This window comes from Staurois parvus, unplaced genomic scaffold (genome assembly GCF_062004578.1).
Source record: "Staurois parvus isolate SC_StPar_1 unplaced genomic scaffold, SC_StPar_1.0 ptg000006l, whole genome shotgun sequence".
Lineage (NCBI taxonomy): Eukaryota > Metazoa > Chordata > Amphibia > Anura > Ranidae > Staurois > Staurois parvus.
This window is the reverse complement of record NW_028317802.1, coordinates 12903150-13030813: the sequence shown is the minus strand read 5'-3', so window position 1 is coordinate 13030813 and position 127664 is coordinate 12903150. Positions and strand designations below refer to the sequence as shown.

The following is a 127664-nucleotide window of genomic DNA, read 5'->3' as shown; positions in this document are numbered from 1 at the left end:
AAGCTGCCAAATAAAATGTAGCAAAGGTACTGCCAGCATAGGCTGAATTCATTGCCATCTAATAACAATGTACAGTAACTAGATACAGAAAATGTGAAAGATAAGAGTGAATTATGTGAATTTTTAAAATTTATTTTATAAGATTTTTCAAATGAAAAAAAAATCAATAAAAAATGCCTTTGGAAACAAAACGGAAATATACCAAAAGTCTATAAAAGGTTTATGTTAACCCTGACAATAAACTCCTCTTTTTTACTTCTGTTTGGCCTGGTAAATGTACAAATGAAATAATTTTGATATATCAGTTCAATAAGTGTAAAGAGAAAATCCATGTAGATCTTGACGGAAGTCCAGAAAGCTCATAACTTCCTGTACACTCTGCCTGTGTTGCACTGAAATTTCAAGCAGAATTTTCAACCATGTACAATTCACCTCTGAACTACAGAACAACTCCCTATGTCTTGAAGATGGGAAAAAAAAGACTTCTGTTCTGTTTTCCAAGTCAGGAGTGAATAGCGTCGGGGTGACAATGCTGCATCTCCATAGCTAAAGTATAGTGGGTAAGCATTGTCATCCTAGGACAGGAAGTGAGTACTGGCAGGATTACTAGGTAAAATAGAGAAACAAATGCAATCAATAAGTCTAAAGACTGGTAAGCTGCAATATATCACATTTTAAAGTTCCTGGGATAAGATGGACTTTAAAGTTGAACTCCAGGTATGGATTTTTTTATAAGAATAACTACAAATATACAGTTAATTTAAAAAGTCTATACTCCCCTGTTAAAATGTCAGGTTTCTGTGATGTAAAAAAATGAGACAAAGATAAATCATTTCAGAACTTTTTCCACCTTTTAATGTGACTTATAAGCTGTACAACTCAATTGAAAAACAAACTGAAATCTTTTATTGGGGAAGTAAACATAAAAAACTAAAATAATGCGATTGCATAAGTGTGCACACCCTCTTATAACAGGGGATGTAGCTGTGTTCAGAATTAAGCAATCACATTCAAAGTCATGTTAAATAGGAGTCAGTACACACCTGCCATCATTTAAAGTGCATCTGATTAATCCCAAATAAAGTTCAGCTGTTCTAGTAGGTCTTTCCTGACATTTTCTTAGTTGCATCCTACAGCAAAAGCTATGGTCCACAGGGATCTTCCAAAGCATCAGAGGGACCTCATTGTTAAAAGGTATCAGTCAGGAGAAGGGTACAAAAGAATTTCCAAGGTATTAGATATTATTATTATTATACAGGATTTATAAAGCGCTAACAATTTGCTCAGCGCTGTACATTATAATGGGAGACAGTACACGAGAAAGTACAGTAACAATACAATGTGATACACGAGGGGTTCGAGGGCCCTGCTCCTCGGAGCTTACAATCTAGGAGGGAGGGGATAGTGGTATGGGAGGAATAGCTGTGGGGGATGGAGTGGTAGGAGCAGTGGAGGAGATCAGCAATTAGCTTAGGGCGGGGTAGGCTTCCCTGAAGAGGTGGGTTTTCAGGGTGCGCCTAAAGGAGAGGAGAGTAGGTGATAGTCTGATGGATTGGGGTAGGGAGTTCCAGAGGATGGGGAAGCCCTGGAGAAGTCCTGGAGATGGGCATGGGAGGAGGAGACCAGAGAGAAGGAGGTCTTGTGAGGAGCGGAGAGTACGTTTAGAGTGGTATTTGGATATCAGGTCGGTGATGTAGTTTGGGGTAGTGTTATGGACAGCTTTGTATGTCAGTGTTAGCATTTTGAATTTTATCCGTTGGGCAATCGGAAGCCAGTGGAGGGATTGGTGGAGGGATTGGCAGAGGGGGGTGGCGGATACGGAGCGGTTAGTAAGGTGGATGAGTCTGGCCGCAGTATTCAGGATAGACTGAAGCGGGGATAGCCTGTGGTGAGGTAGGCCGGTGAGGAGGGAGTTACAGTACTCAAGTCGTGATATGATAAGGGAGTGAATGAGTTGCTTAGTAGTTTCCGGGGTTAGGAACGGACGTATTATGGAGATGTTGCGGAGGTGGAGTCTACATGAGTTTGTCAGCGATTGAACCTGGGGCTGGAAGGACAGATTGGGGTCTAGGATGACACCAAGTACTCTGGCTTGCGGGGTGGGACTGATGGTGGCATTGTTGGTTGTGATGGAGAAGTCAGGGGGGCACAGGCTGGGGGGAAAACTAGGAGTTCGGTTTTGGAAAGGTTCAGTTTGAGGAAGTGGAGTGACATCCAATCCGATATGTCGTTCAGTAGGCTAGTGATTCGGGCGGAGACTGAAGTGGTGAGGCGAGGGGTAGAGAGATAGATTTGCGTGTCGTCGGCATATAGATGGTAGTTGAAGCCGTGAGAGTGTATCAGTTGGCCAAGGGAAGAGGTGTAGATGGAGAAGAGAAGGGGCCCGAGGACAGAGCCTTGAGGGACCCCAACAGAGACGGGGAGGTGGCAGTGTTATAGGTAACACTGAAGGAGCGCTGTGATAGATAGGAAGATAGCCAGGAGAGAGCGGAGTCTCTGAGGCCAAGAGAGTGTAGTTTTTTGAGGAGGAGGGGGTGGTCGACTGTGTCGAAAGCCACGAAGAGGTCGAGGAGTAGGAGCACTGAACAGTGGCCATTAGCTTTGGCAGTTAGCAGGTTGTTGGTGAGTTTTAGTAGGGCAGTTTTGGTGGAGTGTAGGGAACGGAAGCCAGATTATAGGGGATCAAGGAGGTTGTTGTCGAGGTGGGAGCTTAGGCGATTATAGACTAAGTGCTCAAGGAGTTTGGATGTAAATGGCAGCAGGGAGATGGGTCTAAGGTTGTTCAGGTTGGTGGGATCCAGGGAGGGTTTTTTAAGCATGGGAGTGATGAGTGCATGCTTCAGAGGGGAGGGGAATGCGCCAGTAGAGATGGAGAGATTGGGTGAGGGAGCGTAGGATGGAGGAGGAGGGACAGCGTAGGAGTTGTGAGGGGACAAGGTCGAGGGGGCAGGTGGTGAGGCGGGCTTCAGAGAAGACTTTAGTGACCTCTTCAGTGGTAGCAAGGTCGAATGAGTGGAGTGCTGAGGGGGTTTTAGTGTGAGGAATGTTAGGTGGGGTGGAGATCTGGACAGGGTCGAGGGAGAGGGGTGTTGAGGGGGTTTTCGTGTGAGGAGTGCTAGATGGGGTGGAAGTCTGAGCAGCAGCGATGTCTCTACGAATTGCGTCGATCTTGTTTTTGAAGTGATTGGCAATCTCGTGGGCGGTGAGTGAGGTACTGGGTGGGGGCGGAGAAGTAGAGAGTTAAAAGTAGAGAAGAGCCAGCGAGGACTGGAGGAGAGGGTATTGATGAGGGTCACAATGTAGGCTTGCTTGGCAGCATGGAGTGAGGAAGTGTAGGTAAGAAAGGCAGATTTATATCGGGTGAACGCTAGTTGGGATCTGGTTTTGCGCCATAGTCGCTTCAGTGTACGACTGCGTCATTTGAGATTTTTGGTATGATCAGTCTGCCAGGGCTGAAGCGGATGGGGTCTAATGCTTCATGTGGTTAGAGGCGCTAACGAGTCTAGAGTGGTTGACAGCGAGTTGTTATAAGCAGTAGAGGGTAGGACAGGGGAAGGGCATGCAATGGAACACAGTGAAGACAGTCATCATCAAGTGGAGAAAATATGGCGCAACAGTGACATAACCAAGAACTGGACGCCCCTCCAAAATTGATGAAAAGAAGAAAACTGGTCTGGGAGGCTGCCAAGAGGCCTACAGTAACAGTAAAGGAGCTGCAGGAATATCTGGGAAGTGCTGGCTGTGTGACAACAATCTCCCGTATTCTTCATATATCTGGGCTATGGGGTAGAGTGGCAAGACAGAAGCCTTTTCTTATGAAGAAAAACATCCAAGCCTGGCTAAATTTAGCAAAAACACATCTGAAGTCTCCCAAAAGCATGTGGGGAAATGTGTTCTGGTCTGATGAAACCAAGGTTGAACTTTTTAGCCATAATTCCAAAAGATATGTTTGGCGCAAAAACAACACTGCACATCAGCAAAAGAACACCATACCCACAGTGAATCATGGTGGGGGCAGCATCATGTTTCTGGGCTGTTTTTCTTCAGCTGGAACTGCAGCCTTAGTCAAGGTAGAGGGAATTATGAATAGTTCCAAATACCAGTCAATTTTGGTACAAAACCTTCAGGCTTCTGCTACAAAGCTGAACATGAAGAGAAACTTAATCTTTCAGCATGACAACGACTCAAAGCATACATCCAAATCAACAAAGGAATGGCTCCACCAGAAGAAGATCAAAGTTTTGGAATGGCCCAGCCAGAGCCCAGACCTGAATCTGATTGAAAATCTGTGCGGTGATCTGAAGAGGACTGTGCACAGATGTCCTCGCAATCTGACAGATTTGGAGTGTTTTTGCAAGGAAGAGTGGGCAAATATTGCCAAGTCAAGATGTGCCATGCTGACAGACTCATACACAAAGACTGAGTGCTGGAATCAAATCAAAAGGTGCTTCAACAAAGTATTAGTTTAAGGGGGGAGAACACTTATGCAACCATATTATTTTAGTTTTTTATTTTTACTTCCCTCTGCCTAAAAAATTTCAGTTTGTTGTTCAACTGAGTTGTACAGTTTATGGGTCACATTAAAGGTAGAAAACGTTCTGAAATTATTTATCTTTGTCTCGTTTTTTTACATCACAGAACCCTGACATTTTAAAAGGGGTGTTGTAGACTTTTTATATCCACTGTATATTTAAATTATTGCAGATCTGTATTAAAAAATGATTGTATTTATAAATGCAGATCGTGTATGCATTTGCTGTTATATATACTTTACCCCCGTAGGACTGTTCACAGAAGCAGAGATGGAAGGTCAGAATTACTGTATTAGCCATTCTGGCTCTATTGCAATGTAAATATGCTGTCAGGAACCATGTTGACAGGACAAGAAGGAAAAGTGCCGACTTATCACTGTACTGGTGCTCAATTAGTGTCTAATCAGAAGACTAGGGTTGTGTTCTTGACCCAGCTGCACTTCTGTTACAGTGGAGGTTAAAGGAAAAGTATGGCCAAAGTTTTTTAGACCATACTTCTCCTGTGGGTCACAGGAATGCGATTAGTTTTGCACTCCTGTGAGATTCAGATCACAGTGGGCTAAGGTCCGCTGTTCAAACAACAAAAAAGAAAAATTCCCTGCTGTTGGCTGACATCATAGCACCAGCCCAGGCTCTGCAGGGATCCTGACAATATTGTTGGGATCCAGCCAGATACCTGACCAGCTGCTGGCTCAGCATCTCAGTGCACTGCCGAGAGCCTGAGCCAGCTGCTCCCGCCCCCTCCACAGCCCACAGCCCAGCATTCCAGTGAGTGCTGGAGGGGCAGACTGCAGAGCTGTGACTGACAGTTACCACTCTGTGCTCAGAGTGGCCTGAGTGATCAGTAGTCTTTGATTGCTCAGTTCTCAGTGTGGAGTCGGCAGGGACAGTTACAGCATCAGATCAATGCTACGTCTACATAGGTGAGCGTAAATGTTTTTTTTTTTAAACCTGTACTTCTCTTTTAAGATCCTGGCTGTGCTGTCAAGCAGTGCTTCTTGGATCACAATACTGACTAAACACATAAGCAGTTAAAGAGTTACCATGAAAGTATTCAAGATGTGTGTATAACTTTGCCCCTGAAGTTTAGTTTTAGCAAAAAAATCTACACTATGCAGGATGCAGACTCATCTCTGAGACTTTAAAGGCTGAACTCCAGGTATTGATTTTTTTTAGCTTGGACCAATGTAAGTATTTATATCTCATACTTTACCAATCAGTGGAAACACTGTAGTAGTCACTGTAGTGATCCTCACTGTCTTCTGGGTCCTGTGCCCAACGTCTGCCATGCTGAATAGTAACTACAGGGGTTTCCGGCTAGGCACTAGTGGATTTAGGGAACTCCTTGTATTTTTTTTCCCTTGAATGAAAAGTGTCTACCCTAACTTTCCACCTTGTCCAATCTAAGAACGCTTTACATCCATTGAGAAGAATTCAAGATGTTCTCTGAATGGCACCTGTGCCAAGCAAGTGAACCCCTGTGATTAGTGCATGGATCCTGGAAACCAGACAGGATCACTGTAGTAGCAGCAACTACTAAAGTTCTCTGCTTCCACATGGATTAGCCAAAATATGGAATGTGTATACTTACATTGGTCCAAGCTGCACCAATGTATCTATGCAAAAAAACAACCTGGAATTCCGCTTTAAGGAGAGCTCTCGCCAAAGGAGTTTGCTATAAATATATGAAACCATGTGGCAATTTAGCTCACCAATTTACATTAAAAACCATACGCCTTGGGTTGGCTGTTACTAACAATGTTCAAACAGACAGTTCTGCACCTGAGATGGAGTTGTGTTTTATCCTTTACAAATTATACCATTTTAATAATAACGTCAGATGCCCGACATGAGAAATTAAAAATAATTTTCATACCTTTTTTTTTGCCAATGCATCAGATTTATTAAGAACAATTCCACCGATAAACTAGTGGTGCTATTAAATATTTACAGTTAAAGCATATTTTACAGTGCAGTTCATTCCTTAAACACAGAGCGAGGATTAACATTTACATCACCTAACAAATACTTTCAATAGACTTTACATCTACTTCTTACATAAGGAACAACACGCCTTTGTCTCCTTGGTCTATGTGTCCCCACACTTGCTGCAGCACTGGCAGCTGTGGTTGGTACAGCATCAAAGTAGATAATTTCTTCCATATACAACAAATCCTTCAAATAATACAATACTCTATGCTGCTTGGAATGCATTTAAGGATTTCTATGTGGTAAGAAGGCTTGCAAGGCATATATTTTTTTATTCTTTCTTTTAAAAGTAGGTGACCTTTGAAAAACAAAAATAATTAGGTGTGTGCAATGGTTTTTTAGGACACATTTTGGCTTATGAATTAAGAGTGCAAGAGGAAAAGTACAGTAACTCATAGCAACCAATCAGAATTCAGGTAATGAAGTCAGACCAGTACTGAATGGGCTTGCAAAATGTACTGTACATTGATCATGGTGCTTCACTCCTTACAATATTTTATGGCCCTGGATACATTTTTGTACATAGATACACTTGCTAATATATGAAAACCCATGTTTCTTTAGCATTCTCCCCCCTTGCTGATGTCACTGTTGGGCCTGTTAGTATATTAGAAGATAGTCAATTGTAGTACCTGGGGTTGATGCACAGTTCTAACAAAAAGCAATGGGAGGAAGAGTATAGTGGCAAACTCAGAGGTAGGTATAGTTTTACATACAGAGTGCCCTAATCACCCTCCACCAAAAACAAAATAATTATTTTCCCTATGAGCACCCTACACAAAGGACCATGTGGTATTATAGCTCATAGCAAATAGATAACAGCCTTCATTACTGTTAATAAAAGCTGTAATCTGATTTGTCAGTATGGGCACTAATTAGCTGAAAATTGATCACTGATATGCATATACAGTACCATGCTATTAATTAATCTTCAGTGTCATACTGCATATTTTCATCAAATACCTCTACCTGGTTACTGTAACTTACTAATATAGCACAGCAGAATTTCAGCACCAGGAATTATCCCAGAATCACTTTATAGTAAACAACTGTTAGTTCTCAAATGACAGAACAAACTTTCTATAATATCTATAAAACAGGCAATAAACTAAAAAAAGATATCTTCCCTGTATCTCTGTTCTAATCTAAGGGCTATGCCTGACATGTTTCTGCTTAAATGCTTCAAAGAAAGCCATGACTCCTCTTCTTTTACTTGTCCCCCCATTTTTCTGAAGGGTGTGGCCTGATGACATAAAAGGAGAAATGGGGGAGTCCACAGATGTAGTCCTCTTTATTTTCAGAAGGGATTTGCCATGTCCAACTTTGGGCTTCATCCGTGTCGATGATGCTACGACACATTTTTGATACTGAACCTGATAAATAAAAGAGTCACATGATTAAGGACCTATTAGGCAATTCAATAATTAAAATTGACCCAGGAGAATCAGTAGAAACAGGAATGGAAGTCAGAAAATTGAAAAAACTCCAAAGGAACAGGAGTCTTGCCCTGAGACAACAATAATAGGGGATAAGGACTGCTACAAAAATGTTCTCCTTTCAAAATAAAGATGAGTGGCAAGTGTCAGTCATCTTCCTAGGACACCTTCACACCACTTACCATACATGCAGCCTGTACTGCCTCCGAGACATGTCCGGCATCTGGCTCACACCAGAATACTGTGCATTGGAAACACTGCTTGCCTACATCCACGATCATTGCAAATGTATGAGAATCTTTCCCAATACCCATAAATGTCACATATCGAACTGAGCATTGCCAGAGAGGCTCTTCTTCGGGAACCTGAAACATTAAAATGTACAACCGTTACCATATAAGAGTATGAATATAACATAAAGTGTGCCTCTAGCAGGAGAAAGCAGTTCTGTAAATAATAGTTTTTGCCTCATGTTAGAGAGACTGGAAAGGTAGTGGTTACTGTCCTAACCTGCTGCCAGCTAGGTTCTAACCTGTTGTTCCCTTACAGTTTTATTGGAGATGGTAGAAAAAAGAAAATAGTACAGATACTAAAACAGAGGACCATACAGTGTAGATATAGAGTAGGGTTGATTGTGCTTCATGTTGGCCAGTTCCCACCCTGGAGTGGTTCCAGCAGTTGAGCTTCAGCTCCAGGCTGGCTCCAGAGTCTAAGCAAACCTTCAAATCCAGCTTCAAGGAGCTGCAAAAACTGAGGTTTGGACTCCAGAGCTGCTTCACACCCCAAACTCAGGTTCCAGGGCTGTTCCAGCTCAAAAACATATTCTGAACTTTTCTGCTCAGCTTCTGTACACTGCCAAACAAATATAAAGTGCATGATTGTAAACTCCTAGATTGTAAGCTCGAAAGAGCAGGGCCCTTGATCCCCTCATGTTTTGCATTGTATTGGTATTGTTCTGTCGCATGTTCTGTCCCCCTTTGTAATGTACAGCGCTGAGCGAACTATTGGCGCTTTATAAATACTGTATAATAATAATAATAATGATTATTACTACATTTGTAAAGGTGCTTTGGTAGAACTCTGAGGATCACTATATAAGAATAAACGTTTCTTCTGGCACGATATGGCACTATATGCTCTGTAAAAATGGTTTTAAATGTTAGGATTCATTGCAGGTCTACATTTATTAAAGAAAATATTTGGATTTTTCTAAGACAAACTATAGTGAAAGAATGTCCTGTCTAATGGAAACATGGAATGTATATAGGTGGGACTTTCTAGCCTTAACAAATGTACTGTATAACTTATGTTAAAGAAGGGAGTGTTATTGGCTATTCCTGCCTAGAAGGTGGGAACTGGGTTCCTTCTTTAAGCTTCTTAATATCAAGGCAAAAAAAAAATTACTATGAGCCTGAGACAGCAGGGAAAGGGACTACTAGTGGCATGACTGGAATGGTAGCAGGGCAATTAGTGCACTTCTGTGAATTGGAGGCAGTAAAAACTGTTAAAAACATTAGCAAATTGGTCTGATAGTGACAGGCCTGCAAAGGATTATATTATAGTTATATGGTCCTCTAAACACTTAACAATCCATCCACAGCCCTGTCTTGCTATTCTGGGGGCTGCGTGATTGAAGTAGTGTCAGCAAATGTTTGCCAAAAACAAAGGAATATCTTGAAGGCCCATAGACCTGGAGATATTTGAATAAGGCTTAGTTTTTAGCTGAATTGTTGAGATTTTTCCACCTATGGAAATAGGAAGATTGTTTGTCATTTGAACAGGAAGATACAGACACTAAAAAATGTTTGAGCTGGAGTTGGGCTTTAATAAATGAGGCTGCCTATCACCTAAAAGTTCAAAGAAAGTACTAAGTGCATTAATGGAATTATTTCTCAGCGGAGATTCTAATACAGTTAAAGCTACATGACAAACTCCATGTTTTTTCTTTTTTCAGGTATTGCATCAGGGTATATCACAAAACCTATACAAAGACTGACAAAAATAGTTATAAGAAAGTATAATTAACCGCTTCCAGACTGCCCTATAGTAGAAATACTGCTGCAGGGCTGCGCAAAATCACGTATATATACGTGATTATGTATTTACAGGTAGGGGGCACATGCGCACGCACGCTGCCCTACCCACACCTACAGCTGTCAATCACTGCCCGGCCAGCGATTCCCAGCTTGCACCCAGCAATCGCAGAGAAACACTGACAGAGGAGAAGTCTGTATGTAAGCAATACAGATCTCTCCCCTGTCAGCACCAGCACGTTGCTTTGTAATGCTCTGCATAGCAGAGCAATACAAAGCAACGTGCTTACACAGTAAAGCAAACAGACAAAATAGTAAAATAGCACACAGTTAACCCTTTGATTGGCCCAGTTGTTAACCCCTTCCTGCCCAATGTTATTAGTACATTTTTATTAGCACTGATCACTGTATTAGTGTCACTGGGGGATTATCAGTGGTAGTTAGTCAGTTCCCCTCCAGTGTCAGAATTCCCACCCCAGTCCCACTAGAAGTTGCTGACGGCCGCCATTACTAGTATAGAAAAAAAAATTATTTTAATTCCAGTATATATACCGCCCTTTGTAGCCGCTATAACTTTCACGTAAACCAATTCATTTAAATGTATTGGGATTTCTTTTTAGCAAAGACATGTAGCAGAATACATTTTGCCCAAAATATATGACAAAATTTGATTTTTAAAATTTTTTACTGGATATGTTTTATAGCAAAAAGTCAAAAATATTTTTTTTTTTCAAAATTGTTTGGTCTTTTTTTGTTTATAGCGCAAAAAATAAAAAATGCACAGGCGATCAAATACCACCGAAAGAAAGAAGAATTTCTGGGAAAACAGAACGCAAATTTCATTTGAGTCCAGCGCTGCATGATCGCGCAATTGTCAGTTAAAGTAATGCAGCCCCGTATCACAAAAAATGGCCTGTTTACGAAGGGCAGATATAAATCCTCTGGAGGGCAAGTGGTTAAATAATATAGTATTTCACTAGTTAGACTATAAAATTGATTACATACTGTCCTATTCTATTTTAAATGTTTGACAGACATGTTAAGTATCACTGAAAAAAACACAGTTGCCAGCTCTAGACTTTGCAGCTTAGCTACATTCTAATTTCAGGTCCACATCAGCTCCAAAAACATCAGCTCTGGGGCTTATCTAGAAAATGTGATCAGCTCCGCTCCAGCTATATGCAATGGACTAAGCTCCGAGCTCAGAAGCCCTGCTAAACCTAACATAGAGTATAGGTTAATTTTCTAACTCAAGATGCCCCCAAACATCAGCAGTCTCCTTAAAGCAACCCAGATTGGAAATATCCTGGATATATTGTCCTGTAATGATGTGGAGGTCAGCAGAAGAACCAGTGAGTACTGCCCGGGGCACAGGAGATCAACACTCTCAGAAGAGTGGGTTTTCCAGCAGACAACAGGGGTCTATTGCTATGCAAAGAACAGCGTTCAACGGCAGGGGCAGCAGAAAGAAAGGTATTTACATGCTTCTCTTGAGGTAATAGCTTCATTTTTATTAAGATATTGGAGACAAGATCACACGCGTGTTTTGGAGATGTACCCTGAGTACGTTTACCTGTTATGGTTAACGTGTCAGTATGAGCAACATTTCATATAAGGGGTTTTCTTTCTACAGTTTTTGTGCACTGGAAGATAGGGATAAATAGAAACATTGTAAACAAATTCTTTAGCAAATTAATTTGATATCCAAGTTAACGCCAGTCGTAACTTTTTCTTTATTTGAATAGTATAAGGAGTTAAAAGCAGTTCAAGTATTTATTGATGTTCAAGTTCATGCTGGAAAGATTTCCCATTGATTCCCCTTGTGAGAAGAAACCATTCAAATACAGCAAATTTTTTTGTGGCAAATGATTAGAACATTTGCCAGTTTTTTATATTTCATTCTGGGTTCCCCCAATGGGGAGATTTCAATTCCTTTCCCAGTAAACTTGACAGAGTTACTGAGAGCTGCTTCTCATGGCTGAATATCTGACACATGGAACTGATCCCACCTTTGCACTGCATTTCCGAATTAAAAAAAAAAAGTTTTAAATACATGCCACTAGATCTCTGTGTTTCTCTATGCCATGCAGACAGATATTGGCTGGTGGGAGGGTCAACTGGGTGCTGTGCATTTTTTCCGAAGAACAATACAATACCCTGCTTCAGTACTCCTCTTAGGAGCCTTCAGACCTTATCCAAACAGTAGGCTGGCTCTTAGGAGGAGTTATGTAAATATCAAAATGTTTTCATGGGTAAATGTTGCTCTGGACGAGAGGGTGTTCTTGGGCAGATTGCATTTGTATCTTGGCTGCCCTATATAACGATCGCATGTAATGCTAAGCCTTCATGAATGAAAGCACTGAAATCCAATGAATGAAAGGGACGGGCCAGGACCAGTAAGGCTGGGGAGGAAATGGCGAAAAGAATCTGGAAGTCCTCCAGCCAGGAAATTAGGCAGGCTCTGTCTTAAATACTGCAGGCTCTAAGTGCCCGGTCATACCGGCACGATGTGGGAATTGAAATCGCATCTAATGAATGTGAATGTCTGTGTCTTAACATTTTCTATTTGCTGCAGTGCAATTTCTAAGGTAGCTCTTGCATTACTTTTCCTGCAGTTTTGTTGCGATTTCACATACATAGAATATAATGGAAATCGCACTGCAAATTGCAAGAAATCGTTGAAAATCTTCACAAGTAGCAATAAAGTCTTCAGAAATTGCACCTGAAATTGAGCTGAAATTGCACACAAATCATTAGATTTTAAATCACAGCGCTGTGACCGGTTACTAATGCACACTATGAGAAGCTCACAGTATGCAGTGAAAGAAGACTAAGTATTTTCAGGATAGGAAAGAGGCTTATACAACTTTGTAAGGCTGAAGGTCAGGCTGGAGATTGGCTTAACGTGAGCCTGTGTCCATGCAGGTTCACTGCAGTACTGAAATTTGATGTTTTGGGTCCAAGAATACGGTGTCAGCTCTAATTAGAGTAGCACATCTATAGGCAGCAATTACAAAATTGACAACAGGACACATATTACATGAATGAACAAATATAGAGAAATAACATTTCTTTTAAATTAATAAACATGGATACAACATACAGAGAAAGAAAAAATGCTAACAATAAACCCAGACTGACAGTTGCTTTATCAGGCAATGCAGACCTCTGCAGTATAACCTCTTCATTATTCTCTTTTACTACAATCTTGAAAACACTCCAAATGCATTTGTCTGATGGCACTGCACTTGGAAGGGTAGGTGGACGTATTTCTCAAAGGTACTGACTCATTTGATTCCAATACAACACCACTGATCAGATTTCCTATTCTCAGAACTGCTGTGCAGTATCAAGAAGTACATGAGGAACAGTTCAATAGAACATTATGGAGCTATCATTATAAAAACAATCAATTCTAGGTTTCCTTTCTCATCACAAATACTGCCATTTCAATGACCTTGTGTACAACTACAGATTTTAAAAGATAAATGTACTTTCAGCATGCCACAGCACGCCATTGCTGTATCACCTGGTTCACAATAGTGAGATTTCAGATGTCGCACAGAATCACATGAGAATCACATTGTTTTCAATGGCGCCCATTCTCATTAATGTGACTCTGTATGCTGCAATTTTGGAAAAGGTTCCAGTGCAACTTTTGTGATATTTACAGTGTGAATATGCAAACCTCATCCAAAATGCAACAAAAATCGCACTACATAATCACACTGCAAATCAAGGCAAAATCGCATCACAGTAGCGTAAACAAAGCCTCACTGAAACACTGAATAAAGTGTATGTAAGCCCTAACAAGGGGAACTTCACTCTCTCAATCATCATTGACTATTTTTATCCTAATGCTGCTAGCATTAGTAAATAGATAGCAAAGGATATTGTGTTTTACATATTTTAAACTTTTCTTTTTACATTTCTTTAGTTACATCCTGGTTCCCATGCCTAGGCAAATGATGGCATACATCCCAGGAGTCTTCAGGAGGGGAGGAGAGGTTTTCTCATCTAAACACACTGTCCCGCCTTCATGCCTAAGCTACGAGCAGATGGATTCCAGGAAGTTAATGCTACATGAATCGTCCGCCCTTACTTAAGATGGCCACTGCCAGAAATACTAGAAGGGTGTTTTTCAAAATGATTTCTCAGCAAAATAAAGCATGGAGACATGGATGGATGGGGGAGTTTGCTCTGAATATCAAAAGTAAATTAAATAATGTTTTTGGTTTGTGGTGCTGAGATGCGGTGTAGTTCCACTTTAACTCCTCTTATTTGCTCCCTTTTAAATATACTGTTGGAGAGAAACATTGTTTCTGAACCATAATGCCATTGCTTTATGTTGGATGAATCTTTCTTCCATTTGTGTGTTACAGTGGAATGCAATGGTTAATCAGATTGTACCATACCAAAAGATTATATATATATATATATAGGAGAAGAAAATGTCCCCTCAAGTTCCACATGATTCAAACCTTACTTTAGATGGAACATGTTTGCTTAATATACTAAGCAACCCTTACCATATCAGATGTATTTGTGTGCAATAAGTACACACAAAAATGTTATGGTGAAGAGGAGAGGTGGATGGTGTTCTGTAGTTCTAACACAATTCCTGTCCAAGGGTGACAACGCTGCTCCTCTATAGGTACAGTACAGTGGGCAATGTCACCCTTTAACAGGAAGTGTGTTACTGGGAAGATCACCAAATGAAAAAATCCTGGTAAAGGAACTAATGTAGTGATCCATCTAAGCACTGTAAGCTGCAATATATTATATTTTTATGACTGGGTTGAGACAAACTTTAAAATGGCTCCATAGTCTAAGTGAAAACTCCCCACTACTTCCTCTCCACACCATCCATGAAAACACTTACCTGCCTCCTCTCATGATCCAGCGATGTCCCGGCTGTGACACCGCTCCCCCCTCTTCCTGGTCTCACAAGAGAGCGCTCAGGTGGGGACCGCCAGAGAGAAAGAAAGGTACTGCTCTGTGCAATGTTGTTACACAGAGCAGGTAAGTATATCATCTTTTTTTATATTAGCCCCCCAAAAACTCCCTAAATTCTTATGAAGTAGTCCATTTCCTACGTGGACAGGTGTGGGGCAGGAGGAGCACATAGGGACAGGTAGGGGGGCAGCGTGATGGGGGGCATGGGACAGGAGGAGCGCAGAGGGACAGTGGGACAGGAGAAGTGCAGAGGGACAGTGGGACAGAAGGATCGCAGAGGGACAGGTGAGGGGAAGTGGGATAGGAGGAGCGCAGAGGGACAGGTGGGGGGCAGCATGATGGGGGCGTAGTACAGGATAGGGGCAGTGGGACAGGAGGAGCGCAGAGGGACAGGTGGGGGGCAGCATGACAGGGGGCATGGGACAGGATTGAGGCAGCGGGATAGGAGGGGCGCAGAGTGACAGGTGAGGGGTAGTGGGGAGAGATGGGGGGTAGTGGGACAATGTGGGGGACAGGAGGGGGGAAGTGGAACAGGTGTGGGGCAAAGTGACAGGTGGGGGCAGTGTGACGGATGGGGGGCAATGGGATTTTTGTGCTGCCGTCGAATTTGAGTGATTGTACAAGCTGGTAATTTTTTGAAAAATGTATGAATTTTTAATCAATGATGGGAGAATAGTGTGAGAAATATAATTGAAAAAGAAATGAGCATGAGCTATGACCTTGAAAGAAGATTCCCAGCCACAAAAATTATTTTCTGTAGCAACATGTGGTGAGATTGAAGCATTGATTGGTTGAATTTCAAAATCAACGGTAGCATCATCGGATTACAGAATGCACGAAATTTCAGATTTTCTAAAGAAAATTTGTTCAGAATTCGACTCATGTTTGGCTTGCCTTATGCTAGAAGTGCTATACAACAACCCAACTGAGCATTCAGTTTAGATTACCTAAATATATTCCAGGTGCAGCAAAACAGATGTTTAACCTCCCTGGCGGTATTCCTGAGTGTAGCTCGGGGTAAAGCTTCAGTACCACAAGCGGTAACCCCGAGCTACACTCGGGAATACCAACGTCATATGATGTCCTCCAAGAACGAGAGAACCACCTTGCGTCCATCATATTACTATATGGCGGGTGGTGGAGGTGGTTAAAGTGGACTTTCCCCCTCTTTTACTAAAATTCACATTAGCATGCATCCCTGCATGGGAAGGCAACACCACTGGTACCTTCAAGGAGACCTCATACCTAAGCTGCAAGATGCAGTATTCTCATACTGTGCATGCGCAATATAAAGCCCATGACCACTGATCACTTCATCTTGTGTATGTGCTTTACAGCATCAAACTCATTTTTTGTTTAAAAAAAACGGTCTCCCTGTGATCTCATGAAATCTCGGGAAGGTTTTGGGTTTTTTTAAATCAGATGAATGTAATGTTGTACAGTGCATGCGCGTTTCATTTGCTCCATCTCAGGCATACGCAGTATACATTTTCAAAATGGCAACACAGATGCAGGGATACAGGTTGCACAGAGGCAGCCTGAAAAAGGCACAATAGGAAAGAAAAGTAAAGAAGAGAAGCATTGGACATGGTAAGCGTACTTGTTCATGTCCACTGCATTAGATATTATTGCCATTTTTTGTAGAGGGGGTGGAGGGGGAGGTACAGTTGAACCGCTTGCCTGCTGCCCTATAGTAGGCGTACTGCTACAGGGCGGCAGGGCTGCGCAAAATCACGTATATATACGTGATTCACATTTGCGGGTGCTGCCCTACCCACGCTGCCATTGGCGGCTAGGGATGTCAATTGTCGAGGAAAGCTGACGGGAAAGACCTGTGTGTAAACACAGGTCTCTCTCCTGCCAGCAAGGACATGCTGCTTTGTATTTCTCTGCAGAGAAATACAAAGCAGCATGTCTTCATAGTAAAACAGCACAGAGCACACATAGTAAAACACACACAGCACACATTTAACCCTGTGATCCCCCCAGATGTTAACCGCTTCCTGCCCAATGTCATTAGTACAGTGCCAGTGCTTTTTATTAGCACTGATCACTGTATTAGTGTCACTGGGGATGTCAGTAGCAGTTAGTCAGTTCTCAAACAGTGTCAGAATGCCCGCCGTAGTCCTCCAGGCCCGCTATAAGTTGCTGATCGCCGCCATTACTAGTATAAAAAAAATAAAAATAACAATTCCCTTATATTTACCGCCATTTGCAAACGCTATAACTTTCACGTAAACCAATTAATTTACACTTATTGGATTTTTTTTTCAGCAAAGACATAGCAGAATACATTTTAGCCTAAATTTATGACAAAATAATTGGATATGTTTTATAGCAAAAAGTCAAAAATATTATTTTCTTCTTCAAAATTGTCGGTCTTTTTTTGTTTATAGCGCAAAAAATAAAAACTGCAGAGGTGATCAAATACCACCAAAAGAAAGCTCTATTTGTGTGAAAAAAGGACATAATTTTCATTTATTAACAGCGTTGCATGACCGTGCAATTGTCAGTTAAAGTAATGCAGCGCCGTATCACAAAAAATGGCCTGGTCATGAAGGGGGGTAAATCCTCTGGAGGGCAAGTGGTTAAAGGAAACCTGTCCTGAGAGGAATATGGAAACTATCACTGTTGACCTGCTTCTGAAAATGCTAGTTACTTGGCTCCTTGTATTCAATGATGACCTAGAACTAGAATGCAAATTAGTAAGCCATTTTCAAATCAGAACTCTTGACCTGGTCAGTGATTTATAATCATGTCATGCTGATCTAATGATCAGCATGACATTGCTGACCTCAACATCTGAAATTGATAGTTACTGCAAAGCCTGCTTCCATTTTTCTCTTGTTAAAGGTTTCCTTTAATTTCTTGCTTGGAGTTTTTCCTTTTGTTGCAAAATGAGGGGTAGAGCAAATTACAGCAATCTCCTACTTGCCAATTCCACTTCAATTTCCATCTAAAATTGGAACATTTTGAACAAAAGCAAGCAATCCCATTTTCACAGAGAAAATCAGGACAGGAACATGTAAAAAAAAAAAAAAAGTATAATCATAAATGCTACAGAGAATTACCTCTCTCCGGTGAACAGTCACTGCTGTATCAGTCACTTCAATGACAGCAGCTGTCCAGTTTTCCCTGAGTGTGGTACTGATTATGTTCTCTATGGTATCATTCAGTAAATCCATCCCTGCATTAAAGAGATTAGTTATTAAAAAATATATATATTATTATTACAGGTACTTGTATAGCGCTGTCAATTTATGCAGTACTTTGCATGTTTATTGTACATTCACATCAGTCCCTAACCCTCAAGGGGCATATATTCTAAGGTCCCTAGCTTACATTCATACATACATACAGTACATTCATACATACACATACTAGGGCCAATTTAGACAGGATCCAATTAACCTACCAGTATGTCTTTGCAGTGTGGGAGGAAACCCACACAGGGAAAGGGAGAACATGCAAACTCCAGGCAGGTGGTGCCATGGTTGGGATTCTAACCAATGACCCTACTACTGCCAGGCAGAAGTGCTAACCATTTAGCCACTGTGCTGCCCATTTACAGTATATACAGTTAGGTCCATATATATTTGGACACAGGCACAATTTTAGATTTTTTCAGGTATTTACCAAAACATATTCAAGCTTTAGTCATATAATGGATATGGGCTGAAAGTGCACACTCTCAGGTTTAATTTGAGGGTATGTACATCCAAATTGGAGGAAGGCTTTAGGAATTACAGTTCTTAAGAATAGCCATACTCCCTTTTTTAAGGGACTAAAGTAATTTGACAGTTGAATCAAAAGCTGTTTCATGGCCAGGTGTGGGCTACTCCTTTGTTATTTTTTTTCATCAATTAGGCATGTAAAAGTTGATTCTAAGTGTGGTATTTGCATTTGGAATCTAATCCTGTGAACCTACATCATGCGTTCAAAAGAGCTGTCCATAAAAGTGAAACAGGCCATTGTAAGGCTTAAAAAACAAAGAGATAGCAGCAACATTAGGAGTGGCCAAATCATTCTGAGGGAAGAAGAATGCACTGGTGAGCTCAGCAACATAAAAAGTCATGGACGTCCATGGAAGACAACAGTGGTGGATGATCGCATGATCCTCGCTATAGTAAAATTATTGGCACCCTCAATTTAATATTTCATAGCATACACCTTGGAAAAAAAAAATGAAATCGATAGCTTCCTGTAACCATCAATGAGTTTCTTACACCTCTCTATTGGAATTCTGGACCACTCTTCTCCAGCTGCTCCAGGTCTCTGAGATTGGAAGGCCTCCTTTTCTCAACTGCTGTTTTGAGATCTCTCTCATATTTAGATCTGGACTCATTGTGGCCAGTTCAGTACTCTCCAGCACTTTCTCTGAAACCATTTCTGGGTGCTTTTTGAAGTAGGCTTTGGGTCATTGTCCTGCAGTAAGACCCATGACCTCTGACAGAGACCCAACTTTCTGACACAGGGCCCTACATTGCACCCCAGAATTCTTTGGTAGTCCTCAGATTTCATAATGCCATGCACATGGTCAAGACATACAGGGCCTGAAGCAGCAAAGCAACCACAAAACATTAGTGAACTTCCAACATTTTTGACTGTAAGGAATGTATTCTTTTCTTTAAAGGCCTCATTTCTTTTTCTGAAAAGATTAGAATGATGGGCTTTACCAAAAAGCTGTAATATTGTTTCTTCTGTCCACAGAACATTCTCCCAAAAAGATTTTGGCTTCCTCGGGTAAGTTTGGGCAAACTCCAGTCTGGCTTTTTTATGTTTCTGTGTCAGAGGTGGGATCCTCCTGGGTCTCCTACCATAGCGTCCCTTTTCATTAAGATGGCAACGTATAGTTTGAGCTGACACAGTTGTACCCTGTGTTGATCAAGGTTCTTTAGCCACCATTCAAACAATCCTTCATTGCCATCTCTAATCAATTTTTCGCTTTCATCCACATCCAGGGAGGTTAGCTATAGTGCCATGGGCTGTAAACTTCTTGATGGACTTGTAACCTTGAGGTTGTCCATGCTTTTCCACAGTTTTTGTTCTCAAAAGGTTGAGTCAATGTTTCATAATTTTAACTGGTTGCTGGTGTGATTTCTATATTGTCAGCTCCTGTTAATTGATACAGATGAGTTTAATTACTTCTTACAATTTTGAGAAGGTACCAATAATTTTGTCCAGTCCATTTTTTGGGTTTTTCATGGAATGTGTCAGATTTGTCTTTTTGCTGCTCCACTTTTTGTGTCATACCAATACAAACAAAATAAATAAACATGAGAAGGTCTAAACATTTGTAATTGCAACAAAAGCGGAGTGGTGTATTATCTAACAGAAATGCAGGGGTGCCAATATTTTTGGCCATGACTGTATTTGCTCTGAATTCAGCAAGCAATCTATGATGAAGGTATTATCTACCTCCATAAAGCCTTCTCAGAAATAATTTTGTTTTTGAGGGAGCCTAAGAGCTTAAAGCAGAACTGCAGTCAAAAATGTAAAGAGTAAATAGCCTATTAAATGATCAAATAAAAAAAAAAGCTTTTACTGCAATACTTATCTGCAATGTGGAGCTGTCTTTGCAGTATTTCTTTTTTTGCCACAAGAGGTCCTCTTTCTTCTGGGCTGAATCAAGCATCATTCAACTCACTTTCTCTGAGCCCATGCTGTCATGGACCAACCCACAGTTTGTGAATGGGCAGCGAGTAGGAAGAAGAAGCAGAGAGATACGTTCATCACTGTGTCACTTTGCCTTCTCCTTCTATTAGCATGTTCACTGTCAGCACATGAATTGATTGGCTGCTTGTACTGCGGCTTCCTCTGCTACTTTGAGCTCTGCCATACAGGGATTGCAAGAGGCTGATATCAAGTGACATTCAGGTGCTTGCATTAGAAATATATTTTTAATAAAGTATTAATGAATACAGGACTGCATTCATTTGTGTCTTTTATTTCTGGCTGAGTGCAACTTTACATTTGGAGATATGTACATTTGGAAATATGTTTAAAAAGGCTAGATATCGTCATCCACAATTAAATTGTACACTTTTTTAGAGGAAACATAATACAGTCTTATACCATAGAGGGTAAAAAAAAAGGAACACATTATTTACTAAGTATTTATTAGTTGTTGCAATAAAAGGCTCCCTGGAGGAACGGATACAAAACAGTCTCTACAATAACTCACCCATTGGCTTTGAGACGGGAAGGCTGCCAATGAAAAGCAGCTCATATTTCTGAATGGACTCCCGCACAGTATCCAGAATATCAACTAGAACAAACAAAGTATGTGAAATTGTCATCCATTAACTAAATAACCGTTCAAAATGTATAATGCAGACTACAATGATGGAAATGCTGCAAAGGGTCATTATCAATACATTTCATTTTTCCTTCAGTGTTTTCTAAAGCTTTCTGGTTTATAATTGCTAAAAAAAAAAAAATGACTGTGCTGCAAACAACAAATAACATATGTTAGTCAAAACTGGCAACCTCTTTTTTTTCTGTTTGTTTTTTTTTTATGTCAAATGTATTATAGCTACAGAAAAGTCGTAAATGGCTGCTGATGATATGACAGCAGCTCTCATCATTGAGTATGTTTTAAACAACTTTCAGTGGCTGAATTGTTTGTTAAGAACATCCAAAGGGCCTGAGTATGGCAATATCCCGATTAATGGGGGGATTAGTGCCACTTCTGAGCTTTATATCCACTGACATATTAGACGGTTACAATGATTCATGAGTTCAAATGAGGACAGCATGTTGTATGTCCTTGTATGATTACTCCTATTATCCCCTGCAAAATCTAAACATTCTAGAAAGCTGTTCACAGGGTTTAAAGTGAAAATATATATTTTTCTTATTTATGCATTATGTTTAGTTCTAAAAAAATTAAACTGTTGTATAATTTTATTAACATTTAGTAAGGGAAGTATGAAGTACTGCAAAAGAATATTTCATATTCATCACACACAACAAGCAGGTGACAAGTGCAAGGTTAGTATTTTTAAAGCAGAACTAAACTCTCTCAGTCAGCATTAACTATTTTTACTGCTAGCATAAGTAAATAGATAGGAAGTTATACTATATTTACTCGTTTCAACTTTAATTATTTATTTGTTCACATTTTTTTGTGTTGCTTCCTGGCTTCTGGCCTAGGCTAAAACAATGTCATACATTCCAGGAGTCTTCATGGGCATTTATTTTTCTTTCATCTCTCACTTAACATTGACTTTTTTTAATCTTTATGCTGCTAGCTTTAGTAAATAGAGAAGTATAGCATTCAACATATTTACTTGTTTTAAACTTTTTTTTTACAGTTCTTCAGTTACTTCCTGGTTTACAGGCCTGGATTTGAGTCCTTAAAAGGGGTGGATGGGCTTTCAAAGTTAAGCACACCCTCCTGCTTGCAGTCCTGAGTTAAGGGCAGATGGATTTGAGGAAGAAAATGCTACATGAATCATCTACCCTTCTCAAGACGGCCAGGGCTAGATATGCTAGGGGGTGTTTTCTCAACAAAATAAAACATGGAGCATAGTTTGCTTTGAATAATCCCCAAACTATATATTTTCTTTATCGTACATCACAGGACACAGAGCAGGCTATAAACATGACTATCTGGGTCATGCACCACCTATAGGTGAATGGACACTGGCAGACAAAAACAGACGGAGTCCTACCCTATATAACCCCTCCTACACAGGAAGTCCCTCATTTTTTTCGCCAGTGTCTTGAAGGTGATGGTCACTGAAGTTCAACTCTCTTTAAGAGTACTACCAGTCACAAAAAGGTTCTAATAAGGAATCAAGGGACTGCATAACTGATCTATTCAGATGGCTGCATGCTAAAATGGTTGGTAGTTGAAATGTTTAGGCAGGGTTCTAAACGTTGAGAAGGTGGCTTTGGAGCCAGTTCAAAGCCTGAAATACTTAGGGCTGATCCTAGATACGGTTCGAGCAAAAGTTGTCCTACCGCAAGGAAAGAGCCGTGCTCTGAGGCAGAAGATTTGGGTCTTAAGAAGCAAAAGGTGTCCTTCTGCATGTCTTTGCTGAGGGTGCTTGAGAAGATGGTGTCTTCATTTGAGGCAGTTTCTTATGCACAGTTCCACTCTAGGCCTCTGCAGAGGAACATTTTGTCTGTTTGGAACAAGAAGGTCCAAGCACTGGATTGTTGTATGTTTCTGACCCACAAAGTTCAACAGGGTCTGAAGTAGTGGTTGGTGGCTCAGAATTTGGAAAAAGGAAAATCTTTTCTTCCAGTGGTTTGGAGAATAGTAACCACAAATGCAAGTCTCTTGGGTTGGGGGTCTGTTCTGGAGGGAGCCACAGTCCAGGGAAGGTGGTCTCATCTGGAGAACAGTTAGCCCATCAATATCTTGGAGCTTTGGGCAGTATGCCTTGCTCTGAAATTTTAGACAGTCGGATTGCATGGCTTTCATCAACCATCAAGGAGGCACCAGGAGCTGGTTGGCTCAGGAAGAAGTAAACCAAATCCTGTATTGGACAGAGTTACAAGTGCCTTTTCTATCAGCAATACACATTCTGGGGCATACAGAACTGGCAAGCAATTTGCCAGCATTGGGGAACCCCAGACATAGATCTATTGGCATCCGAGTTCAACAACAAGTTGGGAAAATTTGTGTCCAGGACAAGAGACCCACTCACGATCGGAGTAGACGATCTGGTGGTTCCTTGGATTCAGCTTTCCCATGTCTCTTACGCAGTATTCCAAAAGAGAAGAAGTAGTTCAGGTTATATTGCTAGCCTGGTATGCAGACATTGTGAAGATGGCTGTGGATGGTCCATGGGCTCTTCCGGCCTGAACGGACCTCCTGTCTCAGAGACCAATATTCCTCCCTGCTTTACGTTCGCTAAATTTAATGGCTTAGCTATTGAAGCCCAGATCTTGAGGATTGGGGGATTTCAAGCACAGCGGTTACTCCACTTCTGAATGCCAGGAAGGCAGTTTCTAGGAACATCTATTACAAGGTGCGGAATCTTACATCGCCTGGTGGGAGACCAGAAAATTACATCTGCAGAAAGATGTGATTGGAAGAATTCTCTAATTTCTCCAGTCAGGAGTGGAAATTAAGTTGGCTTTAGACACCATTAAAGGTCAGATTTCAGCTTTGTCCATATCTTTTCACAAACCGATTGGTTCGGACATTTGTGCAGGGGTGCCACATATGCTTCCTCCTGTAAGACCACCCTTGTGCTCTTGCGACTTAAATTTAGTATTGACAGTTTTGCAGAAGCCATCCTTTGAACTTATTGATGATGCTCTGATAGTCCTTTTAACTCTGAAGGTGGCTTTCTTGATTGCAATCACTTCAGCAAGGAGGGTGTCGGAGCTGGTGGCTCTCTTGTAAGAAGCCATTTTTTGATTTTGCATCATAAGGTGGTATTGCATCTTCATATATCCTTTTTACCTACAAATTGAATCAAGACATTTTCCTACCCTCCTTTTTCCCAAATCCTAGTGTGGCAAGAGAAATTATTTGGATGTAGTGTGAGCCATAAGAGTCTATTTGGAAAGGTCAGCACAATTCAGAAGGTCAGATTCTTTGTTTGTGATACCAGAAGGGCCCAGGAAAAGGCAATCAGCGCCCAAGACAACTATTTCTCATTGGATCCGCCCCACCCTTTCGGGTAAGAACGCATTCTACCAGAAGTGTAGGAACCTTTTGGGCGATTCACTATCAATGGCTCAGGTTTTCAAGGCTGCTACCTGGTCTTCAGTTCAAACATTCACAAGGTTCTACCAAGTGGATGTCAGAGCTACAGAGGGATACTGCCTTTGGCTGGAGTTATTTGGCTGTTCCTTTGGCTGGTGGCGGGTTTCTGTGATGTGTGTCTCCCTCCCCTCAAGGGCATTGCTTTGGGACATCCCAGATTTTTTTCTACTTACCTGTAAAATCCATTTCTTTGAGTACATCACGGGACACAGAGGTCCCATCTCTCTTTCTGGGAGTTCATTTCTTGCTACAAAACTGAGGAATTTCCTGTGTAGGAGGGGTATATACAGAAGAACTTCCTGTCTGTTGTGGTGCATAACCCAGATAGTCATGTTAACATCCTGCTCTGTGTCCCATGATGTACTCAAAGAAATGGAATTTACAGGTAAGTAAGTAGAAAAAATCCAATTATTAGAAATACTTTTTTGCACCCCCTTTTTTAATTAAGAGCATGGTCCTCTCCATTCTCAGTTTAAAAAAGTGTTGCAGGCTTTATGTTAATTTCCCCCATTGTATGTCCTGGCCTGTATGGCCTTTCAGAAAGGCACTCTGATCACATGGATGTCTAAGAGAAATTCAGTCTGGACTGAAGCAAACTTAGGGTCTAAGTAGAGTAAAATAGCCAAGAGGCTGAATACTTTTGTTATATCTGTACAATGCTAAAAACACTCCTGAGAGTAATAAATATATATTCTAAGGCACTGGCGGGCAAAATTGTAGACAGTGTGTATGTGTAATCTAGGTTTCTCTTTCTCTAATCTAGGTATACACATGGGGTTTATGGCTAATGCAGGGAAAAGAAAACTATTTTCTCAGAATCTTCTTAATAAGCTCTGTTCTGGGTTCTAGAGCCTAGAGGTTTTGTAGAGCTTTGGGTGGGATAAAGCCTCCGTTTGTAGGTCCACATCTTACCTGGTAACCAGACCTCATTATTAGTCTCAGGCCTTTATGTAAGTGTAGAACATTAAAAATGTATTTATTGTATATGGGATATCATAGGTATTCAGAGTATATTATATGTTCATATCTTCCAGTCATACTGAGAAGAACCTGAGGAAATTTAGACACGGCCTGCTAATTTACTCAGTGCCATCACTAGAATGGTTAAAGATGATGCAATTACTACTGCACCAATAGCCACATTGTGCTTCTTTCTGCCCCATCATTGCACCCATAGAAGCATTATTCAATTGTGGTTGTCAGCTTTAAGACACTTCCATCATCGCATTTTTGGTCATTTTGTGTGAAGCAAATCTAAAGATACCCCTGCGTTGATGCTGTAGGCCAAGGGTTATATTGACAGTCATATTGCTATTGGGTATGCCAGTGTGATGACCCAGATAAAAAGGGAAACATTCCTTCAGGTTGCAAAGTGGACATAGGACTAACAATTTAGCAGGGCAAAAACAGCAGCTGTTGAAAATCCCAATGTAGGAGGCTAAGTGTCTTTAACTGTAGAGCTTTGAGGTGAGTATACCTCTGTATGGATGCAGAAGGTGAGGTGGTGGCCCTCTCAATATGCATGAAGGCTTAGAAGATCTCAGCTTTAATGCTGTTCTTAATATAAGTCTAAATGTCACCAAATCTTTCCAACCGGTATCTCTAGTCCGATGGAAAGTCTGTGTCCTTGGAAGCAGGTCTAACTTTTTACATGGCATTACATGGAAAACAACTGAATCTGTATAAAGTAAAATTTATGTTTGCAATGTGTTCCCAGCCCATTCTACATTCTTTCCTATTTTAGCTGCCCCGTGGTCTAGGCTGTCAAAACTACTGGCATGCAAATAACTCCATCTAAAGATTGGAAATATTATTACATTAATATATTTTTCCATTTTGGCATCATAGGCAGTGAAATGTGTTGACTGAGACATATGAAACAAAATGTCCATCTGTTTGTGTTACAATGTGTGAAGCAAATGTTCCCTCATTAAATGTGGGTAGTTTTCCAGGCCTAACAAGAGGGAATAATAAATTTCTTTTCTAATATTAGCATTAAATATGTGCTAGGATGATACATTTTCTGCATCTAAGTAAGATTAAAAGGGAATGTTGAGTTCACATGGAAATACTGTTTGCCTGTGACCCTTCCCAAAACGCCTTCCTATGTTATGTTTAATATGACATATAGTGGAACTCTAGCCAACACTTTTGTTTGTTCTCCCTGTGCTTGTGTGGGTTTACTCTGGGTACACTGGTTCCCTCAAACACTCCAAGAGACACATTGATAGGTTAATTGGCTCCTATATAAATTGGCCCACATATGTGTATGTATGCATGTGACATAGGGATCTTAGATTGTAAGCTCCTTGAGGGCAGAGACTGATGTAAATAAATAATTTGTGAAGTGCTGTGTAAATTGTTAGCACTCCATAATTTTAATTTTAAAAATGAAACCTTTTTTTTTTGGATAATTTGGGAGAGGGCTTAGAACCTCTGTCAGGTTTGTATTGTTTTTGCCCTATTGGATAGGGCAGTTTTTCCTTCACTTCTGTCCCAATAACACAATAGTAACTGTTTAGGTATTTCTCTAAAGAGAGGGGAAAAACCATCTTTGCTAGTTATCACAGGAAAAGTTGTCAGCATTGTACATTTCCCGTAATCTTACATTCCAGGGACAACTGTCAAGTTTTGGTTTTCCACTCATTTTCTTTCCCAGTTGCTGTGGTCGCCGGGACAAATTTAGGAAAAGATTCACTAATAAAAGCTGGCAGATGTGCAATTCCTTAGCCAAAACTAGCTGGAGGTCCACTTTGAGTATGACACATGGCATAATGGCATTCATAGAATACACTAAGCAATTAAGCAATATTATGAAGTTACACTGGTACATGATGCTAGAAGCAGTGACACAGTGATCTGCTGTCTTGCTTAAAATGCAATCTATTTTCTATAATCATTTTAATTATCTCCCAACCTTGCACTGGTAAGTCTTCTGGTGAGATCGTCTCTAACGTAACAGAACGAGTGATGGCGTTACTGGCCACTGCTCTTTCAGCCATGATCTGTACAGACAGACAGTTGAAATGTATATTTATAATTCAAATTTAAAGTTTAACCAAAGTGAAAAAAAAAAACAAAAAACGTACATATATGCTTCAAGTTTCAGTTCTCAGTAGATTCATTCTGGGTTTTTTTTTCTGTGAACATTTAATCCCCATTAATACCTTAGAATTATTCCAGAGATCAATGCATTCATTTCCTTGATGATTCTGCTCTCTCAATATCTCCCTTTGTAGTCACCCTTTGAGATGCACTGAGAGTAGAGAGTGTTAGGCTTGGTTCACATCTGTGCGGGTGGTGCCGCTGCGGATCTGCATGAAAATCCGTGCAGCCGCACCACCTGCACAGAGAAATGTGGGTGGGTGCCATTAGTTCTAATGACACACCACCCGCACTGGAAAAAGCAACCATACTTGGAACTAAGGTTCCCATGCGGGTTGCGTTTTTGGAAGAAGTGCAGGGACTTCTTCCCTGCGTGTCACGGGGCACAGGAGTCCATTCAAATGAATGGGCTCTTGTGTCCGCGCAAAAGGCGGCCCACACGGCCGCATATATGTGAGCCGGGGCTAAGTGATGGTGAGTTATGAGTCAGAATGAAAGAGCACAAACCTGGTAACTCTTTAGACAAGCATGTTCCTCCCTGTTGGCCACTGGAGGGTGCAGAGTTTAGCTGTACTATGCTGATCAGTTACCTAATACTGTTGAAGAAGCAGGCCTGATAGAATGTAATCATAAAATGTACGTATAGGCAGATTGCATAGCTAAAGTCTGCACCATGCAGTGTCCCACTCTCTCCCTTGAGCATGCGTACCTAAAGGGTGCCCGATCAGCGACTTATAGTGGGACTGCGGGCCTGCGGCGGGCATTCTGACACTGGGGGGGAACTGACTTGGTCTCACTGGCATCCCCAGTGACACCAATACAATGATCAGTGCTAATAAAAAGCACTGACACTGTACTAATGGCACTGGGCAGGAAGGGGTTAACATGTGGGGCGATCACAGAGTTAACTGTGTGCTGTTTCACAGTATGCTGTGTGTGTGCTTTCAACTGTAAGCACACTGCTTTGTATGGCTCTGCTATGCAGAGCCATACAAAACAGTGTGCAGGAGCTGACAGGGGAGAGAACTGTATTGTTTACATAAAGTTCTTTCCACCTTTGGTAATACTCAGCGATCACTTGGCGCCGGCGAGTAATCACGGTCCAGTAACCGGTGATTGACACCCGAGGCCATGAATGGCGATACGGGTAGGACGCACGTGTGGTTCATGTGCGCCCCCTACCTGGAGCTGCAAATCACATATATACGTGATTTTGCACACCTGTGCTGCCCTGTAGCAGTATTTCTCCTATAGCGTGAATGGGAAACGGTTAATAAAAGGACACTTACTTGTCCAGGGATCCAGTATTGTGCTCGCCTGGGCTGGTTCTTCACCGGTCTTCGGGTATCGATTACTGGCATGTTTACTAAGGGAAGGGTTCTCACTGTGCAAGCATGAGCTGCACCGTGCTTTGTGGATGGTCTCTCAGTGGCTGTGGGCAAATGGGGAAGGGGACTTCCACTTGGATTGCCTAGGTGGTCTGGTCAGAAGTGGGAACAGGTACCTGCCAAAACAAGGTACTCGCAACCTTAAAAAAACTAAATGTTTCCAAAAGCTTTAAAGTGGTTCTAAAGCCTGAAGGTTTTTTTTTTACCTTAATCGGCTCCAGTATACAGTGCTGTGTTCCAGCAGAGACAGCAACTTCTCATCCCGTTCCCAGAATAAGATTGAGACAGGCTGAATGCTACTGAACTATTTACAAGAAGCATTGTATTGTATTGTGACGTGATCCGCCCACCTCTCCACCTCAGCCATTCAGAGGTAGTCTTGTATTCATTTATAGAATACATTGTTTTCTGTGAATGGCTAAGCAATGCTCAGACTGACTCAATTTTGTTTCGGGAGCAGGACAGGAATTCCCCATCCTGATCCCAGAACACAACATTGTACATTGTATGTAGCTAAGGCTACATACAGTTCATGCAACATTGACAGCTGCTGCATCTGTTAGTGACTAGTATTTGAAGTAACAAAGTTAGGATTTAAAGTGTATGGTACTGGTAAATTATTCCAAATATAAATGGTGCTTATCCCAACTCATAGAACAAGAATAGACATACATTTTAGAAAACAGGGACTTCGCAAGCACCAAAATATTACAACAAAAAAATATATAAAAACACCATTTTATTGAATCCAATTTTAAAAACAAAAAGAAAAATACATTGTACATAGCATTGTACAAAAATGGCAATGGTTTGGCTGCATATCACCAAGAAGAGAAACTCCAACGCGTTTCAATTCATAAGATTTATATTTTGAATCTTCTTCAGGGGAGAGCAGTAGAGTACAGCACAAACGTTCTATAAAATATTAAGGTGTTGATTATGACATCATACAAATATGTTTGTTTACAGCTTTGTGTTTTTAAAATTGGATTCAATAAAATGGTGTTTTTATATATTTTTTTTGTTGTAATATTTTGGTGCTTGCAAAGTCCCTGTTTTCTAAAATGTATGTCTATTCTTGTTTAAAAGTTAGGATTTAATCACCTCAGTTTCAACCCTAGTAAAATGTACATGCACTTTCCGTCCAGGCCTTTTATTAGTGGCGTGACAGTTTGAATGAAAATTATTTGATCATGCAACACTGTACCCAAATGTATTTTATATCTTTCTTTCATGTGGTTGTATTAACAACCACTGTTTTTTTTATTATGAAGGGCCCTTTCACACAGGCGATCCGATCAAGTCCACCTGTCAGCTTTTCAGGCACACCTTATTGGAAGGTCAATCCATTCCTATGGACAGGCAGGTGTAAACAGACTTGTGTCTATTAACACCTGCCTACCTCTGGGTCCCATCCAATTCGCTTAAAAAAAAAAAAAACGGAAAAGGATCTGTCCTGTTCCTTTTAAATGGATTGGATGGTAGTCGGGTGTAAATGAACAGCTGAGTCCATTTACTTCCCAGCCGCCCATAGAGTAGAGTGGGCTCAGTCCATATACACTCTGCAGAAACTGAGCGGACACAGATGTGTCATCCGCCCATTCGGCTTTGATCAGCAGGGGATTTGTGAGTGGATCACCTGATGATTGGAACAGAATATGCCCCGTGTGAAAGAGGCCTTACTATATAAAGGAAAAAAGACTAAATTTGAAAAAAAAACTGTCTTCCTTACTTTTTGTTATAAAACATATAGATTAAAAATGCCAGGACATTACAAACACCCTGGAAATAACCACTTTTTTTTGAAAAGCATCTCAAAGTGATTTTTTTTTTGCCATAAATTTTTGAAAATGAGGAAACTGGTATTGTGGTGGTTAAAGTTTGTAGAACCTTTACAAGCTATCCACTGAAGTTGCGTGAAAATGAGTGGAAAAGAGTTTCGTAGAGATGTAAATTTCATTGTGTGCATTGAATAAATGTTGTGGACAAATCCAAAACATTTACTGCCCCCTAAAACAATCCTACAACCATCGGTGGTCAGTGGCATTTTAACACCCCCCCCCCTCCAAACAAACCCCCCAAATTATTGTGGTCATTGGCATTCTAAATCAAGCCTTAAAAACAATCCCACAACAATTGGTGATCAGTCGCATTGTAAAACTATCCACCACTCCCCCATCATAGGTGATTTTGGCACTTTAGATTCCTTCAAAAACAATCCCACAACATCGGTGGTCAGTGTCACTTTAACCCCTGACCTTGAATCACAGCATTCCTCTGCTGTAGCCAGGTGGATTTAATAAATCGATGAATTAATTCAATCCTCCAGTTTCCCCTTCCTCTATTACAGGAAGGGGAGGGTACTTAAATGTAAACAATAGTACTGTTTACAATTGTGATTGTTGTGATTGGCCCTCTAAGCAATCACAAGGCTCAAAGCCACTCTGATACTCTCTGCTAGTAGTAGAAGCAGACGCATTGTGCGCATACCAGGAACGCACACCAACAACAAAATGGACATTTATAAACATCTATTCATAATATCTGCTCCCCCTATCAGTTGTTGGCAGCCACATAAAGAACACATTGAGGTCTTTTTTTCAGTGTTTTCACACAGCTTTTACAAAAGATTCATACATTTTTCTAATTGAATTTTATGTGGAAATGTGGGAATATTGGGTCAAAGTTGTGTGAATCTTGTGTGAAAACATTGATAAATAGACCCGATAATTTTCAGTGAGTCAGCTGGTTTATACATTTTCATGGTGAAAGCTTAGACAAGGTGTAGTACTGAACAACAGGGAGCAGAGTCTACATATATGTATAGAGTAAATATGGCTGTCAGTATACACATATCTATAGTTACGCATTATGCAAATAAGCAAGGTTTTAAAACAATAACACAAACTGATATTATTTACATCAAGCTGATTTCTCCAGATTCTTTCATACATGGCTCAATGACTTCATACCTTAGAACACATATCATGGAGGGCACTGGCAATAGCTTTGGCTGGGACATCACAACGGAATACATGACACTTCAGCATGCAGGTATCTTTATCATTAGCTACAAAAGCAAAGTCTCTAAAACAGAAGGAACATTTTATTAGTGCTTTTTAAGAGTATTAATAGTATATAACCAACATTAAAGAGCATCTTCACCTATGTGGACTATGGGGGGGAGTTGTAAGACTCCTGTGCCAGTTCTTCACTGCATGTTGGTATGCTCAACCACCAGTTATTTTATTTTTTTTAGTATATTTTATTTTGTAAAGGCTATTAGTAAAACTAGCTGAGTCCATTTACAGTAATACAGTGCCCCTGTTGTGTCCAATTGGTCTAAAACTGGCCATACATTATACAATCTGCTTGTTCAATCTCTTTTCGATCTACCATTAACTATGTAATGCAAGGGCCTGTCTGCTTTGATTGGTATTTGGTAAATCTAAAAGGTATTTGGTAAATTTAAAGGAGACAGGGACTTGTACAATCAGATTGTTTAGTGCATAGTCGTCTTAATGTATTCTACTGCTTGTGCTTTTCTGTTCCATGAGACATTAATCTCAAAGCTTCACATTGTTACAGGCCATTACAAAGACCTCTAACTGTTACTGGCACAAACTAACCTGCTCTAGAAACTGCAGGACCATATTAACTTGAAACATTGTAGTGTACTGTTAATACAATGAACTTAAAGTGGAACTAAACCCTTCAGGTTAACTGTTCCCCAAAGCAATTATATTCAAGGCATGCCATGAATGAAAACTGTCACAGTTGCTTTGGCTGTCAACTGAACTGTCAAGCCATCAAATGGCTGTTGTCATAACTGAAAATGTGCAGAATCATGGCAACTCCAGATCAAACAATGACCAAGGAATCAACCTCCTTGGCTGCAGGAGGATAGGTCTAGTTCTGCTTTAAGTTACTTTTTTTAGATTTCAGCTTACTGATTTGGGTTTCTTCCAATCTACTGTCACAAACACCATATTTTTTTCATTTTTAGAGAGATAATGTGGCAGTTCCACTGAATAAAAAGTGTCTGTGTGTTGCACATGTTCTGCCTTTTTTATGGCCTTGTCTAGGGCAGAGTTCATAGACTGTCTTGCCACTAGAGCTTCAGGAGCCAAATATTAAACTGTTAGGTACCAAATCAAAGTTATATTTTACAGGTCTGGCTATACAACTGGCGTAAACACTGTCTGGTTGCTATGGGTTATTGCATATCTTTAGCTTTGCATTGGAGTATAACAAACAAAAGGTAGATTTATGATTATAAATGGGAAAGTTATGATTGAAAGAAAATAAAGATTTAGTGTAGATTCAGCAAGGGCAAATGTCACCAGCACACCGAGGATCACCAATATGGTCCAAAATTTTTAATGAACGATCACATAGTTACAGCAAGGCAACGTTTCGGAGTCTCGCAGGACCCCTTCATCAGGCATCGTGGATTCACCCGTGCAATGCGGATTGAAACTCAGGTTTCACAGCTAATTAACACAGTAGTTGTTCAGCGGTTCAGGTCAGGATTTTATCCCGTTCACAACTGATGACATGTGCGGTTCATAAACAGTTCCCATAGAAGTAAATAGCCTGAAATCCGCAGCTTAACTGGACCGCACTGCTCAGAAATCGTACAGGACTCTTTTTCAATCCGCACTGAATCCGCACTGCCACTGCACTGTACCTATGTGAACAGACACCATAGGAAGCAATGTTATTTCACATGTTATGCGGATTGAATGCGTTTCAAACTGCATCCAATTCTCATATATGTGAACCGGAATTTACTAGAAAAGAAACAAAGTTGAAATTTTTTTATGTGTGAACTATACAATGGCAATGAAGGTACAGCAAACATGGCAGCCAACATAGCTATTAAGTGCCTGGGGTTGAAAATGATCAATTTCAATAATGTTACCTCCCACCTGCTGCTAACTGTATGGTCTCCATCAGCTGAATAGTCAAACAGGGCATGTACTAACATATGATGCTGCTTTCCTACAACTTTTCAGAACTAAAGACTATACAAACTCCAAATGTTTTATGAGCAGATTGGTGCAGCTGCTATCCCCTTTACAACCAGCAGTGCTCAAGCTTCCTGCCTGGATTTTAGGGGACACATATTGTGTGGGATGTGCCCTTCTTTTTGCCCTGAGTAGTGCCACAGGAAAGCATGAAATATACATACTAGGAGGCCTGTGTACAATTTGGAATCAATTTACAGAATGTTATGGAAAAATATGTTTAATACATTACAACTCAATATTTTGTAGTGCAGTGTAACTGTACAATATTTTTTATAGCCACAGAAAGTTCAAGCTTACGTCATTCTTAATATCTCCATGACTCATCGGCCAGAGAAACACAGTTCTGTAATACCCAAGGGTAGCTGCCATGAGCTCATTTGTGACACAGATAGTTAAGTTAAGCTTGACTTTTGAGTGGGGGCAGCTAAACCTCTCATAAACCTCAGTTGTGTCATCTGAAATTGTAATCCAGTATCAAATGATAGATGAGATTTACAGCAACATTTTAGCAGTGCAGTGGTAGAAATACAGCATATATTGTGATATATGGGAGAGGCCTACATACAACCGATAGTCCAGTCCACAAATGATGAACACCACCCTATAAAGGTCCAACCTTTTGAAGACTTATTAGAGAAGATCAAATAAGTTCTAAAGGGACTGATTGATAAAAGAAAATGTTACAGGTAATGACCCTTATTGCAAAAAATACAGGAATGTCTTGTTCTATATGTGATTTTTTACTTTCCTAATACTTGCCATGTATTGTGATCAGGAGAATAAATTTTTATATGCAAGTCCTAAACAAACGAAACATTCCTATAGTGAGAATATTTAATTACTTGCACAATGTACTCAACATCATATGCACACATGAAGGCGCTTAAAGACCTCAGATGGCAACTGGATCAGAAGCGATCCACAAGTTCTACAAGTATGCATAGGGTTTAACTTGTGCTTATGGAGCTGTGAGGCGGTAGATCAGGGAGAAAACAATAGCAATCAGCCACGAACATTCACCTTTCTTAATAAACTCTTGCCCCAAACAAGATCTGACAGAAAATTTTGACTGGGGTTTTGAAGGGCCTACAGACATACAATCATTAACCTGACTATGCCACCTGCATCAGGCAAGAGCTGTTACCAGTCTGAAGCCACCATTTATTTTTGAGCATGGGAGATCTGCAATGTTGCACAATGCTCATCAGGAGCTTTAAAATGAACAGAAAATAAAAAATATAATGTGGAGGCCTCTGATTCTTGCTGCAGTCCTTGTCCCATTCTGCCTTTTAGGTCCAGGAGTGCCTGCAGTTCCAATATTTCCATCAGCAATACAAACTGATATGTGGAAGTTAATATTAAAAGCAATTATTTAAGGTACTGCTGTACAGCTTCACAATTACAGCAGTACTAAAATCCATCACATGTACCAGCAAGACTAGAACTGTTTGTTCCCTTCGCCATATTGCAAGCTGTGTCAGTGTCAAACATTTCAAATTAAAACAAAACAATTGATATAATTTCAAATTAAAATTGAGATGTTGAACTGCAACAGGAAAAATGATAATAAACAGACTTACAGGCAAGAAATTGTGATAAAAGTGAACAAAAGGGATATTGAAAAAAAAATTGAGGAATGGCCATTTTCTGCCTGACCTCTTATTAGCATAACCTATCATAAACTTATAATTAGAACATTCTTCACAGATCCCTTAAACAACCCTGATCCAAAGAAAAGTCTTTGTAAACTGACATAGTTATCTCCGAAATAGATTTTAGTGGGTTATATGTGTCTTAACATTACTAAGTTTATGCACGTTACTGGACCACTTATATGTACCTGGAAGACAATTGATGATCGTATTGCCCATCAGTTGCATTATAAGTATAATAACTTCTCTGTAGTGAAGGTAAAATACTACAGTATATTGTAAATTTTATTCCATATATTAAATGCACCTATACTTTAGGGGTGCACGGCCTGTATATATTATTATTGGATACTGTTTCTGCAGGGGATAGGATTGAACACCCTTACAGAGACATTTAGCACCCCATTTTCTTTTCTTTTCTTATATTGACTCTTTAAAGACTAAGTTCCCCTTTGTAATAAATAAGGGGCCCCAGCAGTTTTGAAAATACTGTGCAGCTTACAAAATCTAAGCATAGATGAAATGCCACAGTCTGGCTAAAATACCATAACTGGACGCAATCCATGCTGAATTGCCTATGATCTGGGACACACTGAAGTCTGGACCCCCAACATTGCAGGACTAAGTGCTTTAAACAGTTACGCATGTGTAATGCATTCTTCTTTTCTCTGTTGCAGCACCAACTGGGAGAGAGGAAGCAGTGCCAGAACATGTACTCAGGTAATAAAACAGAGTGAACACCAAATGCTAAGTGGGTTTGCATTATCCTGCCACTGACCACCAATGCTGGGGGTCGTTACCGCCAGAGCCTGTCACTGATGCTGGAGAGAGGTATCTTATTACAGCCTGAGCTTGCCTCTAAACACAAGTGCTGGGAAGTTTGTTACAACCTGAGCCTACCACTGACAACCAATGCTGTTGGGGGGGGGGGGGTTACAGCATGACACTGGCACTGTCAACTAGTGCTGAAAACTGTTTATTTATTTTTTCTTACCTTCAGCATCTGCCATCTGCCTCTTGTTCTGAAACTTTGTGACCAGATGTTTGAGGGCATGTTAAAAATGTGGATATCATGTTTTTTAGGTGTGGTTAAAAGTGCCCATGATCAGCAGGGTTTCCCCAGATTTCATCTTAAAAATTTGGCTACCTTGGTCTCAGGAGATATGGAGTGAAATCTGGGGATGCCACTACTGCTCATTGTTCTCCTTGCTGGAGGCTCTGAAGTAAGGAAGCAAAACCTTGCTTCTATCAAAATGGCTGCCTCCACAGTGCAGATCAAGGCATGGTAAGTCGGTAATGTGGGAAAGATCGGCTACATAGGAACCCCAAGCAATACTGTTGACTAGTTGTTGGTCCTTGTCTTGCCTTAATTTTTGAGAAAACTTCCAGGGTTCAATTCCTTTCCAAGTGAACCTGTTGCTTTGCCACACATGGTTCACGTTAACCACATTTTATTATTAACATTATACACAAATATCTGCTTACCTGTCCCTTCAGAATTCAAAGATGGAAAGCCAAAGGAAAAAAAAAAGAAAACCACATATTAAAAAGCTTGCCAAACTGTATAATGCATTTGTCTTTATCCATTTAATACAAGATAACGGTAGAGCTAAACATAGCTTGTAAAAATGCTATGAAAAGGTAATGTTGGTCTATTTCAGGCTCCTGTTTACAGTTCATAATTTATAATGCAGCTTTTCTTGGTTATAATCCCAAAGGAGTTACATGGACCTGAAGAAAGGAAATATCATGCTCATTCATGTGGTTTTGCTGTCTCTAAAGGCAATGGAGCACTTAACAGCTGTATTCCAAAGGACACATTTAAGATACTTCTATAATTCATCTCACGGTGTATACTCTTGGAGGATCCTCTGAACTCTGATTCATTCTGACAATAGAAGATTCTATAAATAGCTCACAAAGTCCCTGTGGGTATCTTTCTTTTCATGAAATGTGGACAGGTCAAGTTCCATACTGGAAGTTAACTACTGCAGTCTTAGACAATGTAAATATGTGAACACAGCAGAGAAAATGTAGGAAAAATGCATTTCTGGACATAGTATATGGTACAAAGTGAAAGGTGTTTTCGGGAGAACAGGAAATCAACTGCATGTTGGTTACCTCTCCACAGAGAGGCATTCTAACATTCAACTTTCTTTTTTGGGTCAAATCCTGGGATAGTGCCACACCTTTCAAATACAATGGTGTTGTATGAAAAGCAATGTATGTTAATAGTCAGCTTTCTGTCACTGTAATCAGCAAAAGTTAGTAGTCCTGCTGTTGTCTAGAACAGTGGTCTCCAAACTGTGGCCCTTTGTTTGCCTTTATCTGGTCCTTGGGCACTTTTCCTTCCCCTGACACAAGACACTAATCCTCTCACTGACACCAACAATGGGGCATAATTCCTGCTACTGACAACAATGGGCATTATTCCTCCCACTGACACCAACAATGCGGAATGATTCCTCCTACTGACACCAATGATGGAGCATTATTCCTTCCACTGACACTAACCATGAGGCATTATTTTTCCACTGGCATCAATGATGGGGCACTATTCCTCCCACTGACACCAATGATGGGGCACTATTCCTCCCACTGACACCAATGATGGGGCACTATTCCTTCCACTGATACCAATGATGGGGCACTATTCCTCCCACTGACACCAATGATGGGGCACTATTCCTTCCACTGACACTAACCATAAGGCATTATTCCTCCCACTGACACCAACAATGGGGCACAATTCTTCCCACTGACATAAACGATGGGGCGTAATTACTGCTACTGACATCAACAACAGGAATTATTCTTTCCACTGACACCAACACTGGGGCATAATTCCTGCTACTGACAACAGCAGGCATTATTCCTTCCACTGACACGAAAGATCGGGCTTGATTCCTCACATTGACACCAACGGTGGAGCATTATTTCTTCCACTGATACCAACCATGAGGCACTATTCCTCCCATTGACACCAACCATGAGGCACTATTCTTCCCACTGACACCAACAATGGGGCATGATTCCTCCCATTGTCAGCAATGATGGGTCATGATTCCTCCCGCTGACACTAACCATAGGGCACTATTCCTCCCACTGATACCAACGAGTGGGACACTATTCCACCTACTGACACCAATAATATGGCACTATTCTTCATACTGACACTAAAATAGCCCTAGGAGGGACTCTGCTAATGCTCAGTTTGATGCGTATTGCTAGAGATATATTTTTTTTTTTTGAGAGTGCATGTGATCAGCACAGGGTCAATCAGTATTGTCCAGACAGAGGGTCAGGGGTCAAGCAGCCTTATAGGACAGTCAGAGGAGAATGAAAACTCCTACAAGCTTTAAGCAGTGCTTGGCTGGTCTCTGATAGAAGTCACAAGACTGCTCTAACTGCTGATGAGAAAAGGTATTTAGCAGTTTATATTTGCTAAAATAATTGCATTTCCATACTCTGTGTACTGTGGGAGACCAGATATATGAATGCAGGGCCCTGGGTTTAGTAACACTTTAATCCATTCACCATGGAAAGGCACATGTCATTATCCGAGAACAGGATAGGAGTTGTGAAAGCTGTTCCAGTACACAGACTGTAATTCAGGAGGGCTTCACAGGTGATAATTCTTTGATTTGTATGGCTAAAAGTGTGTATTGTTTAAATAGAAGTAATTACCACATGTCAGGGACCATATGAAAAACACACAAGGATTGGAAGATGCTAATTAAGAGCACCAATGGGCTGGTATGAGGGTTTTCAAAATCTTGGGAAGGATAGCATGGAGGTAAGTGTGATTACTACAGTACACTTACATCCTGCAGTTCTTTTTTAAGGTTTCCATAGACATAGTAGGACACATAGCAATAACATAGCATGCAGACATGAACTAACTGCTCCCAGGCAAAAATGTCCATAGACTGCTTCACAAACATGAGTGCTTGGCTTTATCAAGCATACACGTTTATATCTATGGAATAGGGAGGAAAAAGGTATAGAAAAATAGCTCCAGTTCTGGCTTATGTCTGGGGGAATGGTAATGGTTGAAAAGTTTTAGACTTTTAGAATTATCAGCCAAGGCTGTTTAGTTTTACCAAAGATGGCCCTTAATCCAACAAGAATTAAATTAATATTTTCCATGTCCATGGCCACCTATAGCATTTCACAAAAAATTCTGATTCTCATTCAAGCATGCAGTCGTAGATGGCGATATTTCTTCTTTAGCCAGTTTGCATGGGCATTAGATTATACATAACAACAGAGTGTTTTGTAGCGGGATCACAAGCCCAGAAGCTGATCAATTCACTCACTGACAGACGTTATTTCTAGCCTTAACAACCATCTGGACTTGCTGCAGCTATTGAAGGTTTGGCACTTTTTCAATAAAACTGGTTAAACTGCATGCATTAGGCTCAATTCATAAACCTTTCTAATTTACCCATGTGACTGTATTCTTTAAATCTCATTAGATACAGCTGAAAATAAGTGTCACTTTTAAAAAAAATAGGTATACTTTGTAAGTTGAATCTATTGCATCATTAGCTTCTAGCACTGATTGCTTTATCTTCTGGAGTGTAAAAGTTACGTTTCTCTGAGGGAAATGGCTTTCTGAGCAAAATAAACATGTTTTAATGCAAAACTTCATCCAAATAAAATTAGGTACAAAGTAGCAACATCAGTACTGTATCTTATAAGCTTATTCTATTTTATTTTGCAGTAAAAAAGGTTTTTTTTTTCTATATAATAAAAGGGGACAAGAGAACCCCTGAAATATTGATGCTGCCACTAATTTAATTTTCTATGTGTACACTTGGCAAAATAAATGGATACTTGCCAAGAGTGAACTCTACTTTCCTCATTGCTAATTTGGACTGGTGACCAGGGTTGTAAGTCATCTCTGTCACTCCAATAGCTTTTGGACAGAGTTACAGCATAAGATCTTATTTTTAATATAATTCCAACGTAAGTATAATTACAATTGACCTGTTTCCAGGCAAATAATAATCATCAACCATCAGTTACTATCAGATGTTTTCATTTGGCATCAGTGAACATTTTCTTCATTACCAAAATGCTGCAGTGATCAGGAATTCAATTGCAAAAGGCTACTTTGAAGGATGCTCTGCACCTACATTATGGAGAAAATTCTGTATTGCAGTTTCTCAACCACTGGGTTGTGCCACAGGGGGCACATACAACAGTATTTATCCTTGTTAAAATAATCACTCTATGACAGTTTAAAGTTTCAGCAAATAATACATATTAGAGGAAGCAAACTGGGGTAGATATGTTTTACTTCTTTTAAAACACAAGGGGTTGCTTAGAAATATTGAATTCCAATTTATAGTGGTTTTGGCCCACTCACAGATATACTATAGGTAAATTGACTCAAAGTAAGCAAATCTGTGGTAAGTTTCTGCTTCTGTGTATAGATTCATAATATAATGATATTGAAAAACACTGATGGATGGTAAAGTTGGCAGATAGCAATGTTAAGTCAAGTATTGCTCTTGGGATATTTTAATTAAGAACATTTTAGAGTTGATTTTATCTTCCTGTGCAATCTTAAATGTTTTCTTCAAAGTTGGAGCTGGATCACCCCACACCCAGGACTGTGGGTCTCTACAGCGGTCAAGGGAGTTCCTTACGTTGCATTGGGAGATGCAGCTGGTGTGACATTGTTATGATTTCAGAGCTGGAGGATGTCATATGCATACTAACCTTTGCAGGTTCTGGGACTAGTAGGGTGTTCAGAAAGAGAAGCTGCATGCTCTTCAGCTCCGCATAGTAACCTCTACTTTGAGATACCAGTTAGCTCACCCAGCTGCCATACAAAGAAGGTAAGAAGATGCCACGGGAACTTTGCCCTGGGAAGTGTTAGGGAGTGATACAGAAGACCAGGTGACCGGGAACACAACTGTGCACCTCTCACAACATAAATTCTGAGTGACCTTTCGGAGCAGAAATATGCCAAGATGGTAAATATACTAAACAGAAATAATTTTTCCGCATAAAAAAAGCTGTAGAACTGTTATCAGACACATGTACGCATTTAAAGTATGTGTATAGCTAGATCTTGGTGAGTAGAATAGAGAAAGGTTAAAATTCCATTTCTAGCTTTCAGGCTTTTTTTCTGCTGTATGCCCTGTTGGGGAGGATTTCCTTCACCTACTGTCTTGGAAATGCAATACATCAGTTGTGAATCTCCCAGATAAAAGAATAGGAAATGATAAGAAATCTCTACAAAATTAGGGAATTTCCATGTCTGTTGTCACCGGAACAGGTGTCCCCACTGGACGATTTCTTGTCACCTCTGGCTCCAGTGACAACTGTGACAATGACCACCAGGACAAATAAAGAGAGTGAATTCTCACCAGTGAGGATTCTAATACCCCCTACTCTAGCCAAAACATAAAATGTTCTGGGTATGCATACACTTTAAACCATGAATGTAGTTTCACTTTAAGACCCATACCTATGACCACAAAGCCTGTTGGGTGCTCCGATAACCTTGGGCAGGCCAATTATTATTAAAGATACAAATATTTATTTTTAACTTGCATACCTTCCATTATTGCAGCCAACACCCCACACTCGAATGTTGATGACAGGTTGAGAGTGAATAAGACTGTGATCAAGTGGATCCACCAAGCTCATTGTATCTTTTTTCAAAATCATCACCATATTTTCACCCTAAAATGCAAAAAAAAAACCCTGAAACATTCATGTACAGTATATCAATAATAGACTTATGTTGCTATTCTGCATAACGCATATTATAAAAGTTAATATCAGCATAAAATAAAAGTCAAATAAACACAAGTCAGTACTGAGTGGCTATTGGTATTCTGTAGCACCTGCCAGGTGCCTATCCATACCTCTGGGGATCCTGCAGTGTTTATTGGCAAGGGCTCCTAGGCTGTATGCCTACCATAGTTACTACTGCAACAGCACTGCAGTCAAGATACCATTACAATCTCTCAATGATTTAAAATCAACTACAACTACAACTTTTGTTTTGAAGCCAAATGGGACAGTTAAGAACCTGGAAAGGGGTTAGGTAGAAGTATAACGCCTCCTTAACACCATACGTGCAGAGAAACTGATGGAGACTGATGCGCAGATTGCACTTGCTCAGACATCAGTATACATCAATTTTCATGGGTGCTTCAATTATTTAATACACCGTGAAGATTCCTGTACAGAAAAAATCTGCACATGATACTAGCATTGTGGTGTAAACAGGGCACATAGAGAACAATTCATTTTGTTGTGCCCTTGCAGAACGCGTGCTGAAAAACTGACATCTCTGCACCATGGTGTGAACTAGCCCTAAGGCTCTGTTCACACCAATGCGGTTTTTACTGCTTTTGTGGAAACGCACTACAGCCCATCTAACGTGGTTTCCTATGGAACATGTTCACATCTACAGTATGCTTTGTTGAGCTGCTGCATTTTTGGAAAGGGTCAGGGACTTTTTTAAAAGCCAAAAGTAGCTTTTTTGCTATAATAGAGTTCAATGGAGAAGCTGCTGAAATGCATGGTAGTGCGTTTTTGCCGTGTTTGGGTTTTCGCCCAGTAACAAAAAAAATTCCACTTCAACAAAAGAAAAAAAGCTGAACAAAACGTCGTAAAAACGTGTGTAGAAAACCGCAAAACAAACTGTGAAAAGCACTGCAAATCGGACAAAAAGTAAACTGCATAGGTGTGAACTGAGCCTTAGAGTGGATATCAACACCAGATCTTGCGCTGATATCCCTAAAGTGACTCTAAACCCCCCCCCAAATATATATATATATATATGCACAATATACAGTAGATACTGTATATATACAGTGCTGTTAAAAAGTATTTTCCCCTTCTTGATATTTTTTTTGCTTATTTGTCATGCTTAAACAATTCAGATCATCAAAAACATTTTAACCTATTTCCCACCACCCTATAGCAGAAATACTGCTACAGGGCAGCAGGGCTGTGTAAAGTCATGTATATATATGCGATCTGCACTTCCGGTAGGGAGCGCACATGCCAGCAAGGACATGCTGCTCTGTATTTCTCTGCACAGCAGAGAAATACAAAGCAGCATGTCTCCATAGTAAAACAGCACACAGCACACGTAGTAAAACACAGTTAACTCTTTGATCGCCCAAAAGTTAACCCCTTCCTGCCCAGTGTCATTAGTACAGTGCCAGTGCTTTTTATTAGCACTGATCACTGTATTAGTGTCACTGGGGATGTCAATGGCAGTTAGTCAGTTCCCACCCAGTGTCAGAATGCCCACCACAGTCCCACTATAAATCCCTGATCGCTGCCATTACTAGTATAAAAAAAATGCAGAGGTGATCAAATACCACCAAATAAAGCTATTTGTGGGGAAAAAAAGGACATAAATTTCATTTGGGTGCAGCGTTGCCTGACCGCGCAATTGTCAGTTAAAGTAACACACAGCGCCGTATTGCAAAAAATGGCTTGGTCAGGAATGGGGGTAAATCCTCTGGAGATCAAGTTATTACACAAAGATAACCCATGTAAATACAAAATGCAGTTTTTAAATGATGATTCCATTTATTAAGGCTGCTTTGCAGCTTCAGGACCTGGAAGACTTGCCATAATTGATGGAACCATGAATTCTGTGTTCTATCAAAAAATCCTGAAGGAGAATGTCCGGCCATCAGTTTGTGACCTCAAGCTCAAGCGCACTTGTGTTATGCAGCAGGGCAATGAACCGAAGCATACCAGCAAGTCCCCCTCTGAATGGCTCAAAAAAAAAACAAAAATGAAGGTTTTGAAGTGGCCTAGTCAAAGTCTGGACTTAAATCCAATTGAGATACTGTGGCATGACCTTAAACAGGCTGTTCCTGCTTGAAAACCCTCCAATGTGGCTAAATTAAAACAATTTGGCAAAGAGTGGGCCAAAATTCCTCCACAGCAATGTTAAAGACTCACTGACAGTTATCACAAACGCTTGAATGTAGTTATTGCCGCCAATGGTGGCACAACCAGTTATAAGGTTTAGGACCTAATAGGGCCAGGCAGGTTTGGACAGCTTTTTTCCTTAATAGATGAAATGATCATTTAAAAACTGCATTTTGTATTTACTCAGGTTATCTTTGTGTAATATTAAAATTTGTTTGATGATCTGAATCATTAAGGTATGCAATAAAAATCAACAAGGGGCAAATACTTTTTCACAGCACTGTATATACAGTATAGAGTATATGCAGTATGTTTTCACTTATTAACTATGTATGGCCTTTGTACCTGGTGATTCATGAGTAACTAGGGCTTCTTCCTTCCTGGTAGCAATGATCTGCAGGCTCATAGAGCCTGTTCAGCATGGCCAAGGTTGGAAGTGGAGTTAAACCATTTTTGAAAATGTCATGTGACATCATTTTTAACAGAGAAGACATCACATTAGCTAATCAACGCATTCCATTCCAGGCCATTCAGAATGGAGTGCAATGTCAGTCAGGCATGTGTATCGCCTCCTAGGGGGATCAGATGCTTGACTGACAGTAGCTTATACTTTGAATGGTATGGAAGTGGAAGTAGTGTAATACCTAAATGATCATGTATGCTATCAGTACTCACAGACCTTTTTATATATGTCCCTTTCATCTGATCTATTGATTGTGATGCTATCCTAACTATTACAGTCCCTCCCCTTCCATACCATTAAAAGTGGAGTCCACTGTCAGTCAAGCATCTGATCTGCCTAGGGGGAGGAGCACATAGCTGATTGACAGCACATTCCATTCTGAATGGCCTGGAAAGAAGGGCATGGATTAGCTAAAGCGATGTCACAGGACATGTGATTTGCTGTTGTGAAACTCAGCCCCCTCCCAGGCAGTACTGTGATAATAGGGATGGGGATCATGTGACCTAGATGGCAAATGCCCTACCTACCTATATGGGTGTAGATACCTAGATAAAGTATGAATTTAAGTATTTCATATGAATTTAAACATACATGAACCAAAATGATGTTTAATACTAAGCAAGATGTAGCAATGATTAGATATCAGATGGTTTAGGTATTTACTCGAATCTAATGCGCACCTCTATTTTGAAAGGCTTGAAAAAATCATTTGATGGCGATTGTAGTGCGCACCTGCATGCAACAATGGGTTAAAGTTATGGACTTTCATTTTATTGCTGGTAATTAGTGAAAATACAGTAATAAAATGTGACAATGGGCTTATGTTAAGATTTTTTACTAGTGGTAATTACAGTACTTTAGACAGCAACAATAAATTCACCATATGTTATGGTACATTTTGTATTACAATATAGTAAAGTATTAAACAAACTAGAAAAGCTACAATTTCTGGGGAAATTGTGTGAAGTGTTCTTGCCTCCACCAGTAGTCTACAACTGGAGTGGGCGGAGTAACTAGCTTTTGTCAGTTCCCACTCTAGTTTTGAACATTCCGCCATTCATTCCTATGGGACCAATTTCACCACAAAAACACAGATATTTTGTGAACCATTCGGCAAAACGTTCCAAAAAGTAATAGCACACCAATCGGGAACAATCCGCACGTTTCGGTATATTACTGTCTATGTAGAGTAAAAACTGTGGGAGGAGTTAGGGTGGTAAATTTGGCCATAATAATAAGAATATATATGTGAGATGCCATGCAAGAACACTTAAATACTGACCTAAAACAAGATTTTACATAAACTTACCGTTTATTAAAACGTTTTCTAAGTATTGCTTGGAATAGCTGAAACTTACGGTATGGAGACGGAGAAGGGGCTGGAGGAGATGAGGGAGGGGGCCGCTGGAGGAGATGAGGGGGTGCGCTGGAGGAGATGAGGGGGGCCGCTGGAGGAGATGAGGGAGGGGACCGCTGGAGAAGATGGGGGGGGGACCGCTGGAGAAAGTGAAGGGGGGAGGGCTGCCTTACCACCGGGTGTGTGGGAGGTACCGCCTGCAGCCAGTGCAGAATCGCCGGACGTGGTGGCGGCTCTGCCAGGTGAGTTGGAGGCTTAGCAGTGTTTGCCTCCGAATGTAAGGCGCCCTTGAATGTAATGTGCACACCGAGTTTAGAGCCTCTATTTGACCAGAAAAGTTGCACATTACATTCAAGTAAATATGGTACATATGGAGTATATAGGGGGCACAGACCATCTGAGTACTTCAATTTTTTTTTTAATGCTATAATTCACAATCCATCTCACTCCATACATCTATCCATCTCACTGTCAGCCATCTGGTGTCCTTAGATCTTCAAACACACTTTATGCATGCTCTTTGCTATCTATCCCATGAAGAAAGCCTCATGTATAAAATGTTAATACATTTTCTTCAGCAGCCAAACCAATTTCGGAAGTCTGAAAGTAATCTTTGAAATAGAAAACAAAGGGGAAATTACACAGCATATGGTTCAGGAAGTTTACTACCAGCAAACCTTGGAGGTAGAAAGCTCTTGATTCTGGATGTAGTGAGTTACAGGGAACCCAGTTTAAAGTAAACTGTGTGAATGTTGTGACTTAAAAATGCTTGCATTATTTTATTGGTGGCAATAGGAGCACATAAGTTACTTTTACTTGTTTCCTTGAATAATGTACTGCAGTTTGAACAGCGCAAAAGGATATGTTTTTACCCCATTCACAATTCTCTACAATGGCTACCTTTTTAAAGGCAATTGGCAAGGGTTTCCCAGGTCCAGTATATGTAACACACTGTATAATATGTTATATGGTCACTTCAGTACCAACCACAAAGGGATGCTAAATGTGTCTTGAAATGCAGTCTAGTTCTTGACTAAAGGAAACTCACTTCATTTGGTGACATGTCACTACTGTCACACTTAGTATGGGCCAGCTGTTGAATACAATTGTTAACAGTGATACTGCTCTTTCCAGGTGCTAGATCTTCTTCGGGTATTTCCACCCAGCCTAGACAATGAACTGCAAAGCTCTGAAAAAAAAAACACATTATATGTGAAAAAAAAAAACAATTTATCTGTGTAGTACTGTATTTCCAGCTACTGTATAGGCTAGGCATAACAATAATACAACTAATTAAATTAATCCTATGAAAGCCCTGAAGCAAGACCAGAGGGGGGTACTCTAGAAGTACATTTATGCACATAACATTACAACAGCACTGAAAGAGTTGCTACTAACTGGAGGGCTTTCATTTATTTATATCACTGGATCCTATGTCCTGTAGTGTTGTAGGAGTCAGTCAGTCACAGTGTGCAGCAGGGGAGCAGGTATTTGACAGTTCTAGATACCTGTAGAGGCCAGAGATTGACAACACGGCAGAGCTTTAAGACATGTGCCACTGGAAAGGAAAGTATTTATCTTCCTTTACAGGTTGGGATTAGTTTATTATGCCAAACGCTCCTGTGCATGGACAGATAAGTGAGGTGGAACCCAAATATACGCAAAATAATGAGCGGATAGGCCAAGCCTTGCTGCTCCCGTGTACGACAGGGGAAGTCAGAAATAACTGCAGAAAAAAATGGAAACAAGAGCGCACTGGCTTAGCGCATTATCCCAGATAACAACTTATTGAATATTAATTAAAATGTACTCACAAGCAAAAGGTGACCAATCGCATTAACATATGACAGTCACTGGAAACATGCTCCATATGGCACCAAGGGTCCCGGCGTGAAAAAAGTGCCATCCAAGGGCCAAAGAAATCCTGATGCGTTTCGAGGTAAAGTGAATCTGAGGAAGAGGGTTTCCCTCGGAACGTGTCAGCCTTTCTTTGGCCCTTGGATGGCACTTCTTTCATGTTGGGACCCTTGGTGCCATATGGAGCATGTTTATAGTGACTGTCTTATGTTATGTGATTTGTCACCTTTTGTTTGTGAGTACATTTTAGTTATTATTCAGCAAATTGTTATCTGGAATAATGCGCTAGGCCAGTGCGCTCTTGTTTCCATTTTTTACTGGGATTATTTATGTTTGTGCTTTCAATGATAGTATCAATACTGTTCTGTGGCAGAAGTAGTACTTAGTTCATTACTATCAACAGGAAATGCAAGCTTTGCCTTTCCCTTTCATTTCCCGTCACTACAGTTAAAGTACACAGGAAGGCTTCCACTTCTCACTTCTTCAGCTGGGCTCTGCATTGGATGATGTTATCAGCCAGAGCCTGACAGAGGAAGTGAGTAGTGGAAGCCTTCAGCTGAGCTGTCACTGCTTCTGTAGAGCAGATGTCTAAATGGAGAATTATTTACCCACAGAGGCACCTACAGCTCCTCAAGCCTGGGACCCTGACTGGCTGAGCTGTCATTGCATTTGTGGAGTTGTGCTAATGAAGTACTAAAGTTCTAATGAATAAACATCTTTAGCTGTAAGAAGGCTAGGTACAATGAAGACTGAGCACATTCTGGAATGGATGAGGGAGGGCAGTCTCAGAGTCTCAGAGGATTGTCTGGAGGGGAAAGGGGGAACAATGTTTGGACATTATGGGGATGGTGGGGTACATGTCCTAAAACTGCAGTGCTAAGCTGATGAAGGTCTGAATGTTTTAACTACAGAGCAGGGGCGGACTGACAACTCATGGGGCACCCGGGCAATAGGGGATCATGGGGCCCCTGTGTCCTTGCCCAAACTCAAAAAAGCCTATGAAAAAGGTACCAGGGGGCATCTCATAGTGCCCCCTACTGACCCCGGGCCCTTGGGCAGTGCCCGCGTTTCCAAATGGTCAGTCCGCCCCTGCTACAGAGGCACACGCTGCTCCTCATACTTGAGGCTAGCTGATACTGCATCAATTCTATTTGGAGAGGTGGACAGAGAAAGGCAAGCCTCATCCTACCTAGCTGCAAGTTATTTCTATTATGGTCCAATCACACTGTCAGTGCACATGCATTATGCAGCACGGTAATGTGTGTTGCCTTAAGCTCATTCATTTGAACAGGCTGCTAATGCACCAAAAAGTACTATTTTTTGTAACACAACTCACTACAATACACAATACTGTATTACCATGCATTGTGGTGTACTGCAACACACGTCCATTGACAATGTGCTTTGGGGTGCCATTCAAAGGATAATTGTACTTTCGAATGATGTATACTGTATGTATTACATATTGTATGTTGTATTACCACTAATAAATTGTGTTGCCCACACTTAACTGGTGGTTTCCTCTTGTGTTTAGCTTGCATATCTGGTCCCACCAGATCCTAGGTAGATGTGTGATTCTTTTCGTTAAAAATCAAAATTTGGATGAAATTTTCATTATTTGGATATTCGGATGTATCCATATTTATGAATCAGAATAGTAAGGAATTTCGAGAAAACTAAATAAAAAAATAATGAACTATCCGAATTAAAAAATGAATCTGGAGTCTAAAATGAATTTGAAAATGAATTTGAATTTAAAATGGAAACATATTTCAATAAATACAGTGAGGTATAAAAGTGAAATAAGATGATAATTCCTACTTAGGCTGCTTTCACACTGGTCAGTTACAAAAAAATGCGGCAAAAACGCATATGCATTTTTGCCATGGCGTATTGTGTTTTTTATGTGTTTTTCGTGCATTTTTGTCACTTTGGCTTTGCATTTTTTTTTCCTTGGGTGCATAACTGGACAAAGCACTTTCTACAGGTGTGTTGCATTTTTTATGCATATTTTAATGCATTTTTGCTGCTCTATTTATTTTAATGGAGAGATGTAATTTTATGCAATTTTTTTACTTCGCCTAAAATTCACCAAAAATGCAGCAAGTAGGACTTTAAGAGCCCTTTTGCACTGTTCAGTTTTTTTTTTGGTTAAAATCTTTAATCCTGTGGAACTTTTCACACTGGTCCATTGCATTTCAGTTGCTTTTTTAAAGCTCATACTTGCTGTATTTTTGGTGCATGGTTGGTATGGTACAAAAAATACGCACCAAAAATGCACCTTTCCATTGAAATGAATGTAAAACACTGCAAAAACGCATAAAAAATGCAGAGTTGTGAGAAGTGCTTTGTCCAGTCACATGTCCAGGGGAGAAATGCAACACAAATGCATAAAAAATGCAGCAGAAAAGAATAGAATAAAACAGAATAAAATAGATTATAATAGAAAATTTAAAATAGAATAGAAAAGAATAGAATATAAGAAAATAGAATAGAAAAGAATAGAGTATAATAGAAAATAGAAGAATAGAATATAAGAAATAGAATATATTAGAACAGAATAGAAAAGAAAATAGAATAGAAAATAATAGAACAGAAAATAAAACTGAAGAAAAGAGAATATATTAGAATAGACTAGAATAGAATAAAGTAAAACGAATATAACTGTCCTCGGAAATTCAAATTGATTTGAAAACAACAAATATACTATGCGAATCCGAATATATGAAAAGAATTTAAAAAATGAGTCATTCTACCATAACGAATATGGTGAAATGAAATTATTAACTTAACAAACGAATCCAAAATGAAACAAATTTTTCTGTCATGCACATCTCTAATCAAAGGTAACCTGTTTCCAGATACACCAGGAGAAAAATAAAGGATAAGAAGCCTGAAAAAGGAATAACAATACAACCATAACAACAACGGACCGGTAAGCTGCAATATATACATTTTTGGGGTCTTGGTATAAATACTCTTTAATCAGAACCTTGGCGAGGAGAGTTTTAAATAAAGAGTTTTCTGGAAATACCAGCATAACATATAACATACAGTAAAACAGTTCCCTTGCTACTAAAGAACACAATGTATAGATAGTTCATAAAGATGTTACCTTACAGTTTGGATCATTAATATTGTGAAATAAATCATCATCATGCCATGGCATCGAAAGCCTATCAAATAGACAAATAAGTATCAGCTTTAGACATTCTAGCCATTGTAGCGTTGCAATGCCAACAACCACTCACTCTGTACAAAGTCACCACACAGGAGCAGAAATACAAAATGTTTCATGCACATAAGTAAGCACATTACACCAACAGGGATTTCGTTTGTAACATCACCACCTGCTAGCTTTGATAAATTAGAATGTGTTCTCTACCTTCTGCCCGATGTAGATACTGTTCCAGGAAAGGGCCGAGCTGAAGAAACATCACTGACTGAAGTCCTAAGGACTTTCTGTGCATAAGAACAAAATGTAACTATTTTGCATTTATATTATTTTCTTTTCCTTTACAATTTGCTTAGGTAAATTTTAGAGCGTGAAAAAAATGGTCTGCGTAGGACAGTACAGTCATGTATTCCGACCCCAAAGCTCTAACACATTTTGCTCATTTAAATTTTAGAGTGTCAAAAAAGTGATATACTTACATAGGAAAGTACCATACAATATTGCATTCCTACCACAAAGCTCCAAAGCAGGGGTTCTTAACCTTTTTACAATTACAGACCCTCCATTGTTTTGCCCAATTTGTCTCCATACCTCTACCCAGGGGTGTATTTACCACAAGGCAAACAAGGCATTTGCCTAGGGCAGCATTTTTCAGGGGGGCCACCCCCTGGAAGAAGGGACACTTGAGACCAGGTGGGATCCGAGAGAGGCTGTGGGCTGCTTTCATGGTGTATGCAGAGCCCGACTCTTGTTCCCAGGGATGTCTGGGGGGAATGTGTGTTAGTGGAAGACTCTCTTGGGTGGGAGGGGGGACAGGGGTGTTGTTGGTCAATGTCAGGCTCTCTCGGCAGGGGGAGGGGGGTGCATCCGATTTTTGTGTTGCCTAGGGCAGCACATAACCTAAATACACCACTGCCTCTACCCCTGACTGTTGAAATCATCATCAATCTTGTTGGGTATAAGTATACCTTTCAAAGCTGTCAATAATTTGGTTTTGTTTTGAATATGGATAACAAGAAACAGAACAGCTGAAAGAAATTCATAGGGGTCTATACTATTTATTTATTTATGTATTTATTTACATAAATGAATACATTTAAAAAATATGGTTACTAGTGCAAGCTAGCTACTAGTGACATTTTTTGTTGTTTTGGTGCAATCAAACATGGAAGTGAGGTCCAGTTACTAAGTATGTTACTCACATGTCAGTTAACACATCAAGTCGATTTCTCTGCATTTTAATTTCAGGTTCAATAATTCATAGAATCTGGTTTCACTTTTTAAAAATTATTCAGAGATCCAGTCTCATACTCGCATCATGAGGGACACATAACCCTAAGGGGTATTCATAGCCCAGTTAAGAACCTATGCTCTAACATCTTTGTTTGGTACATTAGTCTTTTTTACAATGAAAATGTTTGTCTCTGTGTTTCATGGTACACCTAGCTATTAACTTCTTCCAGCACACAAACTGTACATTAACTTTCCCCTGCATGTGGCACCATGTAGAGAATACATTAATATATGTTGAAAGTTTGCACATGCAGCTCCCCCATGAAGATCACTCCGATCTTCACAGGGGAACTACAGACTGTTGTGGGGGCCCTGGAGACTTGATCGGTAACCACTTTCAGTCGGTACTGCTGAAATCATGGGCATAACCCTAGTTTGCAGGTTTGTTTTTATCTACTTCTGCTCATGGCCAACTGAAGAACTGCTTCTACATGTGAATGAGCAGCCATCCAGTTCCTATCCTTACTCTGCTCCTCCATGAGCCTGGGACCTCTGCGGTGGCATGATCAAGATCAGGGGTCTCCAAACTTTCTAAAGAAAGAGCCAGTTTACAGTCCTTCAGACTTTAGGGGGGCCAGACTGTGCCCAGTGGGAGTAAACAATGTCCATATTTTTGGTATTAGAGGGAGAAATAGTTGATGTCCGTGGGAGAAATAGTGCCCCATTTTTGTTTTCAGTGGCAGGAATTATGCCCCATTGTTGGTGTTGGTGGCAGGAATTATGCCTCAATGGCTGATAAAGGCAAACAGAGGGCTGCATCTGGCCCAAGGGCCGCAGTTTGGAGACCACCAATCAAGATGACTGAGGGTAGACACCCTGTTGACCTGCTACTCTAAGACTGAACCCAGAAGTGCTCAGTTCTGAGCACTTCCAGGTTCAGAGCTGTCCAATTCCCAGCACGGATACTAGGTGTACAGGCAAATCAGGACCAACCTTTTTGTACTAGTGACAGCATTGGTTTAATGGACCCTGAGGTCTCTAAAAAGGATGGACTGTAACATTTACCTTGTGATAGCAATAAATAGAAATAAAGAAAATTAAAAATAAATAAATAAATCTGCCTTGTCCCTTACCAATTATGTGATTCTAGGAATTATCCAACCTAATCCTGCACAAGGCAGCACTTTTCATCAAGGAATGAGGGTTAGAAGTCCCAATTTTACTACTTGGAAGTTCACCTGACTGAGGATAAGAGAGAAGTAGAAAACTAAGGAGACTGCAGCTTGGCTGCAGAAGGATGACCTATCTCCCGATAGTCAGGTCCCACAAAAACCTCAGGACTTACACTCTCCCCAAAGGAGAAATTTGCAGTCCCAGCAGGTTCTGTCTACTGACTGTCCAGGGGAATACTGCAGCCTTCAGCAATAGATACTTCCCTCTGAGCAGGGTAGAGGAGGGGTTATGGGGGGCTGGAATGCAACTTTTTTCTGTTTACAGTGTCACAGCCTACTGTTGGTGGCAGTATAACCGAGATGTTTTACAATATTTCAATTCCCTTGTCCCTTAATAGATGAAAAAGAAATATGCTCAGTCAATGCCTATAATTAAAGAATCACTTTTTGGTGGGCCAACCCTTTAAAGTTAAAGAACATCAAATATACTTCAATTTTTACTATTTTAGCATCAAGAGACCGGCATTGAGAACTAACACTGCAAAATGACATAGAACTTAAATACGTAATATGATAATTTACCTTTTCCTGAACAGTACTCAGACTGTGAGATATTCCCGAATTGTACATTGGGTGCTGCCACTGAGTGGTTCCTGTTGGCACATGCCAGTAATAGGTGCCAGAGGAATCTCGAATTGTTCTCCATCCTGGAGGAAGATCAGGATCAGCCTCAAGATTCTGGTCACTCCAAAGGTTATCTGCAAAAAAGCATACAGAAGAAATATAATAGATTCATGTAAATATAATGTAAATCCAGAAACACTGGAATATTAGGGCATATTGTATAAATGTGGCAAAATACCAAAGATGTTAGTTAAAATTATTGCAAATTCTACAAATATAGGGTCACATTTTTCAATAGTGCAGTTTCTAATATATCACATTATTTTATTTGGTAATGCAAATATGAGGACAGATTTAAAATCTACACACAAGTTGCATTATATTGTATATGTAATGACCATGTCTGCGCTTGTAGAAGTAAAGAACTTCTTAAGTCCTATTTATTGATTTTCGTTAATTATAGACATACACAGTTTTTAGTTCTAAGTTCTGTGACAGATATGAGGGAAAAATAACTCACAAAGAAGGTCCCTGCAGTTGTGGCTTAAGTGAGAAAATAGGCAGACAGACGCAATTTAGCTGTACACTCACGCTGAACTAAATCTGTTGCTTTGGTTGGAATACAGACAGAATATATTATGCTAAAATTTCAGAATGCAAATTGCACCATAATTATCCCAACGGCTTTAAAAATGCATGCAAAAGCTGTATCTTCAGGGTGTTTTTCCCCTTAATCTGTGCAGTTTTCTGTGCCCAGTGCCCACATGTCAGTGTCAGAATCTGAGTAGTCATTTAGAATAACAAAGGCTTCAGAAGGAGCAACATAGACTCTATAGCCACATTTGTTTAATAGAGTGCAATTCAATCATTTTGATGGCTGTTAGTGACTGTGTAACAGTGAGTGGGTGACAGTGAGCACTTTATTTTAAAGCTCATGTACGTGAGTCCATAAGGTGACTATAAATAAAATCAATCACAGAATAGAAACACTATGTTTATGTATCATATGAAACTTTCCATGTATTAAATTATATCATTATAATAATAATCTTTTTTAATATTTTTTGAATTTAATTGAATAGGATATCAGATCTCCCATCTTTATTAAATACAAGCAAACTGATCCACATAAATCACGACCTAGCTAAATTTAGATATGCAAAATAGTAAGAGATCCTGCTGGTATAGGTACCTGTAAATAATGATATCCCTTGTACAACTTCTTTAATCACCAACCATGCTGCTTGATAACAATTGTCATGACCAGAATGTGAAATTGCCCTAGGAATTATTTATTTTATTTATTCATTTATGCTTATATAGTACCGACAATTTATGCAGCGCCTTACACATACAGTATATTGTACATTCACATCAGTATTAGTCCACAAGTACGGAAAGATATATATGACCCTGGTAAAGATCAGTGAAAAATGAAATACAATAAAAATGATGGTGTTTCTCTTTGTTATATTATTAAATCAAGCATATCTGTCGCTATTTCCTTCCATCTACTGAAGAAATCTAAAAATACACTAAGGTTAGCCCGCTTTCCCTTGTAAACTCAATCATGTTGACACACTGCAGCTTAAACCCTATTAGAAAATTGGAAAACCGTCTCCTAGCTACAAGATACGTCATGTCAAACTCACACTGTGCAGGGACTTGCCATGTTATATTAGATGTAAATAACTCAGGGCTTTATGAGCAGATAGTTGTGTGAAATAGACAACCTTGCAGAAGATAAGATGATGGTACACAATTAATGTTTGCTGCTTGAATTAAACTGTGTGACTTTAATTTCTACAAATATGGTCATGAATCTCTGCTGCTGATCTGAAGGTGCTATATATCTGCAGTGTGAGATCTAAAGTCCTGCTGCCTCTGATTGCTAGTCTCAGAGGATTTTAACCTGTTCCCACTAGCATACACGTGGCCTTGTGGTGTTTGGACTTTAATGCCGAGAGGCTTCATATATGCGTCCCAATTGTAAACAATATATGCGCGCTCAAAGCACAATTACCAGCAGATGCCAGAAAGCTCCCGATGTCTTCTTGCGATCGGGATTTTTCAGATCATGTGACCGCTGTGACACAATCACAGTGGCACATGATCGGAATGCCCACTTCCCAGCATTTAGACCTTTTAAAGGGCCAGGAGGTGGCGGTGGGAAGGGGTTCAGGGATATTTTGTGATGTTACTTCTGTGCTGCTCACAGATTTTCTTGCTGAAAAGTTTGACATGAGAAAGTAAAGTCCTGACTCTATCAAGATGAACACCTCCACAGAGAGATAGATACAGTGCAGAAAAAAGGTATGGTAAATCAGTAATGGGAGAAACTTCAAGCAATACTGGGGATCAGGCTCATTGAGAGGGCAGTTTTCAGGGCTCTGTCCACAGCAGAGTGTAACGGAACCGGTACCCGACCACACTTGAGTATATTTTCCGTTATACCGCAGCTTCCCCTGTCCGAACACCATCCACGGACCACACCCTTGAAATCCCTCAGGAAAATAGACAGCACCCAGCTCTTCCTAATACAGAAAGCCAACTCTTTTATTTTAACACAAAACACAGGATATATACAGGGGGCAGGGAAACACAACCAGGAACAGGAAATACATCATCACCCCTCCCCACCCCACCAAGACACAGAACAATGGGATGAAACACATGGCAATGGACATTGACCAACCCCCACACCAATACACAAACAGTACATCCCATAATAGTTGGCTGGACAGGAAGACAGCACAATGGGGGGTAGCACATGGCAAACAGACAATGGACAGCCATGTGGAGGAGAACAAAGGAACACACACTATACACAAGACTCAGACATTCACATACACACCCTGTACCCCTTAACAGGCACAGGGTGCCTTAAACATAATGGGAATTTGGGGAGATGATACAGAGGTCCCCCCACCCCCAAAAGTCACTCCCGTCACATATCTCCCCTTTCGGCAGGAGACTAACGCAGGAGTAGATCCCAGACGGATGTACTCTGAAGTTAGTCGGTACCTCCAGTCCCTCAATGCCAACACCCACACAGTACCCCATGAAAATTGTCCCACACCAAGCGTTACTCACCCAGCCTCTCCCGTAGAACATACCCGCCGCTGGGGAGAAGTACAGACTGGTCCTTCTCCCGGAAATCCTCTCAGCCGCTGGAGAGAAGACAGGGTGGCTGGGCCGCCTTCATCCTTCTGTGGGGGATCTGGGCCGACTGCCCAGCATCCCTGGGGTATCCAGGTGGTGGCTGTAGTTGCTAGGCAGAGGCCAGCAGCGCTCTGCCCTGTTGCCAGCACTTCTGCTGGGGACCCCACATCTGCTCAGGCTAACCGTGGGGGAGGGAGGCTGCCTTCCTCCACTCCCAGACTGTGGATCTGCTGCTGGGATGGCATTCCTCTGTCACTGTCCCCCTGGTGCACAGATCCTGGCTTGGAAGGGAAAAGAGTTTCCTCCACTTTGGCTGACTGTGGGGGAGGGAGGACAACAACCTCCTCTCCCTTCTCACCCTGGGCCTCTGAAACTACCACAGGTGTGGGGCAGAGGTCCTGGACCCTCTGTCCAGTTGTCAGCGCTTCAGCTGGCGGCTCCCCGGCTGGTTCCTCATCAGTAAAAAAGTCAGTACAATCCCCAGTCTCTGGAATGGCTAAATGTTCAGGGCACGGGCTGGTGGCCCTTGAGTCCAGTGCCAGCACTTTGGCAGGTGACTCATCACCCACAACGTCCTCCATTGAGAAATCAATTAGATCCATACATTCTGGGACCTGTAATTGGAGGGATGAGCCGACTTCTCCATCTTCCATACCCTCATCCAGTTGTTGGACAGACGCGTCCCTCCATCCAAGCTCATCCCATGTAGAAACAGGATCGTCTAGGTAAGCCAGCACTTGCTGCATCCTCCATAAGACCTCTGTTTCCATAGCTGCAGGTGGTATCTCTCCTCTCCTGCTATCTGAACCTTGGATCCTGGTGGTGGTTTGGATGTCCCAGTCTGCAGGTAATTCATCACCCATAACATCCTCCAGCGAAAAATCCATTAGATCCATACATCCTGGGATCTGTAATTGGAGGGATGCGCTGACTGCTCCATCTTCCACACCCTCATCCAGCTGTTGGACAGACTTATTTCTCCATCCACGCTCTTCCCATGTAGAAACCGGGTCTAAATAAGCCAGCACTTGCTGCATCCGCCATAAGACCTCTGTCTCCATAGCTGGTGGTATCTGTCTCTCCTCTCCTGCTCTTGGATCCCGGTGGTGGTTTGGATGTGTTTACAGCTTGGAAGCACAATCCCACCGCTTGCCACCAATGTAACGGAACCGGTACCCGACCGCACTTGGGTATATTCCGTTATACCGCAGCTTCCCCTGTCCGAACACCATCCACAGACCATACCCTTGAAATCCCTCAGGAAAATAGACAGCACCCAGCTCTTCTTAATACAGAAAGCCAACTCTTTTATTTTAACACAAAACACAGGATATATACAGGGGGCGGGGAAACACAACCAGGAACAGGAAATACATCATCACCCCTCCCCACCCCACCAAGACACAGAACAATGGGATGAAACACATGGCAATGGACATTAACCAACCCCCACACCAATACACAAACAGTACATCCCATAATAGTTGGCTGGACAGGAAGACAGCACAATGGGGGGTAGCACATGGCAAACAGACAATGGACAGCCATGTGGCCGAGAACAAAGGAACACACACTATACACAAGACTCAGACATTCACATACACACCCTGTACCCCTTAACAGGCACAGGGTACCTTAAACATAATGGGAATTTGGGGAGATGATACAGAGGTCCCCCCACCCCCAAAAGTCACTCCCGTCACACAGAGGTACTAGGAGAGCTGGCACTGCTGCAAGTACTTTGCATGGCCGCAGAAGTGCACTTTGGCGGAAATCTATGCGTATTGACGCACAGACGCGAGCCAGAACACGCATGCGCACTGGCACATAGTTGCGCACGCATTGGTTCAGTTTGACGCCAGACGGCCTTTATAAGGAGGCCCATCACTCCCTCAAATTGCTGGTTGATCTCTGGCTCCCCAGTACCTTTATCCGTGTTCCCTTGCTATTGTGATTTCCTGTTACCGATTCGGCTTGCTCTTGGACCTGTCTTCTCTGCCGCCTGACTCCTGACCTGACCCTGGCTTGGCTAATGGATATTCTCACCCACTCCTCTGTGTATGACCCCGGCTATCCTATTGACTACGTCTGCTCCAATCTCCACCTGGCACTTGACCTTGGCTTTGAACTGACTATCCTGTGGTTCTCTGTTTCCCTGAAGGCTTGCATACCACTCATGGGCGCCACCTGTCTGCAGACACCGTTCCAGTGCTTTAGCTGTGCTCCTGGGTGTACCTCTGATAAGCACTCCTACAGGCGACCTGTGCTACTTTGGGCCTGACTCCTGCTGTCCCATACCCAGGGGAGTCTGGAACTTAGATGCAAGAGAAGCCCTCTCTCCATTGGCCTCTAACACCAGGTACGTGATAGCATTTCCTCCCTTTCAAGCCTGGGCTCCTCTGACAAGATAGCAAAGTCTCATAATTATTCACTCCAATCAGGCCAAGCATCAGTCAGTCCTAACTACTGAATGTATCCCATGGCTGCTAGTGCTACTCTGGAGAATGCACAGGTAAGGTATTGTTAAAAAGACATAACCTGCAGCATTACTAATCCCTGACTTGTCCTTTCTGGAGTTCAGCCACAGATCTGGACACAGAAATTCTGCTACAAACATAATGATATGTCCAGTGCTCGAAGCTATGTTACAGCATCCTGGAGATGGAACCCTATGACCATGTACACCATGTCCTATTTAAAATTTCAGTTGTCACAGGTCTAGAGAATGGTCTGATCCTGAGATGATCCCTGTTATTCAAGACTGTGCAACTGCTGGGGCAACTGTAATTGGCAGGGCTGGAAATTGTATCCAGCTGTAACAGTGCACTGCAATCAATTGTCATTTCCAGGAAAATTGCTGTAAAACCCTAAGCCATGAGCTGCTGTAAAACCACTATGTGATGTAATACACCAAAGTGATGGTATACCATGGGTGGTGCAGTGGGATCAGTCTGCCCCAATGAAGGCAATACAGTAGAATTGTCTGCAAGCTGACTATTTGAGTGGACCACACTGTGTGTATAGGCCAAACTTTTATTTTGGTTATGTGTAGAATATGAAAGAGTTAAAACCCCTTCCAGTTTCTGCTGTTTCTGAAATCTCTCAGATTGAGAGGAATACCCTTCTTAGACAGCTATCAACATTAAAGAACTCCCCCTACCTCCTGTTCTGGGGACAGATTTTAGAATTTGCCTAACCTTCTGTTTCAGGGACAATAGGTATCAGGTCAAACAGAGTGGTGAGTATCCCTAGTGGGGACACAGACAGCAGTAAAAACTTGACCACCTTATCCAAATCTAAAAAAAGAAAAATCCCTAGAGATACCCTTAGGAGTCTATTTATAAAAAAATCTGCAGTGCAAACATAACAACTATTCGCTCAGCTGCAGCAAAAACATCACTGTATTTTGTCTAATATCATTATTTCTTAATTGCTTATGATCTAGTGGCCAAAATGTGGTGTTTTTTTGATTGAAGTATTTCAGGAAAATACCCCAATATGGCCACCAGATGGAGCTTACAATCATAGAGAATAATAATTTTAGACAAAACACGGCAAATTGCCCTTGCAGTTGTGCAATTTTTTTTATAACCAGCAAATCTTTTATAAATAGACCCCCTAAACCTCCCATCCTATGTGCCTGCATAGTCCTGGAGCTGACATTCAGTGTGATCCTGTCCTTGTCAAGTTGCTGCCAGCTTGTAAAATTGCCAGCATGAAATAATCCTAATCCTCATTTCAGTCAGTACAAAACACTCCTAATACAGACCACCTCTCTTCTTTTCTGATTACAATCTATTGAGTTTAGTCAATAAACCTTTGCAAATGTTTCTACAATAAAAGGTCTGATACTTGCCAGATTCTGAAGTATGTATTGAAGGACAAAACAATCATTTCCAGTGGGTCATCATAAGGGTCCATTGATGTGTTTTGCACTATAGCTTGCTTAACAATAAAGCCCTAGACAGTAGGATCTGCAAAGGGAAAACATTGCAAAGGAATTGCGCAAAAAGCATCTATCCGAGGAACAAAAATGTAATATTCTGCAGTGTGCCAGTCCTTTGATGGGGTAGCAGTATTACTTTTTTAACCACTTGCCCTCCAGTGGATTTACCCCCCTTCCTGACCAGGCCTTTTTTTGCATTACGGCACTGATTTACTTTAACTGACAATTGCAGTCATGCAACGCTGCACCCAAGTTTACGTCCTTTTTTTCCCATGAATAGAGCTTTCCTTTGGTGGTATTTGATCGCCTGTGCGTTTTTTATATTTTGCGCTATAAAATAAAAAAGAACAACTCTGAAAAAAAAACAATAATTTAAAAAAATCAAATTTCATCATACATTTAGGCCAAAATGTATTCTGCTACATGTCTTTGCTGAAAAAAAAAAAAATCAAAATACATGTAAATTAATTGGTTTACATGAAAGTCATAGCGTTTACAAATGGCGGTATATATATATATATATATATATATATATATATACAGTATATATAGGGATTTTTAGATTTCTTTTTTTTATACTAGTAATGGTGGCGATCAGTGACTTATAGCGGGACTGCGGCGGGCATTCTGACACCAGGGGGGAGGATGACTAACTGCCACTGATAGCCCAATGACACCAATACAGTGATCAGTGCTACTAAAAAGCACTGACACTGTACTAATGACACTGGGCAGGAATGGGTTAACATCTGGGGCAATCAAAGGGTTAACTGTGTGCTGTTTTACATTATGTGCTGTGTGTGTTTTACTAGAGAAACCTGCTGCTGTGTGTTTCTCTGATGTGCAGATAAACACACAGTAGCATGTGCTTGCTGGCAGGAGAGAGACCTGTGTTGTTTACACACAGGTCTCTCCTCTGTCAGTGTTACTCGGCGATCACCAGGTTCCGGCGGAGAATCTCCGACCGTGACCCAGTGATTGACATCTGTAGCCGTCAATGGTGGAGCGGGTAGGGCATTGCGCATGTGCACGCACTCCCTACCGAGAAATGCAAATCATGTATATATACGTGATTTTGCGCTGCCCTGCCGCCCTGTTGCAGTACTTCTGCTATAGGGCAGCAGGGAAGTGGTTAAAGGAAATCCATAGTGACAGCATACATGTTCACTTTATAAAACCAAGGTTGTAAAAGAAATACAAACAATATTTATTATTTACAATCCAATTTAAACTTACTTGACCAATCTCTTTTCATGCTGTGAGTCCTGCCTGTCTGTTGGCCATCTCTTCCCACAACTTCCTAGATTCTTTTTACACTTTTTAGCTTCTCTTTTGTTGCTTACTTTCCATTTCTAATGACTACATATCCCATGGTACCTTGCTGCCTGCAAGCAGTGATTTCTGTACTGACTCCGCCTCCTGAAACTCCTCCTCTTGGCATTTCTGTAACTCAAAAGGCATGCTTTGTGAAATATGTGACACTGCAGTGACTACTCACAGGGCATAGTGAATATGTGTCACAGAATTCAAGGAAGTAAATGTGTGGGACTCTTCACAAAGTAAGTTTTCTAACTTCTACATCGTTCAGATTAATAGCAGTAGGCTAGAAATAATGATATACAATGTGGAAATGATTTTATATTTTGGCCATAGATATGCTTTAATTATAAATGCATCTGCACTGCCAGTTTTCTCCAAGGCCACCTTTAACCACTTCTGCCCTGCCTATTGTAATAGATGACCAGGCGGGACTTTTGGTGTTCCGGATGGACATCATATGACATCCTCCCAGAGCGTGCTTTGTGCGCAGCCATGCAGCTGCGCTGGGGGTGCAATCTGTCACCTGCTGTGTCCACCAGATACAGCAGATGACAGGTCACTGTACTGGCCCGCTGCTGGTACCAAGTGACTACTCTGACAAGTCACAGCAAATCACTTGACAATTGTAAACATTGAATGGTTTCCTTTCATGCCATTCATTGTGTTCAATTGTGTTGCAAGCTGTGATTGGTCACAGTGATCACATGGTACAGACAGGGCCAGTCACAGCCCATCTGTACCATGTGATTAGCTCTGGCCATGCACAGCTAATCACAACAATACATACTGAATGAAGCGATTTCATTCAGTAAAATGCTTGCTCATAGCAAGAAAATTCATTGCTATAAGCAATCATAATGTGTAAAAAAAAATCCTTATCACTTCCCCAGAGCAGTACAATATTACTATGGTAACATTATATTGCTCTGGTCACAGTTTGTTAATTTTTTTTTTCATACTGTTACCAGTCAGTGTCTCTGATCACCACCACACCAGTTATATGATGATGCTGTACTGCACTGGTGACAGTATGTTAAAAAAAAAAACCCTGTGAAAAATGTTTTCAAATTTTCCAAAAAATTATGACAAAAAAATTGCAACTTCAAAAAACTTGCCATGCCTCTTACTAAATACCCTGGACTGTCTATTTTCTAAAAAGGGGTCATTTGGGGGATATTTGTACTGTCCTGACTTTTTCGGGCCTCAAGAAATGAGAACCATCAGGATTGATCGATTTTCATATACACAGTATATACCATAGTTTGTGGATCTTCTGTGTTCTGTGCAAGCAGTTTCCACTCTGCACAATAACCCCTGGGGGTCACTTTCTCAGCACCTTCTCTGGTCATAGAATGCCTTGTATTGTTTTCAATGAATACAAGGCATTCTTCAGTGAGGAGAGGAGGGGTGGTGATGTTTTTGCCACGTTTTTACCGCAATTTGCGTTTTCCTGCGGTCGGTGGTCAAAATGTTCCTATCCTGAACACAATTCTTTCACATTCAGGAGAGGGAGGTTTAACCTCACCTAGACGTAGCAGCTCTTAAACTCTGCTAAAAGTCTATGTATACATGGACACATAGGCTTTTATGGAGTTGAGTTTAGGAGCTTTGGCAAAAAAAAGCTCCTAAACTCGAGTTTAGTAGCTGCTCGTGTACATGAAGCCTTATAGGGGTTATATCCCTCCCTTGCTCTATTCAAAATGGAAAAAAATGTTTTCCCTATAGTTCTACTTTAAATGTCTGCATTGGGACCTTAGGGTTCATGTACACTGCAGCTCACGTTCAGGAGCTTTTCTGCGTTTTCTTTTTAGCAGCCCCTGAACTCTCCCTAATGTTTTCCTATGTGTCCATGTACACTATGTAGTTTACAGTCATTTTCAGGCAGTTGAGTTTACAGTCGTTTTTTTGAACGCACCAAACTTGCGTTCAGGAGTAGATTTTATCAGCATTTCAAACGCCAAACACTTGTAAACGCGACTAACCGCGTTTTTAAGTGTTTGCATTTAGAAGCGTTTTTTAACTGTTCCATATCCAGATGCTGTCCAGAGCCTTTTTTCATCATCAGAAATGCATGCAAAGCATTTTCCATGTATTCAAATGGACCTAGTACACCAGCGCAGTCAGTTCCAGGCTTTGCGTGAAGGGAAAAATGGTAGAACGTGCTGCATTATGCTCATGACGGGATCCATAGTGAATACAACTAGAAAAGACAGGTCATCGCAACACATACGGCTCTCTCTGCTTCTGCTCTATTTCTCTCCAAATGTCTGAAATAGTCCAGCTTGACTCAATGTAAGTGTTCATATCTGATATCCGGAGGGCCACTGGGAATGTTGTAACTCACTGTAATAGTCTGCACTATATACACCGGGAGCCGTGATATTCCAAGTTCTGTACAAGCACCATTGCCATTCATAGAACACCTTTTCTTCAATGAATACAATGCATTCACTACAAGGTGGAGACATCACCACCCCTCCTCTCCCCACTGGAGAATTCCTTGTATTCATTGAAAACAATACAAGGCATTCTATGACAGGAGAAGGTGCTGAGAGAGTGACCCCCAGTAGTTATTGTGCAGAGGGGACACTGCTTGCACAGAACCTAGAAGATCATGGCTATCTCAGCATCAAATTCTACAGTGATTTACAGCAACTCCAGTGGCTCTCTAGATATCAGATATTCATAGTTACATCAAGCTAAGCTGGACCAATGTAAGTATGCAAAAAAGAGTAATTCTTGGAATTAAGCTTTACAATTTACAAACACATCAATAGATTTATTGCAAACATTGGCTATAATATTCCAATTGCGTTTCTAAACTTGTAAAGTATCCTAGGAAACAAATCTATACTTTTTAAAGCAGTAGTAAACCGCACGTAAAAAAAAAAAAAAATATCCCCTGCAAGGTAATGTTATAATGTGCTAGTACGCACTGCATACAAGCACATTATGAAGGACTTACCTTAAAACAAAGCCCTCCAGCGGCGCGCTGTCACCACTGCAGAGGCTTCCATCTTCACTTGGTCTTCCTTGTAGGTTTGCAAGCTCCGGCTGTCTGACTGGCCAAGCCACGATGATGACACTCCCACGCATGCGAGCGGGAGTCCCGGGCCCCAGCACAGTAGTCGGAAGGAACAGCATGGGTATGCCATTTCTTCAGACTGCATGTGCCCACTCTAAAAGAGAGCAAATATTTCCTGAACAGTGCACGTTTAGGAGATATTCATGTTACCTACAGGTACGTTTTATTATAAGCTTACCTCTAGGTAAAAGTTAAAGTAAGTAAAGAGTTTTTTACCACTTTAAAGAAAAACCTGAAAATGCTAGTTACCTGGCTGTCACAGTTATCCAGAGGCTTCAATTCTCTCTAAGGCATGGTCTTGGAAAAAGCAAGTCAGTTCAGTGACTTGAAAAGTATTGATGCCAGAGCCATGCAGGGAAGTGGCATTTAGAGAAGGAGGTCAGCATTATCAGCCTCTGTCACGTTTTCCTGTAACTGTCTTTTTTTAACTGCTTCCCTTCCGCCTTATAGCAGAAATACCTACCCGTGCCGCCATTCGTGGCCTCGACTGTCAATCACCAGGTCCCGGTCGGTGATTACTCACCGGCACCGGGTGATCGCCGAGTATTACCAACATACCAACGCCGAGTATATTTGTGGGAAAAAAAGGATGTCAGTTTAATTTGGGTGCAGCGTTGCATGACCACGCAATTTTCAGTTAAAGTAATGCAGTGCCGTAACGCAAAAAATGGCCTGGTCAGGAAGGGGGGTAAATCCTCTGGAGGGCAAGTGGTTAAGGACAACTTCAGTCGGCCTGCATTTTTCTCAGACAGTCAGTAAATTTTAAGGGAGTTTTTATCCGTCTCCCTGTTTAGATGAGGTGTGCAGTGATATTTATTGTGGAATCAGTTTTTTTTCTCTGATTGTGAGCTGTAAATGGCAGCGAGTTTTCTGTCCAAAGATTTAGCAGATCATCCTGAAAGATGAGGGAAGTTTGCTCTGTCGAGGGCTCAAACATTGCTATAATCTCTAGCGATGGGAGAGACATCTCGCTGCCCCAGCTACAGAGGGAGTGATTCCTCAGGGACAAACAGGCAACTTCTTAGCTATTCTGCCGCTAGTGATTTTGACAAACTGCCAAAAGCAAGATCGCTAGCAGCAGTAGGAAGTACAGTTTGTGAAATGAATTACAACCTACTTTGCGCAATAACTGACGTACATATCAAAACACAAGAATATACAGTATATCCAGATTATGGTTTCATTTACAGGGACATTTTTGTGTTTTCCACACAGAATGCAGGTTCTTTGATGGCAGAGCTAGCAGAAGATCCTGTGTAAAATACGTGCCTAAAGTACTTTTAATGGCTTGTGCGTGCGTTTACGTGAGTTTACATTCACATGCATGTACACATGTAAAATCTGCATATCCGTTTGGCCCTGGGCGCAGTTGTTTCCTACTTTTTTTTTTTAACACAGCACACATGTTCACTTGGGCGCAGCTGTGTATATGGCAGGGGCGGACTGACCATTTGGAAACTCAGGCACTGCCCGAGGGCCCGAGGTCAGTAGGGGGCCTCATGAGATGCCCCTGGTACCTTTTTCATAGGCTTTTTTGAGCTTGGGCAAGGACACAGGGGCCTCATGATCCCCTATTTCCCGGGGGCCCCATGAGTTGTCAGTCCGCCCCTGGTATATGGCCTCATTGATTACTTTAGTGCTGTGTTTAGATGCCTATAAATCTGTAAGCTGTACACATCTTTCACATGGGCATTCCATATGTCTGTTTTTCATGTGTCCGTTTACAGATGAAAAACAGACACCCATGTATTTCTATGGACTAGCAGATGTAAACGGATGATCATCTGTTTACATCCGTTAATGCCCGCATCTGTTAATATCTATTTTTTTTAAAGGAAGAAAGGCCTATTTTTCTTCCGTTAAAAAAACCCCAAAAACACAGAAGAGACCAAAAACGGATCTAAACGGACAAAAATGGATGTAAATGGACAACAATGGGTGTAAACAGATGATAAACAGATGAAAAAGATGTAAACGGATGAAAAACGGATGTAAACTGATGAAAAACAGATGTAAACTGATACAAAATGATGTGAACTGATGAAAAACTGATGTTAACTGATCCGTTTTTTTCTTGCAAAAAACGTGACTGAACTGATGAAAAAAACAGAACGCCCCTACAAAAGGGGCCTAAAGGTGGTGTTTTCGACACCTATGTGAATGAGCCCAAAGACAACGCATTCATTCATATTTTGTATAATTTCATGCTCATGCCTGTATAATTTTCTTTTCATGTTTCTACCATTCTGCCAAGGCAACAATAAGATTCCAGACATTTCTAAGCAGAACAAGACAGGTAACAAAGAGCTGATATATTACCTGACCTGAAGTACAATATCAAATCTGAAAGTACTGTACACTCATTGCCCACTTTATTAGGTACACTTGTGCAATTGCTTGGTAACACAAATTGCTAATAAGACAATGACATGGCAGCAACTCAGTGCTTTTAGGCATGTAGATGTGGTGAAGACGACTCGCTGAAGTTCAAACTGAGCATCAGAATAGGGAAGAAAAGGGATTTAATTGACTTTAAACATGGCATGGTTTTTGGTGCCAGATGGGCTGGTCTGAGTATTTCAAAAACTGCTGATCTAATGAGATTTCCATGCACAACCATCCCTAGGGTTTACAGAGAATGGTCCAGAAAAGAGAAAATATCCAGTGAGCCGCAGTTGTGTGGACGAAAATGCATTTTTGATGTCAGAGGTCAGAGGAGAATGGGCATTCCATTTCAGCTGCAACATTCAGATGGTAGGGCCAGAATATGGCATAAACCACATGAAAGTATGGATCCATCCTGCCTTGTATCAATGGTTCAGGCTGGTGGTGTAATGGTGTGGGGGATATTTCCTTGGCACTAGCAAGGTGTACCTAATAAAGTGGCCAGTGAGTGTATATTTCTGTGTTTTGATATACAGTATATGTGATAGCAGTTGGTATCCACATGAACATTTATTTTTAATTATAACAGTTATTGTGTAAAGTCATTTATGATTAATTTCACATCCTGTGCTTCCTACTAGGATGTCTGCATGTGGCAGAAGCTAGATAGTTTGCCAGTACTCATGAAAGCACAGCTCACATAGTTCTTCTGAACACAAATGATAAGCTTCATGAGGGTCCTGACCTTTCATGGAATGAAAGATTTAATCATTTCCAAGAGATCAAAAGATACAAGAGCAACTTCCATGAATCCTTTATACAATCTATATTGTACCACACAGCACTATAAGCTTTCCCCCCAAACAAATGTAAAAACTGTGTAGAAATATATATATATATATATATATATATATATATATATATACTAACACTGCTCAAAAAAATTAAAGGAACACTATTTGATCAGAGTATATTAAACTCCTGGAATAGTGATCTGGTCAGTTAAGTAGCAGAGGGGATTGTTAATAGGATTCAGCTGCTTTGGTGTTAATTAAATTGACAACAGGTTCACTAGATGGGCAACAATGAGACGACCCACAAAACAGGAATAGTTTTACAGGTGGAGAGCCCTGACAATTTTTTCCTACTCATCTTTTCTGACTGTTTTTCACTAGTTTTGCATTTGGCTAGGGTCAGTGTCATGAGGTAGCATGAGGCGATACCTGGACCCTACAGAGGTTGCACAGGCAGTTCAACTCTTCCAGGATGGCACATCAATATGTGTCATTGCCAGAAGGTTTGCTGTGTCTTCCAGCACAGTCTTAAGAGCATGGAGGAGATTCCAGAAGACAGGCAGTTACTCTAGGAGAGCTGGACAGGGACGTAGAAGGTCCTTAATCCATCAGCAGGACCAGAATCTGCAAGGAGGAACAGGGTGAGCACTGCCAGAGCCCTACAAAATGACCTCCAGCAGGCCACTGGTGTGAATGTCTCTGTCCAAACAATCAAAAACAGACTTCATGAGGGTGGCCTGAGGGCCCAACATCCTCTAGTGGGCCCTGTGCTCACTGCCCAGCACCATAGAGCTCTATTGGCATTTGCCATTGAACTCCAGAATTGGCAGGTCCACCACTGGCACCCAGTGCTTTTCACAGATAAGAGCAGGTTCACCCTGAGCACATGTGACAGATGTGAAAGGGTGAAGAACGTTATGCTTCCTGTAACATCCTTCAGCATGACCGTTTTGGTGGTAAGTCAGTGATGGTCTGGGGAGGCATATCCATGGAGGGACACACAGACCTCTACAGGCTAGAAAATGTCACCCTGACTGGCATTAAGTACCGGGATGCAATCCTTGGACCCACTGTCAGACCCTACGCTGGTGCAGTGGGTCCTTGGTTCCTCCTGGTGCACGCCAATGCCCGACCTTGTAGCAAGAGTATGCAGACAGTTCCTGGAGGATGAAGGAATTTATACCATTGAATGGCCCCCTCGCTCGCCTGACATAAATCCAATAGAACACCTCTGGGATATCATGTTTTGGTCAATACAACTCCACCAGGTTACCCCTTAGACCAGGGGTGGGCAAACTTTTTGACTTGAGGGCCGCAATGGGTTCATATATTGGACCCGGGGGCCGGACCAAGAGTAGATGAATGATGTGTATGTGTCATCCATAGTAAGTATAGTAATATTCCCCCATAGTAAGCATAGTAATTAATCCCCCATATAGTAATTCATCCCCCATATAGTAATTCATCCCCCATATAGTAATTCATCCCCCATAGTAATTCATCCCCCATATAGTAATTCATCCCCCATAGTAATTCATCCCCCATATAGTAATTCATCCCCCATATAGTAATTCATCCCCCATATAGTAATTAATCCCCCATAGTAATTCATCCCCCATATAGTAATTCATCCCCCATAGTAATTCATCCTCCATAGTAATTCATCCCCCATATAGTAATTCATCCCCCATATAGTAATTCATCCCCCATAGTAATTCATCCCCCATATAGTAATTCATCCCCCATAGTAATTCATCCCCCATAGTAATTCATCCCCCATAGTAATTCATCCCCCCTATAGTAATTCATTCCCCATATTGTGTCAATTCACTTACCTTTGCTCCGCGCGTTCCTCTCGCCGTGTTCCCGCGCCGTTCCGGTCTTCAGGGCGGACTGTGAGAGGAGCCTAGCTCCCCTGCTGCCCCGCCTCACGCTGCCCCCCTCCTCACGCTGCCCCGCCTACACACATCCTGACAGGCAATGTTTGCCACGCTCCGCGAGCCGGATTAAAAGGTCCGCCGGGCCGTATACGGCCCGCGGGCCGTAGTTTGCCCATTGCTGCCTTAAACTGTCCAGGAGCTCAGTGATGCCCTGGTACAGATCTGGGAGGAGATACCCCAGGACACCATCCGTCGTCTCATTAGGAGCATGCCTCGACATTGTCAGGCATGCATACAAGCACGTGGGGGCCATACAAACTACTGAGTACCATTTTGAGTTACTGCAATAAAATTTCAGCAAAATGGACTAGCCTGCTGCATAATTTTTTCACTTCGATTTTTGGGGTCTTTGAATTCAGACCTCTGTAGGCTGATAATTTTCATTTCCATCAAATGAAGGGACATCCTTACATTCCTAACACATTACCCAGTCCATATCAGCATAGAGATCCAGCATGATGTTTTTCCCCATTGAGATCTGATTTGTTTTCAAAGTGTTCCTTTAATTTTTTGAGCAGTATATATATATATATATATATATATATACTTATAGTATTTAAAGTATATGTAAATCCTCACCTTGTAAAACAAATGCATTAAGTTTAAAATAGAAATGAAAGGCAACACATCTGCATATACATATAAAAAAATTCTAAATACTTTTTTTCCCTTTTTTTATAAGTGGTCACTTACCCTTTGTTCTCAGCTACATAAGGAGTTCAGGGAGGAGAAACAGCAGCACATTGGTCTTCCTAGTAATTGGCTGTGCGGAGCGGGTGTGTCAGCAGTCTGATCATTAGAGGAGAGCAGTTTGAGTTCTTAGCACAGCCAGAAAACTGACTATGCTCTGCTCTCATGCCTGTTGTGGTTAGTTTTTAATGGAAAAGCTGGGGGACTGGCAGGAACACCAGGGATTTCACACAAAGGAAGCAATACAAAGAGAACAGGATACTTTTTCATACAAGGGACGAGGGAGGGGCAAAGTCCAGCTGTCTGTGTCTATGCTCACAGGCAGCAAAGCTCTGGAGCAATCCTGCCCAAGTACCTCCCTTAGCAAGCAGCTTGCTAGAGGGGGTACTCGACAGGGGATGGGGTACTCGACAGCCAATGGCTAAGAGCGCTGACCAGTGTGTTTTGGCAGGGGGATTGTCAGAACACAATAGCACAGTGAGGGAGATCGCTGTACCAACACCGCTTGTGTTAGTACAGCGATCTGTCAGGGTTTTTTTTTTTCATTCAGACCTCTGGGTTGAATGAAAAAAAAATATAGTGTGTACGGGGCATTAGTCTCAGTCCATTCAGAGCAGGGTATACAGTCATCAGAAGGATTAAATTTACTTCCTGCCCCCTAGGCTGACTGTCTTGTGCCAAACTCCTGTTACTACAGTTAACCAGCTAGCCTTGTGTTGGCTATTCGCTATGTGAATTTTATTTTGTTTTTGATGAACCAGCCAAAATTTACTTTGTGAACTACTATTGTTGTTGTGAAATGTTGTTTATAGCTGTTTTCCAGCCATGTACAGTAGGGGAAAGGAGGACTTCCACTTCAGAGTCAAGACTCAGCAAACACAGGGCAAGGTGCAGGGGGAGTGAAAGTTTCCCCATTGCATTAACAGTGTTCTTGCTAAAAACAGTTTACAGCAGAGCTAAAAAACATGAAAGTAGGAGCCAGTGTCAAGCCCGCAATGGAAGCAGGTATCTGAAGTGCCCAGGTAAATGGTTGACAAACACTGGGGGGTATAACAGAACCTGTGAATGAATTTCAGTTGGAGAAACCGATCCCTGGAGGAGATCATGTCCTTTTAAAATTGGAGGAGACAGTCTTCCCATTCGTCTTCCGTCAAGGAGGGAATGTCATCGTGCCACTTTTGATATAGCACTGTCATCTTAGGTAGAGTCAGAGGGATTAGTTGGGAGTAAATTGCTGACAAAGGTTTAGGTAGGTCAGCACCCAATAACAGCATCTCTAGTTGGTCAGAGAAAAGAGTTATGGGTCTCAGAAATTGTGGAGAGGCCGCATGGCGCAACTGTAGAAATCTAAAAAACATTGTGTTAGGTAGGTGGTAAATATCTAGAAGCGCATTAAATGAGAGAAGAACCCCTCCTGGCATTATAAGTTTCAATAACACAATTCCATATCTGGTCCAAACAGCTGGATCCAGGATAGTGTGGAAATGAGGAAGATTAGGATTACCCCATAGAGGAGTGTAGGGACAGTAGGGGGTTTATTTACTAAAGCTGGAGAGTCCAAAATCAGACTCCCTTCTGCATAGAAACCAATCAGCTTCTAACCTCAGCTTGTTCAATGAAGCTTTGGCAATGAAACCTGGAAGCTGATTGGTTTCTATGCAGAAGGGAGTCTGATTTTGGACTCTCCAGCTTTAGTAAATAAACCCCTATCTCCAAAGCAGAAGCATTGTCTTCATCTGGACAGAAACCACGGGATTAGACCGGGGTCTTCTGAAGGGCAGATTGCTGAGCTTCACGTAAGATCCCAACAAGGCCGCCTCCAGGGTGACATAAATCATTTTTAATTCACTTACAATGTGTCTCTGAATTTTCTAGCAAATGTGACCTCTCAGGAACAGTGAATTCCCTACCAGAACTCCCTCCCTCCTTGCATGTCATAGCCAGCTCCTCTTTTAAGGGTGGATAATTACTCTCTGTGCTGGCCCAGCTACTGAATCGTCTAGCAACAAGGTGGGTGGTCTGTGGATGTTACTAATCAAGCTTTGGTTGGATATTGGAATAGGGCCTGCATTGTCATAGATCTTGGAATGAGCATTCAGTGGGTGCATATTTCTGGATTCACTGTTACTAGTGACTAGTTTGACATTGACCATATAGTCACGCTTCATACCCATTAAATAAACGCTATTTGATCCCAACAGTTTGATGACTAAGCAGAGCTGTGAGCAGCTAATGCTGCCAATGTACTTTTTTCCTTTATATATTGATTTCTTTTCTGTATGGTCAGCAATGTTAAACAGGATATGTAAAAGCCATGATAAATTCGGGCTATCAAATGAGACCAGTTTTACATTTCTTCTCACTTCTCCAGATTTGACAAATATCAAGTTAATAATAAATAAATTGCCAATAACAATTGTGAACCATAACATCCTTTACACCAAAAGAAAATGTCTGTTGTTTTCACATTGAGCTATAAATGAAGACAATCAAATTAACTGGGTCAAGCTGGCAATCTGGCAAAATAAAAGCACACACAATATAGTTATGTTTTAAGAATAACACTTAGAGGAAGGTATTATTCCAAGCCACACTGCTAACAGCACAGAGGATTTAATCAAGAAAATGAAGGCTCTTATCTGGTGGATTATAGCGTAGAAATGCAATTTTTCAGGGTTTAGCGGAGTGCCTGTGTGTTTGCCCACACATTTGCCAGAGTAAGCTGATTGGTGAGTCAAAAAGCTTTTCAGCTGTGCAGCGGGAAACTGTAGCTCACTGTAAAAATAACTCTTACTGTTAACTCTTCTCTGTCCAAAAAATCCATATGATTGCAGTAATAAGACCTAAACCACTTGGTAAACACAGAACACCTCCCACATATCTTATAACCTGAGCTTCATGAAATGTTTTGCCATACAACTGTCAGCAGATCCAAGATTCCTCTTGTAATCTGTATCTGAAGAGGCAGAAATAGCAAACCAGTGGATCTGCCTGAACATAGGTCAGTCCCATGCTTTGACTACATGCTCTGCTGCCAAGGTGGTGTACTTAAAACAGCCAAATCTCCCACTGGTTTCTTATATTTCTTGGACGTTTAAACAAGTAGCTCTCATCAGTAAAGTTTCCAACTCCATTTACACCCACAAATTCACCTTCTGCTGTACCATAAAGAGTTTTATTAAGTGTTCTTGAATGGGAAGACCACTTACTGTTATCTCACATATATATTATTAATATTATAGCCAAATTTACCACCCTAACTCCTCCCACAGTTTTTACACTACATAGACAGTAATATACCGAAACGTGCGAATTGTTCCCGATTGGTGTGCTATTACTTTGTGGAACGTTTTGCCAAATGGTTCACGAAATATTGGCGTTTTTGTGGTGAAATTGGTCCCATAGGAATGAATGGCGGAATGTTCAAAACTGGGAGCTAACAAAAGCTAGAGTGTGAGCTGAAAAATCAGGACATGATTTCTAAACTGCCATCACTCCCTCATTTTCAAGCCCACCTACACAAATCTTATATCAAAAAGTTCAGCTATCCCTGCTGCCACAAAAAATGTCCACGGCTAAACCATAGTTCTGATAGTTTTCACAATATGACCATTTGTTTGCAACTCACGCCGCCCATTGACATTCATTGAAACTCCACTCTAGCCACCTCAAATTTGAAGGGCAATTTCTAAACTGCGACTGTGCCTTCACTTTTAATATTTCAGAGACATACTATGCTTCAAAATGTAGGTATGGGTCTTGTGATTCTCACAATATAAAGCTCTTCGGTGTAGGATTTATAATTTGTAAACTACAACCGTTTGAAGATGGCAACTGCCAGTGAAGTGAGCAAGTTGGAGCAGTTTGTTTTTAACCACTGTTCTCTGCCCTTGCTGTAGAGTGAGTTGCCATAGGAACCCAGGTGTGTGAGCGTAATGTTTACTATCTTTACTCACTCCAAACACTCCACACAGTTACTCTGCCCACTCCATAAAGTTACTCTGCCCAGTCCAACCTTTTCACAGTTACTCCAGCCACACAACAGTTACTCAAGCCACTCCACCCAGTTACTCCGCCCACTCCAGTTGTAGACTACTGGTGGAGGCAAGAACACTACACACAATCTCCCCAGAAATTGTAGCTTTTCTAGTTAGATGCGAAATGAAAAAAAATGCAGCAGGGAGATTAAGACCCCTTTGCAATGCTTGCACAAAGTGAGAGTGAAAGAACCTCAAAAGCTAGGTTAAGAATATCGGTGAAGGGGGTTCATTATTATTATACAGGATTATACACGGCAGCAGCGTTCATGACAGACTGAAGGGCGGATAGCCTATGTAAAGGTTAGCCAATGAGGAGAGAGTTGCAGTAGTCAAGACGGTAGATGACTAGGGTATACACCAAAAGCTTTGTGGTGTCATTGGTTAGGAAGGGGCAAATTTTAGAGATGTTGCGAAGGTTGAGGCGGTAAGCTTTGGACAGTGATTGGATGAGTCCAGGATTACACCTAGCATCCTGGCATAAGGGGATGGGTTGACAGTTGTTCCGTTGATCTTGACAGGGAAGTCAGGGGAAGGGGTGTGTAGGGGAGGAAATATTATAAGCTCGGTTTTGGATAGATTGAGTTTTAGGAGGTGTTGTGACATCCAGACTGATATGTTGGCTAGTAAATCAGTGATGCGTGAGGAGACTGATGTAAGCTGAGGGGTAGAGAGATAGATTTGGGTGTCATCAGCTAACCCAGGAGGAAAGGTGTATATTGAGATTAGGAGAGGTCCAAGAACAGAACCTTGGGGGACCCCAACAGCAAAAGAAAGAGGAGAGGAGGAAGTAGAATTGCAAGTAAAACTGACGGTGCGGTGGGATATGTAGGATGAGAACCAACGATGAGTACAGTCACGGAGACCAAGGAAGTAAAGTTTGCTGAGGAGGAGGGGGTGGTCAACTGTATCAAAAGCAGCCGAAAGGTCCAGAAGTAGGAGTACAGAGTAGTGTCCATTGGTTTTAGCTGTTAGAGCGTTTTTGAGTTTAAGATGATCTGTATGGGGCATTGTCAGTATCATATTGGCCACTGCTATTCTTCAAATGAATAAAAGCATTAAAATAAAATGGCCTATCTAGGCGACTAATAAAACACTGACATATATAATAAACATATTTTGCTATAAACTGTAGGTCAAGTACAAACAATAGTCATAAACTATTGCATGATCTTTTATTGGTATCTCCTATGTGAGACTGAAAAAATGCCAATGAAGTAAGGAGGCCTTTTGGTGACTTGGCTTGCGTCCATCTTCCTTTTAGTGAACTATTAAAGTGAATGTAACACCTAAAATGAACTTCTCTTTTGCTACCTTTAGATCTGTTGAACAAAACATTGAAGGTATTTTTGTTATTTCTGTTCAATTAGCACAAAAATACATTTCAATCTTGTCAAAAAATTTGAGTTCTGTGTCTTGTGCATACTTCCTTATCTAAAGGAGAGAATTTAGCCCTCCTATTAGTTATCTTGGGACTACATAATCATTAGCAGTTATAGTATATTATGGAGAGGGAAGAGTGGGACAGTTTGAATAGTTTGCAAAAGTAAAAAAAGAAGGACTGACGGCACTTAAATGTCAGCAGGGCTCACACCACTCAAAGAATTCTGTGTGTTATTAACCCAGAGGATTTAGGAGTTCAATGCATTTTTGGCAGATCTACGGGCACTTTTCTATACTTCTATACAGAGTCTTCAAAGTGGACCTTCCATATAAATGGATATCCCACTTTCCTGAAAGCCACCTGCTGCCCAAACAAAATTAGCTGCAAAAAAACTTTAAAAACAAAGATGGTATAGAAAAAATATTTTTAAAAATGTACCTCAGTCCCAGCTTTCAACACTTCCAGAAGCTGCGGGTGGCCTCACTGCAGACCTCTGAGTACTCAAAATCCTGAAATATGCTGGGGTGCATTCTCAGGGGATTTTGAGTGTGCAAATATCCCAAGAAGTAGCTGTAGCGGCCTCCTGAGAGCATCAGAAGCCAGCGCCAAGGTGTTTTTTATCTTTTTTTTTTATAAAATTTTTTATTTTGAAAGGTTTTTCATTTCATTTGGGCGGTGCGGGACTGGTAGGAAAGCAGACCTTCCATTCTTCATGGAATATCTACTGTATTTAAAGAATTAAAACACAGGGAAGTGTGTAAGTGTTGAGGAGAAGCACTGCATATGTATATTTCATTTGCAAATGTTTATTTCATAAGCTTTAATTCTGGCTAAACTGCTTCTGAATCACTGAGACAAGTTCTGAAAAGCAATTTCTTGGTGACAATCCTGTATTGGTTCATAATTAGAACCAGACAAGTAGTAAAGAGATCTTTGCTAAGCAAGGTAGAAAAATAATGTTTATATATTGGCCTCATTGCCAACTCTGTACTGTTTTCGAGTATAACCGGAGACAATGTACAGCTTACAGCGAGCTTTGCTATTTCAGTAAAGCAGAGCTGAAGTGGCTTGCACAACACACAGGAATACTAATCTTCAGTGAAAAAGCCAAAATGGTCAGACTATTTGTTTTATGGGAATGTGGCATTTAACAATCGGCCATGGGTTTATGGAAAGACAACACAAACCTTACAAGAAAAGCCAAAAAATTGCATGCCAACTAATGGTTGGCTAAGGGTGTCAAACAATATAGTTAAAAGTTGGCACAAACAAAACAGTATTCCATTGGACACAGAGAAACAAGTGTTGATCTCAGTCATGCTTGTGGGCATGAACATCATATGGACCTTTTATCTTATTGTGAGCATATTACTGTTTTTTCCCTAGTTATAAATACAAGATGCTTCCTAGAATAAACATTTTTAACACAAACAACCCAATAAAAAAAACAAACAATAATACTAATTTACAATGCGGTTAATATAATTATTCTATTATGGCATTTACAAGTTCAGTTTTTGAAATATATTCAACTCTCCTGCAAATTTAGGGAGGCCAGTGGGGGTGTCTTTGGCACTTTATTTAAATGTTCACTAAGTTCTCACATTAGAGCACTTTCAGGAATATCCAACTGGGAGGAAGTCTTTGGAAAGGTCCATAAAACATTGGATGCACAATATCTCCCAAACAGCCTGGCAAAGCTTTGCAATCCAACAGAAAGAGCTGACTGAACATTAGTCTTCTCTGACTCACAAGTGAAAATCAGTATTCTATGCTCAGTAGTGCCTCTGACTCATGTGAAGCAGTTAGGAGCATTGATGTCAGCATTGCTATAGAACCCAAAGAGTAGTGGACCTATACATGTCCTAAATAATGAATAGAAAACAGTTTTTCCTTGCTATATACACTATTTTATTGCTGGTCCTGCTTAAAGCTGAACTATAGGCATACGGCTAAAACCACACAGAATAAATTCATATAAGGCCTCATTCACACGGGCGTACTTAACCTCTTCGCGCTGGCCGCACGCAACTGTGCAGCCTCCCAGCATCTGGGTTTTGACGCCGAGCGGCCACACATTTGCGTGCAATTAAGAAAAACATATGTGCACACATGTCCGGTACTCACGGAAATGTCCTGATCTCTTTCGATCGGGACCTTTCCCGATCATGTGACAGCGAATCACGGTGGTCACATGACCCTAAAACCCTCCTGGCTTCTGAAACCCTTAAAGGGCTGGGAGGCGCCGGTGCCAAGGGGTTAATCATACACCTGTGTGAGGGCCATGTTATGCCTACATGGGATGCACAGGATACATGTGTGCATCTGCCTGCAGGCAGTCCCATTTATGGACACCGCTACTCTAAATTGACATACTTGTTGGTGCAGGTGCTTGTCTCCATATGCATCCAATCCTGAGATTTACACAGTGCTGTCACACAGAGCCGCTCTGTCTGGCACTTATAGGTATTGTCCCTCCGCAGTATGAAACTGGGCAGTGAAACGAAAAGCAGAACAGTGCGCTCATCTCTGTTATTTTGCTCTACCCTCCTATCAGCGCACTCCTTGCATTGTAGAACAACTGATTGGCTATGGGCTACTTCTCTCTTTCCCAGTCTGAGCTTTGCTGTACAGGTACTGCATGAGGCTGATACCAAGTCACTTCAAGGTACTTAAAGCGGAGGTCCAGCTGAAAAAAAAAAATAAAAGGTAGCAGCTACAAAAACTGTAGCTGCGGACTTTTAAAATAAAGACACTTACCTGTCCCTCGGTCCAGCAGTGTCCTCACCACAGCTGGTTTCACTGGCCGTCTTCTCTCCCTGGCGCAGGTATCTTCAGTGTGGGCACCCTGCTGTGACAGCTTGCAGCTTCACAGCCGGGTGCCCACTGTGCATGCCCGAGAAGCGCTGCGCTTTGTCAATAGCCCCATAGTCTTCTGGGACCTGTCACGTGTCCCAGAAGACTATGGGGAGGGAGGAGGAGGACAACTTCCGCTTCCGATCTCCTTAGGCGATCACAGCGGAAGTGGGAGCGGGTACTTCTCAAATTTGGGTATCCGCTCCCCAAAAGTGCCAATCCTTAATGGGGAGCGGGGGACAAAGACTTAAAGCAGAACTTCCCCTTTTGGGTGGAGCTCCGCTTTAAACTTTTTGCATTTAAAAATGCTTTTACTCATGTATTGATGAATACAGAGCTGCATTATTATTTTTCTTTTATATCTGCTTTGAAGTCAGCATTAAATGAAATTTATTGCAGGTTAGCAGTCCTTAGATGTAGTAGCTGTATTAGTTTTTTCAGGCTTATTTTCTTTTATTTTCTCCTTGTAATTCTGTGATTAACACATTTCTGTCAGTGGGTCACTTCACCACTGTATATAAATAGGGAGCCATGGCTGCCACCCAGGTTGGAGTGCCTTTATTTATCCCCATTACCTTGTGGATTGATGGGATTAGTTGTTTATAGGAGAAAGATAAGATTATTTTTGCTTTCTGCTCAGTTCATTACAATATACAAGGACACTGCATTTCTGACACGATTAATGGGTATTTTTAGAAGTTGCTGAAAATGTCTTTAACCAATCTAAAGACTGGTAAGCTGCAATATATTAAATTTTTGTTCTTCGGTTTAGCTATCCTTTACCACTTGTCCTCCAGAAGATTTACCCACCCCCCCCCCTTCCTGACCAGGCCGTTTTTGGCGTTACGGCGCTGCATTACTTTAACTGACAATTGTGCGGTCATGCAACGCTGCAACCAAATTAAATTTACATTATTTTTTCCTACACAAAAAGCGCTTTCTTTTGGTGGTATTTGATTGCCTGTGCATTTTTTTGTGCTATAAACAAAAAACAAATTACAATTTTGAGAAAAAAAAGTATATTTTTTACTTTTTGCTATTAAACATGTCCAGTAAAAAAATCAAATTTCGTCATAAATTTAGGCCAAAATATATTCTGCTACATGTCTTTTCTAAGAAAAATCCCAATACTTGTAAATTAATTGGTTTACGTGAAAGTTATAGCGTTTACAAATGGTGGCGATCAGCGACTTATAGCAGGACTGCGGCGGGCATTCTGATGCTGGGAGGAACTGACTTGGTGTCACTGACATCCCCAGTGACACCAATACAGTGATCAGTGCTAATAAAAAGCACTGACACTGCACTAATGGTACTGGACAGGAAGGGGTTAACATCTGCAGCGATCAGTGAGTTAACTGTGTTCCATTTTACTGTGTGCTGTGTATGTGCTTTACACTGTAAGCACACTGCTTGGTATGCAGAGCCATACCAAGCAGTGTGCATGAGCTGACAGGGAAGAGATCTGTATTGTTTACATACAGGTCTCTCCCTCATCGAGCTACTTGGTGATCACCGGGTGCCGGCGAGTAATCACTGGCCAGGACCTGGTGATTGACAGCCAAGGCCGCGAATAGCGGTGCCACCTATCCAGAACTGCAAAATCATGAATATATACATGATTTTGCGCACTCATACCGCACTGTAGAAGTATTTCTGTTACAGGGCAGAGGGGAAGTGGTTAAGCAGAATGAGTGAAATCTGACTTGGTATAGCACCTCAGGCAGGACCAGCTACTTGGCTACTTGCGCTCCCCCCCCAAAAAAAAATAAATAAAACTTAAAAATTCTTACAAACACAGGTCACTGCACTATGGGTAAACAGAGTCTTAGGTAGAAATGCACCTATGGTGTCACTGGAAAAATGAATGTCCCTGCATCCTTGATGTCACTGAAAGAAAAAAAATGTCCCTGCATTGGTGGTGTCACTGGAAGGACAAATGTCCTTGTGTCAGTGTTGTCATTGGAAGAAAAAAAAATTGTTCCTGCATCCATCATATATGCACCAGTAAATTTAAGATCACAATTTAAATTGTTCCTGCTGACTGTACACATTTACAGTATGCAGTGGCTGGGCGGGTAGGTGTTAATGCTGAGTGGCTGCATATATGGCTTTTCACTCTCAGCACAGTAAATAAGATGTCACAGACAGCTCCTGATACATAATAGTGATCAGGATCTTCTGATCATGTGACTGCTGTGACTTCCAGTCACAGTGGTCACAAGACCTGAAAGCCCACCTCCGCTTCTTGGCATTTAGGCATTAGGGCTGCTCTGTGCAATTCCATTGCACGAAGCAGGTAAGTAAAAACCCATTTGATATTTTTCACAAATGCATTTATAATCACTTGAATGCAGGGGCGGACTGACTATTTGGAAACTCGGGCAGTGCCCGAGGGGCCGAGGTCAGTAGGGGTCAGTAGGGAGCCCCATGAGATGCCCCTGGTACCTTTCTCATAGGCTTTTTAGAGTTTGGGCAAGGACACCGGGGCCCCATGATCCCCTATTGCCCGGGGCCCTATGAGTTGTCAGTACGCCCCTGCTTGAATGTCACTACACTGTGTTCCAACAAGGTAATCCACACTGAGGACTTCTAACCAGCAATTCAGCACTTTTGATAGTGGAATAGTGAAAAAATCTCAAGCATCTTACCTTGTTACTACTGCCTGAATGTGTGTCCACCATTTGTTGATCAGTCAGGTTCCCCTTCTTTCTAGAGAAAGTGGAACAGCTCCCTTTCTTAAATCTCTCACCTCCTCATTGGAACTGGTGTGGGTGGTATCTGATCGCCAGAATGACATGTGTCCTTGGGTTCGACCCACTTTCATCTTTTCTATCCCAGGCGGACATAACACTGTTTCCCACATTGCGAGCCTGTCACAGTTCATTTTCTCCTTTGGCTGGCTGCTTTTGGAGGGAGAAGACAAAAAAAAATCTCCCACTAGTTTCGGCTCTGTGCCCCTTTCTCCAGTTACCCGAATAAAAAGGAGTGACAGCAGTGCCACTCCTGTCATACAGTGGGAGAGCAAGGAACTGAAAAGCTCCCAGCACCTCCTGCTCCACAGGACTGCACAGCACCCTGAAAGGATTGATGGCAGTATCACTACTGTCAGTCAGCAGGACAGAGAACAAGGCACTGACAAGCTCCCGTTTCCCTCCACCTCCAGGTAGAGAGTAGGGAAACCAGTGGTCGTGGCTAGACAGCAGTGCACCCTAGGCAGCTTCCTAGTTCACCTAGTGGTAGCGCCAGTCCTGCTCTCAGGAATAGCTGTATGTGCTGTTATTTACCTGTATCTCCTTAAATGGCTAGGCTTTAAAGGCTAAACATTTACACACTCTGCTCTTCTTTTTTAGAAACCTGAGAGCACTTTTGTTATATGACAGTCTTTTTGAGCTCCTTTTGCCAGCAGTGATAGGATGGCCTTACAGCCTGACCCTCAACCTGGCATGTCTGCAAGTAGAATGCAAGTAAATTATTTTAAAAAAATCATTAATCCCTGAGAGACAAGAGTGTATTATCATAGCAAATAAGAAGTGGAGAGTCATTTTTCAAACAAATACCCATTGGTGACCTGTTTTTTTTAATATATAACTTTGAGAAACACTGCCAAGGTGACGTATGAATAAAGATCAGCTTCAGCCTACATGTCTCCACCAAGAAACTACACCCCTGGTGCTTTTCTCCCTGCCCACCAGGGCTTAGCCATAGGGCCCTGGTGCCCAGTTGGCGGGGCAAAAATGTGTCAGAGGCGTGGTTTCTTGGCAGAGACATGTAGGCGGAAGCCGATCTTTATTCATACTACTTACTTTGAGGTAACATAAAATTTTGTTATGTGGTTACTGTGGGGCAAGCTAAGGCAAAAGGGGATATTTTGGATCACCATGGTCACCCTATAACAAAGCAACATAGGCTTAAAAAGATACAATATATACAAATGCAACTACTTATAAGTAAACATCACTTAGCCCTGGTTCACACCTCTGCGACTTCAGGTGCGATATGCAATTTACAAATCGCTCCTGAAGTCGTATCTATTGTATTTCTATGGCACTGTCTTGTGATTTCCAGCAGCGCAATTTGAAAAACAGTTCCTGCATTACTTATTCACCACTTAAGTGTGATTTAACTTTTATAGACTATAAGGTAAATGGCACTGGAATGGCACTTGTGTCTATATCTGCACTACTTTGAAGTCATGCTTTAAATGGGACCAAATTGCACCACTTTAAAATCGTATTTGGTGTGAACCAGGGCTTATGCCTGATGAAGGGGTCCTGCGAGACTCCGAAACCTTGCCTTGCTGTAACTATGTGATCGTTCATTAAAACTTTTGGGCCCATATTGGTGATCCTCGGTGTGCTGGTGAACCAAGGCTTAGTCACTGGTCACACTGCTGCGATTTAAAATCACGCAATTGGTGTGCACTTTCAGTGCGATTTCTGAAGACTTTATTGCTACTTGTAAAGATTTTTCAAAGATATCTTGCAATTTGCAGTGCAATTTCCATTATATTTTATGTATGGGATATCGCAACAAAACTTCAAAAAAAGTAATGCCAGGGCCACTTTCGATATCGCGCTGCAGCAAATCGCACATGTTAAGACACTGACATTCACATTCATTAGATGTGATTTCAGGTGCAATTTCAATTTGCAAATCGCACCTGAAATCGCACTGGTATGACCGGGCACTTATTGTCCCTCCTGTATATGATATATAATGAGTAAAACTTAAGAAATGTGGGCCCCTTATTCTATTTCAATATTTTTATTAAAGAAGTTTTTGTTTTTATAATACAACAAGCTCATGATACACCCACACAGGGGCAGAGCAAAACAATAACATACATAAGCAGATACAAATCAGCAGGGTGTATTAGCCAAATAATGGAATGTCCAATGACATCAAGGAGGGTCGGCAAAAAGCCGAACCAAATAGAAGCAGCAACAATCCATCATATTACTGGAAAAAAAAAAAACAAAGAGGAAAAACCCCTACCAAAAAGTATCAACTCAGAACATACAGGAAAGGAAAAAAAAAACCCAAACTGATAGAAAAAAAAAAGAAAATATAAAAACATAGAAAGAAATAAGGAAGAAAGAAAGATTCAGAGAGAAAACATGGAAGAAAGGAAGACTAGAAGAGTCACGGATCCAGGGCTAGCACAGGCAACGACTTTAAGAGGCGTGGGCCCCTTATTCAAACTTCTTTTTTCTAGGTATTTCCAATAGGATGTATTTACTAAGGGATTTTAAAAATGTAAACATGAACAGAAATAAGACGAAAAAGAAACATACATAGTAATGTTGTACAGGGACACAATATGATGCTACAACAGCTGTTGACAGATCAAAACATTGTAGTCATGATCAGCCATTTTCTTGCTTATATCATATTCCAACCCCCCCCCCCCCCCCCAATACGTATGGGAGAGTTTTAAAAAGTTTACTATATAGCTATCAAGAAAGAAGAGGCAAGAAAATAAAATAAAAAGATGATATAAATGTTGCTAATTTTTCACAGCATAATCATCCAAAATATGATACCTTGTCTCAACTTTCTAAGTGGCAACATGACTCATTTTAAATAAAATCTGGAAAAGTGTTAACCTATAAAAAGTGTTGTGACTGCACTGATAATTGCATTCTGAGAGATGTTGTTCTGCAGAATTTTGATAAAGCTAAATTATGCATTTGTGAAATGATCGCATTTTTTTTATAAAAAAAAAGCCACCCACACAAAATGACACATTGGTAATAAGTTCTTGGAGATTCTGAAAATCTAATTATTGACTAACAACTCTGGCAGTGGAATATTACACGAGTTTATAGGATTAGAAGGCCCTTTTTTAAGCATCTTAAACCTCCACAGATGCGTATCTGATTATTTATTAATTTCTTTAAAATAAATAATGTATTAAAGACTAAGAAATTGTAGTTTTTGATTTGGACAGCCTATAGCACCAACATGATTTCAGGCTACTCTTATCTATTTAGTTAAAAAATTAGTTTATATGTGGTTACTGCATTTAATTACTGCCTTATTCAGGTAATAATGTGTAACATGCAGAAATTCATAGTTACCAGTCAGATTTCTGTTCACTGTTGAAAGGCCATTGATAGATGGATGCTGTTGTGTGATGCTATGGCATCCTAAATCATAATCTCTCAGGTTACAAAAATTAAATCTGGCTGGGGCTGTAATTATATAAAGCAGATAGCATTTAGCAGCAGTATGGCAAAAAAAAGGGGAATGGCTAATATGGACAGTAGGAGACGGTTAGCTGAAACTTGGTCCCAGATAACTGCTTACATGGACAGAGGTGTCGCCTCTTTCATCCTTTAATAATTGATATGCCTTTGTTTATCACAATCTCAGAGTCTGGGAGCTGACAACTTTACTTTAAATACAGTATTCACTGACATTCTATAATTGTCTGTATTCTTGGACTCCAGTTGCTGACTGAGGGTACATTTTCCATTGCTACAAGCTTTTGGAGCAGAACAGTACTTACATAATTGCTTTTATTTTAAAAAAATGTTCTTGTACATGTCTTTTGTAACGACCACCTTTAAATTTCCTCCTTTAAATCCATAACATTATGACAACTTACATGTAAAGTAAAAAACACTGATTATTTAATTACAATGGCACCTGAAAATGGGTGGGATATATTAGGCAGCAAAAGAACATGTTGTCCCTGACGTTGAAGTGTTGAAAGCAGAAAAAATGGGCAAGCGTAAGGATTTGAGCAACTTTGACAAGGATTAGATTGTAATGGAATAGATGAATTGGTCAGAGCAACTCCAAAACTGCAGCTTTTGCTGGATGTTCCTGGTCTGCAGTGGTTGGGATCTACTAAAAATGGTCCAAGGAAGGAACACTGGTGAAGCAGCAACAGGGTCATGGGTGGCCAAGGATAAATGATGCACATGGGGAGCGGTGGCTGGCCTGTGTAGTCTGATCAAATAGAAGAGCTACTGTAGCTCAAATAGCTGAAAAACATCATGCTGGTTTCAACAGAATGGTGTCAGAACACACAGTGCATTGCAGTTTGTTGCGTATGAGGCTGCGTAAGCTCAGACTGGTAAGGGTGCCCATGCTGGCCCGTGTCCACAGCCAAAAGCATCTATAACATGGGCATGTGAGCATCAGAGCTGGACCATAGAGCAATGAAAGAAGGTGGCCAGGTGTGATGAATAATGTTTTCTTTTACATCATGTTGATGGTCAGGTGCATGTGTGTCACTTATCTGGGGAAGAGATGGCACCAGGATGCACTATGGGAAGAAGGCAAGCCGGCAGAGGCAGTATGATGCTTTGCCTAGTGGTGTCTATGCTTTGATGAGTCAGAACTGTTTTGGTAGCAAAAGGGAATATTAGATAAGTTGTCATTATGTTATGATGGGTGGTTATAATGTTGTGGCTGGTCAGCGTATATGCATTGCTCACATTTTTAAGCTATCAAAAAGTATCTGAGTGGTGTAATAAATACCACAGATTTATCTCTTTAGATGAGGGAGTCCACCTTGACCTTCTAATTTACTTTTTACTATACTAAATCAGGCCATACACTTATCAAAATTCAACCAGTTCAACGGGGAGAAAATTAATTTTGATCAGTGTGGGGTTATTCTTGCTCAACAGTAACCAATCTTTTGATCAGCTTCTGCCAAAGAGACATGTTGGAAGATTTTCCTTGATCAGCAGAGGCAGTCATTGTCCCAGTGGGGGGGGGGGGGGGGGCTTCTTCTATCCATCTCATTGTGTGGATGGGAGAATCTGTTCGCATTTTTGCATTCAGCCTGTACACTGAACAAAAAAAAATAAATCATCTATGGCCATCTTAACATTGTACTGCAGCTAAGATAATATTTTAAATCTCCATTATAATCAGATAAAGTGTCCCCAAGATCTTAAATAGCATAAATAGGGTTTGAGAGAGGTCAACACACTGCAAGAGCTGTCATCCAAAAAAAAAACCACATGTTTGGGGTCAGACTATGAATTTCTGCAGCAAGGTTTCTGCCAACAGCTGTGAGTGGGAAGTCCAATACCAAGCAATGAGAATATGACATCACCCACAGCCATTCGCAGCCATATGCATTTAATCTGACTTGCAGTAATTACCTGTAAATGATCAACCCTGGATATAAAATGTATATGCATATACTTATTTGATACAGTATTTGTACAGTTTTGTTATGTATGGTGTGGCCACTTTGCTATACATACACACTTCATTGTCTTTGTTGGTTCAGTTATCTGCCCCAATGACAACTGTTTCATGCAGGGGCATCATATGGCCAGGAAATAACATAAAATCCCCTCAATGAGGTCATAGATAAAACTAAAATCCTTACAGAAATCTGAACTCATTCCCACTGTATCCAGAACTAACACATTTTTTTGGCAGGAAAAAGAATTTAAAGGGAAGGTTTTGCCAATGGGGCTGGCTAGAAATTAAGGAAGACAGGAGCTGCCAGCCTCAACCAAAATTGGTCACTTTAAATGACTACTGTGCTAAATATTCAAGTTGTCTAAAATCTCCTAGGCCAGGATAATTATAGCTGTAAAGTTGACATATTGTATTGTGTATGTGGTCATTATAAAGTCTCTTGCCCCAAAAGTGTGGCTCAAGGACCTAATGTTTGGCGACTTCCATGGTTTAACACCCTTCCTCAGGATAGCAGCTTTATTTTGAAATTAAAAAAAAAACATTGGACAACTGGATTTTTTGGATGAACTTTTGCAGCACGATCACGGTACCCATGAAAACTATATTATCACTGTGCATCCAGCAGCTGTGTTGCCAATCAAGATGTCTACAGGCAGATAAATAGTGTTCGGTGAAATAGTTGAGGCACAATAGATTTAATGTGCTGAATTCTGTTGCTAAGATTATTCCATATAGTTTTAGTCTAAGTATTTGTGTGTTAATGTCTAGAAGTAGTTATTCACTTTTAACTGGACTTGTTTTCTAATGTTAAAGACAATTCACTACTCATGCAAGCAACTTCCTTAGGTCTAGGACTGAAGAAGCTATTTGGATGAGCAGAAAAAACATTTTTAACATTACAGAGTGAGTCCAGATGAAATACTACTATGTATATCATGATCTGCATAAATGAGAACCCTCACAGATGTAATAGCACATTTTAGCTATGATAATTATATGTGACTCTATGGAGTAGTGCTAGGTTGAGTTTAAAGATTCAATTTAGAGGTAAATTCACCCAAACTCTTAAAGCCCATCTCCAAGCAAAACTGGTGATCTTTCAATTAGGTTAAAATCAGGAAAACCTTTGTGTCGCAAATGTGTGCACCAGAGACTGACGCAGTCTGCCATTTTGTTAAGAGTAGCCATGTTATTCCCTCATTCTTCCCCCCCCTCTAACTCTGAGAGGCACAGTGACAGATGTGCGTGTGTGATAAAAGTGTCACAGGCCAGATCTCAGCAGGGAGCCACGAGGTGCCTCACTGTCCCAAGAACCTGTGCCATGTCCCACCTCGGAAGAGATAAGACAAGCTTTTTTAGGAGTTGAAAGAGATTCTGACCTAATGAACCTAACGCAGCGTAGGTGACAGAATCAGATAACACTCCATAAAATCCATTTTTCCCCTATGTCTCATATCTTGGAATATGAGAAACTTACATAAAAACCAGACATATCGTCAGATTGGCTAGGAGGAGCCAAACAGTTTGATGGGTCACTCGACTCATCTCGCATACACAGGAAAGCAGAAAAATAGATCTCATGAACCGTTCAGTACAGAATTACATAATTCATATCTCATCAATCCTCAGACTTGTCTGCATAATAATCTACCCGCGGGTGGAATGTCACTTCTGCAGATGGGAAGTTATGGGCCAAAATATGAGTTAGGAAAGATTTTGGCTCTAGTTTAGGCCTACACCCAGACGTTCCCTCCCAAACAGGGTATTGGTCCTTTGACTTCAGCAACACCCCCTGCTGGGAACTACAAATTGGGCTGTCAGGCCTAAGATTAGTTAAGTTGAAGAAGTCTCCTATTTATAACATCAATACCACCTGGGGAGACACGTGCCCTCTTGCTCTGAAACTTGGATCTGCTAACCCAGGATTTTGGCAAGTACCTTAACCCTTTCACCTCTCTCTGATATCTCTTTGCTGTGCTATGGTTCTTTGTATATGTATATATATATCTTAGCTACATCTTGTTTCTGTAAATATTTTTATTGCACCCGTTTGACCTTTTAGTAATAAATCTTTCTTTCTGAAAGTGTTGAACTGTTTCTATAGCTCTGTATTGCAATTTACGAATCCCTGCCTCTAAAGAAAACGCTACTGTTTGTTTAACCCTCTGTATAACAGGCCTGTGTTATGACCGTTTTATACAGACGATTATCTCAATCATTATAGTGTTTTAGCTGAGATCGCTGACTTTCCTCTTTCTCTGACAAAAAGGAGGTGGTGGCAGTGTGAATGGTTAATTGCGTAATTAATCTGACCCAGTAACAATCGCTCAGGCTGCTGGTACATTGATCTGTGATCCATTAGCTGGAAAATCGTTGTGCAGGGTGCAGCTGGGTGTGGCATTGTTACGCATGTCACATCGCGGTTTTAGATTGGCCTTCGGTCACAAGTTTGGGTGAGAAGGTCTGGGGTCTGACGCCGCGATTGTGACATATTGGACATCGCGATCGTGGGATTGTCACATGTTGGTGGGCTGATTGACAGCTCAGGAGGAGCCACTGTACTAACTATCTGATGTTAGTACAGCAATCTCCCCGCTGAGCTATTGTGTTCTGACAGGAGGGAAGCCTGAGAGCACTGATCGGGAGCCGATCAGCAGACTTTTTTTGATCATGCCCTTTTAACAGACGCCAGCCGAACAGCCAGCTTCTATCAACCTGGCAGCCGTAAACATGGCCCAAATGTCAACCAGTTTCTATTGAACCGGCCAATGCCGCCCGACATTTGGCCCGTGTGTACTAGGCTTTAGTCTACAGGCTTGTTCTGGGTAAGTGACTGTCTATGTTCTAAAGCCACTGGAACTGCACAATAGTCAGATAACTAGTACTTACACATCATTCATACCAGTGGGCATGCATTATCGTGTGGTGGTATGCATTGTGCACCCATGCTGCAATGCATTTTAACAATGCATCACATTGTTTCTTTTTTTTACTTTATTTGAAGTTAACAGAAAACATTTAACTAATGCTATTTTATGCAACACAAACCAAATCACCTGTATGATGGGAATAGGGCACATAGGAAACAATAATTTTGTATGTGTCCTTACATTAAGCCTGCCTGCATTTATCAATGCAGATAAATGCAGCTGAATGTACATTGTATAAACAAGCTCTTAAAGATTATTGTTAGGAGTTCATCTCATATTTTTGATAAAGGGCTAAAATTAATGTGGCCAAAAGGTCCTGAAAACACAAATATAATATTTAAATCCTATTAAGACAAATAACATGAGTACCCTCAAAACCCAGCAAGTACCCTGTTCAACATTTGATTGGGGATGTGAACCTATAAGCTTTTAATTCTCCGCTAGAAGTGTCTGCGCACAGACATGCACACAGGTAGGACATGCAAGCTCCTGTCTATGTGCGTCTTTTTGAATGAAAATTACTAGCCAGATGGATAATGAATGCACACCCAACCTCTATTTAAAGTGTGTGCACAGTTGAACTGACAAAAAGTCTGTTTTATTAAAATGCCTTGCCATGTTAAAAACACTTTCTAAGCTGGTTCAGTTTTTAATACCCATTTACCTCCAAAGAAAGACAAAAGGCCATCTGTTTATTTTGATTTTTATTCTATTTTAGACTGTGAAATTCTGTCAGGTCGTAAAACACCAGGGAAATTACACACAGTTCCAGGGTATGGACATAAGAAGATGGAAAGATGATCTCTGATAGACATACAGGACTTGAGCCTGGGTTTTGGTGCGGAATTTGCACCGGTTTCTGTGTGATTTCCGCATCGCGTCATAATCACACCGCATTCATATGAACTACTAAGGGTGTGTATTTTATGTTAACGAGACCCCGAAATCAGTTCGCAAAATGCAATTTGCAAAATCAGATCACATGGGTGTGAACACCCATGCGATCCGATTCTGGTGCAGACTAAAAAAGGATCCTGCACGTTTTTGGTTCAGATGCGGTGCGGTTTGAGCCATACAAAATGTATGGCTCAAATTGCAGCGTACAGAAATCGCAGTTGACTTGCACAGGAATGTGTTCCTGTGTGAGTCACATGCAATGTGCCTCCCTGCATCAGTGTGAATGCCCCGGGCTGAAAGTAGGTTTCCACTTTGCTGATTTTATGTTTACTAGCCACCTCTTAACGCACCCCCTCAGCAGAAGCACTTGCTTTAATTTACTTGTTATTCTACTTACAATTAAGAGATAGAAAGGCCTGTTAATTGGAAAATATATTAGAGGCAGCTGAACATAGAGCCAACATGTGGCAGCGAAGATTAATAGTCCTTATGGCCTTGCACAGTACAAATGTTCTCTCCTCAAATAGAACTTCACAGCCATGATCTAAATATTAATTTAATAAGTGTATACTTGTTCCTTCATAATACATCTCAGCAAAATGACTGTGCTGTGCCTATGCCTTTTTCTGCTGTATCATAAGTGAAACCTAATATATACTTAGCAAAAGAAGAACACAGGAAAATGCTGAAAATCATTCTACAAAATGCATCACAAAGCAACGGTATACAGCATTTATGTGGAATAGTCATTTACAAAGTTTTTATTTTAAAAACTCACAAGAGTGGCAATATTATATATATATATATATATATATATATATATATATATATATATATATATATACACACACTGTATATTACACGTATATAAATATTGTGAGAGAAACACAGTTATGTATGTAGAAAGGTTTTCAATTTCTCTAGTACACTTCCGCACTTGATTTACTAAGGCAAATAGGCTGTACTAGGACAAGGTCAACCAGTGCCCAGGGCAAAGATGGGAAACTACGCCCCCTGCACCCTACGCCACCTTGACCTGCCTCCTGTTAGATGAAGAAAAGGACGGGGTCAGTATTGGCGTCAGCTAAAATGTTTGTAATATTTGTGGTCTGTAAATAAATAGTGGCAACGGAAAATATGGCCCTAAGTCAGTGGTGTCACTGAAATGGAAAAAAGTATTTGCATCATGTATACCATTGATATTGGTATGTATACCATTGATGCAAAGACTTTTTTCCATTTTAGTGACACTGGAAGGAATTCATGTCCCTGAGTCAGTAGTGTCACTGAAAAGAAAAAATATCCCTACATCAGTGGCATCGCTGGAAGAAATACTGTTACAAAGCTTCTTCTCCACGCCCAGCATAGAGCATCCCTTCCTCCTCCCAGTATACAGGGTTCTCCTCTCCTCCCTTTCCACCCAGTACACAGTGCTCCCTTTTCCCCAGTACAGAGCTCCACTTCCCTCTCCCCCCAGCACACAGTTTCCCCCCTTCTCACTCTCCCTCCAGTACAGAGAGCCCCCTCCTCCCTCTCCCCAAATACAGAGCTCCCTTCTCTCCCTCCCCCCCAGTACGTAGAGCTTCCCTCTCCTCCATCTCTCCCTAGTTCACAGTACCCCCCTCCTCCCTCTCCCCCAAGTACAGAGCTGCCCCCTCCTCCCTGTCCCCTAGTACAGAGCTCCATCCTCATCCCTCTCCACCCAGTACACAGAGCTCCTCCAGTACAGAGAGCCATCCCCCAGTACTCATAGCCCCCCTGTACATAGACCCCCCCATTACACAGAGAACCCACAGTAATCAAACCCCCCGTAGTACACAGAGTATCCCCAGTACTCAGAGCCCCTCCTCCCAGTACATAGAGCTTCCACCTCCTCCCTCTTCCCCTAGTTCACAGAATCCCCCCTTCTCTCTCTAGTACACTGAGCCCCCTGCCTCCTCCCTCTCCCCTCAGTACAGAGCTCTCACCTCCTCCCGCCCAACCCAGTACAGAGAGCTCCTTCAGTACAGAAAGCTCTCCCCCAGTACTCAGAGCCCCCCCCGTACATAGATCCCCCAGTAATCAAAGCCCCCCTAGTATACAGAGTGTCCCCAGTACTCCGAGCCCCCCAATATGCAGAATCCAGTCTGCTCCTGCCAAGCCCCCACAGCCAGTTATGCAGTCCTGTGGCATGTAGCTGCTCCCCTTGCACTGAGAGGGCCCTGTCATTTACAAACACAGAATCCGGCAAAGGAAGCTGTGTTTACAAGTGATAGCGGCCACCAGCGAACACAGGGCTAGTGTCAGATGTGGTGGTATACAGCACAAAAAACAACTAGTCACTCCTGTCAGTGAGAGACAGAGAGAAAATAGCTCCCAGCACATCCCCAGTCCTCAACATAGAATCGGTCCTTGAGGCACATTCCCTCTCTGTCCATCCCCTGTGCCGGTCCTGCAAATACGTTGTTCATTTTGCAAGAAATATCTCCAGAGCATAGAGCAGGGGTGCTCAACCCGTGGCCCACAGGGCTCTCTGATGTGGCCCATGACCTCAAACCAAGTAAGTACATGCCTGGGGTCAGCAACCCATTGATTGTTATCTGACCCACCATCCAGACTGCATCGAGCCAGCCCAGAAGCAGATGAAGCAGGTAGCCACAGAGGAAGCAGGCACTGCATAAGCTGGTGATTCCTCTGTCCCAGCTGGAGTGATACCAAGTGCACTTCACCTGGGACCTTTCTAGCAGCCTGGAGAACGATGACAATAGAAGCCTAAGAAAAAAAGAAGGCAGTGTATTAAACACATGCACAGTGCTTTTGCAATGGGCATATTAGCACCTATATAAGGGTTAACTGCTATTAGGCTGCTTTCACACTGATCCGTGGGTGCAGCGCAGTGCAACTGCCACTTTCCTGTGGGTTAGCTGCACTGAGCCATAGACTTCTATTATATCCTGCAGGTATGCAGCACTTCCTGAAACTGCACTACGCCCACAAGATATAATAGAGTCTTTGGCAAAGTGCAGCTACCCCTCATGAAAGCCACAGGTAAACAGCAGCGCATCAGAGCGAAAGCAGCTTTTTAACAAGCTCAGGACATTAAGGACTTGTTTACATTTACAGTTGGGGGGGGGTAAAGCAGAAAAACCCCATAGATGAGATGTGTTTTTATCCCCAATGCATGGGCATTTTTTTACTATGTACACAATATAAGAGCTATTACCCACTTTAGCGCCACCCCCTGTGCGCAAAATCACATATATGTACATGATTTTGCATTTCCCGGTAGGAGATCAATCACCGTGTCCCATCCGGTGATTACTCGCCTGCACCCTGTGATTGCCGAGCATCTCCAACGGGGGGGGGGGGGGGAGAACTGTTTGTAAACAAAACAGTTCTCTGCCCTGTCAGCTCCTGCACACTGCTTTGCATGGCTGTGCTACGCACAGCCATGCAAAGCAGTGTGCTTACAGTGAAGCACAAACACTGCACACAGTTATAAACGGCACACAGCACACAGTTAACCCTTTGATCGCCCCATATGTTAACCCCTTCCTGCCCAGTGCCATTAGTATAGTGTCAGTGCTTTTTATTAGCACTGATCACTGTATTGGTGTCACTGGGGATGTCAGTGACACCAAGTCAGTTCCCCCCAGTGTCAGAATGTTTGCCGCAGTCCCACTATAAGTCCCTGATCGCCGTCATCATTAGTAAAAATATTTTTTTTAAAAAAGCCCAGTATATATACCGCCATTTGTAATTTACAAAAATTGGGATTTTTTTTTAGCAAAGACATGTAGCTGAATACATTTTGGCCTAAATTTATGATGAAATTTGATTTTTAAAATTTTTTTACTGGACATGTTTAATAGCAAAAAGTCACAAATTTTTTTTTATCAAAGTTGTCGGTCTTTTTTTTTTTTTTTTATAGCGCAAAAAATAAAGCACAAAGGTGAACAAATACCACCGAAAGAAAGCACTATTCGTGGGGAAAAAAGGATGTAAATTTAATTTGGGTGCAGTGTTGCATGACCACGCAGTTGTCAGTTACAGTAACGCAGTGCCATACCGCAAAAAATGGCCTGGTCAGGAAGGGGGGTAAATCCTCTGGAGGGCAAGTGGTAACATTAACACCAATGTAAATGGTACTCCCACTGACACTGACAACTCCTGTAACTGTGCCTGATTTTCATTGCCTATGTATTGTTGCAATTGCCCATATGTTGCCAGCATATTTTAACAGTTGCCCTTTTATTACCTACTTATTATAAAAATTGCTGCTCAAGTATTGTAAGGTTTGCCCATTTGTTGGCTGTGTTGTAATGACTGTTTGTTGTTCATAAGTTTTAACAATTGCCTATTTATTGGATATTGTCCATAATAACCTGGATTTAGAGGAAGTTGGCTAAATAATGCTGGCCTGTGGTAGACACTCAGGGCTGAAGATGAGATTATTGCAGAAACTGCGGCTTTTTTTATTTTAACATGTCTAATCTTCATGGAATTATACTTTGATTACTGTTTGCATATCCGCAATTGCATATGCATTTAACACTTGAAATATATTTACACAGACAGCACTGCAGCTTTTTTAAAACTGGGCATACACTGCGGTATACACTGTATGCTCTCTATATTTAAACTCCCGTTTTTATTTGTTTTCCTTGAATGCATTTCTAATCACTGCACTGGGTAATGCCTATGGTCATTATTGCAATTCTGTTGTGTTCTGCCAGAAAACAAAGCTGCAAGAAATCTGTAAGAAATCATTTTAAATGTAGCAAATGTAGCAAGCAGCTTACTGCATTGGTATTTGCTTCAAGGTTTTGCAGTAACAGAGCAGTAATGGTTCAGCACATATTATGATGAACTTCCTAGATCTGGCGAAAAAAAAAGAATCCTAATGTACCGTTACAGTGCATAGGCACGTTAGTGCTCTCTATTCTATACAGCTTTACCCTGAAGTATGTCTATTTTTTTTTGTGTTATGTTCCAGACCCTTGTTTGAACATTCAGAAAATATGAATTTTAGTATCTCATTACTGTTCTTACTACCTTCTTTATTAGTGAAAGAAATCCCATCATTGCACTGCAGGTGTTTGTAATTCCTTAGATTATTACTTAGATTTTAACACCTCATGAATTAGTGTTTAACAAATGCAGAACTGGGGCTCTTCAGGTACCCCCTAATTGTCTGAAAATGTATTCTAAAAGATTTATTTTATTTTTATATAACTGAAAGCATATTTAATATCTGTTTTAGGTTTGATTTATTATTTGCTAACATTGCAAACTATTAGAACACATTGACCATAGGTTCACACTTTTCAGATTTCAGTGCATTTTCCAGTTTGCAGAAATGCACTACAGTCCATTTAAAATGATGTCCTATGGATCTAATTCACATCTGTACATTTTGAGCTGGTGTAGACTTTGGAAAGGGTCAGGGACTATTTCTCCCGCAGCAGATTGTGTTTTGTGTGTAATTGACTTCAATGGAACCGCATCAAAAACACATGCAAAATGTACAGTCATGGCCGAAATTGTTGGCACCCTTGATATTTTTCCTGAAAATCAAGTATTTCACACAAAAAAGGTATTGCATTAACACATGTTTTGCTATACACATGTTTATTCCCTTTGTATGTATTGGAACAAATATAAAACAGAGGCAGAAAAGCAAATATGACATAATGTCACACAAAACCCCAAAAATGGGCTGGACAAAAGTATTGGCACCCTTAACTTAATATTTGGTTGCACACCCTTTGGAAAACATAACTGAAATCAGTCGCTTCCTATAACCATCAATAAGCTTCTGACACCTCTCACCCGGAATTTTGGACCACTCTTCCTTTGCAAACAGCTCCAGGTCTCTCTTATTGGAAGGACACCTTTTCCCAACAGCAATTTTAAGATCTCTCCACAGGTGTTCAATGGGATTTAGATCTGGGCTCATTGCTGGCCACTTCAGAACTCTCCAGCGCTTCTTTGCCATCCATTTCTGAGTGCTTTTTGACGTATGTTTGGGGTCATTGTCCTGCTGGAAGACCCAGGATCTTGGACGCAAACCCAGCTTTCTGACACTGGGCCCTACAGTGCGACCCAAAATCCTTTGGTAATCCTCAGATTTCATGATGCCTTGCACATAGTCAAGGCACCCAGTGCCAGAGGCAGCAAAACAACCCCAAAACATCATTGAACCTCCACCATATTTTACCGTAGGTACTGTGTTTTGTTCTTTGTAGGCCTCATTCCGTTTTCGGTAAACAGTAGAATGATGTGCTTTACCGAAAAGCTCTATCTTGGTCTCATCTGTCCACAAGACGTTTTCCCAGAAGGCTTTTGGCTTACTCAAGTACATTTTGGCAAACTGTAGTCTTGCTTTTTTATGTCTCTGTGTCAGCAGTGGGGTCCTCCTGGGTCTCCTGCCATAGCGTTTCATTTCATTTAAATGTCGACGGATAGTTCGCGCTGACACTGATGCTCCCTGAGCCTGCAGGACAGCTTGAATGTCTTTGGAACATGTTTGGGGCTGCTTATCCACCATCCGGACTATTCTGCGTTGCAATCTTTCATCAATTTTCCTCATCCGTCCACGACCAGGGAGATTAGCTACAGTGCCATGGGTTGCAAACTTCTTGATAATGTTGCGCACTGTGGACAAAGGCAAATCTAGTTCTCTGGAGATGGACTTGTAACCTTGAGATTGTTGATATTTTGCCACAATTTTGGTTCTCAGGTCCTCAGACAGTTCTCGTCTCCTCTTTCTGTTGTCCATGCTTAGTGTGGCACAGACAGACACACAATGCAAAGGTTAAGTGAACGTCTCTCCTTTTTATCTGCTTTCAGGTGTGATTTCTATATTGCCCACACCTGTTACTTGCCCCAGGTGAGTTTACAGGAGCATCACATGCTTGTAACATTCTTATTTATCCGCAGTTGTGAAAGGGTGCCAATACTTTTGTCCAGCCCATTTTTGGAGGTTTGTGTGACATTATGTCGAATTTGCTTTCTTTCCTCCCTTTTTTTGTTTTGTCCCAATACACACAAAGGGAATAAACATGTGTATAGCAAAACATGTGTTAATGCAATACGTTTCGTGAGAAATACATGATTTCCTGGAGAAATATCAAGGGTGCCAACAATTTCGGCCATGACTGTATGTACATGCATTTTCAGTAGGTCTCCTGCATGGCAACAGACTCCCCAGTCTCAGCAACATTAAACACATCCCAAAAAATGCAAAACGCATAAAAAGTGCATTAAATGTGTCAAAAACGTGTGTAAAAATATGCATAATGCATCAACAGCAACCTGCATAAGTGGGAAACTAACCTTAGTAAAATAGCAAAAGTAGACGTTGTACACGTTTGGGAATATTGGTACCAAGCAATACAAAGTCTTGATAGTTTTTATCACCTACAGGTGAAACTCGAAAAATTAGAATATCGTGCAAAAGTTCATTTATTTCAGTAATGCAACTTAAAAGGTGAAACGAATATATGAGATAGACTCATTACATGCAAAGCAAGATAGTTCAAGCCGTGATTTGTCATAGTTGTGATGATTATGGCTTACAGCTCATGAAAACCCCAACTCCACAATCTCAGAAAATTTGAATATTGTTAAAAGGTGCAATATTCTAGGCTCAAAGTGTCCCACTCTAATCAGCTAATTAATCCATAACACCTGCAAAGGGTTCCTGAGCCTTTAAATGGTCTCTCAGTCTGGTTCAGTAGGAATCACAATCATGGGAGAGACTGCTGACCTAACAGTTGTGCAGAAAACCATCACTGACACCCTCCATAAGGAGGGAAAGCCTCAAAAGGTAATTGCAAAAGAAGTTGGATGTTCCCAAAGTGCTGTATCAAAGCACATTAATAGAAAGTTATGCGGAAGGGAAAAGTGTGGAAGAAAAAGGTGCACAAGCAGCAGGGATGAGCGCAGCCTGGAGAGGATTGTCAGGAAAAGGACATTCAAAAGTGTTGGGGACTTTCACAAGGAGTGGACTGAGGCTGGAGTCAGTGCATCAAGAGCCACCACACACAGACGGATTCTGGACATGGGCTTCAAATGTCAGGCCGCTCCTGAACAACAAACAACATCAGAAGCGTCTTACCTGGGCTAAAGAAAAACAGACCTGGTCTGTTGCTCAATGGTCCAAAGTCCTCTTTTCTGATGAGAGCAACTTTTGCATCTCATTTGGAAACCAAGGACCCAGAGTATGGAGGAAGAATGGAGAGGCACACACTGCAAGATGTTTGAAGTCCAGTGTGAAGTTTCCACAGTCTGTGTTGATTTGGGGAGCCATGTCATCTGCTGGTGTTGGTCCACTGTGCTTCATTAAGTCCAAGGTCAACGCAGCCGTCTACCAGGAGATTTTGGAGCACTTCATGCTTCCTTCCGCAGGCAAGCTTTATGGGGATGCTGACTTCATTTTCCAGCAGGACTTGGCACCTGCCAACACTGCCAAAAGCACCAAAACCTGGTTCAATTACCATGGGATTACTGTGCTTGATTGACCAGCAAACTTGCCTGATCTGAACCCCATAGAGAATCTATGGGGCATTGCCAAGAGAAAGATGAGAGACATGAGACCGAACAATACAGAAGAGCTGAAGGCCGCTATTGAAGCATCCTGGTCTTCCATAACACTTCAACAGTGCCACAGGCTGATAGCTTCCATGCCACACTGCATTAAGGCAGTAATTGCTGCAAAAGGGGCCCAAACCAAGTACTGAATACATATACATGTTAATACTTTTCAGAGGTCCGATATTGATCTATGTACAATCCTTGTTTTATTGATTGCATGTAATATTCTAATTTTCTGAGATTGTGGATTTGGGGTTTTCATGAGCTGTAAGCCATAATCATCACAATTATGACAAATCACGGCTTGAACTATCTTGCTTTGCATGTAATGAGTCTATCTCATATATTAGTTTCACCTTATAAGTTGCATTAATGAAATAAATTAACTTTTGCACGATATTCTAATTTTTCGAGTTTCACCTATAAGCAGTGTTTAAGGTAAGGGCCAAAATTCTTTTATATTAATTCCAAAATCTAAAGTTTGTTGTAATGGAGAAGAAATGTCCAAAAGGTTAATTTCTCTTTGATTAGTTTATTAAAAATGTATGTCGATAATACACAGAAAGTATATGAGGCTATTTAAAAAAGTTATTTCAATGAGCTCAATGATCTTGATTGGTTTAAGTAAAGATGAATTAGCAAAAGGAATGAACACATGGCTAGCATAAGAGTTTTCCAAACCCCTTTCTTCCTAGTATGCTGTAAAAGTATGCTGCAGAGTTACTAACAACTTTCCTACATCCCAAATGACCAAAGGTGAAACAAGGGGGTGACATTTATAAAGGAGCAGTATGGCCCATTTTTAAAACCACTGCTGTGTGCTTCATAAATGTGTTATGCTTCATTTGTTTCAGGACTCTGAAGTAATCAAAGCTTGATTCATTCTAATGAATGTGAGCAAAAAAACAGGTTACTTGAAGGAGGAGGAGGAGGAGAGGGAGAAACCTGGCACATGACCTGTTCAAAATCATGTGACAGCTCTTGCCTCCTATCCACAATTGTTCTCTACAGAGAGAACAGACCATGGGAGATCAGAGCATACACATTCTGTGCTGAAAATTATAAATAAAACATTTAAAAAAGAAGCAGTGTGAGGTATTGCCAGCAATTAAGTATGTTCCGTTGTAATGTAAAAAGAACAAACTGTAGTATACACTGCGCAAAATACATTTGGATTACTTTTGGCATTGTACCCATCACAAACTATATTGCTTGATAAACACAAGTGAAAGAATAATCACCTCATACGGTGATGCAACAACCAGTAGATACAATACTAAAGTGCGTCACTGTAGCCTGTTATCCTCTGCTGATTGGCAAAGTAGGCAAGCCTTGCAACATTTTGCATTATGGCTCAAAAATTCTTACTCTTCAGGGAGTATCTTCCATACAATGGAGAAAGGGAGTCAATATGATATAAGAACCAAACATAAGTCCATGTCAGAAACCAGCAAATCATGTTAAATCTACATTGAGCATCTTCCCATCTTCACCTAGCCCACAGGTGTCAAACTGGCAGCCCTCCAGCTGTTGCCAAACTACAAGTCCCATGAGGCATTGCAAGATTGACAGTTGCAAGCATGACTCCCAAAGGTAGAGGCATGATTGAACTTGTAGATTCACAACAGCTGGAGGGCCATCAGTTTGACATCCATGACCTAGCCCAGCAATGGGCAAACTACGGCCCGCGGGCCGTATACGGTTTGGCGGACCTTTTAATCCGGCCCGCGGAGCGTGTGTAGGCGGGGCATGTGTGTAGGCGGGGCAGCGTGACGAGAGAGAGGGGAGCTAGGCTCCTCTCACAGTCCGCCCTGAAGACCGGAACGGCGTGGGAACTCGGTGAGAGGAACGCGCGGAGCAAAGGTAAGTGAATTGACACAGGGGGGACTTGGCTTACTACTTGGGGGGGAATAGTATTGTGGGGGATGAAATACTACATGAGGGATGAATTAATATGGGGGATGAATTAATATGGGGAATGAATTACTATAGGGGGGATGAATTACTATAGGGGGGATGAATTACTATTGGGGGGATGAATTACTATGGGGGATGAATTACTATGGGGGATGAATTACTATATGGGGGATGAATTACTATATGGGGGATGAATTACTATAGGGGGGATGAATTACTATAGGGGGGATGAATTACTATATGGGGGATGAATTACTATAGGGGATGAATTACTATATGGGGGATTAATTACTATGCTTACTATGGGGGGATATTATTATACTTACTATGGATGGCATGGTAGTGTTTAAATTAATCTAAACATTTAATGTTACAAATTTTAATTTAATTTATATTAATTCACACATACACATCATTCATCTACTCTTGGTCGGGCCCCCGGGTCCAATAAATGAACCCATTGCGGCCCTCAAGTCAAAAAGTTTGCCCACCCCTGACCTAGCCTAATCACTTAGTCACTCAATTATACCATTTCCAGACTCCTCTAATGCTGTACTTAGAAAGTTATCCACCACAAACTCTGGAAACATATGAAAAGAGCCCAACAGTATATATTTGAGTGTACAGCTAAAACATATTTATTTACTCACTTCCTCAGGAACCTGGAACAAGAAAAATCTGGGTCAAGAACATTCTTTCATAATGCTTATGATTTACAATCAGATCTATGCTATTGGGTTCTGTTAATGCATCACCATTGCTGACTAATGTTTTTCTAAGGTGCACCATTGGAGGGCTCTACATACCTAAATGAAGTAGTTAGACTAGATGGATACCCATCTAGGAGTAACAATGCTTCACATGGATTTAATATGTTCCAATGATTGAGCGGGATGTTTGGCACTGATCCCATATTGGTATGGCAAAAGTTACAGCACCTGTCTTTATCTTTGTATGGAGGATATTCCTAGGAGGGTAAGGATTTAAGTCATGAACTATCAATCTTAGTTACATATACATAGTTGGTAAGGTTAAATAAAAACACCAGTCCATCCAGTTCAATCTGAGTGTGTTTGTTTATGTCACTACCATTTTCAAACATTCCTGTACACTGTGTTTGGTGGGAAAAACATCTAAGAGGTTTTTTTTTAAATCTACACTCCCCGCCGACACCACCAACTGTGAAAGGTAGTTCCACATTCTTACTGCTCTAACAGTAAAGAACTCCTTATGCAGGTTAAGATTGAACCACTTCTTGTCCAACTTCCTTTTGCAGCCCCATTTCTTCTTTAGAGACCTTAGGTTGAATACCTTCCTCCCAAAGCTGGGTCACTGTTTAAAGCTTTGTACATTATCATCATATCCCCTCTTAAAGTATATCTAAAGGAAAAGTTTTTTTTTTTTTAAATTTTGGATAGAGTAGAGTGGATTAGAACACCTGTTAGTTTTTTATTGTTGTCTGTGCCCCCATTGGGGAGATTCACCCTCTCTATTTATCATGTTTACTGTTATCATCAAAAGTGAAAGTAAATTAAAATCATACATTTTGGGTTGTCCACAGAACAGATAGAGAGGAAATCGTCGAATGGGGACATTAGTTCTGGTGAACTTGGTGACAATCAGGGATTCCCTCACTTTTTTGGGGTTTTCTCTTACTTCCTGGTTTGGCTACGAGACAGGAAATTTCCCCAATGGGACACAAAAACAAAACCCTGATATGGGTTTTAACTCTTTTACTCTATCCAAAATGAAAAAAGAAATTTTGCCTATAATTCTTCTTTGAGTGTCTCTTTTCCAGGAAGAATAAGTTTAATATTTGTAGTCATTCCATGTAACCTCCAGATCCCTTATTAGCTTTGTTGTCATTCTCTGGACTCTCTCTAACTCAAGCACATCCTTTCTGTGGACCAATGACCAAAACTGCACGGCATTCTCAAGATGTGGCCAAACCAGAGCTTTGTAAAGTGGTTGAATTATAGTTTTATCTCTTGAGTAAATGCCCTTTTTAATGCAAAGTAGTAGTCTGCTAGCCTTGTTTGCTGCAGCTTGGCACTGCATACTATTGCTGAGTCTGTGATCTACTAGGACCCCCAGATTCTTTTCCATTCTCGTTACCCCCAAGGTTTCCATCCTTGCATATAACTTGCATTCATACTCTTAGCTCCCAAGTACATTACATTACATTTTTCAATATTAAACCTTATCTGTCATATAGCTTCCCACCCCTCAATTTAACTAGGCCTTCTTATAAAGTTGCTGTATCCTGATGTGAATTTATCACCTAGCTTAGCTTTTTATTGTCAGCAAACACTGCGCCTGAACTATTTATTCCAACCTCTATATTGTCTATGAACAAGTTAAACAAAATTGGTCCCAGGACAGAGCCCTGGGCTATCCCGCTCACAACTCTAGCCCATTCACAAAATATGCCATTAATTACAACCTTCTGGACATGCTCTTGTAGTCAGTTTTCTATCCAGGTACATTCAGTTTCATCAAGGTCAAAATACCTTAATTTGTAAATTAATAGTTTTTGAGGTTCTGTATCAAATGCCTTGGCAAAATCTGGATACACTATGTCCCTTATTCCTTCCAATAGATTATTTAGTAATGATGTTAGGCTGACTGGTCTGTAGTTTCCAGGTATAAATCTTAGCCCTTTTTTGAATATTGGTACTAAGTTTGCTTTTTGGCAATGGGGTGGCACCATTCCAGTCAGTAAGCTGTCCTTAAAAATTAGGAATATTGACCAGACTAAACCATGGCTATGTTTTTTGGGAACTCACAGGTGTAAGCTATCCGGTTTTGGTGATTTGTTCACATTACGTTTTTTGAGTCTTTATCTGTCAGCCACAATAGCGCATTCACTATAATGTTAATATTACTGTTTTATTTAAAGAATGTATTTAAAACAGTTGCCTTCTCCCTGTCACTTCTGACCAACTTCTCCTGATCATCCATCATGCAGCCAATATATTCTGCCTTGCCTTTTTTACAATTAATATATTTGATAAACTTTTTGGGATTTTTTTTACTCTCCTCAGCAATGTGTCTGTGTTAATCTATTTTAGCTGCCCTGATCATGCTCCTGCATTTCTCATTGCATTCTTTATAGTTTTGGAATGATAATGGTGACCCTTCAGTGTTATACTTTTTTAAAGGACAACTTATTCTCAATAAAAAGCCTTTCACGTTGGTATTTAGCCACCCAGGTTTAATTTTTGTTCTTTTATATTTGTTAGCCATGGAATGCCCTGACTAATGTCACTGTTTAATTTGTCCTTAACCACTTTACAATCACGCTATAGCCGAATGACGGCTACAGTGTGGTTGTGCAGTTCACCTGGCGGCACCAGGTGGCGCGTACCTGGTGCTGTCAGTGATCGCTGTGTCCTCACATGACTAGATAAAAGTCCTTTTATCACATGATCAGCTGTGTCCAATGAAACAGCAGATCACAAAGTAAATACAGTTGCCAGTTATCGGCAGCACTTTCCTCACGCTGTCACAGCATGAGGAAAGTACTGCTGATAACCGGCAAATGTCATAGAGGACATCCACACTGATAATCAGGGCACTGATTACCAGTGCCCTGATCATCAGTGCCGCCCATCAGTGCCCAGCAGTTCTACCCATCAGTACCACCCATCAGTGCCCAGCAGTGCCACCCATCAGTGCTGCCCAGCAGTTGTGCCACCCATCAGTGCCGCCAATCTGGCAGTCAGTCAGTGCCGCCAGTCAGTGCCGCCTATCAGTGCCCATCAGTGCTGCCTGTCAGTACCCATCAGTGCCACCTGTCAGTGCCCATCAGTGCAGTTTACCAGTGCCCATCATTCCTGCATATCAGTGCAGCATCATCAGTGCCTCCTCAACAATGCCCACCAATGCAGCCTCATCAGTGCCACCTCATCAGGTCAGCCTATCCGTGCCAATCATTAGTGCCTATCAGTGCTGCCTATCAGTGCAGCCTCATCAACGCACATCAGTGAATGAGAAAAATTACCTGTTTGCAAGATTTTATAATAGAAGCAAAGAAAAACTTTTTTTTTAAATTTTTACAATTTTTTTGTTTACAGTGCAAAAAATAATAACCCCAGTGGTGATTAAATACCACCAAAAGAAAGCTCCATTTGTGTGAAAATGGTAAACATAATTACTCTGTGCTCACTGTTTTCTGAGTTATCCATTATTTCCACATCTGCAATCTTCTCTCTGTTGTTTGTAATTAGTAGGTCCAGCAGAGCATTATTTCTAGTTGGGGCTTCCACCATTTGACTCATGAAATTGTCCTGCATCATGTTCAAGAAACAATGAGCCTTAGCTGAGGGCAAAGCTGTGTCTGCCCACTTAATATCAGGATAGTTGAAGTCATCCATTATTATAACATTGCCCTGCATCCCTGCCTTCTCTATGTGTGAAAGTAGATTGGTGCCTTCCTCCTCCTTAAATTCAGAGGACTTTTGCAGTTTCTGTGTGTACAAGAAACAGTGCACCTCTTCTGGCACTGCACACACAGCCCCCCTGCCCTTCACTATCCCTATGACAGCAGAGGAGATAGGAGGTGGGGGATGTACACAGCCACTCTAGTGTCCCAGTAGCAGTTCCTGCTGAAGCAAGCACCCGCAGCCTGCACACTCCTACTGTACGGTTTAGATTCTCTTCAGCAGCAACCCCTCTCTCTGATATTCTCTAGGTGGTGGAGAGAGTATTTGGGGGAGAAAGGACAGCTTTGTACTGGAAGCAAGGGTGGGTTTGGGGGGAGAACTCAGTATTGGGGGTTGGGGAGAATTTGGAGTAAACTGGGCTGTGAAATATATACTCCTTAATTATGCACCCTGTACACAGGAAATTCCTGAGCCCTACACCCTGTACATAGCACACTCTTGAACTCTGCACCTTGTACGTAGTGCACTCCTGAATCCTGCACCCTGTACGTAACACATCCCTGAGCTCTGAACCCTGTATGCAACGCACACATCATACTTAACAATGCCTTTGTGAGGCCCTCCAACTTTTTTGCAGTTTAGCCACACCCACCCTTTAATGTTGCATCCTCTCCCCCTGCGAGAAAGGTCCTTGCTGTGGGGACATGTTTGAGTCCCTGAACCTATTTTCTGAGAAAAAAAAAGCTCTGTATACCAATTAGTACCATGACAGCTGGGTGCTCCACAGCCCCACCCAACAATCTGTTGATCAGACAGTTTGTTGTATTAGTATATGAAAGACCAAGGAGATTTCACTCACTGCATTTACCAAGCAACAAAGCCGGATCTAGGGCGGTGCTGGGGTGGGCTGTGCCTGGCCACTGAGCCATACTTTACACAGCTGCACTTTCCCTATCCTTGTAGTTTTGTAAATGTACTCAGCTAAGTCAATGATCAGGTCAGCAGGGGGCCCAGGGGACTGGGGGAGGCTGCCTGTACCTCTTCCCTGTCATCTAATACTGTTAGGTTGTCCCTCAGGGATTTTCACTATCTCCTAGCCAGAGTTGGTAGGTGGGGCCGGGCTGTGGCTGCCTCCTCCACTCCTCCCACAGACTCCTTCGCTCAGGCTGATCCCTCTGTTGGAGAAGGCAAACAAGGAGGAGATACAGTAGCCCAGGAGTCTTCATCACCAGCCATGCTGTAAATGTATGAACACACCGTTATTACATGCAGCCCTAATTTGCCACCATACTACACTAGCCTGCCACTATACTGCACTAGCCTGCCACTATACTGCCCTAACCTGCCACTATACTGCCCAGCCTGTCACTATACTACCACTATACTTCCCTAGCCTGCCACTATACTGCTCTAACCTCCCACTATACTGCTCTAGTCTGCCACTATACTGCCCTAACCTGCCATAATACTGCCCTAGCCTGTCACTATACTACCACTATACTTCCCTAGCCTGCCACTATACTGCTGTAACCTCCCACTATACTGCGCTAGTCTGCCACTATACTGCCCTAGCCTGTCACTATACTACCACTATACTTCCCTAACCTGCCGCTATACTTCCCTAGCCTGCCACTATGCTGCCCTAACATGCCACTATACTGCACTAACCTCCCACTATACTGCTCTAACCTCCCACTATACTGCCCTATCCTGTCACTATATTACCACTATACTTCCCTAGCCTGCCACTATACTGCCCTAGCCTGCCACTATACTGCTCTAACCTCCCACTATACTGCCCTAACCTGCCACTATACTGCCCTAACCTCCCACTATACTGCTCTAACCTCCCACTATACTGCCCTAACCTCCCACTATACTGCCCTAACCTCCCACTATACTGCCCTAACCTGCCACTATACTGCCCTAGCCTGCCACTATACTACTCTAACCTCCCACTATACTGTTCTAACCTCCCACTATACTGCCCTAACCTGCCACTATACTGCCCTAGCCTGCCACTATACTACTCTAACCCCCCACTATACTGTTCTAACCTCCCACTATACTGCCCTTACCTGCCACTATACTGATCTTCCCTGCCACTACACTGCCCTAGCCTGACATCATGCTGCCCTGGCATAAATACCACTCTCAAATACTGTATATGTTTAATTAAAGTATGGTGTTAGGTTAATGTTATTATGCTTATAAAACCTTGCCTGTTTCAAGCCCCCATTCCTAATTAAAGTACATTCTCCATCTACAATGGTTTTCTGGACACAAGGTGAAAAAAGGTGACCCTGGAAATGTTTTTAAAAATTTGACAACTATGCAGCCCTAATTTGCCACCATACTACCCTAGCCTGCCACTATACTGCCCTAGCCAGTCACTATACTACCACTATACTGCCCTAGCCTGCCACTATACTGCCCTAACATGCCACTATACTGCCACTATACTGACCTTACCTGCCACTACACTGCCCTAGCCTGACATCATGCTGCCCTGGCATAACTACCTCTCTCATATACTGTATATGTTTAATGAAAGTATGGCGTCAGGTTAATGTTATTCTGCTTATAAAACCTTGCCTGTTTCAAGGCCCCATTCCTAATTAAAGTACATTCTCCATTACAATGGTTTTCTGGATGCAAGGCGAAAAAACGTGGTCCTGGAAATGTTTTTAAAATGTTGACAACTATGTTGAACTCCTTCTCTCATCCCTGCACTGCACACAGCCTGGGCACAAGCAGCAGAGCTGAGATCAGATTCCTTTACACACAGCCACAATCTACACAGTGTGTAAGTGGCTGCTATGTTGTAGTTCTGACCGTGAAAAGTTCCTGGTCAGAATGGCGGCACAGCTGCAGTAGCCAGCTCCACACAGCTCATGCAGATCATGGCTGTGTGTATTGGGAATCCAATCTCAGCTACAGTATCTGTAGTATGTGGGGAGAAAAAGATCTGTTGCCTGTGCCCAGGCTGTGTGTAGTGCAGTAATGGGAGAAGGTGCTCTGCTGAGTGCCTTGCCAGCAATGACCCCTGTCCTCTGCTGAGCGCTCTGCCAATATTGACCCCTGTCCTCTGCCCTGCTGGAAGTGACTCCTGTTTTTTGCCTTACCAGTTGTGACCTCTGTCCTCTGCCCTGCTGAATTCTATCTTCCGCGCCGCTGACCCGTCCTCCTCACTGCTGACATCTGTCTTCTGCCCTGCTGACATCTGTCCTCAGCTCTGCTGACATCTGTTCTCAGCTCTGCTGAACCCTGTCCTCTGCCCTGCTGATTCCAGTTCTTTGCCTTGCAGACTGTATGCTGCCCTACAACTAAATGGCCTCTGTACACTGCCCTACAAACTGTTAACCCCTCTGCACTGCTCACCCCCTGTACACTGCCCTGCTGACCCCCCATGCTCTGCCCCCCTGAAATTTTTAACTGCATCCCCACATTAAACAGGATAGATGGTATGTCACTAGTACTAGTTACAGGCAGTATGGTTTGTTACTAGTATAACACCAAAAGTAATTTGAATTGCATTTGGTACACTGTATACTACAACATATCATATCAACTCAAAACTTAATTACAGTCTCTTTTCAATACATGATGCCTAGTTTCAATTTAGTTTTAGTAGAATGCAGGCCAACTAGCATTTTGGTAGTAAATCTTTCAGTGCAACATATCTTTAGAACTTTTCTTATATATTTTTCAGTGTGTATGTATATGGAAAAGGAGGCATGGAAAGTATCCTATGATAAGTTCAGGCTAAGTATAGGATATTGTAGGCTGTGTACACAATTTCGTGACCTATATCCACCAACATTATACTATTTATAAGTGATTTGCTTTTACCTTGTGTTTTCTTCAATCCATCTTTCTTACTCCTCTCTTGTTTTTCTGCCTTTAGACAGGCTGTATGCTCATTGAGGGGCATACTATGGAATAAGTAAAGAATGCATTCGATCTTATATCCATTATTCCTGGACCGAAATTGATGTGAGCCTTACAATTTGCATACATAGACCCCATTGAGGAAAAAAGATTGAGCACAAGATGATCATATAAAATGTCCATATAGCTTTATTCTTGACTTTGAAGTGACAATAGGTAGACAAACAGTAGCCAATATGTTACAGGAGCTGAAGTATTCCCCTGCATCAGGAATTGGGCTTTTATATAGTCTTATATGAAATAAAATACAGTCATGCTGAAGGGGCTCTCCATCACAAGACAATATCATTTGCAATGGCTCATTACAGAGCCACTGTGTGATTGCAAATGTCTGTCTTCTGATGAAGGTTCCCTTCAAGAAGAGTGTAATTTAGTTCATATAGAACTATATAAAAGTCCAATCCCTCGTGAAGGGGAATACTTTGACCCCCAATACACCCACTACCTGTGCTACCCACTTTTATCACTAAACACTTACTGTACCTGGCTTTATGTCACCATTCCAGCGCTGTCCCTTGCTCCAGTACTGCTCCCCTCAATATCTGTCTTCACAAGAAAAATGAGGGCAGTCAAGCCATAGACGCCTGCTGCCATCAGTCAAAGTGCTAAGTGGAAGGAGCAGAAATGTGGCTTACCACTGCTGCGTTTGTCTATGGACACACACAGCTGAACTTGGGATGCAACAGAAGTGCGCATGCACAGGTGCTTCCTTAGCACTCAGCTTGCTACGGGAGGTACTCGAATGAGGAAGGAGCCAACGCTTGTGGGGGCTGCCAGTAGAGGAGGAATGCAACCTTTCTGTGCAATATTGTTGCACAGAGCAGGTAAGTATAACCTCATGTATTTAAAAATGCTTTAAGTATCACTTTAATATATATTAGGGCTCTGTAGACACCGTTACATCAGAATGGTTGGAACATCCTGAACAACGTAAATACACTGGGATCTTCTAATACTTATAAGAGGCTGTTCAAATGGAGAGTATTTTTGGGATACCACAGTTAGTGATTAAATGATAAAACTACTTTGAGTTCAATAAAACAATCCATTTTTCTGCCATCGTTCATTTTTAAGGTTTTCTACAATGAGTAATAGTTTGGGTGTGTCAGATACTTGCATCCCCCACTGAGCATTGTGGTTCCATCTGATGATCCCTACATTATTACTGTTTCCTATAGTGATGTAAAGACCAGCAGATGAAATTGCAGTACATGGAGTGGGAAATCTATCACATATTAGCTGTGAAGACTCCACAAACAGGTGGTAGGACAGGTAAAAAATATAAAGTGTTTTCTTTTGCAGAGTATTTGTTTTTGCAATAGGTGATGGGTTGCTTTATAGCAAAACTCTCACTTATAAATCAGAATTTATGAATGTATGTTATAAATATTCATGAGGAACAAGTGATAGCACATGACAGCTTAGGGCCAAGGCTTCGTGAGACATTGTTTTCTAATTTATTAAATAGTGTTTTAAAGTAATGTTGCCCTAATTGTCACATTAGCACATCCATATTTTTGTTATTGCATTAAGTAGCTATTGCAAATTTGCAACTAATGACACTATAGATTAGCAATTGTAATAACTTTCTCTCTTTGCATACATGTGAAAGGCCACGAACAGATGAAAACATAAGACACCAGCCACATAGGTAACATATTGCTTTCCATATAAAAGCCAACTCATAGGATTCACATTGTGAGCAGGTGGAGCACAATCGTTGTGTAGTACTGCTAAGCTAAAAACAGAACCTGTGCATGTAATATGGCTGTTAAAATATGGCTGCCTCCCATATACATATATACTTACAAACTGTTCTGAAAACAGGGTTCACACACTAAAGACGGCCATAGATAAGTCGAAAACTGAACAAAATCCATGTCAAACGTTGAATCATTTGTTTTTCACATCATTAGTGTGCCAGCTGCAACACAGCGATTTTTGTGCCGCAATAAAAAGGTGCCTGATCCAACATATTGTTTTTTTTAGAAAATACATGATGGCACAATTTTATGAGCTATTTTCATTTTTGATCCACAGAACGTTCAGTTTTGACTCCTCTATGGTCGGCTTTAAAAGATTATTTAAATATTTAAAAGACTATTCATAACCTTTAACAACATCTAATAATATAATTAATCTTCCTAAAAAGAAATTATGTTACTAGAGCATTAGAGAAATTTCCCCTCACTTGCTACTCTGATGACACCTTTGATGAAAAGTCTGGAAACACTTTGGGGAGGAGTTTCTTCCATAAACAAAACTATTGAGAATATTCTGGTGTTTAACCACTTTCCCACCACCCTATAGCAAAAGTACTGCTGCAGGGCTGCACAAAATCACGTTTCCAGGTAGGGGGCGCGAGCACATGCTATTGGCAGCTAGGGATGTCAATCACCGGGTCCCGGCTGGCGATTTTCTGCCGACACTCGGCGATCGTCAGGTAAAGCTGACAGGGGAGAGACCTGTGTGTAAACAACACAGATCTCTCTACTGTCAGCATGGACATTCACAGCAGAGAGATACAAAACAGTATGCCTCCCTAGTAAAACACACACAGCACACAGTTAACCCTTTGATAGCCCCAGATGTTATCCCCTTCCTGCCCTGTGTAATTAGTACAGTGTCAGTGCTTTTTATTAGCACTGATAACTGTATTAGTGTCACTGGGGAGGTCAGTGGCAGTTAGTCAGTTCTCATTCAGTGTCAGAATGCCTGCCGCAGTCCCGCTATAATTTGCTAATCGCCGCCATTACTGGTAAAAAAAAATTTAAATTCTAGCATATATACCACCATGTAGATGCTAAAACTTTCACGTAAACAAGTTATTTACACGTACTGAAATTTTTTTTAGCAAAGACATGTAGCAGAATACATTCTTGCCTAAATTTATGAAGAAGTTTGATTTTTTTTTATTTTTCTATTGGATATGTTTTAAGAGTCAAAAATACAGTTTGTTTTTTTTTCAAAATTGTCGCATTTTTTGTTTATAGCGCAAAAAAGGAAAGATGCAGAAGTGATCAAATACAACTAAAAGAAAGCTCTATTGAAGGGAAAAAATGACATAAATGTCATTTATGTACAGCATTGCATGACTGCGCAACTGTCAGTTAAAGTAACACAGTGCCGTATTTGCAAAAAATGGCCTAGTCAGGAAGGGGGGTAAATCCTATGGAGGGCAAGTGGTTAAAGATCAAGTTGACAAGCATCTGGAAACATCTTCTTTTCCTTTGCAGGCCCTGCGGTGCACCCTGCTTTTTATGTCATGGCAATTTTCCAGAGCTCGGTGGTAAATATCTAAAGATCCCGATACCATCCATACTAAATATTCAGTTATGGAACATTTGCAGCCTTTGTCTGCTGCATTGTGTTGTTCTGTTGATAGATTGGTTGATATAGTCCGTCTCATTTCCAGAATGAGTTTACTGTCTATTAACATGCAGAGGACTTTTTGGTTAAAATACTGGCCTTTGGAACAATGCAAAAAGCAACTGCTCCACATGCCCCTTGATGAACAGCATCTCATTGGTGTTTCCCTCAATTTTAGCAAAGAGTTCACTGCCAGTAAAAATATTTTTTACCACTGGCAAAGAAACTCATGCCTTCAACTGGCAAAACTCATTCTACTTCTGGGGGCAAAAGGAGTTGATTTTGTTTCTACCAAGGCAAAATCTAAAACCCAGCTCAGTCTTATGAATACAAACACAGTATTCCCAATGCACATGTTCCTATGAAATGGCTGTGAATGTAGATGGACACTGCCTAGAATAGAAGACAGAGTGAAAGAGTGTCACCAGCACACCACAAAGGTCCAAAGCATTATTATAATCACATCATAACATCTGAAGCAACGTTTCAGAGCCAGGCAGGACCCCTTCATCAAGCATGTGTCGCTGAATAAATCTTTTGGAAACGTTCTGGATATCCATGGTGTGCTGGTGACATAGAATTGCAAAGATTCCTCTGCCTCTGCTTCACTTCCTGTTGTCAATTCTGCCAACCTCTCTGCAAAAACTACCAAATCTCTATGCTGCCTTGGTTTCAAGACTCAAGGTCGGTCATTGCTTTCCTCAATCCGGGAGACTATCGGGCCTATATGGATATCAAAGAGCACATAGCTGGGCTATATGGATATCAAGCACACCACTCTGTCAGGGTCAAGATCCCCTGCTGGTGGCACTGTACTTCCCAGAGCGGGAGGTTGTAGTTCTGGTGTCCACCAGCAAGTGAATCCCAGCAACCAGCAGATTTCAGTAATCAGTCTCCATCTGATGCTGCCTTCTGGGAGTGCATTTAGGTTCTCTGCTACTATTACATCTGGTTTCAGTGTTTTGCTTTGCTATCCCGCTCCTGATCTTGCTCTTGCCCTGCATCCTATACCTTGCTTCCTTATTTCTGCTCCCCTTGTACCTAATCCTAGTCCTCATCCACTTTCCCATATGTTCCCTGCATCACCAGTCTACCCTGTTTATCTGTGTCCCATTTTTGTACATATTGTATACAGGTAGCCAGGTAGTTTCTTAGGCTTTTGTTATTTTGTTAGGTTGCTAGTCAGGCATTACACCATTTGGTTTTGGTTAATTTTGGTTAATTTAGATCTTTGTTTGCTATGTTTTCTGTTTGCTGGTATTTGGATGCCCTTTGTTTTACTATTAATAAACTTACTTTACTATATATAGTCTGGTCTCAGTTTCCTAAGTGTAGCCATGCAGATCTGGACATCCCTGCTGCTGATTCCTGACATGCTGCTTCCTGCATTTCACTGTATGCACACAACACTACCAATGTGTTGCTCTTCCTTTTGGTCTGTCTTATGCACCCTGAGTGTTCACCAAAGTCCTAGCTCTGGTGCTAGTCTTATTACACTCACAAGGCATTCCGAGAGTGGGATTATACTGAGAGACCAGTAAGGTCAGATCTTGTTGGAGAGTGTTAGCTGAACTGTACACACTCTATAAAGGTTTGGTTGGATCCTAAACCTTCATATGTTTTTGCTGGAACTGACTCTAACTCTACACTCCTGAATCTAAACGCATCAGTCGACGGGCCATCAAACTCTGTTTTTGCATAAGAGTTTTGGGTCTGATGGTAACCTCCTTGGAGGCAGTTCCATTTGCCCAGTTCCACTCTATAACACTGCAACTCAACATTGTGGTGCATAAGGAAAGAAGGTAAATTTTCTGGACCTATCAACAAACCTGATACCCAAATCCCAGGATGTCTCTGACCTGGTGGCTTACCAACCCAGCTCTGGAAGTGGGCAAATCTTTTCTTTCACTACCCTGGAAGGTCTTTATGACAGATGCCAGTCTAAGAGGCTAGGGAGGGGTCATAGACAACCTGGCAGTGCAGGTAACCTGGTCACCAGCAGAAGCTCATCTCCCATCAACATACTGTAGCTGTATTCAATTTGTCCATGTCTTAAATGCCAGATTTCCAACCTGGACAGTCCAGATTCAGCTGGACAATGGCACAACAGTGGTGTACATCAGTCATCAGGGCAAACCAGAGATTTTAATGAGGAAAGGGAAGCAGAACAGATTCTATCTTGAGCAGAACTTCATATTCCAGCCTTGCCCACTGTCCACATTCCAGACGTGGACATTTGGCAAGTAGGCTACCTTAACTTGCTGTCCAGGATTTTAGGATCAGATGGTCACAAATACAATAAACTGTCACAAATATTTTACTAAATTAGAGGAAGCCTGATTTGTATCTAACTTTGTTGTCCATTTACGTGATAAATGACTCAAAGAATTAAAAGAAAGCACAAATACAATTTTATTTTTGAATCACCCTACCATTTTTTATGTTCTTTTAACGCCTCTCCAATATTAACAAAAGGCCATGACGGACTTAGGCATGTGACAAAGATATAAACACTAAACTAAAGTTTCAGTATTACGCAAAAATGTAAAAGGGACTATTTAATAATGTTTTCGCCATAGCCACACAACTTTCACTAGAGATTCACACAGTTTTCTAACTAAATCTGGGGTAAAAAAAAAACAAAACATGCAAATATTGGGTATAGCAATGATAAAGAGACCCCTTAAGTATTTTATTTATCATTTATCACAAACAATTTTTAGTTGCCCTAACATGCTCCATGGTACTCAAAATTCCTAAAACATAGAAAAAATTAACACACTGCACCATAGACATGTTATGTAGATGTGATCACTTAACTAGTGTTTGTGTCTTTCAACATTAAGGTACATGCACACAGGTGGTTTGGCCCGTTAATGTCAAATACCAGCATTTTCGGAGGCACAAGTGTACCATCCAGCAACATGGCCAGCAGCATGCCAAAACCTATAACAAGATGAAATACACAGCAGTTTGATGGTGTGCCAAGTGATAGCATGTTAAGGACCACATCTGTTCAGGGACATATGCCCTGATAGAAGAATTCCTTCATTTGGGGAAGGCATCCCTGAAAATATAAATGCAAGTAGCAATCAGTACAGCATCCAGCTGCTGCATATTTCTACCTGTCATTGTTGATAGGCTCCTAGCAGCAAAGCTGAATGCTGCACCTGTGCTTCCTGGGTGTCCGAACACACTGGAATTTGACACTGATTGGCCAAACCACCCCTGTGGATGAGGCTTTAGCTAGGAGAAGTGTTTTTTTGGAGGATGTCTGGGCTAGAATTAACATGGCAGTGAGCCATAGGTTTACAAATCTTCTAGCCAAGAAAATATCAGACCATATAGTAATACTTGAAGAGCACAGATCAGGTTTTGTTTGTTTTTGGTACATAAAAACTCAAAATGTGAAAAGTGGATGCTCAGCCACTTGAGGGTGGCATATTAAAATGGCAAAAAATGTTTAAACATAACAGGTTAAAACTGAATTTTGGTTGTTTATAAATGGGTAAAGACTATTTAAAAGAGAGATTTCATCATAGTTTTGCAGAAACACAAACAGGGAAAATCAAACCACTTTAAATGCAAAAATTAAAGAAATAATTTTCATAACCCCTGACTACATAGTAATATATAAAAAAGAAATATGTCCATGGCACTACTCTTAATACATTTCAGGAGAAAGAAAGATATGATTATGCACAAATATACACATAAACATGTGCATATAAATATTTCCGTTTACAACCTTAGTTATTGCTCTCAGTCACTGAAAGGTGGCTTCATGCCAATAATGCTGCTAACATTCCAATGACATCATGGAAGGGGTCCACCTCCAGTAAATGTCATTGCCCACGAGTCCCAGCCGTTCATAACTTGTGTTGGCAAGACCCCATATGCAGCAAAATCACCACCATTTCTCATGGTGTTGCCTCATCACAATATTGATTCTGTTAGGCAGCCTTGGCTAGCTTTTCTGCCTTAGATTTCATATTTGTTTGTATTTTATTAACAAATCTGTGTGTTTATTGGGATCTATTTCAGTGTTACTTTTTGCCAAGTAGGAATTGTGAACAGACTGGGTTGTGAACATTCCATAGCTAACTGTAAGTAACAGTCAACAGCATTAGTGAGACTACCCTAGCAATAAGTTAAAGTGATACTAAAAAATATTGTTATTTTCCAAAAACAATCCATAAACATCCACTTTATACTGGCCCTGTAATCTATTTTTTCATAAAATCATTTCTTTCTGTGTTTTTCTGCTTCCTTGTAATGTCTTCCATGAACTTCTAAACCTCTCCTTTACCCCCTCACTTCCATAGGTTTGGAGCAAGCAGTGCACCTTGGTTGAGGTCATGTGCACTGCTATATGCACACTACACATTCCATAGTCCATGGTCCCAGGAGCAAGCAAAAGAGGGTGGCTGTGTTCCTTCATACAGTGGGACCGTGGAGAACAAATGCAGAAACCCTCTTAACAAGAAGATCACATCAACAAATAAAAAGAATTTGGAGGAGGCTGAGAGCAGTAGAAGGTATGTTTTTGAGTTAAGAATACGTATTGGAATATATATATAATCTAAAAACGAGTTTACTGTCACTTTAAACCTGAGAATTCCTCATTGTGCACAACAACGTTTTTAATAAACTGCAGACAAATATGGTGCATATCATATCATAAATTATAATAATAATTTTCCAAAAGGTGTCATTACACTTTCAGTAGAATCTTGACGAATCGGTCTACTAATACATGAGCTTTGGGGGTTCTTGAGTGAGATGACTAATACACTGGATGATTTCATCTCTTACAGACTACAGCGGAGAGGACTCCAAGTTGGAGTTCTCCCTTAGCCCTTCCCATGATAGTGTTTAACTCCTCCTGCTATATTTTGCATAAAATAATATTACTGAAAATTCCAATAGAAATTGAGACCTCCACATGCATAAATGCTGCCACCATATTCTCTAAGAGGTATAAAATCTCGGGAGGTTAGAAACTGCCATCAGTCTCCCCAAGCTGAAATATCAGTTTTTCCTGAACTGCCCCTTTTAGTAATTTAGTGGTTTATAAAACTTTTGTTTTGTCTTATATCTAATATACTGTAACTACACATGCTTGTCATTTGTAGCCATCAGTCCTTATGATTTAAGAAGATTTCAATGTGAGAATCACCAAAATTTGCACGTTCATGTTAACATCAAAATATTTTTCAAAGTTTTAATTAAGTTTTAAGACTAAACACATGTATTTACTAAGAAGGGAACATACACACAAACACACAGTAAACTATTTCATAAGCCATTGTTATACAGAAGTATACACGCTGTTGGTTTTTAATTTGAAACTCAACACATGTAAAAAGAACTATCGTTTTGTAAACAAAATGTGATACAGTCAATGTTTTATCTGGGTTTGTATACTGTACATGTAATCTCACCTGATGTTCCAGGAAGCCATCATGAAAGTCTGCATATATACAGCAAATCTCTAAGTAATAATGGTTGTACAGCAACTCATTCCTTGTGCATAGTGTTTAAGAGACTACAGGGAATTTCAGACTGGATAATCGAATCAACTTACCGTCATAATTAACGATAATGATAGCAAGCATGTAATCCTTGCCCAGCATCTTCAGAGAGCCAGGGCTTCAGTCACAACAGGCGGAGGGTGTCCAACCTCTGCAAGATGCCAATACGATGGGTAAAATAGAACAAGCAGGGTGAAGGGATGTTGAGAGTGTTAGCTCCTTCGTAGATCAGCCTGCAAACAGAGCAGAAAAGTCATCAGCACCCATCTGCGAGAAGGATGTGGTACTGACATATACAGTGTGCACTGGGCAGGAGAAAAGCAATAATGAAAGAGGGAAGCAGAGGCTGGGAGGAGAGGCAGGAGTGAGCTGTTAGTGGGAGTTGCATTCTGGGAGGAGCTGTCCAGTGCTGATGAATGATGCTCTTGTACACTAGCTCAGTGTAACACATCCTATGGATTCAATCAGACATTCCTACACTAAGTACATTCAACAATGCAGGGATAGCTCACAAATGATACAAGCTGTCCATCATTTCATTTGAAAAAAAAAATCTATAAACATTATATGTTACTGTGGTTAAAATGAGGTTCTTTTCAATGGAGTTATATGAAGTTACAGTTTTACTGTGGAAGGCGGTCCCCCCATGGAGAGAGCGCATTGTGGTCCTTCCTTTGAGAACTGTACTATATTTAGAAGCCTTGGTTCCACCTGCAGGATCCCCAGGGCGAGCAGGAAGACATGTACAGTAATAATCGGCTAATACGATTGTAGATGTAAATGTTGACCAAAGGCAACTGAATGGGAAATTTACAGAACATTTAATCTAAATGCCAGAAAGAGACCATGAATACGTTCAAATGTTATAGGAATATTGTGATGTCTTTGGGGAGCAGAATTGATGTATATTAATATAACTGTATCACTGTAATAGGGACAGTTTTAGCAGATTTAATGAAAATTTAGGAAATGTATATTATATAGGGCGCTCTTGTTGGTGCCCAACCTCTGTAGCTGTAAGATAACGGTGCCAGATGGATATCAGGGATGGATGGATGGAAGCAGTAACACTGAGGCAGCTCTTCTTAGAGTGGAAGCAAGGCTCTAATGCAGTAACAAGAAAAAGAGAGGAAGGCGCCTCTAAGTGCAGTATTAACAATTTATTAGTAAACATTGAAAAATTTGCACTTACAAGATAAACGGTTAAAAAGACTCATCGTGTGGTAATTAGATCCAGGTGGGACATCCAGCCGTCCAGCAGCAAACTATGCCTATAGGATCAGGACGTAGAGTCCAGGATGTGCCTGTGCCTCAAAAATGAAGCTTGTAGAGCAGAGTCAGATGTAGCAGGTGAAGGGGGCGGTAATGCATTTCGGAGCATGCTCAATAGGCTCCTTCTTCATTTCTGATGCACAGGCACCTGGATCTAATTACCACACAATGAGTCTTTTTAACCGTTTATCTTGTAAGTGCAAATTTTCCAATATTTACTAAATAAATTGTCAATACTGCACTTAGAGGCGCCTTCCTCTCTTTTTCTTGTTAATGAAAATTTAATCCATTGTAGATAAAATATCTATGTTGAATTACACATCACAGAACCATTTGTTTTTTTCTATTTTTATGCTGGCTTGTCTGTAGCCTCTCTAGCGGTCTGATTATGTCCACATTTCTGTGCTCAAAGCAGTACATTTTTTTGCATGGAAATATGTATTTTTTTTATTGTAGGCCTGTAAATTTTAGGAATAACTCACTGATATCTGTCCGAACAAGAGTCTAGTAAACATCCCAGGTATGTTAAAATTTGAAACACAAAATCATAAATTATAATTTAATAAATAATCATAAAAAATAATAATAAAATAATAAATTTAATTAAATAATATAATCAAACCAGAAATACTGAAATTTGAAATATAGCGCCAAGTTTGCACATCACTGAGCATAGTCGCAAAATCGTTTTCAGTGTCTGAAGACTAATTTCCCCACTAATCATTATCACTCAATTCTGCAAGTGGTTCTAATTTACTATTGCTGTTCTCTAGCTGGTCTAAAACCGCTTTTGACCTAAAGGGACGCTTTTTGGACGCCATGGACATTTCTCAGTTTCCAGGCAGAAAGAACAGTAAAAATGCAGGCAGGGCACAGGACAAAGCACTAGGGACAATATGTATGTGAAATGGTTTGATACAGTAATGGAATACTATGTGATTTTAGTGAATTTAGTGTGAGTATATATCAATCAAATGCTAATTATTACTCGTGAGCTAATATGGTGAATTTCTATAAATAGGTGAAATACAAAAAAGTATATATAAATAAAAAAAACTAATAAATGTGTCTTGAATCAAAAATAATAAAAATTAAATCACCTTATTATAAATGCACAAATAGGTTTGCAAACACATCACACCAACTCATAGTGTCAGAATCTATATAAAAACAAATAACTGTGCTGCGCTCCTATATTGATGTAAATAAACTATAAAAACAGTGTAAGTCCTTTCAATATATTATCCAAACAGTACACAAAATTACTTGAATGATCCCTTTACGATATAGAGAAATATTAGTGTAATAACATTATTATGTGTCCAATATCAATAATAAAGTGAAATCCTCCTTTTCTGAGAGATGGGTACAATTAGATGAATTCACTCCAACATATAGATGATTGCGGTATATATGAAGCTCAATTATGCGCTCACCTCCATTTTTAGCCCAAAAATACAGGCTAAACAAGATGTTTATCCTAAAAGGATAAAATGTGCACTGATGTTCACTACCTTCGTTGAATGTGTTCACAGCGTGATTTCCTGATTATCCACCTGGTGAATTTAGTGAATGTCACTTTTACAACTTTCAAATTTCCCGCCAGTTCCATCCCCTGTACGTCCTGATGTCACAGGGAATGGAACCCAGAAGACAGATGCCGGCATCCGCCAGAGGACATTGCCAGGGACACTGCAGGAGGGACATCGCAGGAGCGAAGGATAAGGTAAGTGAAGAAGAGATCCCGGAGCAGCGCTGCAGGGTATTCCCGAGTGTAGCTTGGGGTTACCACTTGTGGTGCTGAAACTTTACCTCGAGCTACACTCGGGAATACCTCCAGGGAGGTTAAAGGATAAGATCACCTGTGGGAACATGTTACAAGTTCCACCCATTTTTAGGGTGGAACATGTCTTAGCCCTTGGGTGGTTCAGTGGATATGTGGTTGGCTAAAGGATAGATACCAGAGTGTGGTTGTAAATGGGGTTCACTCGGAAAAGAGACCAATCACTAGTGGTGTACCTCTTCTGTTTAATCTATATGAAAGTGAGTTTGTAAGTGTCTTTTTGCTGATGATACAAAGGTGTGTAATAGGGTAGATATCCCTGGACACATGTATAACATGGAACATGATTTGGCATTGCTGGAAGATTGGTCAAAAAAGTGGAAACTGCAGTTCAATGTTTCTAAATGTAAAATAATGCACCTAGGGAAAAAGAATCCCTTGAGAGAGTACAACATTGGGGGTACAGTGTTGTTCAGCACTACAGAGGAAAGGATTTGGGGGTAATTATTTCAGATGATTGCAAAATGAGCAAACAGTGTGATCAGGAAGTGGGGAAAGTGAATATAATTCTAAGATGCTTCACTAGAAGGATCACCAGCAGAAGGAAGGAGGTCCTGATTCCCCTGTATACAGTGCATCCAGAAAGTATTCACAGCGCTTAACGTTGCCACATTTTTTTATATTACAGCCTTATTCCAGAATGGATTAAATTCATTTTTCCTCAACATTCTACAAACAATACCCCATAATGACAACGTGAAAGAAGTTTGTTTTGAAATTTTTGCAATTTATTAAAAATAAAAAATGAAAAAAACCACATGTACATAAGTATTCACAGCCTTTGCCATGACACTCAAAATTAAGCACTGGTGCATCTTGTTCCTACTGATCATCCTTGAGATGTTTCCACAACTCGATTGGAGTCCACCTGTGGGAAATTAAGTTGATTGGAAATGATTAGGAAAGGCATAAACCTGTATATATAAGGTCCCACAGTTAACAGTGCATGTCAGAGCACAAACCAAGCCATGAAGTCCAAGGAATTGTCCATAGACCTCCGAGACAGGATTGTATCAAGGCACAGATCTGGGGAAGGGTACAGAAAAATTTCTGCAGCATTGAAGGTCCCAATGAGTACAGTGGCCTCCATCATCCATAAATGGAAGAAGTTTGGAACCACCAGGAATCTTCATAGAGCGGGCCACCAGGCCAAAATGAGTGATCGAGGGAAAAGGGCCTTAGCCAGGGAGGAAACCAAGCACCCGATGGTCACTCTGAAAGAGCTCCAGCGTTTCTCTGTGGAGAGAGGAGAACCTCCCAGAAGAACAACGATCTCTGCAGCACTCCACCAATCAGGCCTGTATTTGTACAGTGGGCAGATGGAAGCCACTCCTCAGTAAAAAGGCAAATGGCAGCCCACCTAGATTTTGCCAAAAGGCACCTGAGGGACTCTCAGACCATAAGAAACAAAACCCTGTGGTCTGATGAAACAAAGATTGAACTCTTTGGCCTGAATGCCAAGCGTCATATCTGGAAAAAACAAGGCACCGCTCACCACCTGGCCAATACCATCAATACCATCCCTACAGTGAAGCATGGTGGTGGCAGCATCATGCTGTGTGGATGTTTTTCAGCAGCAGGAATTCGGAGACCAGTCAGAATCGAAAGAAAGATGAATTCAGCAATATACAGAGACATCCTTGATGAATACCTGTTCCATAGCGCTCTGGACCTTAGACTGGGGTGATGGTTCATCGTTCAACAGGACAACGATCCTAAGCACACAGCCCACATAACAAAGGAGTGGTTACAGGCCAACTCTGTGAATGTCCTGGAGTGGCCCAGCCAGAGCCCAGACTTGAACCTGCTTAAACATCTCTGGAGAGATCTGAAAATGGCTGTGCACCAATGCTCTCCATCCAACCTGATAGAGCTTGAGAAGTACTGCAAAGAAGAATGGGAGAAATTGGCCAAAAATAGGTTTGCCAAGCTTGTAGCATCATACTCAAAATGACTTGAGGCTGAAATTGGTGCTAAAGGTGCTTCAACAAAGTATTGAGCAAAGGCTATGAATACTTATGTACATGTGGTTTTTTCATTTTTTTATTTTTAATAAATTGCAAATATTTCAAAATGAACTTCTTTCACATTGTCATTATGGGGTATTGTTTGTAGAATGTTGAGGAAAAAATTAATTTAATCCATTTTGGAATAAGGCTGTAACATAACAAAATGTGGCAAAAGTTAAGCGCTGTGAATACTTTCTGGATGCACTGTAGATCTTTAGTTAGACCGCATTTAAAATACTGTGTCCAGTTCTGGTGACTTCACTTACAAAAAGATATTGGTAAGATAGAACGAGTCCAGAGATCGGTAACAAAAATGGTGAAAGGTCTGGGGATAAAACATATCAAAAGTAACTTCAGGAACTTAATATGTACAGTCTGGAGGAAAGAAAGAAAAGGGTAGACATGATTGAATCCTTTAAATACATCAAGGGGGTGAATAAGACTCAGGAGAGTAGTATTTTCAGCATGAAACTAAAAGCAAGAACACGGGGACATGATCTCAAACTTACTGGAGGAAAGTTCAAAACTTATCTAAGAAAGTATTATTTTACTGAAAGAATAATCGATTCTTGGAATATACTTCCAGCAGAGGTAATGAGCAAGTCAACTGTAAATAGCTTCAGACATGCTTGGGACAAGCATAGATCTATACTTAAAAAAAAAACAAAGCAATAATAAAAAAAAAACAAAGCATGTATTAGAAAAGAAAAACAGAAAACAAAACCAAAAAAAGCAGACAGACTTGATGGACAACTAGGTCTTTTTTCTCTTTTCTATATTTCTATGTAACCTGTAGCTCTCAGCCCCAATCCTCCATCCCTGTGAGAGCAGGTCAATGTTCATCTCTGCACACACGCTGTCACAATTTTTAAAAGACGTGGCAGCGCGGGGCTCTGCCCACCCACCCATGTCATTTATTCACAGAGGTCTCAAATCAAATAACATTATAACTAGAACAAGAACTGCAACCTAATTGATCATTGCTCACTGCTACAGAGCATGTAGATCACGACCAGCAAATAGCTAGCCAAGCATCAAACATTTACTACAGGGAATAGCCTACACAAGTAACAAACCCAACCTATTTTACCCACTTATAGAAGTCAAAACCTATGGACATTTAAACAGATTTTGAATAACAAGAGAAAGGGGGGCCAGCCTAGGGACAGAGAGCCTTGGGTCCCAAAGTTTGTAAAGGTTGTTCAGTGTTCCCAGTGTTGGAAAATCTGATGTTCCCTAGCAAGAAAAGTATTAACTCATTTACGCCACTCCACAAAATTAGGAGCATGGTCTGAAATCTGTTTGAGAGGCATGAATTTTCAGGCCAGAAATAAAAGTCTGGAAATCAGAATCTTAATGTCAGGAGGGAAGGCATCCTCATCCATAGCTCCCAGTGCACACACCAAGGGGTCTAGCAATATGTTCACCTGAAAGCTGTATTATTTGTACCCACCACCAACTGCTAAAACCAGAACAATTTCGAGCATATCCAAAACATGTGCAAATGATTTGCATGTGCCACCTGACGACTAAGGCAGTTGGTGTGTCACTGGAATAATTTTTGTGGGGTACAGTATACTCATACTTTGTATGATACCAACCCTACCCTACCAACATTTACCAAATCAAGAATGAATTGGAATGAATTGGAAACTTTACAAAGACAAAACACAAAAACTTGCCATGAATGGGAAACAAAAAAAACTTCAGAAGCTGCCGCAAGAGCAGACCTTTTGGATACAACCTAAACATAAAAGCAACCCAATATCTGTACCTCCTATTATCAGTGATCTGGAATCTAATCCGGAATCCCAAGGGATCCCTTGTGTAAATGCTGACCTGACTGAAAATGTGGATATAACAGAGGAACTTGGAATCATCAACTTGTCAAATCATAAACTTTCTGAACCAGAATTAACCATCCTCTCCAAAGGCCTTACATTCTGCCCAACCACCAAATTGGATCATTTACAATTATTGTCAGATATGGAGGATTTCTTCAGGAGACTAAGGCTCAAAGAATATTTCCACAATAATGAAAGGAATCCTAGGACAATGGAGTGCTACACAAAGAAAAAGAACAGCTGCTTCACACATCCACAAGGACGCAACCCCAAACTGGACACCTATATTGATAGCTTCAGATTGTGAGCTACATCCCTGATATCCACTCAGCAAAAGAAAATCTGTACAATCTTTCACCACTAGAGCTAAGGGCTATACACGATTTGCACGATAATCAGGCCATCACCATCAAACCAGCGGATAAAGGGGGAGCAATTGTTGTGATGGATACAAACAAATACATACAAGAAGGCCAGAGGCAGCTGGAAAATGCCATCTACTATAAAAAACTGGATTATGATCCGACCCAGGACTTTACAAAGCAATTAAAAGGTCTCATTAAAACACTTCCAGCCCACCTACATTCAGAACTTATAAATGCGATTCCGGATCATCCAAAAATCGGGGACTTCTACATGCTGCGCAAAGTCCACAAGCCAGGAAATCCAGGCAGACCCATCATAACAGGTATGAATACA

The 127664-nt window shown here is 41.0% G+C and overlaps 1 protein-coding gene and 1 long non-coding RNA gene across 2 annotated transcripts; one reads left to right on the top strand and one right to left on the bottom strand.

The window, feature by feature from the left end:
- Positions 1-6409: 6409 nt before the first annotated feature.
- On the bottom strand, positions 6410-120367 carry APBB3 (amyloid beta precursor protein binding family B member 3). The gene is made up of 13 exons (XM_089661907.1): positions 120051-120367; positions 54619-54794; positions 51842-51918; positions 51572-51632; positions 47648-47788; positions 42429-42556; positions 37340-37345; positions 32142-32256; positions 27594-27681; positions 21131-21214; positions 18018-18133; positions 8140-8322; positions 6410-7894 (listed from the first exon to the last, which is right to left on the bottom strand). The coding sequence occupies exons 1-13, from the start codon at positions 120097-120099 to the stop codon at positions 7667-7669; spliced, it is 1452 nt and encodes a 483-aa protein (XP_089518033.1). The 5' UTR covers positions 120100-120367; the 3' UTR covers positions 6410-7666.
- On the top strand, positions 11122-14304 carry LOC149474356 (uncharacterized). Its single transcript, XR_016308331.1, has 2 exons — positions 11122-11463; positions 13928-14304. It is a non-coding gene; the product is annotated as an uncharacterized LOC149474356 (long non-coding RNA).
- Positions 120368-127664: the final 7297 nt, after the last annotated feature.

Excerpts from the sequence above, each read along its gene's own strand:
- APBB3 (XM_089661907.1), bottom strand. The coding sequence starts at position 120,099 with ATGCTGGGCAAGGATTACATGCTTGCTATCATTATCGTTAATTATGAC. Across the intron at positions 18,134-21,130 it reads TCCCGTCTCAAAGCCAATGG|GGATGGATTTACTGAATGAT; the intron begins GTGAGTTATTGT and ends TCTTTAATGCAG. Across the intron at positions 8,323-18,017 it reads TGACTGTTCACCGGAGAGAG|GTTCCCGAAGAAGAGCCTCT; the intron begins GTAATTCTCTGT and ends TTAATGTTTCAG.